The following is a 123,439-nucleotide window of genomic DNA, read 5'->3' on the forward strand; positions in this document are numbered from 1 at the left end:
TTAAGCTCCCGCCAGCGGCTTTTTCTTTTGGCGTGAGATCTAATATTATTGATTGCATATGGAAAAATTGCGGACATATAGCATCATTGTGAATAGTGGTGAAATTATTAAGAGTATAGCGTAGCTAGTGCTTGTTTAAGTTATTCGTAAGTGCCATGCTTTTAATGAAAATGGACTTGGAAATACTTTTTTACAGTTGTAAAAGATAAATCAGTGTGCCTCATGTAGTAAAAATATATTAGTATATGTAGTCAAAAATAATTACGGCAGCACCATATGTGGTGAAAATATTAATTGAGAAAAGCTATATGTAGTGAAAATATTTGTAGCAGTAAAAATATTTATATTTTTTAATTTCTTATGTAATTATCAGCGATGAAATTACAACAATGATTAAGAGTACATCACGTTGTTTCCGCAATTACCCGAATGACAGGGATAAAATATGTGACCCACAGAGGACAGCAAAATAAAGTACTTACCCCAAAGTATGACAACTGTATGTTACCAAATCAATTATATTTTATTCTTCATCTTTGATATTGAATTAAGTATTAATATAAATAAAGACGAATAAATTTGAACATCAAGCACGAGTGATGCGCATCACCATAACGTTATAAATAACGTTGCACTCAGAATAAAGTCAATCTTTCTTGATCCACTCGAAACAAAGTCTTGGTGTAAAAGGAACAATCAAAATTTGATGGAAGTCATTAAGCATACTTGATCAATCCTGGTATTTCTGCATTTTCTTCTTTAAATCAGGAAGTTTGAAATCTCACAAACACGTGCGCGCGAAGAGTTCTGGAAAGGAGGAAGAAGCTCAAAAAAATTATTTTCTGCAATGATGTACAGGAAACAGGAGTAATTATTTTCTTGAATCTTCATGTAAAATCTCACTAAAAGGATTTTCATCTATGGCAGACAGCATTGAAGGAACAGCAAAAAGCAGCAGGAAAAAAAAATGGCACATCATCATATTGGCCAGGGAGAGGACAGACCGAAGCCCGTCCTACACCCCCGAACGCCAGCAGCAGAAGAGGAAAAAAAACCGGTCCAACAACTGCCACCAAAGGCTTGGCCCGTATCCAAATTATTGCGCCAAACACACCCACCCATTATCAGTTTCCTGGGGGGTTGGGTGCTCCTTCCATTATTGATCTGGCCTTATTTAAAAATATCCCAGTAGATTATTCGATCGAAGTGATTCCGGAATTGTCCTCTGACCATTATCCGGTTCACCTCACCCTTAAAACATCCAAAATTAACCAAAATTTACCGGCGCAAGTCTCCACAAATTGGGACAACTTTCGGTATGTCTTGGAAAATGGTATTCTCCCCCCTATCAAAATTCACGATAATCAGGAGGTTGATTTTGCCATTGACAGGCTCAACCAAACCCTAGGAAGCGCATTTACGGCTGCTTCCAAACCCAAATTCAGGCAAAATTATTATAAATTACCTGATCACATTAAAGATAAAATCAAAATTAAAAACCGCCTTCGCAGAGACTGGCAAAATACACGTTCGGAAAATTTTCGAGTGCAATTGCGAAGGATCCAGAATGAGATCAAGTCTGACATTAAGAAATACACAGACGAAAAATACGCAAACTATCTTAAGTCCTTAAAGACTTCCGATAATAGCCTCTGGGTTGCTAGCGCACGGCTTCGCAAACCAAAACACGACATTCCCCCCCTAATGGGCACGGTCAATGACCGGATGGCATTAACAGACACCGAAAAGGCTGAACGCATAGCAGACAGCCTTCAAACACAATTTTCACCTAACACTGGACTCATGTTCGATTCCTGTGCAGAGCACACGCATGAAGTCCAACACCAAGTTGAAGAATTTCTCTCCTCAGATACAAACTCTGAGGATCCCATCACCACAACAATGACTGAGATTTCTGCTTTGATCAAAAATCTCACCCCTGCAAAAGCACCCGGCCTGGATAGGATTTCTAATCGCATGATTAAAAATCTACCAGTTAAATTCATATTTTACCTAGCAGTTTTGATAAATTCAATGCTAAGGCTAAAATATTATCCCCATAGCTGGAAGAATGCATTAGTCATTCCTATTCTAAAACCTGGAATGGACCCAAAGGTCCCTCAAAATTATAGGCCGATCAGCCTTCTGTCTTCACTTAGTAAAATTTACGAAGCTATACTGCTTAGATACCTGAATGATTTCTGCCGAAACCGAAACATTATTATTCCTCAGCAATTCGGCTTTCGTGCTAAACACTCAACTCAGGCCCAGCTACTGAGAGTAGTTGAAATCATTCATACAGGATCTCGCAGTGGAAAGCCTACAGCTATTGTTTATTTAGACGTAGCAAAGGCTTTCGACAGATGTTGGCATATCGGAATTTTATTCAAGCTCATGCGACTTGAAATTTCGGCTAATTTTGTGCACATAATGCACTCTTACCTCACTAATCGTACCTTTTCTGTCAAAGTAAAATATTCTGTCTCTTCTCCTCGCCCTATCCTGGCGGGGGTGCCTCAGGGAGGAATTCTTAGCGCCACGCTCTTCAACTTGTATGTAAATGACATACCACAAGCACCAAGTGTCGATCTAGCACTCTATGCAGACGACACAGCCATCATTTCACAGCACTCAACATTACATGCCACTCTCAATCACCTACAGCTGTATTTAACAGACTTGGAGTCCTGGCTCATTACCTGGAAAATCAAAATTAATGTCGCAAAAAGTGCCGCCACAGTTTTCTTTTCCAGAAAGAGGAATGTCCATAATCAACTCCCTCCACTCAGATTATTTGAAGAAAATATACCCTGGGTGGAATCCTATAAATATCTGGGAGTTTATCTAGATGCGAAGCTGCTCTGGAATACCCACATCAATTACGCCATCTCAAAAGCAAGGAATACAAGAACCCAGCTGATGTCTCTCCTCAAAAGAACCAGCAACCTCTCCCTCAACAATAAGATCCTTTTATACAAGAGTACCATCCTACCGATCCTGACGTACGCAGCTGTCGTCTGGTCTACTGCTGCCAATAGCCATCTAAAGAAAATACAAGTATTCCAGAGCGTCACGCTTCGTATCCTGACAAATGCTCATTATTTCGTCCGTAATGAAGTGCTTCATAACGATCTCAAAATTCTACCCCTAGATGCCTTTTTCCGGCAAAATTCGGCTAAATTCTTTAATAGATTAACGCAGATCGAAAACCCAGTCTTGCATTCGCTTCCTGCTTATGATCCAGCTGAGCCCAGCTCAGCTAAGCGACCTAGGAGCGTTCTTGAGAGAACTTATAACATCTTTCCTAGGAAGCCGAAGCGGAGGTGTCTGCTTGACTAGGAATTCTTTCTAAAAATTTTTTAAATTAACAAGCACTTCACGGGCCTAACCCGACGACCCTTAATTAATTCCATACTTCCACATGCCCGCCGGACCTAATCCGGCCTCGTTTCTCGGTTTTATATCCGTGCTGCTATAGGTAACATGCCCCTCCACTTGCCAGGACCTCATCTTTTCATAAAACACGGCCCAGACAATCTTAAATCAGACTTGCAATAGTTTTAACGTTTCTCTATTATTCTATCACCTAACTTAATTATTCAACTTAAACTGCCTAATTTTTCTTTTGAAGTTTAAATTAATATTCTAATCTTCTAAATCTAACTCCCTCACATGCTACTCAAAACACTTTATTAATGTATTTCTGTTCCAGCAATCTGCACAAGTACAAGCTTGCATATCTTCAAACATCAACAGCAATCAGGTATTTTTGGTCAATTCTGTCCCCATTTTTTATTTCTTTCCACTTTTTATTCCACCTCTCCTCTCCAACTTTTAACGTTTTTCTTTAATTCCCTTCCCTTTAACTATCCTAAAACTTCTCCGTCTTTTCCACAGTTAACTTTCTCTCACGGTTCTTTCCGCTCCAAAAGTTGCTCCTATTGTACTCTCGCCACGGGCGGTAGGAGAACTTTTTCTACTCTTGAATCCTTTCCACCCCTTCTTTTCGTTCCACCTTCCCCTGCTCTGCTTCAGTCGTAAGACTCTCTCCCCCCCAGCCCATCCCCAAGGCATTAGCGATTACTGCGGTTTTCCGTATTACCTAATATACCTTTCCCGAGCCCTGGAAAATTATGATTCCCGGCTAATTGTCTTTCAATCTTTGCGATTCCATTAATGCAATGCATTCAGGAATCTGCCCTTATCCGTCACCTCTCTCTCTTTCAACCTAGTAAAACAGGTTGAAAGCAGAAAGAATTTATCGTCCATAGAATGGACTCCTTATTCACTTCCTTCCCCGTCAGCCCATAATGGTCTCCTTCATTACCCTTCAGCCAGTGCTTTGTCTTAATCACCTCAGTTTTCTCCTTAACGAAGTTGTGGAGGTAATTGCATTAAGTTGCAAAGGTACTCCGGAAAATATCGCCTTGGGCCTTGGGCCAAAGGCTTGGACGATACGATGACAATTCTTGAAGCGATATCGTCTGATGGTAGATGCCGGCTTGCTAGCACATTCCCTCCGGCCAAAGAAAAAGCACAGATCACCGCATGAACACTGCACTTCACTGATGCTGAGCACTGTATGATAAATTTCACCGAAACACAGTTCATTGCATGATAAATTTACTGACGCACAACACTCATTACATGTATGATCTGGTATAATAGTTAAATCAAATGAAAAATAGTCAAAAATTATTTTATCATAATTTCACTGTCTGGGATAAGTGCTACACATATGAAGTACAATCAAAAATTAATAACTAATACATATGATACAAGTTACTCATATAATTACAGCATACACTTTCATTACTATTTGTAGTCAAGTTACAATTTTCTCTTTGTAAATGGAAATTGTAAGCTAATGCCTATTTTTACATTCATACATTTTCACTGTTAAACACAACTCTGCATTAATGATCATTTTCTTGACAAGTTTCTAATTATACAGATTCTATAAATTCTTCTGGATGACATCAATTTGCCCTTGAAATTCTTAAATTCATCTAGACCAATTACTCTGCAATTTCATTTTTTTTTGAACACATTAATTTTCTTCTTCCTCTTTTTATTATTGTTATATATGTATATATATTTTACTACTCAAGCTTGTTTTAGTAGCACAATTTTCATGTCTAGCTCGTTACTTGTAATGATCACTACGTGTACTGCACACTTTTTTTTTTTTTTTTTTTTTTTGTAAATTCCATGACATTAGTCAACCCGGACCAGCCTGCAGCCAACCAAACGTGTGAGTGAAGGTGGCCAACCGACACCCACACTGATCAAGAAATCTCAAAAAAAAAATTCTTTTGTTGGAAATAAATCCACTAATTTCCTAACACTTACAAATGTGTGTATGTTTTCTATTTATTTATTTTTTCTAACTTAGTGAACAAGAAAAACAAGCTCGATGAAATAAATGTTCTTAATTAATCAAATTGAACCTTGGATCAACTCTTTTAAATAATTTGCTACAATGAATTTTTGTAGTTTTGTTGTCTTCGATGTTTTGAATTAAGTAGTTTTTATTTCGAAAAATTTTTATTATTTTGAAAGGTCCATTGAATTTTGGCTGAAAAGCATGAGGTGGTTGTAAAGCCTTTAAAAATACCTCATCTCCAATATTAAATTTTGGTGGTTCTCTGCCTTTAACGACTTTATTTTGAGACTGAAAATATTTTTCTTCGTTTTGTTTCACTAATTCTCTAGTTGCTTTAATGTGTTCTCTCTGACGTAACAAGTATTGTGAAGGATTATCTACCGTTGCCGGTTCATTATTTGTATCTAGAGGTGTATTGAGTTCTCGCCCAAAAAATAACTGTGCGGGAGTAAAACCTGTCACTATGTGTTTAGAATTGTTGTAATATAGTTTGAAAAAAGCTAATCTATCTGACCATTCGATTACCTTATTGGATAAAGAAGCTATGCTTTCTTTCATAGTCCGATGAACTCTTTCTATGATTCCATTAGACTGTGGATAATAAATGGAGCTTTTTCGGTGTTCAATATTGAGATCTTTTAGAAATTTTTCAAATTCAGCTGAACAAAAATTTGAAGCATTATCAGATAAAATTACTTTTGGAATACCAAATTTTGAAAAATAAAGATTCATACACCTTATTATTGTAGCAGATGTAATATTTGCCAGAGGAATAGCTTCTAAATATCTCGAATAATGATCAATAATAGTTAGAATGAAAAATTTGCCATCATGTGATCTGGGCAATTTACCCACAATGTCAATTGCTAACATTTCTCCAGGTGCTAAATCAGATTTTTTTATATTACTTGTAATTGTTTTACATGACCTTGGTTTATTCTCCAAACACTGTTGACATTTTTCACAAAAGTTTTTTGTATCTAAAAACATGCCCTTCCAGAAATACTTTTTCTTAATGAATTCATAAGTTTTACTAGTACCAAAATGCGGAGCATGAGCAATCTCTAAACAAGGTTTTACTAAAGAATTTTGGAAGTAGAATTTTATTTTCTAAATGCCTTGTCTTTAAATGATGCGCTCTAGGTCTTAATTTTATCATTACTACACCATTTGTTTTTATCAATAAAATATTTTCCACAAATATCAGCTTTATTATTGTTAATTTGGCTTAAGATATCCTTAATATTTTTGTCATTTCTTTGGTGATTAACTATGTTTTGGATGCTTAGCTGAGTATTATCTGAATGAAATAAGTTAATATTGTTTACACTATGAGATGCTTCAGGAACTCTAGAAAGAAAATCTGCAGGATTGGAAAAACCAGGTATATGTTTTAGAGAGTAATCAAAATCTTGTAAATACAACAACCATCTGGCAACAATGTCAGGCTGCTTATCCAGCTGCATATGAAAAGTGAGTGGTCTAGCATCAGTTAAAATAGTAAATTTTTTGCCATATAAATGTTCATAAAAATGCTTGACTGAAGAAAAAATAGCATAAAGCTCACGCCTGATCGATGGGTATCTAGACTCAGCAGGAGTGAGAAGTTTCGAATAAAATTCTACAGGAAAGAATTTATCATCAATCTTTTGTAACAGAATACCACACATAGCTACTTTAGATGCATCAGTGATCAAAAATATCTCATGATTATCATCAATGTTCCTTATAGTTGGTTTGTCCAACATTATTGATTGTAATTTATCAAAAGCATCTTGGCAATTTTGATTCCAAACAAAGGGAACATTTCTTTTAGTTAAGTGTACTATTGGCTGAGTGATCTCAGCAAAATTATGGATTAAATGTCTAAAATAGTTCATCATGCCAAGAAAAGCCTGAACTTGTTTTACATCCTTTGGAATAGGAAATCTTGTAACCTTTGAAATATTTTCTTCAGAAGGAGAAAAACCTGCTTGTGAAATATTGAAACCCAAATAAGTTATTTCAGATTTACAGAGCTGCACTTTAGCTGGATCTAGAGTTAAATTAAATGATTTTAATCTGTCAAACACTTTTTGAAGAGTTACTTTTAACTCATACTATCAGCTGCAATAATAATGTCGTCTAGAAAAAATTGAACATTACTACCTTTAATGTCATTTAAACATTTTGAAATTAATGTATGGAAATAAGAAGTGCTATTGCGAGCTCCAAAGGGAAGTCTACAAGGATGAAAATTACCCAGCTCGGTGCAAAATGCCAACTTTTCTTTATCAGAGGCCTGCAAATTGATCTGGAAAAAGGCTGATTTCAAATCCAATACACAATACAATTTCCTACCAGCAATGTTATGCAAAATCTCAGATATTTTTGGTAAACAAATTTTGTATGATTCTGTGATACAATTTAATAGACGATAATCTACAACCATACGAAATTTTGGTGCATTTTTATCTTCACCAGGTAAATTCTTTTTCCTAACAAATATTACAGGAAAACTATAACTTGAAGAAGAGGGTTCTATTATGCCTGCTTCTAATAATTTTGCAATTTCTTGTTGAGCATACTGTTTTGCAATTTTAGGAATAGGGTAAGGTCTAGTTTGAATTGGGAAATTGTGAAGAAGTTTAAATTCTGGTACAACTTTATCAGTAGATCCTAAAGTATTATATGATTTTGAAAACACAGCATAGTTATTCATTAGCAATTCTATCATTTCATTTTTTGCTTGTTCATTTAAATGATCTAGTTTAAAGTCTGATACATTTAATTCCTCTTTTCTAAGTTTAATTACTTCTTGCAGATTTAGTGTGTTGATTTGTAAAGTCTCATGATTTTTGGGACTAACAATATCCTCAAAGTGAAATGGCACAGCAGTTCCAATAACAGAATTCTTCCTAAGAATTAATTTCTCATTGGTGTTGTTTTCAACAATAGTTTGAATGTGGTTGTGACAATCAACTATATGTAAAGATTCATTGATATGGAACTTATTTTTTGATGGCTTTGGAGAAAGCAAAATTTCTTTAAATTGTTTTAAAGCTTCAGGAACAGCTAAAGAAATGATTTGAGATTGACCTGGCTGGACAGTTATATTAGAAACCATTCTTAATGAGATTAAATTACAATTTTTTCTTGTTACATTAACTGAGTTGCTTAATTTTTTATTGGGATAATTTTCTTCAAAGTCCAAATGAGTATTATCTACTATGAGTTTCTTATTTATGGAGTCTAACAAAATTTTGTTACTTTGAATGAAGTCATAACCTAGGATTATCTGATAAGTAGAATTCCAATTGTTTTGGGTGACATAAAATAAATTAGTGAACCATTTACATTGAATTTTGAATTTTAAATTAACTGCAGACATGTAAGGGATGCATGAATCTTCAATAGTTTTTATTCTTACCATCCGAGAAACAAATTTAACTTTAGTGAATTGTTTAATTTCCTCAATAACATCTGGTTGGACTAAAGATAAATTAGCACCAGTATCAAGAAGAGCTTCATAAGTCTGAGAACCAATTTTAAGTTTGATTATTGGCAGATAATTAGAATTTTCTGAGTTACAAGACATCAACAATTTGTTTGAGTTTCTATTATTACATCTTTTATTTTTTGCAAACTTGTGTTGGACATTATTGCTGTTACTTTGGATCTTTTTTGGATTATGATGTCTATACAGGTGTTCTTTATAACCCCAGTCTCTGCGGATTCTTGCAAGGGGTCTAAAATTTTTGTTGTAATATATCTGGCAAGAATCCTTAGCTAGTTTAAATGCTTATTCTGACCTTTTTTGTATTGACTATTATTTCTGTAAGGATGATAGTTCCTCCGCCAAGTGTTTCGAAATTGTCTGTGTCCCCTGAATGTGTTGTTTCTAAAATTATGCTGGTCTTGCCTAGGAAAATACCAACAATCTGTTGTTAAGTGTCTTTTGCTACATATATGACAAGATACACTATTAAAGTTGCTAGAATTTTGAGATGTAGAAGCATTGTGATTTATTCTTGTATAAGATGTGTTTATAGGCTTATTTTGAGAAAGTTGATTTACTTTATCTGTTAGCTCCTGAATAATCTTATTCTGTTCAAGTCTTTCTTTGAGAAGATTATTAATCTCTAAATTTTGCTCAACATTTATACTGTTCAAATATGTTTTCTCATCATTCAATGCATTTTCTATATTACTTGCCAATTCTACAGCCTTATCAAAGGAAGATGGACCCAATTTCTTAACTTCAATCCTAATGTCTGTTCTGAGGGCCTCAAGAAATTTAGTGAGCTTCATTTTCTCTTTTAATTTATGTAAACTAGAATCCTCAACCGAATCTTCATTTATGTATTTTGTCGCTGTTGTAGTAATCTCGTCAGCTAATTCCCTAACAGATTGGTTACACTTTTGAGAAATGTTTGAGAATTGCTGTAGAATGTCCTGAAAGGATTCAACTCGTGCAAATTTATTCTTTAATAATTTTTCTAAATTTTCAAATTTATTTTCCTTAGCCACTCTTGGATCATTAATTAGGAAATCTAGAGCTTTATCCCAACAGTTTATTTTCAGAATGATTATTTTCTTTTCCTCTGACCATTTTTCTAATTTAGCAACACTATTTATTTGATCAAGAAAGAAATTTACATTTTCAGATAAGTTGCCACTAAATGTGGGCAGAGCAGAAGCTAGAGAAGTTGCCATACCAATGTTAGATCTACCTTTAAGTTTTGACATGGATGAAGAAATATAGTTACTTATGTTGCATTACCTTACAATCTGCTATTTCTATTTTAATGTTATTGAGATCTACATTATTTTACACAAACACTTAGCACTCTCTCTGATAATGTACATATACATTTACCAAACATGCATATAAGAGTAGATAGCAACTTCAACCATGCATATATCAAATTAGTGATGCAATATAAGTACATTGATCATTAACACTTCTGGATTCTAATACTGCTGAACATTATTTTATCATTACATACCACAATCCAATGAAATTACTGAAATCAGCTTTTGATTCAAATATCTTAAAACTTTCTTTAAATATGCACATATATATAACAATACATATGAAATTGAATTTTTGAATTATCCAAAATAGAATTACTCTTTCATGGCATATTACCCATCATTTATCATAAATTTTCAACAATATAAATCATATGTGTAGCAAATATACTATAGGTCACACATTTTATTTGAATTCTCAACCTGAACTAAATGATTTTAAGTTATTTCTTTTGTCACGGCACCATATGTTGTAAAAAATATTATTGAGAATAGATATGCAGTGAAGCTGTAGCAGTCTTCAAAGAATATAACATTTCCCGTCATTTCATATCTAATCGTAAAAATTCCAATTACGAAGCAATGTCCGAATATGAAAGAAAACAAAATGCAGAAAGTCTTTGTAAAAAATTATCAGGATGACAAAATTTTTTCAAGAAGGTAAACAGTATTCAAGAAGCATGCAAGTTACATTGCAGCATTCAATATTGCTAAAAATAATAAGGCTCTCAGTGATGGAGAGTTAGTTAAACAATGCATACTCAAAGTTTGTGATGTTTTATGTCCATACAAGAAAAATAATTTTGAGACTGTAAGCTTAGCTCGAAAAACGGTGACTTCTAGAATCGAAGACATCGATAAAAATTTGACATCACAATTAAAGTCAAAGATTGGCCAGTTTAAATTTTGCTCCATAGCTATGGATGAAAGCACTGATATAAATGATACTGCTCAATTAGTATTACTTATAAGAGGTGTTGATTAAAACTTTGAAATTACGGAGGAACCAGCATGCATGCGTTCTTTAAAGGGAACTACAACGGGATGTGATGTTTTTCGTGAATTTCAGGAAGGGCTTTTAACTTTGCCTGCAACAAATATATGTAATATTACGACCGGTGGAGCACCAAATACGACAGGAAAAAAATCTGGATTTCTTGGACTCTTTAATCAAAACTATCCCGGGACCCATGTTGTTTTTCGACATTGTGTTGCACATCAAGATGCTTTGTGTAAATCTGCATTGAATATGAAACCCGTGCTTGATGCAGTCGAGAAGCTTGTAAATACTATTCGATCTCGTGGGCTTACTCACAGTATTACACGAAAATAAGTGGCTTAATGCAGAATGTGTTTTCGAGCGAGTTTGGCAGCTGGAAACGACATTGTGTCGTTTTTTCATGAAAAACAGTGTTCTGCGGATGCGAAATGTTAGAAGATACAGAATGGCTTTCGGACTGCATTTTTCACAGATCTTCGTTGTCATATGATCAACCTGAATTTCAAGATGCAAAGGAAAAATCAGTTCATCGACGATATCTGGGCCCATCTCAGAACTTTTAAACTAAAACGGAATCTGTTTGCTGGGCAGCTAGCTAAGAACGACTTGTCGAATCTCCCGAAGTTGAATTCAATACTTTCAGTAAAGGAAGAGAAGCTTGAGAATTATGAAGATGTCTTGAAAAAACTACATTTTGATTTCGAACACAGATTTCAAGATTTCAGTGCCATTCAAACAGAATTGGATATTTTTACTATGCCTTTCAACGTAAATTGTGAAGCAGTGAGGTCAGATTTGCAGCTTAAATTAATTGAGTTGCAATCAAACATTTCGGACAGTTGTTTCTAAATATGCCAAAGTTTTACGAATCATTATCGAAAGTAAGTTGGTACTTACGTATTATCGCAACCAGGTTGGCGCGATTTGTAAGTTTGAGTAAAAAAGTATGAATAGAAAGAAAATGTATATTTATTAATTACAGATAATTTTTAATACAGTTTTTTTATATTATTTTGTTTTAAAATATAAAACAGCAATTAAACCCTTCCGGTTTCGAATTTGAATAAGTTGCAGAATTATTTTTTCGGCGGAAATCTTTTGGCTATTGCTTTTAGCACTGATTGAAAACCGTCTTCGCCATTAACAGCTTGAGCTTGGCGCCATATAAATTCGATAAGGTATGAGTCAAGATGATGACGGCCTGTTCCTCTCTGTTTTTTGTTGCGCCATTTGGCTGAGCCCCACATGCGCTCTACATGTTGTGTGGGAACGCCCGTGTTGGGATCCACAAAGTTATATTTGTGATTAACAGTTCCATGCAGAAATCCAGCATTTTCGAACTCACTTGTATTGTATATCCTTTCCAGCAATCCGAATAAATGATGCTTCCTTCCTTGATATTTTCGCAAATTTTTTCCATGAGGGTAACGGCGCTTCTGTTAGGTACAGTAACCAAAAAAAGTTTCTTTCTTTTCTCGGAAAATTCCGCCGAAAACCCATTGCTGTGGTAGTACACGCCCCATAAAACGTAGGGTTGCCGTAAGTAGGGTCGCCAAATTTGGCGATTTATGCGAATTTTGGTCTGGTTGCGTTAATACGTAAGTACCAGTAAGGTTCCCAAATTTAATATATCACGCCCAGAAAATCAGTGCTATGTTTGCTTCCCCTTATATATGTGAACAAGTGTTTTCAACTATGAACATTAGAAAAAATTATTTCAGAAGTAGACTGACAGATGAGCATTTAGCCTCATTCCTTAGAATCAGTACATATCACTTCGAACCTCAATATAAGGAACTTTTAAAAATGAAATCGCAGTTTCATTCATCTCATTAACATGCTTAAATTGTAATGCTTGTATATAGTTTTTAAAATTTTAGAAATATTTATACTGGCCGCCAAACTTTTTTTTTTTTTTTTTTCAATTTTTGGCCCGCGACCGAAAATGTTTGCCCATCCCTGGCTTAAGTGCTAGACGAGTAAGCTGTCATAGAAATATTCCTTTTTTCTAAATAACTAAACAATTTTAAGCACGAATATTAAAACATTTTTCCTTTTAGCAATGAAAGCATCAGTAAGCTGTTCTAGCAACGAGGAGGTTAGCTCGAATGCTAGAAGGATTTCAAGTTAGTCAAATTCAAACATGTGTTTTTTCTTGCAAGATTACTGTTTACAATCAAAAAAACTACCCCAATTGTTTGCCATTATTGTTAAAATTTAAATTTTACAATAAAAATATATTCATGCTATTTCTCGATAAAATTTCATTAATAATCAGAAAACAGTTTTATAACAAAGATTTGGTTTGGAAGAATGTATCTTAAAATCTCTTGCTTATCGCACTGCATTAATAATTCCATTTCAAAGTTTTGTCGAAGGCTGATATACATATATATCGTAAAAATATTAACTCACTACATTAAAAAAAGCTCAAAGGAATTCGTTTACAGTGGAGATCTACCAATTTGGTACTTAATAAGGTACAGGAACTAGAGATTTTCAACAAGAGTTAAAAGCATTTGGCAACTCGGTGTATGGTGTGAATTAATGAGCATTATAACATGTATATTTAAGTATTTTCTGGGTATGAACTTAATTATGAGCTATGATGCAACATAAAGCTTTTAAGGTATGAAACAAATTCTCCCAGAATTTTAAAATATTTCAATGTTTTCCAGAACACCTGGTTTCCAAGGCAACATTTCTACAAGTTTTCGTTTTGCATACTACAATTAATATAGTCTTCATAGTCATTCGACGCGCAGTCCAAAATGGGACAAATTCAGGCAATAATAAAAGAAAGTCAAATTCATTTTTATTATAATGATTATGGTTCAATTTGCTTAAAAAAAACCCTCATCGTGTTAAACTTTAAAAAAAAATTACCTTCCTTTTTTTTTTTTTTTTTTTTTTTTGGTAATGCCATTCCCTTTTATCACTACACTAGAAATGCTAACTGCAACGAAATCAGCTGAAGATTATATTTCCCCAAAAGAAAAGGGGAAAGTTTTCCAGTAAACTTCTATCATGAGAACGGAAGTGGAAGTTGAGATTAGTTTTCAAGGCTATTTACTGATGAGAAAAGATAGCGAAAAAAATCACGGAGATAATAATTACCCTATCAAGCAGACAGAAATGAGTTGAATATACTGAATGTAAAATAAGATTTATTTAAAGTTAGGTGTATTTTTAAACGGTTGAAGAGGCATTTCTTTTTTTAAACAGAATTATGTGTGGATAATTTTATTACATCGTATGATCTTGAATCTCATATTTAACAAACATACATGGTGATTTACATCAAACATCCTACAATTTCGTTTTAATAGCTTAAACTATATATATATGCATATGTTTCTCTTTTTAAGCTGAAGAAAAAAAAAATTCGAATAACATTTTTAAAATGCATCGCCAAAAATTTTAGCAGTTTCGATATTTCTTTAACTTATTATAATAATTTTACAGTTATCAAATATTTTTACGCAATGTATCTGAAAATAGGTAAAGATAGCACAATACAGACAAAGAAAAAACGAAAACCTTTCGATGCATTCTTTTTCTAATATAAACGTTCATTTTACTTGCTTTGCACGTGACTCTGTCATTTCGTCTGTTACTTATTTAAAATTTTCACATTGTTCTATGTCTCAAAATTAGAAATTAAAGTTAATGACCTAAAACTGCAATAGTATATTACAGTACAAGTGAAAAAATAAACAGTTTCACTCACGCGTGTGTCGGATTTCCGCATGCTTGTGGGGTGTTACAAAATATTCGTAATATTATGGGGGTTCTGGGGTCGCGAAAAAAATCTCAGTGATTAAAAAGTGGTCGCGACTGAAAAAAGTTTAAGAAGCCCTGTTTTAATGAATGTAATGGAGTAGAATGAATTTTTTGAATATCTGCATAATTATATTCTGTTAAAAGACATTTTGATAACATTTTTAAGTAAACATTTATTAAAAATTTAATACTGATAATCAAAATTTTAAAATAGAATAATTTAAGTAAGCAATTTTTAAAATTAAAATTTTCAGTTTATCGTATTTTAATTTTACCTATGCACTCTTGTCCCGAGAGTTCATTCTACAACACTTTTTTCATAGGTTTTTCTTTAAGTTTGGGGAAACCTCCTTATTAAGAGTTTCATAACCGTATAGGCATCATGTCACAATAAAACTTCTTTGTGCAGCTTGTGAATAATACGTGATAACTATCTCTCATAACTTTTCTCTCATTATATAGGACTAATACCATAAAACACTTCAAATCAATAATAATATAATTACAATATCTGCATTCCTAAAACGCCAATAAAAGTCTTAAATTAATTTGAACAAATTGCTTCAAGGTTATTAGTTAAATCATTATAATTGAATGATGCTGGTTTGATATATGAAAACCATGCTAACGAATAATTCTGAAGAACTAAAACCAGCTGCAACTAAAAGAAAGTTTCTTATGATATGAGATAAGCATCGACCTTTCAGGGTTAAGCAATCAAGATAGTAGTACTTGTTTTTCTTTATTGGATCGGTAATCAAGTTCAAGTAACCGAAGTTCAAGTTAAAAATTCCATTTTCAGTGTTACCCCAGATTCTTTTTTTTTTTTTTTTTTTTTAAAGAGGCAACTACTGTCACTTTTGTCAAGAGAATAAAAATTGTAGGATTAATAAATTTTGCTAAACATCACTTATTTCAGAAAAGAAATTCCATCCTCGTATTAATAAGTTTTTGTAATATTTATTTACGTATAAAGAATTTGCGAATATTAATTATACACAGGGGAGAGAGGGAGAATTTATTAGAAAAAGGAAAATATTGCCCTTCTTAGTATATCAGATTAATCTTCCCTTTAATTTGATATGCTGAAAAGCTGTATAGCATAGCATGCATTAAAATAATGAATACTGTAGACCATTATGGTTCAACTGTTTACAGAATGCCAATTAAACATTAATATTGGAAAATGAGGGCCAGAGACATTAAAGAAAGAAAATGAATTTCATATAACTCACTAGTGTAATATATCACTTTATTTTATAATCGAGAAATCAATGAGATGATTAGCACTGCTCTTATGATACAAATTTATCAATGCACTGTAACTTCAGTAAAGCAAAGTCTCAGGCTTGGTTCCAGTGAAGCACTTATAGTGCGAATTCTCGCGCTTTCACATACATATATACTGCTAAACTGCGATAACATTTGCAAAGAGAATTTAAGCAGTTTGGGGCAACGCACTTTAGAAACCAATTTCTAGAAATTTTCAAGGCCATCACATTTTTCAGGTAGAATGGGTCTGCTTGAAGATCACAAATTTCCATTCATTCTCCATGCGGTTGTTTAAAGGCGTAAAGTTTGGATTTAGGGAGGAAAATCATGGTATCTGTCCTGAAATTCTTTCTTGATATCAATTATCATTTCATGAAGCATACTAAAATTTGCGTCATTTTTTTCGTCTGCTGTCAACTGCTGACAATATGGGAAGTGTAGTGTATTATTTTCCTTCAGTGCAATTTTCATTACATCAAAAATTTTACTGAAGCCATAACACTGTAGTCATTATATGTCCATAAAGCTGGGGAAAATTTTGTTTTCTGCCTTGTAGTTTTAGGTTTAAAGCATTTAGATGGGATTTTAAATCTGTCAGGAAGGCAAGATTCTTTTAAAATTGGGTTTCTTACAGTTTTTCTTGATATTGATGCCCAATGTTTTCTTTTTAGAGTAAAATAAGAATTTCATTCCTTATTCAAAAAACACCCGTTGCCAGACAATTTCATCGCTTAGCCAGCGAACTTCAGTACAATAAAATGTCACCATATTCAGCTTCCAAATTATTCAGAAATGCAATAAATGCTCTATGTCTCTGCAGTTTATTGCCTTCCATTATTAAATTTTCAGAATTTGCAACAATTTTCGTTGTCTCACTTAGCCTTATAATTTTTCCGAAATGAGCCTTCTTGTGGATAATGCAATGAGAAAACAAACAATGCATGCTTTTTCCTTTACACAGTCCTACTAACCCAGTTCTATGACCAACCATTGCTGTAGTTACATCTGTTGTAACACAGGGCATTTTCTAAAATCTCCATATTTAGAAATCAAATTATCCAGTGCTTTGAATATGTCAATACATTTTGTGCTGGTTTCCAATTATTTTAATTCCAACAGTTCTTCATGAATTTCCAATTATTTATATATTGTTCTGACAAAATAAGGAGCTAGCTGATGTCAGCTGTATATGTGCTCTCATTTAGAGCTAAAGAGTAAAATCCACATTTTTCCAAAATGCCCTTGAGAGTACTTGAAACTTCACTACCCATTTCATTAATTCATTTGCTTACTGTCTGATGAGACAAGAACACTGTTTCAAATTTTTAGCCATCTTATCTCAAAATCAAATGCAACTCTTACTGAAAATCTTCTAACGAGCTTGCAGTACCGTGTATTCTTAGCTAGCATAAAATGTAGGCGACGTTGTAGGACTGTTTATTGAGCTATCACTAAGTCTTTTAAAATGCTACAAAATCAGGAGAAGAGTGTATAGAATTCTTTATTAACTCAAATAAAGTTTAACAGTCAGTACCTATTCGTGCTTACAGAAGTCAACACTTTTGGCTTATATCAAAAGGTAAGGAATAACATGATGCAGTTAAGTACAGCCTAACGGTTTCACAGTTTAACTATCGCGCAAGCTGACTCTAACCGAAGTCGGCGTAAACAAGCCGAATGGCAAGAATAACTCAACGCCGCAGAATTTTAATCGTTGCAAAAGCAAAGGAGCAACGTGGTCTTCGAGCAGGCAGAACACGCTCTGATTTCACCCTCAAAAACATTCCTTTAAATACTTCCTACCTAACTTGAATATCACGGGGGCTGGAAATTTGCCTTATGGCAGGGAAATGAAAAAAAGTTTTTGAAAGTTTTTAATAGGAAAAATGTATTTAAAATAACTGGTTAGGCAATTGAATGGTACTCTACAAGTTCTTCATCTCTAAAAGAGTTTTTACTTGTAAAGTCACTAGTTTTTTTCCCTTTTTTTAGGGGGGGGGGAGCAGGAGTCATGAAAAATGAGCAGTGCCCTCCACTGGACCTTTCGAATACGCGTCGAGTATGCTTCCAATTACAACACAAAGGTATGCGGAAAGAAGAGAGAAAATGTATTTTATATACTCCCGCTTTTAAAGGGTGACTGGGGATGGGGGAACCCAACTGCCAAATCCTGGTGGTGAGGAATTATTGTCTACCACTTTTTATAGTTCGAACTCCACTGTAGAATTTTTTAGAATTTTCCGATGCAAGGAAATTGAAGAAATTCGCAATGCGATTGCCAGGACTCGAAACTAGGCCTCTCAAATACGGGCCGAGTGTACTACCGTTACAACATTAAGGACTGCAGGAAGGAGGGAGAAAATACCTTATATACTTTTAGCTATCTCTAAATATACCTCATAAGATACCTTCAAGCCAGCAGTATTTGATGATTGTTGAAAGATAGTCTTTTGTACGCTTAATTTCAGCTTCAAATCATTAGACACATAGCTCCTGGCACTTCCCTGATATTGGTCGTATTTTCATTTATACAAGGTGGTATGGTGTCTAATCACATTACACGCCTTCGAAACACTTACTTCTTGAGGACAGACTGCAGTTTTTCATTTTGTTCAACAATAACGTAACTTTCCTGCCAGCAGAGTCGTAGCTAGGGTTTTCAGAGCCAAGGGACAACTGAAGATTTCGCGCCCCCTACTGCTTGCCAAGGATGGAAAACATTTAATTCTAAAATGTCGTAACATCAGTTTGGCGCCCCTTGGATTCTGCGCCCGGGAACAGATGCCTCCCTCTAGCTACGCCCCTGCCTGCCAATTAGACTAAAACTATCGTTTCTCATCTTCAGCAAGCCGTTTCTTTAATCCCTCCATTTTAGGTAATACTGAATGAAAGTGAAAAACGAAGCATGCACGCGACGGATTATAACGGTCGAGGAGTGAAGTTTATTCTCGAGGTAGCCGTTTTTTAGGAGAAATGAACGCTGTAAAGTGCTACCATCTGACAGGCAGCGTTGCAAATGGCAGCGGTTTCTCGTTAAATGCGCTTAGATGTATGCTCTGCAGTTCAGCAGGAAGAAAATAATGTTTAGTATTGGTCACTTTGTCCAGAATTGTTGTTAACAACTCTACTGAGGGCATTCCTTGAATTTTACTGAACAGCACCAGTTAGTTCTCATCCGTTTCTCAGGTTTTGTACTGTTTATTCTTATTTAAAGCAGTAAAAAAGGTATAGAATTATTTCCAAATACTTAATTAATACTTTTTTATATAGTAAGAAGGGCAAGGATCCTCAACATACCACCGTCCAGCTGCTTAGAGTTAAAAATCTCTCATTCAAAATAGTGCTGAGAAATTTTCCCAGATACTTAATACTTAATATTTAATACTTTTTTATATAGTAAGAAGGGAAAGGATCCTCAGCATACCACCGTCCAGCTGCTTAGAGTTAAAAATCTCTCATTCAAAATAGTGCTGAGAGAAACTCATTTCACGGGAAAGAGTCTTATATCGTCGCGTTTTGCGTCATGACTTCCCCAAAACTGGCCAAAACTCGTTCGTTACCTCCTCTGCCAAAAACTCTGTTCTTATATGCATTAAATAATTTGATGGAACCTATGAAATTAAAAATGACAGTAAAGATAAAAATTATAAGATAATGGGTTAATAAAACACAAAACCCTACATTTTATAACAACTGCAGCATTGTTTAAATTGAGAAATATTCTCGATTTTGAATTTTTTCGAATTATCCGTTATATTTAAAAGTGAATTCCGTTATATTTATGAGTGAAGAGGCATCCAAAATATAGTTTTCAGGGATCTGAAGGTGCAGTTTAAAAAAGGTGGTAAAACAAGAAAAAAAGAAAGAAAGAAATGTAATAGTTCCCCTCCCTTTCTTTCTTTCATTTTACTTTTTTTTAAACTGCATGAGTACAAATTTTGTAAAATAAAGACAGAACAAGTTGAGATTGATAGAATAAATTACACGTGTTGCTAAAAAATAAAATACTTTTATTTAATATCAGTAACGTAAATGCATTTAGTACGCCGAAATGTTTGGTAAATGTCTCTTATGCAACAGAAACTTGAGGACGCTGAGGACATCCGTTCATACCTCCACAAGGAGGTAATATTCTTGATTCCAGATATTCAAAGTGTAGAGGTTTCTTGCAAAATTCACATTCCTGCTGTAAGGAAAATTTACATTTTTAATACATTCTAAATTAACTCTTCTTTTTTAGCTTTAAAAAGAGAAGGGAAATTAAAGCATAAAGAAGTGGGTACAAATGAAAAAAAAAAGTTTAGTTTTTTAAAAAACTTTTTGGATTTCCAAATACAGTGGAACGCCGTTTATACGTCTTTAATATTTATACATCATTTCATCTTGGTCATGATACAGTCATATTTATTTTCATAGTAAAATATTTTCCTTATACGTCCCATAACTTCGGTAATACATCGTTTTTGCTTGACTTACTGCGCTGGTTTTACATATCACAGTCCTATCTTAAGGTATTTTTCCCAGAAATAGGGACAGGAGAAGGAAACAAAGGCATGAGACATTTCAGACAGGTACAAGAATTTAAAATCCGTTCATGAACATAGGGAATATTTGGAAGTTAAAAAATATATGTTTTTTTCTTTCTGATATATATGATGATTCTCAGATATAGATTTCGGTGTTAAATAAATTAGGTAGAGCAGAATTAACCGATATAAAATGTCACGAAAGTGAAATTCAGAATAAAAGATAAAATTAAAGTCTTATAAAGATAAAAAAGATCTTCGTTAATAGATAAAATTCAAATTTTAAAAGAATTTGATAAGAATACTGGTTTGATGAAAGCTGAGTAAGCAAAGAAACCGGTTATTCTCTGTGATAACACTAAAAACGGTTGTTTATGATAGAAAAAATGTTGAAGAACAAGCAGAAATTTGTGGACAGTCCACTTCAAAGAAATTACGTGTTCAAGATGAAAAGTATCTTGAGGTCGAAACCATTTTGCAAAAATTTTTTATTCAGTGTCTCCAGTGAACAGACCTATGTTAATCGAGAATTCAGGTAATTAATTTCAGGTAAAAGAAACAGCATTTCTATTGAATGTGAAGAAAGCTTGCTTTTAACCTGGATGGCTGCATAAACTGCGGCTTGGAATCTCATGTCATATAATAAAGATTTGGGGAAGTTGAATCCATTGAAAATATCGAAGATGCTTTGAGTGAAGAAGAAAAATACCGTGAAGAACATTTCACGCGTACTCACTATAGACAAAATGATGAAAGATATATAGTTTAGTTACCCATTAGGGAAGGTCTGAGAAAAGATTGCATCAAGTGTGGAATCGACTAGAAAGCGATTCGAATATGGAAACATTATATAAGAATTTTATCAAGGAATATAAAGATCCAAATCACATGGAAGAAGTTCAAAAAATTGAAACATCGACTTGCAATTATCTTAGTCATCATGGAGTTTATCGGCTAGAGAAAAACCTCTACCAAGCTTCGCGTTGTGTTTAATGCATCAGCGGTTACTAGCAATGGAAAATCGCTAAATTCAATATTAATGAAAGGACCTCAAGAAGATTTATTTTCTATTATTATTTGATTTCGAAAGTACAACTATGCATTAGAAGCTGGTGTTCAGAAGATGTACAGACAAATACTTATTGAACTATCTCAACAAACCTGCAGTTGATCTTGTGGAAAGAATCAGTTGGTAGTCCTGTGCAAACTTATCGTCTAAGGACTGTAACATACGGAACAGAAAGTGCACCATTCCTCGCAACAAGGGTGCTGAAGCAGTTAGCAATGGATGACGCGACTGAATTTCCTCATGCCTCAAGACCCATACTGAAGGACTGTTACGTGGCGGACATTATCACTGGAGCTAATACGCTGCAATAAGCCAAGGAGTTGCAGACACAGTTAGCCTGTCTTCTAGAACGTGATGGAATGCAGTTACACAAATGTTGTTCAAATAATACAGAATTATTGTAGAAAGTGCAACTCAGGATTACTCCTTTCAAATTACGGATAAGCCTCAGATTACAAAGGCCTTAGGAATGTCATGGAATACGTCTACAGACTGTTTTTCTTACGATTTAAAGATACTTGACATTGAAAAAACAGGAACGAAAAGAAATGTTTTATCAACAATAGGTCTCCTCTTTGATCCGTTAGGTTTAATTGGACCTGTTACGACAAAAGCTAAAATATTTCTACAAAACCTTTGGTTCTAAAAATAAATTGGGATACATCTCTTCCTAAAAATTACTTTGAAGAATGGAAGGCATTTTGCATAGTCTAAAAATAGTCAACGATTATCTCATCCCTAGATTTGTTCTAACCAATGGATTACAGCAAGTAGAAATTATAGGATTCTGTGATGCTAGTCAGAAAGCCTGTGGTGCTGCAATTTATGTGAAATGTATGTCATCTTCTAATGAATGTTCATCAAGACTTCTGTGTAGCAACTCTCGCGTGCCACCTCTGAAATCAATTATCATTCCTCGTTTGGAACTCTTGGTAAAACTAATGAAAAGAATATTAGAGGCCATTCAAATACCTATAGTCAAGGTGTATTATTTCAATGATTAGTCAATAGTGTTATCATGGATTAAGAAGGAAACTTATCAACTAAGAACATTTGTTGCTAATAGGGTGTCTGTTATTCGCAGCATGACTGATGTTCATGAGCGGTATCAAGTTAGCACTCATAATAATCCAGCAGATTTGATATCACGTGGAGCTGAACCTAAAGATCTTCTTCATAATGATTTATGGTGGTATGAACCAACTTTCTTGACTAAGGAGAGGTTTTTGACTAATCTTTGTAAAGTAATTTCATCTGATATGGCTGATGTGGAATACGTGAAAGAACTCAAACTTAAGGATAATGACTTTGTTAAAATAAATGTGAACTCTAATTCGCTTGTTTTAGATCAAATTCTTAACATTAGTAATAATTATATTCGTATTATTCGTGTGTTAAGTTTTGTTTACAGATTTATAGCCAATTGTAAAGAAAAAAAAATTAAAAGGTCTTCTAACTGTTAAAGAATTGGACGACGCTGAGAAAATCATGATCAGGCATGTACAGTTACAACATTTTAGCAAGTATATTCTATCCTTAAAAAATATGGATTGTGTTTCTTTCGAAAGTTAGTTAAAATTTTTATGCCCATTTCTAGATAGTGATTCTCTTCTGAGAGTAGGAGGCAGACTTGTCGCAAGCACTATTGCATCAGGTTCGTAGTAAATTTTGGGGTATTAATGGTCGAGATATATCTCGAAAGGTTGTACATGAATGTGTAACATGTTTTAAGGTTAAACTAATTGTATGTGAGCAACTTATGGGAAATTTACCTGGTGAAAGAGTTAACCCAGGGTTTGTATTTAATACTTGTGGACTCGATTTTTCTGGTCCATTCCTCATCAAGTATAAAAATCAGAGAAAGGTTAATTATGCAAAAGTGTACGTTGCTATATTCATATGTTTAGCTACTAAAGCGGTACATTTAAAGGTAGTAACTGATTTAACTACAGATTCATTACTTGCTACTATTAAAAGATTTATTGCTATACGTGGAAAATGTAATACCATAATGTCAGATAACGGTACTAATATGGTTGGTGCAAAATCAGAACTGAAAAAAATTGCATAGTTTAGTACTTAAATCTAATTCTGACATAGCAGATTTTTTAACATCTGAAGATATAAATTGGAAACTAATTCTACCTAGAGCACCAAATTTTGGGGGTTTATGAGAAGCAGGTATTAAGTCATTTAAATATCATCTTCAGCGTACAATCGGCAGTTATAAATTGACTTTAGAAGAATTTTGGACTGTTGACACACAGATTGAAGGTATCCTCAATTCTAGTCCAATTTTACCTTTATCAACAGATGCATATAACTTTGAAGCCTTAACGCCGGGTCATTTTTTAATTGGACGTTCCATTACTTCATATCCTGAACCGGATTTGTCTTATCTTACAGATAATAGACTTTCTAAATGGCAGATTATTAGCAAGTTGATTCAAGTTATTTGGAAACGTTGGCAAACTGATTAATTTAAATTATTTCCAACAACGCACCAAATGGTTTATTAATAAAGAAAATTTAAAGGCAGGTATGTTAGTTGTGTTAAAGGAAGATAATCTTCCCCCATTTAAATGGTCTTTATCTAGAATTCTAGAATTTTTACCTGGTAAAGATTGTAAGGCCAGAGTTGTTAAAGTAAAAACATTAAATGGTGTGTATATTCGATGTATTAGTAAAAGTTGTTTATTACCTACTCAAGATAATAATGCTTAGCTTACATTATTGTGTTCTTATTGGAAATTGTGCTTTATATTAAAATAGAACTGTTTAAGAATAAGTTCGATTGTAGCATAGTGAATGTTAATGTTCTTAAAATGTTTATATTATTTTATATTATATTCATGATAAATTACCTATTAACTTTCATATTTGTACTGTAGAATTATTTATTCTTTAAATGTTAAATTGTATGTTTGTCTGTAATTTACATGCTGAAATTTGGAATTTCAACGGGCGGCGGCATGGTAAGTTAAAATACAGTGCCAGCTATTGGATAGGGAGAGAAACTCTCACTTGGCCATCTGGATTCGGCTAAGCAACACGCCAGAGCATGTATTAGAACTGAATGTAGTTAATTACTGTCAATAAATTAGTTAGTTCTTTTGCTATGCAGTCCACTTATTAGTTTAGAATCATAGTACAATTAGTGTCAGAATTGTGAAGCTAATATATCGATAATTTACGATGTGAAGCATATAGATATATATATATGCTTCATATCGTAAATTAAAATTTCGTTCATACATCTTTTTCATTTATACATCGTTTGTGAATAATCCCTTAAAATACGTATAAACGGTGCTCCACCGTATCAGTTTCTTAAGTATTTGTGAATATACAATATTAATAAAAGAAGTGGTGAAAATTTTGGGATTAGTAAAACACATAATTTGAAATGTTGCTCTTTCAAAATTCAATTTTTATGAAATGTTTTATAAATTCTTATTATATGTACAGTATGAGCACTTTTAATTATTGGCATTTTCAAAGAACAAATTGAAAGAATAAAATTTTGAAGTTAAATCCCTAATTTTAAGTTTCAACTTTTATACATCAACTGATAAAAATTTCAGCAGTCGTAAAAATATTTAATTCATTTCAAAATGAAAACCATACATTAGAAAATATTATAAAATAAGTAATCCATTTTAAACGAAAATAAAAAAAGATTGACCATAATCTTACTTTGCTGCAGAAATCATGCTGTAACGTCAATCCTACGCTTTGCCAAACTTCAACAAGGCATTTCACAAACTCATCCATAAGCTTTTTTTTATGGAAAGGTGTTGGAGCTATCCTCAGTTTTTCTTCTCCAAAGGGAACTGTGGGGTAATTAATGGCCTGAACGTAATGTCCATACCTTTCGATTAGTTCGTTGCTCACTTTAGTTGAAAACCACGGATTACCTACCTGTAAAATATGCGAGAAACTATAAAATTTACCCGACAATAAACATTTATATTTTATATCAAAACTTTACGAACAGAAGACTACATTTCATAAGAAATTTTCACCCGCAGGTAAAATAATCAAATCAAAATATTGTAAGGATCTTAAGTTTCACTAACGTTTATTTTATTTTAGAACTTTACTATTTTTTATTTTCCACTTCCGACCAGAATAAATGCGTTAACTTGTTTATGCAAATTATACTTGGTAATGCTTAAGTATTTAAATTGTGGCTTTTTCCCAAGAGCAGAGTTAGATGGAGAGAAAGTGAGCTGCCTTGCCACTGCATTTCACGCTAGCTTGCCATCAGTTGCTGTCTGCCTTTAAGGCCAGAGGTTTTATTCCTCTCGAAAGCTAAAGACGTATCCGCAGTTTGCGTACTACATACGTAACAATTGAAAAGGTCAATCTTAGTGTTAATCATTTGTGTAAAGTATTCAAAGTTAGCTCTTATTTAAATTTTAGTTAGTCAGTAGGTCTCATATTTTTTACGTTCAGACCACAAGTTGTTGGTCTTTGTATCCCGAAGTGCGGGAGCGCCTGTAATATCGTGGAAAATAAAGGGTACTTTACCCCTTCTCGTCTTGTCATCCTCCATAGGACATAGTTTATAGTCAAACTCACTGTCTAGTCAGGACACGTTATGCTCGCCAAACAGATTAGAAGGAACAGTAGTCCTGATAATATAAATAATTATTCAATGAGCTACACAAAATTTGAATTAATGGGTTGAAATGCATAATAAACTTAAAATTAATTATGCATTACACAGATCAAAACAACTGAAGAATCAATGCAGGCTTTCATCTTTTTCATCTTATAGTTTATGAAAGTGTTATATGATATTGCAGAGACATTAGGTATATTTTTGGAAGCAGGAAAGATAAAAAATAGCAACCGCCTTCGCCGGGAATCGAACCACGGACCTCTGGAATACCAGCCCAGCGTGCAGAACCACTACACCACGAAGGCACGCTAGGAAAGTGGGAGAAATACCTTATAATATAACTTAATAAAGTACCTGTAATTTAGGAAACTGTTTTGTGCCTTAAAGTTATATCATTGTAAAATTACATGCTAGTTGATGACTTGACATATATATATATATTATGGAAATGCATTTGAGGTCTCTTAAAACCCATCTCCACAAAGAGTATCCCCGAACGAGTATCTCTACATGGCTGCGCCACTCAATTTATACAGGGAAATGTCTCCGTCGCGTCAAATATATGTCTCTGTCGCGTCAAATACATGTCTACGGCGCCTGCGCCGTGAATCGTGGTCATTGCGTATGATGGGCCACATTGTCGCTGAAGACATTTGGCTAATGAAATTACGTACGGAAATCATGAGTTGGAATAGCAATAGTGGATACTTAATCAGCGTTTAACTTACGGATAATATATGCCGCTAATTTCTTAAAGTTTTATTTGCATTTGCTTTTATTTTAACAAACTTAATTATGATGGCTTAGTTACGATTAACAAATTTAATTATTTATGATACGATATTTAATTTGAGATATTAATTTGCGCTTGCTTTCTTTATAAACAGAATATTTTTTCACCTTGATACAAGTGATTAGCTATTGTAAGCTATAGATCTATGTACTTTTTTTTTTACTTCATTTGGTAGGATTACCTAAATCTGGTACAATACTTTTTGCTGTTTAAGGGGATTATTATCTTCTAATGTTATGAGAAGTCTGACAAACAAGAAAAACTCAATTTATCATCTGTTTGCATTTGATGATATTTCCGAAGTTCTATTGTTAATGATTTTTGAACGTGTGGATGTGGTCTACCTAGCTCAATCACTTGGTGTATTTAACGAAGTGTATGAATTTTCCGTGAACCAGCAGACTGTGAGATCGAATCCATTTGTGTTATTTTCCGAGTTCTTTCCATTGAAAATATTTTACGTTTTATTATTTATGTAATTCTGTAAACAGAATTCAGTTATGAAAAATTATTAAAACTTTTACATGTAATAATTTTGTGTTATTTAATTATTATACATAAAGTTTTATAACAGTTAATCAATCACACAATAATTTTACATTGATAAAATTTAAATATAATTATTAGATTTTTTACATTGTAGAGACATTAGGTATTTTTTTAAAGCAGTCAAGATTAAAAATTAGCAAGCACCTTCGCCGGGATTCGAACCACGGACCTCTGAAATACTGGCTCTGTGTGCTGACCACTACACCACGAAGGCACGCTAGGAATGTCGGGATAAATACTTTATATACCCCCCTTTTTAAAGGGCGACTGGGGTTTTTAAATGGATCCAATCGCCAAATCTGGGTGCGGAGAATCCACATCCACAACGCTTCTAGTTCGGGCGCCACTGTAGAAACATTAGGTTAATTAATTTTGGAAGCAGTCAAGATGAAAATTTAGCAACCGCCTTCGCCGGGAATCAAACCACAGACCTCTGAAATACCGGCTCAGTGTGCTAACCACTGCACAACGAAGGCACGCGAGGAAAGTCGGGAGAAATACCTTATAAACTTATTTATAAAGTAATAAAATTTGTTTTTCCTCTTTCACGTATTTAAAATGATGCTTTATTATGAATCGTATTATCAGCAAGGTATGTTATATTTTACGCTATACATGAAGTAATCGATTATCTTCTTTTATGTAAATTAATATGAATATGTAATGAAAAGAAATTTTAGAGAATCAGTGATGTAGGAACACTGAGACGTAGAAACGCAGAAATACCGATTGCAAAGCAAGTGGATGGCATATTGAAGAGGGAGAATTTCTGATTGCGTAGAAATGTTGATCCATAATGAATGGGAAGACGAGGCAGATAAAATCTTTTATTTCATTTCAGTAAACGTGTTGCGGCCAGGCACATTATTTGTTCCTATTTCAAGAGGTTTACATTTTTGATAACTTTGCAGTAAGAAGGAAGCCACAAACAGCACTCTAGCTAGGCCGAAGAGTAGCGAGTTAGTGTGTTATGTTCAGGATGGAATTATACTTCAAACTCAGTTAGTTTTGGTTCTCAATGCATTTTGATTGGATAATTAACACTGCTCTAAAATTATTATAGGCTCTTTGAATTTTAGTTTTATTTACATGATCAGAATTATGTAAGAATCACAGGACATGGATTAGTACCGAAATGACGCAGTGCACATAGAGATTACTATTTTTAGAATAGAATACTGAGGGGAAATGAATATGCGTTGCTTGTTTAAATTTTATCTTTTACATATTCTTTATATTTCTTACACACACACACACATATATATAGATACTCGCCCTGTCTGCGAGTAAGACTTTACTGTGTCCTTGAGCAACTTTGTCTGTACGTATAGACGGGCTCATAGACAGTTGTTCACAGAAGACATCCGTCCCGAGCAAGCAAATTTTATATGCAATATAATAATAACTCTTCAAACATTTTCACGCTATATACATAGTGTTTACAAAGTTCAAGAACAGGACTTTTCAACTAATTCCAGCGAGTTTGCCAAACAACTACTACTGACAACTCGTAATACTATATCTCAACACGCTTTCTTAAAGGAACTTCTGAAGACACTAATGAGAATAGGTGCTAAAACGGTGAGCATTATTCAATGCTATGCATCAGACTGAACAAAGAAAAAAAATAAAATTTTGCGTTAAAAATAATAAAACTTTAGAAAAACTTTTACAAACAGTATACACAGTTTACAGAGGTCAAGCATCAATACGTTTTAACGTCCCTCCTTAATGCAGACAGTTTTACGATGGGAAGATATTAATGATTAATCCAACAGAGTTTTTCTTCGAAGTGACGCACCAGCAGACGAGTGGTAAAATCGCTGAACACTGGAAGTTCGGTCTCAGGTTCGAATCCTGCAAACAGGCTGGCTACACGGGCGTTTTCGTGGTTTTCCCGTGTGTAATGTGTATAGGATCCAGTTTTCCTTAGAAAGTCTTCCAAGAAGGCACCTTTTCATCTAGGCGGATAGCCCTCTAGTGCTTTACCATAGTCAAATAACCCTTTTCCTTGGAAGTATCAAACGGATCCTAATATTGCAAACATCTTACTAGTGAAAATCGTTACCAATCTCTTCGGTTTAGTTTATTTGATTATGGAAAAGCACGCGAAAGCTAATCTGCCCTATAGAGAGAGTTGCCTTTGTGGAAGATTTTCTAACGGAAAAACCACGAACACGCCCTGCAGTGAACCCGTTCGCCTGGAATCGAGCCCACGGCGAACTACCAATGCACAGTCACTTTAACGCTGAGCTGCCTGATGGGCCAACATATTTCTTTGGGTGACAGCAGATGAGCTGAACATCAGCTAAACTAGCGCGCGAAAATAGTTTATGGTAAAAATTTTGCATGCATGACAGCAAAACAAACGGAAGCTTGAATTGCAAGTGAAGATTTGTTTGAAATGGCAGACAATAATCTCAGTTTTGGTTTTAAAATCAAATCCTAACTGATGATGAAGTTTGCATTTTTCATGATTTAGAGATAAAACACGATTGTTATTATCCATGGATAGAAGAAAACTAGCCTTAACCATAACCAAGCTTTGTTTAAGAAATTTCAAGTTAAAAATATGGTAGTAATTCTTGTTTACAAGGAGTAATTTACATGAAACTTGTAACTCAAGCTAAAGCAGTCAGCTTAATGTTCTGTTAACTAGAAATAAATAAACTTCTGAAAAGAAATTTATCCTGTAACATTAAAACAATTTCTTAGTTCAATAGTTTTTGTGGTTTGATTATGGGCCTTCGACCTATGCAACTATCTTCAGCTCAGGAGTGCAGCTGTCGTCATTTGTATGAAAAAGTACAGGGTTTTCGAAATAAAAGTATAACTAGATCAAATTTTTGCTGCTTTATTATTACAGCCGGAATAGTAAAATAAAAGTGATGCCACTATATTTGAGTTTATTCTGCATTTGACGCAGCATGTTACGATTTTCTTCGTGGCAGAATGGAAATGAGAAGAGATTAAACAAATACTGTACTATAGGCAAAAGAATAAAACAGAAAGTCCAGAATTTCAGAAATAGAAAGTATTTAGAAATATTAACCGATGCTGCAAAATTAAAAAAATTTAATAATAATCTTAAATAGTAAGCTGTATTAAAAAAATTTAGAAAATGAATAACTGAACTTTTTGATATTAAGTCATGCTATGAAATTTTACGAAATGAACAACAAACTTCAGTATTATAAATATTAGGAAAAAGTTCCTTGGTGTTGCGTTTTTAAGTAAGTATTGCATTATTTTAACTTCTAAAAATTATAGTTTAGTTAGTATTTCATTCTCATTTTAAAATTGCTTTCCCAAAATCCTTTCTAAAACGCTAAAGAAACTGCAGCGCATTCTGTTGGGAGTGAATACATCAGTGTTGAATTATATATGAATCCCGTAGAATATACTGATATACAGAAAAACTTGATTAAGGCTTATTTTATAAGTTATTTTATACCACTTTATGAGCTCTTCCAAAATCCAATAACCAATTTATCACATTTGTTATTAATTTTATTAAAATGCAATCTCAGTTATTCAAGAAAATGAAGATCGATGCTATTTCGGGTAAAATGGGAAATTTATGATTCAGGGTGACTAAGAAACTATTACCAAAGTTAAACATTTAAATAATCTTTTATAATTTTAAGCTCATAACTCGTTGAGGTTAGTGTTATTTAAAACGGTTTTGCAGCATAATTTATTAATTATATGAACAATATATAGCAGCTGTCGCCAACCGGTGGTCCGTGAAAACGTTTTGATTGTCCGCTGAAAAATTGGGACATTATTTATATTTTTATCAAGATTCAGTTTAAGAAACGACGAGTAACAAAACCTATTACGGAATATGGATTATACTTTTTTAAATTTTAACTGCTACTTTTAGCGAAATTTCTTCTGAATTTAGCGACTTTTTAGCTACTTTGCAGGTGCATCTACCGACATTTGAAAGCGAGAGTTGGCATCCATGGATATGATGCTGTTATCAACAATAGCGCGAACTGGAATTTTCTTTCCTTTTAAATTATAAAAAATATGTTATTGTAGTCGTTACTAACACAGTTTTTCTCCGTGTGAATAAGCAACTTGATGGATTTTTATGAGAACCATCTGCATTCTTGTTTATAATTGCATCACTGGAAGTTTCCATTTTTGTTTTGTCTAACTGTTGATCGATTGCGCCATTGCTGAGTAAGCGATGATTATTACGTTTACAATAATTAAAATCTGGCGGCATAACAATATCAGTTTATTGATATTGCTTAGCGTTTGCCGGTTTGTTGATACTGCTTTCCGTGAAGCTCCTTTTCAGTAATAGGGAAATACGAACTTTCTGTACAAGCTAAGATTTTTATACTTTCATATAACTTTTCAATGTGCACGAAATATGTGTAGTTTGCTGATTATTATTGTATAAATAAATGTATTTATCTTTTTTTCTTCTTTTTTTAATTCATATTAGTTATCCGCCAAATATAAAATTATATATGTAGTGGTCCGTGAAGTTCTAAGGGTTGACGGCCGCTGGCATATAGTATGTGGAAATAATATTTGTAATCTGTATTAATGTTATAAACTTAGTCTTAAAACGAATGTTATAAATAGAATGCTATATTATTCTTAAAGTACCTCGGGAAGTGCATCCATCTGAAGTTTCTTGAAACTGATTTTTTAGAGCAAACTTAATGTGGAAATTTTATCAAAACCAGACATTTTATTTTTTAAAACGATGAAATTAAGCAAGTTATTTTATAGCTTCAAAATAATGACAAATTTCTACTAATGGTTACGATTTTTGAGAGATGATAACCAAGCTGCCTTGTAGCATGTCATGGAAACATTTAAAATGAGGTTAAAAGCTTTCATTAAATAAATAGAAATGAAACCAAAATTTTTATGTAGCGTTGTTTTCGTATATAATCACATCGCAACAAGATAAATTACGATAAAAATGTTGTTATGTTATTAAAAGCATTGAGTAGAAGGGGTGCCAAAAACACAGATGAAAATGAAATAGGTGACTATTTTCTCGATCGGGCTCAATTCAGAATAAAATTACTGAATGTCCCCTCAAAGACTCAGATGGGAACAAAGCTCTTAAACCTGTTTGAGCTCAATAGGTACTAAGCCTTCTAGTACAACTGATGATAATGTGCTAACAGTTGCAATGGGTTGCAGTTTCTGTTATTTAAAGCTATGCACTTTCAAAAAAGCTTTCCCCGTTTCTTTGCATACATTCGATGGGAAAATTAAGCCACCGCTGTTCTTTGGCATGATAAATGAATGAAGGGTACAGTGGTACGTCCAATCAGTACGAGAAGCAAAACGTATTGCTTACAGAAAAGTTTAGTTTCTAAATTTTTAACGATAAAATTAGGTATGTATATTGTTATGACTTCAGTGAGATCACTCAAATCACATAACAAAAATTATCTGATTTTATTTGCTATAAAAATACCAGTTACGTGTAACACAAAACTAATTTGAAGTAATATAAAATTACGAATATAAAATCACCGAAATTTTCATTTTCAAACAATCGTTTGAATAATCGTAATTCAACTATCCTATAAGATACTATTTTAGGTATACTATGTATTAAAAGTTAAGAAATAATATTTAAATAACATCACATTAGTTACATCTAACACTATCTTAACTCCAATGTAAACTACAGATAGCTACTTTCAATACAGAAACGACCACGCTTAAGGAAAGTTAACGCAAAAGAAAGCAAAATCAATGTGAATGGAAAGGAAAATATAAATTATTTTTAAGTACAATAACGACGTCCGCATGGAAGTCTTCATTTTTTATTCCTCAGTTCTTTCTAAAGATGTAACAGCAGAACAACAACCTATTGTATCCTTTTAGATTTTAAAAGTATCAAAATTATTGTTGAAAGTCTCATAAACGTCTGTAGCATCCCATTATAACGAAGAAATACACGAGGGCTGAATAAAAGAAAGATGATTCTGGGTAAAACCAACATTGAGTGGTTTCTGGCTTCTGATTTTGGGCACAATGTCAATTCCTTCTTAATTCCACGGCCTTGTACCGAAAATTGATAATGACAAATTTTCATTTGATACCAATACCATTGTACATTCTAGCACCTCAACAAGTTTGAAATTATAGTAACTGCGGGTTTTCTCTTGCGGTTACAATGCAGCAGTTATAGAGTGCTATCTCCATAATATGCTATTTACACTGGTGTGCAAAAATTAAGGACGAAGTCGAAAAATTAGCATATCAGCTGAACGAAGAGGCAGAGCGGACAGAAAGACCAATCAGGAGATAAAGTAAGGTGATGTACGGTAGCACATGCGCCGATATGCAGGTAGACGTAATGGGGGAGTGTCTGAGTAGTATAAAGCATGTTGTCGGTGTAAGATCATAAGATCAGTATTTCTGGCAAAGAGATTGCACGCCGTATAGCAGTTAAAATCACACCGAGTTGCTGCCTCAGCGAGAAATGGCGAATAATCAATCTGTTAGACGACATCTGGATGCTTTTACCCGAGGTCGAATCATTGGGAAGTTGGAGGAATGCCGCAGTGTGACAAGTGTGGCTGCAGAGTTCGGGATTGCTCACAGCATCGTTTCACGACTTTGGAGACAATTTCAAACTACAGGAACAGCTATCCGGGGGTTTAGTAGTGGTCGTCCACGAGGAACCACACCCGCAGATGACCGGTATATTGCCTTACAGGCCAAAAGAAACAGGCGGCAGACAGCGGGAGAAATCGCTAGACACTCGACACAGGCGACTGGACGACCGATATCGCGTTTTACCATGGCCAGAAGACTGCACGGTGGTGGTCTGTTTGCACGACGCCCTGTACGGTGTGTACCTTTAACGCCTGCCCATCGGAGAAGGCGTTCTCTGTGGTGCCGGGAACACCGGAATTGGAGAGACAATGAATGGGGACAAGTACTCTTTACAGATAAGAGCAGATTCAGTCTGAGTAGCGATTCTCATCGCATACTCATCTGGAGAGAGCGGGGAAGCCGCAATCATCCCTCGAACATCATTGAAAGGGACAGGTATGGAGGTGGCGGTGTTCTCGTTTGGGGAGGCATCATGCTTGGTAGTCGTACAGACCTTCACATCTTCGACGCAGGTTCAGTCAACGGGACCCGTTATTGTAACGAGATTCTTCTTCCATATGTGCGTCTTTTTAGAGGCGCTATGGGTCAGCAGTTCCTTTTCATGGACGACAATGCACCATGTCATCGCATAGTAGCTGCCGAACAGCTCTTAGAGAGTGAGGATATTGAACGTATGGATTGGCCGACACGATCTCCGGATCTCAATTCCATCGAGCATGTATGGGAGTTTCTCGGCAGACGCTTGGCAGCTCGTACCTTACCACCAGTAACGATTCCGGAGCTTCGATTGGCGGTGCAAGACGAATGGGCAGCAATGCCTCAACAACTCATTGACACCCTCATTCTCAGCATGGGCAGACGCTGTGAAACCTGCCTAGCAGTCAGGGGAGATCATATCACCTATTAAAGACCGGATGTTTCTTGCTGGATACCCATCACAGGGATGTTTCGGCCTTCAGTCGCATTGCGCTCCATGCTACTTTTTCAATAAAGCTTCTTTTTATCCCTCTGATTTCTCTTTTAGTAAGTGTTGCTTACATTACTCATGTCCTTAGGTATTGGGGATCTTACGGTATTAAATGTGTTGATTTGGAAAGCTTTTGTACAAAGTTATATTGAAAAAACCGTCTCGTCCTTAATTTTTGCACACCAGTGTAATTTGGCGCCGCTATCCGTCGAGGTGAATCTGCCATTACTTTTATTTTCCATCTCTACTACCTACACTGAAAAGCTCGAGACAGCATCAGATTACTTATTGTGAAATTAAATTAATGATATACGAAAGAAGAAGAAAAGAAACCCCAAAGAAAAGCTCAGTTTGTTTTCAAGAATAGCAATTTGCACCTTAAGGATCAAACTGTAAGGGGAAAATACTGCAATTAAGTTATTTGTAAGGTCAGGGTTACACCACAGGTTAAGACAAAATTTTTAATAATGTGGAACTAATAGTTTAATATTTCATCTATGAATGAAATCTATGGACGAGTTCTAATAACCTCAATTTGTACAAGAGAATAGAACACATGATGAAATTCTGATATTGAATTCGAAGAATATATCTTACGTGCACAGGAATTATGTGACTGGGGCAATGGACTACTGGAATTCCAGCTTCTTGAAGGGATTTACGAAGATATCTTACATTCTCTTGATGCTGTTCTCTTAGAAACCTTCCCTCTTCACTTCTTAAAATCTAAGTATTGGGAAAAGTATATATATTAAAAACAGAAAAAGCAGCTAAAATCCAGCTTACTATTATTTGATAATGTTTATAGTTGATATACACACAAAAAAATGAGGTAATGTGAATGGTCATTTAAGAAATTTAATTAGATATTTATGCTGAATTCAGACGCAGACAAAAAAGCATGATTCCACATATTTAATAGGTTGATTTCTATTCTTTTAATGTTAATCAATGTAACCTTTAGATTTATCTGTTTCTATCAATTTTAATCAAAACAAACGTTAAAACAATGTAAACTATTCATGCAAAAGAAGATTACGCATCCTGTATTTTGAAAACATTTAAAGAAACTGTTAATTTTTAAACAATGGTTAAAAGTGCTATGCGGATTACAAAGTCTACGCAGAAATATGCAAACTCCTTACTTTAATTGATGCAAGAGCCCCTTTTAAGACAGTAATGGGCAAAGATGTTGTGAATATGAATCCTGCGGCATAACTACGGACCATATCAACGATGGTGGCAGAACTGGCGATGTAACCACCAATATTTCCAAAAGCTTTACCTGTAATCATATTTTGAAAGATTAACATAATCTTATGAACATTTTCTAAAATATCATATAAATAACTAACATTAACCAAATGAAGACAAGACACATGCATTGAAATATGGTTATGGTGTCTCATTTTCTGCAACATTTTAAACTGCTTCAGAATGACTTACCTAATGTTCCTGAAATGATATCCATTTTATGCAGCAAACCATCTCTTTCTCCAATCCCAGCTCCATGGTACCCATACAAGCCGACAGCATGAACTTCATCAACAAATGTAATTGCACCATATTTATGAGCAATAGTACATAATTCATCTAATGGGCAAACAGCACCTGGAGGAAAACAAAGTTATTCTTCCTTTCCTCTGTGACATACAATAGGTAATACTTTGTAATCAACGCAGTTTTTTACTGAGCATTTTGCCAGTATCAATTTAAGTTTCGATCTAAATAAAAGATATGGCAATTACATTTATACTTAGTATTTGAGTATTAACTAATAAAAACACTATATTTTGGGTAAAATACCCCTTAATATTACTTTCTTAATTTCATAATTATCATATCCTCTTAAAATCATCAGAAAAATTGGCAAATTTGTAGGGCTTTATGGTTATCTACCAGTTACCTTAATATTTTTACTTTTATTGCCACTTCTACTTTCACTGGCTCCCATAAGCTTCCGAATTAGTTAGTGTATATAAGTATATAGTTCTTGAGCTTAAGAGGAAGATTTTGGCAGTGACCGCTGACCATCTCCCTACTATTTTTTCCAGCTTCTGAATTACTTGAATCAGCTTTAGCCTTCTAGCCGAAATGGTTTTCTTTAGTAAAGGGCCAGAGCCAAGATTTATAGGCGCGCTTTGTTCTGTAAATAAAGTACTTTAAATACATTTAAAATTCAAATTCTGCTCTCTTGTTCCGATGAGCTGCGGAGGCTATTTCTGTTGTCATGTAGGCTGTGTACCGTTATTTCTAACGAGATAGCAAAAAGATTTATAATAAATGTTCTTCTGTGTTGGTGTTACTTTACTAAAAGATTAGGATGTGGCGTTAAGTCGTCTGACTGTTTTCAAGGGGCCAGTAAAAAATATTTAAATTAGTAAGGTCTCTGTACAAATTTGATAAATTCTTTTCATTTGAAGTTATTTATAATAACGCTTATCCTGAATACTCAGAACTTTAATAAAAATACAGAAATAAGGTTTTATGGCATGTAGTTAATGGACAGCTCAGTTTTTAATATTGCTACGAAATGTACAAGCGCGGTAAGATAGCTTCCCCGCAAAGTAGTTTTAGGGTTGTCATAAAATAGCAAGGAAGGCAGGGTTGCCACATATGGCCAGAAATCGCCCATTTGGTGACAAAATTGGTGCTATATCATGGACGGATGGAGAACCTTCTGGAACGAATTCTTACCGGATTAGCCCAGAATGTTCTCGAACACAAGCCGAAAGCTATATAAACCCTGCTGGCCCGCAGTCGGGGAGAGTGCCTCGTCTAGCGCCGAGTTGGTCATCGAGTGCATCGAAGAGTCTCGTAGTGTATCGCGGTTAGTGCATCGTCGAGAGAGCGTGTTGAGCTCCAGGAACGACTGAACCGAAGAGTCGGGAGCTGTGTTCTGCGTGTCGTCGAGTGCATCGCGAGTTGTAGCGTGGGAAGTCTCAAGAGTACGTGGAGTTCCGAGAACGACCAAGCAGAGTCGAGAGGTGTACTCTAGTTCTTTTCCGTGAAGCTGTCTCCACCGTGATAGCCTGATAACCTGGAGGCTGTGTCGCTGATCATGTCAGCGTGTTTATAGTAGATCTTCGACTACTGTAAAAGTGTTTTAGAGCTGTCCTGATTAATATTGGTAAATAAAGTGTGTTTCGATACTTCATCAAGTGTCGTCGTTATTCACTCCAAATCTACAAACCCCGTACGAACGTGAAGGAAGAGAAAAACGCAACAACTGGTGTCAGAAAGAAACGTAACAATATATTTATAAAACATGTTCACGAGTTCCACATGCTTAGTAAAAGTTAAAAGGTACCTAATTATTTTGGTATTTGGATAGTCTAAAATATTACCTACAACATAATAGAAAACAAAATTTTTGATGGGAATATTATGCCGCGAATTATTTTAAATCACTTAATGAAAAGCATAAGGACGAACGTTTCACGCTGTGTAATAAAAATGAGTACTGGAAATTCTTTAACTATTCTTCCTAGCATTAACCATTTCTATTTCCCTTCAGGAATGCAATGCAACATATTCACACAAAAATTAATTGAAATTACGTAAAATAATAGACTTTGGTTTTAGAATACCGCAGAGGGACATCAGATATAGATCTGTGTAGGTCTTCGTTCACGGGAGGATCTTAAAATACTTTAAAGAAAATTGGAGCAATTAAAGACTTTGTTGACGTCTGCTGATGTGTATTCAAGTGCTCCAGCCAGTAGCGTCATGATAGTAATTGTGACTGGAGTGATTATTATACTAATGTAAACTTCAATGATAAGATTTATGAGGTCTTTCTTAGCAGCCTGGCTCAGGAGTCTCAGCTACTTAATTTTAGAATCAAGTAGTTAAATTTACTATGAAAGAACTTCTAGTATCCTGTATTCTACATTCATAAAATGCAGAATACTATAGTATTGATGCATTGTTACGGTTTTTGTATTGATTTATTTAGTTTGCTATTTTTAACAGAATTGTTATTAAATTGTTTCATTTCCCAGTGCAATGCTGCGCGCGACTTATTTGAAGAGAAAGCTACGCCGGAAAAATTAAAAATACAGGAGCACGCGCATTTAATAAATAGATATCTCGTAATTGTATTCTTTTAATATCCAAAAAACTCGAGAAGTTTTTTGTACTTTTTAAAAAGTTTATAAAAGCGAAATCAAAACCTCTCAGGTGAGAGTTTTTAGAAAACTGCTGTTGTTTACTGTAGCGAATTCGCCGGTGAAATCGGATTAGCTTTCTTTGTTTTGAATTATGGTCTGTTGAATGTTTGAGTAGTTTAAAAGATAACTACTGTGAGATATTGCAATATTGTACGAATATCTGAGGAAATTCAATAATTTTGTTTTATTTGTTCTGATAATAATAAATATTATTCACTTTTCATCTGATTTGTGCATTCAATTTACTACGAACCCGTACACATGCAACAGTATCTAAATAAAAGATGTGGCAATTACATTTATATTTAGTGTTTGATTATTAACTAATAAATATGCTATATTTGGGGCAAAATACCCCTTAACATAACTTTCCTTATTATAGTATTAATGCACTAGTAGTATATTGCTTGCAGTAACAGGATGGGGAAAGACAAGGCCGCTTTAATAGAATCATTAGCCATGACCTTTTATAGTATTCCGAAACCTTTATATTTACTCTTAATAAAAATGAGATTGATACATGGGCCCCTAATACTCGCGAGGACCTCAGGCAGTGACCAAAGTGTCCATTAACAATGCTGATATAGTGATATTCTCAAACTCAAACCAGAGGCATGGAAAGAAGACTGTTATCAACTAAATGAATCTGAAATAAATATTTAATTTAATCCAATATAAATGTGCTCAGCTATATATTCTAAAGATGAAAAAACTGTATTAGATTTTTGTAAAACGTTTGAGGATCTTATCAGAAAGCGTCTTACCAGCGATCTTATCAGAAAATACGTATTAAACGTGCATTGTGAGCAACAAGATTAGCCTTGTAAAATGAAAAGAAGCCTTTATTTTGTTACTTCAAAATTTCTGATTATACAGCAGTTAGCTTTATTCATGGAATATGGGAGCGAACTCTGTATATTCTGGAGAAAGGAATTAATCTCTGAAAAGGAAATTTTATCTTCTAGTAAAGGCATCAATAAACCTTCAATCATTTTAAGCTTTTACTCAAAGGATTTTTATTAATGAAATCAATGCAGTGCATATTTTGTGCTGTGAACCAAAATGAGGAGTAATATTTTACTACTGGAGGCACTAAATCATTGAAAAGCAATTTCTGTCATAAGAATATTTAGCATTTGTTCTGAAATTCTTTGCTGTTTAAAAATTTATAAATCCCTTTTATTGTTTTATATATAACCAGAATGCATTAAATTAAATGTAAAAATAAAATTCATTATTGATTCATAGTTTGAGAAATCGCAGCACTTCATTTAGTTTATGATGATTATATTCTGTAAACAGCTATGCAATTAAACTCACCCCGCTCTTAAATCTGCGTAAATCAATGGATATAAAGCCAATGATACTGTAAAAGATATTTTCTTTTATAAAAATATACATTTTTGTGTACCTGCAAGCATTAATGAATTATAAAAGGTTAAAGTGAAATAACGTTAACAGTTATAATAAAATTTTTCATTTCTTTGAGAAGAAGAACCTATATTAGATTCTCTGCAAGCGCAAAGAGCTTTTCTGTAGCATGAATGTCAATCTAAGATTTCTCTTCAATTTGATTTTAATAAGTATTGCCAGGTTTCAACAGAATTTTTTAAATGCCTTCTTTCGCTGAATCTGACATGAAAAATTTTGTATGTATCTTACGAGTTCTTTCAAATGCAGTTAGTTTTAAAGGATAAAACTTAAAAGCTTTTTATACTTTATTTGACATTTAGATACTTCGATATAATTTAGATTTATTCCATTTAAAAGGGCGGGTCACTTTTTTTTTACATACATTTTATCTGTAAAGTTGGGGTGCGGACATTACACAAGCGTATACGGTAGTAATCACTTTTGTTTTATACACTGCCTTTGAATGCTAATTTTACCAATAATATCCTGAAACTTTTCAATTAAATTTAATAGTATTTTATTTCTGTTCCTTCAAATATACTGATTATAAGAGTAAATATTATATCACATATTCCCAAGCCCGATGTTTGCTAATAATACATTGAAATGTGTGTGATAGTATATTTACGGATGCTTGCGCTTTCCAAATGTGAAATGTGAAAACATGTACCGAATAGTTTAAAGTTTTAAACTAATGAAAATAAACAAAGGTTGCAATAGTATTAACAAACGTGTACTAACTCACCAGTCATACTATGCACAGTTTCAAACGCTACAATTTTTGGCAGGCTTGGATCTACTGTACTTAATTTCTTCTCCAAATCCTTAGGATCATTATGCTTGAAAATATGCTTTGGTACGCCGCTGTCTCGTATACCTTGAATCATTGACGCGTGGTTACCGGAATCAGAAAATATATGGCAACCTATAATAAGAAATGTAAGAAATATATTAAATGAACATTCCTAGGAAGATTAATGAAAGTACCAGTAAAGAAATGGGTTTTTAAGACTAGCAACAGACTGGTAATGAAATTTTACTAGACAATAAGGAGATTCTGCCAGAGAGTAATGAAGATGACTTTTTTATTAGTTAGAAACACTCCATATGAAAAAAAAATATCACTACCAGAAGCGTGTAGGGTTTATTATTAAAACTATCCCAGACATGCGAAAGCTTTCAGTGAGATGGGTGCCAAAATATTTGTGTTATCAGAGGAAGGAACGAGCTGAGACATCTAAGGCGGGTTTGACCGATTTTGAAGCTACACATGACTTTTATGCTAGGTTAGTGATTGAGAATGAAATCTGCACATTTATCACTCCGAAGCCAAGAAGGAATCAAAAGAATGACGTCATAGAGGGTCAACATGGCGGAGGAACTTCCGTACGCAGAAATCGACGAAAAAGGGTCATAGCGTCCATTTTCTGGGACTATAAGGTATTTCTCCCGCTTTCCCAGCGTGCCTTCGTGGTGTGGTGATCTGCACGCTCGGCCGGTATTCCAGAGATTCGTGGTTCGATTCCCGGCGAAGGTGTTTGCTCATTTTTCATCTTGCCTGCTTCCAAAAATACCTAATGTCTCTACACTGGCGCTCGAACTAAAAGGGTGTTGGATGAGGATTATATACACCCAGGATTTGGCGATTGGGTTCCCTAAAATCTTCAGTCGCCCTTTAAAAAGGGCGACGGGGTTTTTAGGGAACCCAATCGCCAAATCCTGGGTGTGTATAATCCTCATCTTTTTAGGTATAAGGTATTTTTAGGTATAAGGTTTTTAGGGTATAAAGTATTTCTCCCGCTTTCCTAGCGTGCCTTCGGGGTGTGATGGTCTGCACGCTGGGTCGGTATTCCAGAGGTCCGTGGTTCGATTCCCGGCGAAGGCGTTTGCTCACTTTTCATCTTGTCTGCTTCCAAAATACCTAATGTCTCTACAGAACAACAATGACATTCTGTTAATGGACCACATACCTCAGGGATCTAGTATAACCGTACAATATTAAGTTAACCTTCTTGTCCAGTTGAAGGAGACAATTAAGAAGAAACGCAAAGAAAAGTTGACCAAAGGGATCCTTTTGCTGAATGAAAATGCACCTGCACACGCGTTCAGCGCTATGGCAGCCAAATTGAAGACCCCGGGCTTCCAGTTGGTCAACCAATCGTCCTACTCGCAAGACCTAGCCCCTTCGAATTATCATCTGTTTTCATCGAAAACCGAAGAAACACGTGAAGGGCCATCGTTTCAAGAACAATGATGATGGTAAAGAGACTACTGAGATCTGGTTTCGGGAGTAATGAAATGGCAAGAAAAGGTTATTTGAGCGGATTAGAAAAGCTGCAACAATAATGTAACAAATGCATAAATCTGAAGTGAGAATATATTGAACAATAGGTAATTTCATAACCCTGGGTCCCTTTCTTTCTAAGCAAAGCCAGAAACTTATCAGCCTCCTCATAGGTTCTTGATAAAATGTTAATCTAGAAAATAAAAACAAAACACTTAAAAACTTAATGACGTATCAGTGATTTTTAATGAGATGTTCCTTAATTATTAAGGACTCGCCAATTTCGAAGGAAATTAAAACTATAGAGTTTCTGTCTATTTCGTCTTTAGATGTATAGAGTCGATCATGTTTATAAAGAGTTAAAGCATATAGCAAAATTCCCTTATGATAATCGCTCCTTAGTGTAGCAGTACCAAATTAAATATATTAAGTTTGACTGACTCCTCTAAACTAAAACTTTATAACCCCAACTAAGGTTTACTAAAAAAAAAAAAAATCAATAGCTACGGTTTATAGCTAAAGAGCACAGAAGAATAGTTCTCACTGAGTATTTAGAATAACACCACAAAATTTAATTACGAATGGACGGAAACGCCTATCGAGTATTTTATCTCTGATTAAAGCAAACAGCGGTTCCTAGAGTGTAAACTTTTTCCGGGCGAACAAAGAAACTCAGATCGTTGCATTCAGGCAAACATTGGAATGCTTTTGCAGAAAAGCTTATCTACTTGTCATTCTAATCAGGTATATCATTCTTTTGGTTCTCCTTAAGTGCTAAAGCATTTAACCTTCCATTTAGGTGTTTCTGGAGTATATGAGTGAAATAAATGGTGGAAAGATAAGGCAAAAGACAAAAGGTAAACTAGTAAAAATCATACAAATCCATCATTTAATTCATAACTACTCAATAATTTGATAACAATTGAGATTATAATAGACCTGATATTAAAAACAATTTATTTACTCTTACTTTGAAAAAACTTGCAATTTGTATGTCTGAGTAATTCAAAATGATAAGAATTAAAAGTAATACGAGTAAGTTATGAATTTATAGTTATGGACCTTAAAAAACTCCCATTGCTTTCAAAGTTCAGCTTTATTGTTTTCAAACTTCCACTTCAATTGCTCAGTTTTTTTAAATGCTCCATTAACTGCCTCCTTTGCTCAAAAAGGCTAAATGTGCCAGTTGCAGCAGGGACTTGGGATTCTCTCGGCACGATTGTTTAATTTTTAGTTGTCATCACATCTCTGCTGCAGGCAATATCTTAATCATCATCGCATGCTTATAGAATTAACGACATGTGTACAGTTCATTTGTACAGCAAACTCGCTGTTAAATGAGTACACGTGTGTTAATACAAATAAATTGAAATCATTCAGATCTTTTGCCATTATAATAGTAATATTCTTTTGTTTCCTCCTCGTTATGCCAAAATTTGATTTCACACGTGTTATGTGAAACATAGTATGCACAGTTATTGTGAAAATATTTCAACAAGTATTTTATTCCATTACATGAATGTTCTACTTTATTTTGCATCATTTACTAACATGATTACTAAAACAAGGAAATAATTACTAACATGATTACTAAAACAAGGAAATAATTACTAACATGATTACTAAAACAAGGAAATAATTACTAAAATAATTTTTATGAAGGTGAAATATAACACAGATACATCCTACAGTATGAGACTTCATGAAAATCCTGTTAAAACATCAAGCAAATATTAAATTCAAAGCCATTTTATACAACCTGGTAAATGTCTTGCTAAAGTATATAATGTCGAATCATTTGCGACGTAACATGAAGTAAACAACAAAGCGGCTTCCTTTTGATGAAGGGAAGCTAGTTCCTTCTCGAGTTCTTCGTGGTAAGTACTGTTGCCGGAAATATTTCGCGTTCCTCCAGCTCCTGCACCATGTTCTGAAACAGCCTTACTGTAGGAGGAAATGGAATTAACACGTGAAATTAATAATTTTCTTCTTCCATTGAAATAAAATAATAAGAATAAAAACGAATAATACGCTAACTGTTTTTGTATTTATATCTAGTATTTTTATAAAGTTTTGCATTCTATGATTAAAAGAATTCAGCTGATACAAAATCCTTTTCGCTTAACAAACTTAACAATGAAACGATAAAAGCATGCAGTGAATGCTGTACACGTTGTTGGCATGTGCTTTTATAAATGCACAAAATAATTTGCATAAAATATGAAAGTGTACTCCAGTACCTTTAATTTGTACCAATACCTTACCTTTGCTGCAAAATCAAAAAATTAACAGTGGTATTATCTAAAACAAAATCTACCTCTACGTAGAAAACTTGAATATTTTTCATTTTATTTAAAAAAATGTAAAATCAAATGAATTAATTACTTTTTTAAAATCGTAAGAGACTTAATATTCAGTTATAAATTTGTCTATGTAAGCGAACTCAGTTCAAACCCTTACACGATATTTTCTAACTGTTTACTTGATTACAAATTAATTTTACCAAAGGCGTAGTGTCAAAATGCGGTTGTAAAATAAACTGACAAGAACATATGGCACGAAATTAGCTGGTCATAAGTCGATTTCAGTTTTAAACTTAGAGGTTAAATTTAACACTTGATTATCACAAACGCGTTTTCTAGCTATGTACTAATTACGTTTTACCTACAGTATGGTTTATCAAATTACTATATGAAATCACCATTATTAATTTAAAATTCTTCATTACCGTTTCTTTTTTTCAATATCATTGTTAGAATAGCAGACAGCTGCAAAAATTGAATTATAAATAGCAATAGCCAGAAACTATTATTATTGAAAACATTTGCACTATTAACACTTCTTAAAATAATAAATATACTATATTTCTCGACGTACAGTAGCTTATATTTTATATTTGCATTTAAAATAGCAGACATTGTAGAAAGAGCTTAAATTAGCAAGTGAACACTTACATAACTGCATCCCTTACAGATGGATGACCGCTCATTCCCAAATAATCGTTGCTACACCACACAATAATATCCTTATCACCATGAGTATATTCCTTTGCACAAGGAAAGTTATGAGCCAGCCGATTTACTTTCTTAAATACTCTATAGGAATGATCCCTTTTTTTCTTAGCTATCTGCTCTCGAAAGAAGTCTTCATATTGAAATTCTTCTGGGGAACAAGCAACAATAACAAATAATTATTATTATGCATTTTTTACGCTTATAAAATCAACTTTACCCATTTTAAACAAAATACCCTGAAATTAATTATAACTGGAACTATCAACTAATGGCTCAAAAATTAGTTACAATGTTTAGGCAAGCTGATAATGAGTAAAATAGTAGTCAATGTGATTTTTCATTTTTAGTATTTCTGTCTAAATCCTGATCTGTATAACTGATTCACACGAATGGAAAGATAATGGAAAGCATTATATCAGTCTAATTCATGAAGAAATGCAAACATAATTCCCTTCGTGTTCATTAAAATCTATCTATTATTGCAGATGATGTTCGTAGTTTGTACTTCAAACATTACTTTAAAAATACTCTTCTGATATTTTCTTGCTTATTTTCAATATTACTAGTTTTAATCTCTAACCTTTCTGAACAAACATTATCTAGTTTTAAACTTTAAATTAAGATCTAAATCCGAAAATCTACAAAAAGATGGTAACTGCTGTATTTTCAATAAAAGTATACAATATAAAGCTGAGCAAGCAGAAGAGGGAACAGTCATAGATAATTAATTATAGCTAATTTTAATGTCTTTCCAACAGCAAAATATACTACAAAAAAAAAAAAAAAAATTCTCGCCTTCCAAAAAAAAAAAAAAAAATACAGTTACGTTTTGCCCATTTTTTTACGTTTGCCCAAGATTGAAATATTAAATATCTGTTACGCAAAAAAGAGATATCATAAGCTAGTAATAACTGGAAAGAGATTAAGACATACTGTAACGTATAGGGATATTTTATGTAGTTTGAATGTTGTAATCTTTATAACGTTTATTTTATTCAATAATATACAAAAGTATATAAAAAAAATTAAATAGTATTATAAATGCTTTACCATTTTACAATTAAAAATTCTTATTTCATCATGCACGGTAACTTAAGAAATAATGAAACAGCATATGTCAGTCCCCCCCCCTTAGATTTCTATTGAAATAACTATGTAAAGAATTAAGAAAAAAAGAACTGCCTAAACTAATTGTTGATGAGTTGTTCATTAACTCAGTCAGCTGAAATATGATATCGAAAATCTAGAAATCATCAAGTCAAAACTCAAAATAATTTCTTTGAAATAAATTTATATCAATATCTATAGTTTATTGCATAGATAAATAGGTATATAATATGCGTAAATTTACATTTAAAGTATATACAGGGTTTATCAGTACAGCGGTTACAAACTTTCAGGAGAGATAAAGTACACCAAGAACGATGGGAAATCACATAGCATTGCGTGGTCTGAAACGCTTTCCTGGCGTGGTAGTGACGACACAAGTCAAGAGAGAAAGAACACGAACGGAGTTAGAAAACACATTTATTATTCGAAGTGCAACAAAAACAAAGAAAAAACATAAAGAGACAACTATCATCATCAAAGGTGTTCGAAATTACGACTCGGACCGTGATGCAGGAACCGTGCGTCATGCATCTTCCATGCGATCTTCCATTCGTGATGCAGATCTTCCATCCGCCAGAGAAATGAGGCTTGCGTCACAGTCCGGGGTCGTAATTTCGAACATCTTCTTTAATGACGATCGTTGTTTTTTTTTTTTTTTTTTTTTTTTTTTTTTTTCTTATTTGTAGATACTGTACTAAACATAATAAAACATGTTTTGTCTCACTGTTTGTGTCCTTCCTTTTTACGTTTTGTGTCGTCACTACCCGCGCCAGGAAAGCGTTTCCGACCATGCATTGCTATGTGATTTCCCATCGTCTAGGTTTACTCTATCTCTCCTGAAAGTTTGTCACCGCTATACTGACACACCCTGTATAATTCATTTACATCTACTCTTACTACATTCATAAGATAGTTTAAGATAATAAATTTAATTCGCATCTCTTTTAACACACTTTATTAAGTGATGATTTATGTTCATAATTAATTAGATACAAAAATTTAGTTTAATTTATTTTTACACTATTTTTTATAATAAACTTGCTAATCTTCACTTTGGAAAATTTTCTTGATTACTCAATATCTTAGAATCGTCTTGTTGTATTTTCGAAGCCCAACTAAGAATTTTACGCTTTAAGAGAAAATTAATGTCATGCTAATTTATTCCAAAGTATCCAATTAACTTCTATTCTAATAAGTGCAACATAAAATTTGCAATTTTTTAAAGTATTAAAAATGTAAAATGCTTCGAAATAAAGAAAGTGTAGAGGAATATGTTTTTTACTTTGTTGAATATTAAAGAAACAGTATAAAATCACCAGGTTTTTCAGTTGATGTCAAGTCAATAACATCACCTTCCGGTTTTGTGTTAGCAGCTTTCATAACAGGCTTTACATGTCCAAGCGCAGGGCAGTTCTTAACAGAGAGTAGTTCTAAAATAATAATATAATAAAAAATTTTCATAATGTTGAATTAATTATTCAAAATAAAAACAAATGATGTACAGGACTAATTTTTCTAACCATATAACTGCTCATTAATATTAAGTAATATCTTTTCTGCTGCACAAAATAAAATTTTACAAATGAAAGAAACAGCACTTGAATTTTAAGACTATATGTTTTGGATAATTTCAGAAAGCACTAACGTCAAACAACATAGCTTTAAAAACAATAATGCAACGATATTCAGCAAATATGCTGGAATGAAACACTTCAGCTATAGTAACAGGAATTTATGAACGCATTGCATAACATCAAGTACTAAACTCTGTCGAAATGGATATTTTTAGACTAATCATAAAGACTATAAGCTTTCTTATATATAATGGGCTGGGGCTTGCAGTGCCCGAAATCTGATTTCTTGACTGTGGGTCCCGGGGTGCGTAAGGATATGCCCTGAAGAAGTGGTCTGCTTGTTGCAGGACCCCCAGTGTTTAGTCCCCAAGCGAACTTGGTACTCATTTTATCGACCAAGTGATGGAAATCAAGGGGTGAAAGGCTGAGTCGACCTTGCCCAGCCCGGGTATCGAGCCCCGGACCTGTGGTGCTGCGGAGCGATTCTCTAGCCACTGCGCCAACGGGTCTAGAATGTAATAATAATACAATAAAAATTACCCGCCCGCTATGCTACATTTTTAATGCAACTTGATAACATTATATCATATTTATACTATATTTTAAACAATTTTTTACCAGTATAAATAATATCGCTTTCTGATCGGTTAGTTAAATCCATATACATTTATGAAATAAAGATGATGTTATAAGATACTTTCTCTCTCTTCCGGATGCCTTCATGTTGTAACTGGAAGCACACTCGACGCGTATTCGGGAGGTGCGGCGTTCGAATCCTGGCGATGGCACTGCACATTTTTCACATCTCCGGCACCAAAAACCTAAAGACTCTATCTACAATGTAACTACAGTTATTGTTCGGTATTTTCATTTTAAACTTCAGACATTTCGTATAAAGCTGAAATAATGTTCGGAATTATACGAAGTGTCATTTTGATACAATATTATCAAATGGTTAAATCGTGACATGAAAAAAAGAACTCACTGCTCACTTTAAATTTATAATAAATTTAAATTTTTCAAATTTAAAATGCCTAGTTAAGAAACTTTCGCAGATGATAATGATTACGCATATTTGGGATAAACTGAAGCCAAAACCTAATTTAAGGCTCTTTTTATAAATTAATAATGCAAAATTAAAGGAAGACTGGTGTATGATGTATTTAATTATGGCAAAGCACACTAGGGCTATCTGCCTAAGGGAAGGGTTGCCTTCGTGGAGGACTTTTTAAGGGAAACTGGCTCGTATACACGTTACACATGGGGAAAACCACGAAAACGCTCATGCAGCCAGCCCGTTCGCGGGATTTGAACCTCGGACCGAACTACCACTGTTCAGCGACTTTATCGCTCGGCCGCTGGTGGGCCTCAAAGACTGATGTACAAACGTGCATTATGTCCTCTATAGTACTCTATTACATGATCAAATTCGATCCTAGTAAACCCAAAAAAAGCTTTTCCATTTATTTTGAAATTCTCTGCAGACAAACGTACAGCTTGACAAGTATTTATATGCCTTGGTTTGCAACCTCTAAGTCTTTCAGCCAACAGTCGACTTTGCAACAGTGCGAACAACTCATCCACGCTGTTAAAAAAAAAAGGAGCTAATAATTTTTGATGTCTTGAAAACTTAATAGCTTCTTTGATCGAAAGCTTTACCATTACATAACTAATCGGTTAACACATAATTTATATGTTTTATGTACCATACACAACTACTGAAAAAAATCATTACTAAGAACATATGGAAAATGTAAAGATGTGCATAACCAGCTGATCCATTGAATAAAGAGTATGAGAGGCTTTTGTTCTGATCAAACGTAAAATGCGCGAAAGATTATCACAAAAAATTTGAATGCGAAGAAATGCGAGCCTCATGAGAGACAACACATACGCAATCCTTGGTCGTCCTGAACGCACAGTTAAGTTCGAAACAGAACTCTTTAAAGATATTCATTTTCATGGTTCTTGGAAGTTAACTGAAATAACATAGCTCTAAAGTAATAATGCTAATATAAAAACTACACTTCGAGCAGCAATGTGTCGTTATTATTTAAATACTTCTGAAGCCAGGCTGTAGAGGCGTTAGGTATTTTTGAAGCAGGAAAAATGAAAAATATGTAATGCCTTCGCCAGGAATCGAACCACGGATCTCTGGAATACGTGCTCAGCATGCAGACCACTACACCCCGAAGACACGCTAAGAAAGTGGGAGAAATACCTTATAAGGCAAGGTTATTGTATAATATTCAGTTATAAGTGTTTATAATTTGTTTATGTTTATTGACACCTACGTTTATGCCGTCATGTTAAATATTCTGCTTATCAGTGTCTACAACGCTACGTTCTTTTATGCACTATGAGGATTATAAGTGTTACTAAATTTAGATGTCAAACATAAACAGTTTTGGTTATAGATTTGCATACTTTTATAGCAGTAAACGATAAAATAAATTAGTATTTGTACATATTTCGCGTATGAATTATTTATACTGTCATAATTTCTAGGCTGTACTTTTTGTTTTAAATTTTACAATCAGTTCGAAATCTTAAAAAGAAAATTCACCGTATACTTATTGAAAAAATTATCTTCGAGTGCGCAGTTCGGAGGTGCGCAGTTCAACTTCGTATTGTTCAAGGGTCAACTGTAAGTAATGAAGTACAAAAATTCTTTGTTTAATAATGTTAGTTTGGAGAGTAGGGAGAAAAACTCAATAATTTGCTGTGTTAAGATAATTTGATTCTTGATTTTCAATTGCGAAATTAACTGCTGTCGATATAAAACGAATTTAAAGTGCATGCAACAAGTGATAAGAAGAAGAGTTAGTTACGTAACACTGGCTCGATGAAAAACACGATCGATCAATCTTAAGAGAAAGAGCTGTTTACAATGTAAAATCGCAAATAGCATCAAAACACTTTAATTACAGAAACCTGTGAGGCTTTCTTTCAATGTGTTTTACAAACATTTTGCATTTTACTGTAACTTCTAAAATAACTTAGTCCTGCTAACTAGAACAAATATTCAAAATCCTTTGCTTCCAAAGGACCAAAAGATGAATACAAAGGAATCCTTACCCGTGTTTTCAGAATGCTTGAATGCTGAGGCGAAACGTCTCATAAACGGACATTGGTCTCCATACATTTTAAACAGAGAAATTCCATAATTTTTTACAAATAGAGGACTTAATCCGGAAATGAATGGACACTTGAGAGCGGATAATTGGGCAAATTGTTTCACACCAGCTGAAACAAAAAATTCAGAAGCAAATAAAAAATATATACTAAAATATACTAGTATCCGTTTAAAGTTTAGTGTAAGATTCATTCTCTTACACTTTGGGAAAAAAAACGCATGCAGTTTTGTTGTAGTAGTGAAGCTTTGGTTTAGTATCAAACTATAAAATTTAGGAAAATGTTCAATATTTTTATGAAGAAATCAAATTACTCTCTAATTATTCGGAATACAATGTGTATTCAAATAAAGTAAAAAGGTGACGATCTATTAAAAATATGCTTTATATGGCTAGAAAGTATACAAAAGACACATATAAGTCTGCACTCTTATAACTCGGATTCTGTTTCTGCTCGAATTAGTATCAGAATTGTCTTCCTTTTTTATTTTCTTTATTCCACCATTTTTGATTGAAATATTGAAATAGCTTGTAATTTTTAAGAAGTAATCAGAGAAATATATGAACTTATAATCTTTTAGATCGTCGTCGAGTTAAATTTCAGGAAACACTTTAATTTCTTTCGAAAATATATAATCAAATAAACACCCATGTTGCCATTCTTTTGTCTTCTCTCTAACTACTATAATCTAAGATTTTACCTTACTTTTTGGCATCTAGTAGTTATACTGAATGCATTTACGGCATCTTGATAAATATTTCCCAAAGCTCACAAACAAATGCACCTTTTGAAAATCATTCAGCCAATAGTTCTCATAACTTCTCGATGCGGAGAAAAAGAAAAGAAAAGAAAAAGAGAGAAACCATAAGATATAAACTAAAGTATTAAGGATAATGGAGCAGTTAAACAAGATAAATGTGCCTACCTTCATGACAATACGTTCAAAATTGAGGAAAATAATAATTTTATCAGCGCAACAATGAGATATATGTATCAAACATAGTCCTTTTTCCTTTCAATGAAAAAATTAATGTTACTCTTTATGATTCTATCAGAACAGTATTCAATATTCATCCACAGTTAAATACATTCAAAATTTGGGATTTATGTTATTTTTCTATGAGGAAACTATTTAATGATCTACTAAATCTATGAGGATTTAACATGAATATATAATGCTATAGCTCATATAAATATTATCCATGGTCTGCTTATGAACTTTGATATTTTATCTACAATCAGAAATGCACAGAAGTGACCAAAAGACTAAATACGGAACTCTGGTAGTTTTTCGCTGTTTCAGTTTTTGGAGGTCTACTGGTCTATTTAATTATGGCAAAGCACACTAGGGATGTCTGCCTAAAGGGAGGGATGCCTTCGTGGAGGACTTTGAACTATAAAATTTAGGAATAAAATTCAGTTTGAGGGAAACTGGCTCGTATACACGTTACACCTGAGGAAAACCACTGAAACGCCCATGCAGACAGCCCGTTCGCGGGATTCGAACCTCGGACCGAACTACCAATGTTCAGCGACCAGCTCGGCCGCTGGTGGGCCAGTTTATGGAGGTTAAGCTCTTTGTGCATAAACTTTTCTATTATGTTACACAAAAAGAAATTTCTCTCTCTCTTACATACACACGCACACACAGACAGACACTTACTTAAAGTAAAACGAAAAGGAAAAGAAACTCTTTTTAGGTAGACAGACCTGGAATAACAGACGTGTAATCATTAATAAATTAACACCGACTGACATTTGATTATTTTCAATAACAAATGAAATGCTACTCTGAGATGTGAAATTTAGCGACCAAAAATAATTTAAAATTCATGAATTTAAGACTGTTATTCATTTCTTTTCAATTATTGTTCTTTCTTCGTTTTTTGTAAAACTCATACTTCTTTAATGCTGATAACATCTTAAATAGTAATACTTCTTTTTTCAGATTTCAAATTACATTTCTGAACTGAAATTACATACGTAAACATAACGCAAAATTCTGCGAAATTATTGCTTGTATTTTTTTATGTAAAGTTGAGTAGAAAATAGCAATTATATATAATAATTTATTATTATAATAGAATTGCTGTTTCCTATTCCATAATACAAAGTATGATTATGATAAGCAAACAAAAAATACTAGCGGCTGTCACTTTTCACATAAAAACCTTTGTTTACATAAAACACCCTTGTTCACATAAAAACCTTTTGTTCATAAGGGAAAAAAAAAAAAAAAGAAATATTCGTTTTTTTTCCCCTTCCGTCTAGCTAATTTTCGAAACTAATAAAACATGCAAAAATCACTACATTTACTGTAAACTCAGCTGTTTTGTGTGTGGTGAAATGTACCAACGCTTTCTACCTAGGGAAAGTGATGCCTACTTAGAAGACTTTCTAAGGGAAATTGTTTCATATAAACGTTAAATACAGGTGACAACCACGAAAACATCCATGTGGCCATTTCCGTTGGTACAGATTGTTGACTATACTGTTAGAAGAATTTTATTACTAAAGTCGTCATAACCCGTCACACCCTTCACAAAATATCTGTCTTTTTTTGCCATAATTTTAATATTTACTTTTCGGCAAGGTAGAAATATATTTTAAACATTCTAAGTAAAATATGAAATTCTTCTTTCCTTAAAGAGATCAGTAACTCCTTCCGAATATATTTGTCAACTACTCTGTTTTCTGTCGCTGAAGGTCAAAAAGAAATTTATGATAGAGGAAAAGGCATTGAGGAGGGAAGTAGGAAAATACCGACAGGCCCAGAAAACGAGATCTACCCTGGATCTGAACTTGGAATCTGTACATACCATAACATTTCTTGCTCTAAAAAGAACAAAAACACATTCACGACACACATGCGTTTTGGTATTTTAGATATTTTAGGAAAGAAGGTAATATATTGTAAACATATAACTGATACTCCAGCTTTTCAATTGCACGTATATTTCAGTTGAAATCTAGATAAATACTATTTCGGATTACTATATTTGACATTGAGCATTTATTTACATGTTAAAAATCGTTGAGTAAAAAAAAACCCATTTACATATCACGCTATCAAATGTATTACAACTATAATTAAAACACATAAGAATAAAATACCTGAATGGCAAATAATATTTAGAAAAAAAGAAAATTTAAAGCATAAAGTTCTTGAATTTATTCTAAGCACATAGAAACTTGTAGCATAATAATATATAAAAAATAATTTAACGAAAGAACATAACGACAATCATCAGTGTCAAAATTCACAGTAAATAAACAATACCATTTAAACTTGTAATACGTCTGTAAAAATAAATACAAACCCGAAAAACTGTTCGTAAGAACACTCGTATTAACCATAATTACTGAAGGGTAATTTTAAAGTAGTATAAACCTTCAAAAGAGTCAATTACGCCAGTTTATAGAGTTATTTAATGAAAAAAATCGGCCACTTCGAAGCGTCGTCTTCGGTCGAACTTCGAAAAGCGAATTATATTCACAACCCGGAAATCTGCCAACCAGCCCAGCGCTTAATCCTTACAAATCACGTGACCACTTGCGGCGCTCAGACAAGCGTGTATTGTCGTACGCGAACGTTTCAAATTTTACCTTCTGTTCTACACTATATTCCATGTGGTACGCTTGCGGAATAGCTTGTGTAAGTCTGAATATCTGCATGTATGAAAAAACTCACTATTTGCGCTGTCGTCATTGAAAAGGGATTATTTAATAGGTAGCATATATAAAAAATTATATCTGTTTTATGTTATTTGTTTTATACATAAACACGTGATCATGCCATTAAATCATTTTCGATCTTCACAGCAAAAAAAAAGTGGTCTGAAAATACCTTGCGTAAAAGAAAATTTTATAGAATAGCTACTATAGGTATGCTGAATCAGTCAACTTTCCATGGAACATGTCTACATTCAGGGATAATTTATTTTAATAATCTGAGATGCTTTTCCACACATTTGTGTTTTATCTATACGTACTGTTATTTTGCTTCAACTGAAAATTCTTTTGACTTAAAAAGACTGGGAAAAAGGGATAAAATGCGGATAAACCATTATAAAAATTGGATCTCTGGATATTCGTGCAACTATGAGATTCTTTGACTAAGTTATAGAATAATGAGAGCGGTATGTACTTACTTACAGTTCCTGATTACCGCTGATTACCCGCGAAGCTTGGGTCTATGACAACAGATTTTTGTGTGGGGAAGGTTCAACCAGTGCTGGCTCAAGGTGCCGGCAACAGCTGCTGCTTTCGGGGGCGCCATCAAGAATATCCCCCCTCCGGAAAAAGTGAAAATAATACATACAAATTTTTCTCAATCTCATGTTTTTAAAACTTTTCTGTCCAAATACAAGTGTCACTGGCTTTTTATTTTTCAAATACGAACATTTTACTTGAAAAAAATATATAGAGACGGCAGCACCAAACTGAAATCCAGTCAAGAACCAGCTTCTTGTTTGTTTCTTTTTTTTTTTTTCCTGATATTTATAATGATACACCACAAAGTTTTGATTTGTTTTCCACAGACAGTTTAGATTTATTGCATTTTTCCTACTCTTAAAACTGAGAAAGTATGAATAAGTATGAATTTTTTTAATCATAAGTGAAACAGTGGGAAGAGTGCAGGCTCAGCTTCTTCAGCTGTATATATAAGTCCAGATATCACATCTAATGACTGTGAGGTCAAAGCCACTAAAATTACTGTACTTTCTGAAGAATATAACAACTTTATGCATTAATTAAAAGATCAAAATCACAACTCCATGTCAACCACAATGATCCAGCGTACTGACCAGATGAATTTTCTATAGATCAGTGTGATCACATCATTATGAATGAGCCACATCTTGTTAATAAACAGTACAGTTTTCCATAAGATGCAAATAAACGTAATTTCTCTGTGAGAACTATGAATAGGAAATTAAACAATGGTCAGAATTTTCTTATAACTTGAATTATTTATTCAGAGTGCATCTATTAAATTTACTGCTTTCGTTGGCGAATTTTTGGCTTCTCCAATAAATCAATGTTAAGAAAGTCTGGAATTAATAACTGGAAGCATGTTCATGAATACTTACAGTTATATCAGAGTGCATGACTTGGAATATATAAAAAATGGTTTGAAACATCACTTCTGTTACAGACCAATAAATTCAATTATCAATAAGGAGTGTCAGTCACAAATGGAAAATAACAAAAACATTGATGGAATGGAAAAAGATGGAAAATTTTGGAATGTTTATTGAGAAACGTTCAGCATGTAGCTGAACGCAGTTTGGCTTACAGTTCATAAAGTTGCCTGAAGTTCGTATCTTTTTCTGGTACTGTACAGCGCATCATTTTTTTCCATGCCTCTTCTGGACGATGGCATGTACTGAAGAAACATGTTAACTGCCTCGCTGTAAAACCCTTTTGCAGGGTGTGCAGAACAAAACGTGTTAAAACCATTAAAATAAAATTATGGGAATTAGAGGAGTCTGATACTGTTGTACAACGTGAAGTAGTGACTCTTGTAACACAAATAAAAGATTACAGCTTTTTAATGATGAGAAATGTCTGGTATGAGGTCTTAGGCAGGGTAAATATTGTCAGCAAAACTATCCAGAACACCTGTGTCAAGCTATCTACTCCAGTTTCACTATGTAAGTGTCACTGATTATTTAACTGATTACCTTGCAAATAGATATGAAAAGTACTAGAGTCAGCAAAAGAATTGTATAGGCCAAGGCTTCTTAAACTTTTTTCAGTCGCGACTCCTTTTTATCACTGAGATTTTTTTGCGACCCTAGAACCCCATAATATTCACGAAAATTTTGTGAGACCCCATAAGCATTGCGCAAATCCGACACACGCGTGAGTGAAATTGTCAATTTTTTCACTTGTACTGTAATATACTATTGCAGTTTTAGGTCATTAATTTTAATTTATAATTTTAAGACATAGAACAATGTGAAAATGTTAAATAAGAAACAGACGAAATGACAGCGTCACGTGCAAAGCAAGTAAAATGAAAGTTTACATTATAAAACGAATGTGCCGAAACATTTTCGTGTTTTCTTTGTCTGTATTGTCTTATCTTCATCTATTTTCAGATACACTGTGTAAAAATATTTGGTAATTGTAAAATTATAATAAGTTAAAGAAATATCAAAACTGCTAAAAATTTTGGTGACTTCCTGCTGCAGGCCGCGACCACAGTTTAAGAAACTCTGGTATAGAAATTGGTTATGTTGAAGCAGGAAGACGTGAAAAATGAGTAATGCCCTCGCCGGGACTCGAACCTGGACTTCTCGAATGCTCGCCGAGTGTACTATCGTTACACCACGAAGGCATGCAGAAAGGAGGGAGGGGAATTAAGTAAAAGGGCTTCAGCAGTTCTTTTATGTAAGTGAAACAGTTTTCAGCGGACAAATTTTATTTGAAAAACAGATATACTTTAACAATCAATTTTAGCTTTCGAATGCATGCCTTTTTTTCTCCGTCACTTTGACAGAGGTTAAGATTTCTAAAGAAAGAAAACTCCTCAATGTTAAAGGCTTATTTTTGCTTCATTTTCACGTAGTGCAATAAATTTGTAAAAGGGGGTAAAATGTTTTGTTTTCAAAAATACTAAAAGTGATACCTTGATCATGCACATCCAACGCTAGACGTCCAGACTTTCGGTTTCTTCTCATGTTGTTATCGGATAGGATTCAGGGGAAATTTTTCCGCTCAATCGCATTCTACTTGACAGCTAGAATTCTATCGGCAGGGCATCGTGGTCAGAAAGCGTTAGACTCTTCCCTTTTTGTTTTCGAAGCTACACTTCTCCTTTAAAATTTCTTTTATTACTCTCATATTGTTTCTAGCATTCTCTCTAATCTCATTAGTGTTGCTTTATTCGTTTTACTTTTTTTTCCATTGGTGTGCTGAACAAATAGTGGTTTTTGTTTCTCTCACCCCTTGAATAATACTCTATATCGTACAGTCAGGGCTTAAAGTCAGCCTTAGGCCGGCTGAGTTATTCCTTAATTTTGAATGAACTTGCAAGTCCAGCCGGAGCCTGAAATTAGACGGGAGTCTGGTATTTTTCTTCTTTTATTTAACTGTGTATCAAGCATTTAATAATTTGTTAAATCTTTATTTATGTCTTTATATTTTATCGAATTTAAATTTATATAGTTAATCATTTAAGTTTATTATTTATGTATGCCAATACACTTGAGAATTATCTGCCTGAAGGAAGGCATATTTTCGTGGAAACTTTTCTAAAGGAAACTGGTTATTTACACACAGAGAAAACCAGAAGAGCTCTTATGCAGCAAGCCCTTTCTCTGCGTTTTGAACTCTTGGGTGGGAGTACTAATGATTAGCTGTCTTTTCTTTCGACCATTGGTAAGCATATTCGAATCCAACTCAACTTGCTTTTCCCAGGCTAAGGTCGTTTGCACTTTCCTCGCTCGGATCCTGGCTACACCCAGGCCGCATTCACAACTGCCGCAGTTAAACGAAAATATCGATACGATTTCAAAAATCGAACTCAAAATTTTCAATCATGGAGTCAAGAGACGTAGAAGCCAAAGTTAGTAGACAGACCAGGTTAGGTTTTTTTCCAGTGTTGAAGTCACTTACTTGCAGAAGTGGGAGAACGAAGTCACAACGAGAGTAGTTATCTTTAAGCAGACTTGCAATCAGTGACATCACGCAAGAGCAAACACTGGCAAAAGCACCTAACATGTACTTTCTATAAAATGCAGACAGAATGCAAAGAATTGGCTCGGTTATTCTGAGTATGTTGCTGTTCTTAAACTCGAAATAAACTACTTTTATTAACATTACCTACCTGTTTTGTTTGCTTTTGTTCACTTCATTTTTCTCATCGTTAATGAAATTAAAATGAAGGGTGAGGAAGAGGAAAGAATATCCTGTTAAACACAGATATTTTTCAGTTGAATTCTAATATAGAAAGAAAATAGAATTTATTAATACCGGTAGTATTAGAAGGAAACACTAATTCAAGGCTAACATGTGAAATAATTGCAAAGCCTTTGGCACAGTTTCCCTCAAACTGACTATACCTTCCCTTATAAGCCCCACCTCCTAATAACCCATTTCTTGCGGTCACGGTCGCAAGACAACTCAAAATGAGAAAAAGTGAGTTTTGAAATCTAACCCTTGAGAAGAAAGGACTCGAACGATTAAAAAAATTAAATTATGCCTTTCTGTTGAATGCATAAAATAAATGAAATGAAAATTTGTCTCTCTTATAAAATTAAGTAAAAATTAATTGAATATTTTCACTCTTTGCCCTTTCTTCCAAGCTACTGTTTCATGTTACACTTTCAATACAGAATAACCGAATAAAATATTCAGCAGCATATTTTCTTACTATTGATACTGTTAACCTATGATAGAGGATAGTAGCATTAATCTTGGTGATATATTTTACCATTAAATATTAGTAAATTACACGACTTCTAAATAACTGTAAATATATGTTTTTCTACATTGCTATATAAACCACGTGAATGTTTCTTAAACTACGATCTCACAAACGAATCACAGGAAGGATGGAAATGGGGTAAAGGAAACAGATGTTTAGTTTCCGGTTTCCTGATTCTTTGCAAAATTTTAAATGAGATAATTTCAGTGAACAGAGAATGTTACAGAAATTCTCTAAAGGCACAAACTCAACAGAAATAATTTTTTAAATTTAAAACTGAACCGAAATGTAATCATAATTTTTACCCTTGGTTTAATAGCAATGCTTTTAAATTTAGATAAAATGCATAGCAGAAGAAATGGAATTTTGTCTGAAAGAGATAACTTACCGCCATTTATAAAGCCATGAACCAGTTGCTGAGCCACAACTTGGTTGCCAAAAAATTTACTTGAATACATAGTCTGGAAAAAAAGTGCACACACAATGAGCAAAGTTTCTGAGATGAAAAAAAAACAGACATATATTTGATAACTATACATGGTACTGAGAAAATGTAAGAGACAGCATTTTATCATACTTTTATTTCTTTGAAGCCGAAACACATATTTGATCAAGAGCATAGTTAGCGAACGCAGCTGAGTTAATTATTATTACAGAACCTTCAGCTAGATATACAGTGAAGATTTCTAGACCAGTGGATTCTCAGCTCTTGTCTTATCCTATGCACGATTTTCACCACTGCTAGACGATAATCCACCCCTTTCCCAAACTCGAAAAATACATACACATTTGCTTAAATTTAGATTATTTTTAATGTGTTTTATAAATTAAGCATGAAAAAACTATAAAAAATATTGGTAAGTACCAAAACTTGAAAATAAGGTAATTTTTTTTATATTGATAAAATAAAATTAAATACTTAACAGTTAATAAAAGGTTAACCGCCTACCGCCTTGAAACCATTAAATTCCCCCCTCTTCCCCCCGGAAGTTGACAAAGTAATTACCTCAAAAGTAGCCTTTGTATGCCTTAATGTACTTGCAGTCATCTTGATTAGATAACTAAAGCTTGGCAACAATAATAAAAGTTTCCCGTGTTTTAGAATTTAAAATTTACTATTGCATTTATTTTGGACTCAGCGTTCAAAAGTGATTTTGATTTGATTGTCTCCGATTTAGTTTTATACTTATTCTACAAGCAGTTATATATGCTAATACTTATAGATAATTTCAAACTCTTTAATTGCATTGTTTAGGCAATAAATTAGTTTCATTCCAATCTGTCTTTCTGTCAGTATGAACAAATAAAGAAATGCATTAGAGAATTTGATTTAATCCAAGAGAAAGGCATAATATGAAGAACATCAATGAATGACTTAAGCAGATCAAAAAATGGTGAATTTTCTTCTTGATTAACAAAACGAAAATACAAAATATCTTTGTTTTCCATGTCTTTCTATTAGACAGCAAATCAAAGGCAGTCCACTGGATCTGGAAAGCGTAGCTTTCGAAAAAATGTTGCTTGAGAGAATAAAATGTGAATTAATTAGCCTGCGTTTAACAGAAACAAAATCATCATATCGTCAATACTTATTAAATTATGACTAAGAAATACTTGACAACTTTGAATAAGAAGGTTAGTACATTCATTATTTAGAGAAAGTTCCTAAAATGAGTGTTGACAAGTTGATAATAGAAATTAAAATTGACAGCAGGACTTGATAATGTTTCTCGGATATACAAGGAATTCATTAAATACGATTAAGTCTTATGCTTGGTCCTCGATTGATTTGATTGCCAAACACTGTCTTTGCAAACGTAAGTGAGATGACTACGCTCAATTAGTAAAGAGCAAGTTCTCCAAATTCAGTAAGCCTGGCAGCAATATATGTATCAAATCTCATTACCCGTACATCCAACTTACACAGATTTTCATAAAACTTTAGAAATTTAAATGAAGAATAAGGAGGAAAATTTCACCAGGACATAAAAATTATGAAGGAAAGGTATTGGTAAAGATGTGATATGCACCTCATTTGGGACTGATCTGATAAATCTTATTTTATGTTCTTAATAACTAATTACTTTCATGTGAAGTTTATCTTGGAATAGTATAAAATTTGTCAGACTTTAAATAAATTAAAAGACTGGTTTGACTTAAAAGTATAAAATTTACACTTAGTTTAATATTATTTATTTACTAAACTGTTATATTGTGTTAAAATAAATTATGATATATAAGTTTTGAATATTTATACGTGTAAAATATAAAATATGAAATAAAAATTTTAAACATAATTGCAGTCAATTGGCAGCAGGTCTTCAGATTTATGAATTTTAATTAAACGCATCCCCGCTTCAAAGATTGCTTTGCTGCGTTACTCTGCTACATGCTACGTTACGGTTTCCGTGCAAACTCACTGCACTGCGACATCTATAGCCCAATCACTGCTCAGAAATAACAGAATGACTTTCTCGTTATACTAAATAGGACCGAAGTGAATACGTATTGCTTTTCTCTCTTGCTGCTGCGTGAGTAATCAACGTTTCTTGCTTTGTCTTCTTCTTTGCCTAAAATGTAAACTGAGTATGTTAAAATTGTGGAGCTCGTTTAGCGCTCTTAATGTTGTATCAGTTTTAACCAGAAGTACATTCTGAAATAATTATTCCTCTAAAATTATAAAAATGAAGTTCTAATCAGTAAACCAGCTGCAATTTTTGCACCAGTTCTAAGAAAGTCTTCTCGGCTGCGACACAAGCGTGATGTGGGTTTCATCTTCTTTCCCCAAAGCCCACATCATTACAAATATCATCACATACATATTGATAAAATCAGTATTCGTATTATTCGTGCCTCTTCAAGTCATTCAGCATTTAAGAAAGTCATGCTGCATAACTAAAATTATAGCTGTTAGGATAAAATTGATGACAATTTTATGATCAGCTTCACGAATTGCAAAATAAATTTTCTCCAGTTACGTACTCTAACTCCACGGATTCACGCTCGAAACTTAAGCATTAAGTGTTCACTAATCATTTGCTGCTTCTAGCAGGAGTTTTGATATTTGTACATGATCTGGTGATCTAGCAGGCGAAGGCAACATGTCGAGACTATGTAGACACTGGGTGGCAGCAGTGGTGTGGTGGCGAGCGTTAGTTAACATGTCGTAAAATGCTCTCTGTAATATTGCTAAGAATGGCAGCACAATTGGGGCAGTCACCAGTCTGATGTACAAATTTGTTGTCAAGGTGTGTAACATAACGACGAGAGGGCTTCTGCTGTCATAGGAAATTGCTCCGCAGACTATTAACTCCTGGTGTAGGTCCAATATGTCTATTCCGCAGATAGCTTGGTTCCAAGCGCCCACCTGGCCTCCTTCTAACCAACATACGGCAATCACTGGCACCAAGACTGAAACTGCTCTTATCTGAGAACACAACAGATCTCCACTCCGCCTTCCAATGAGCTCCAGCTTGAAACCACCGAAGTTGCAGATGATGACGATTTGGAGTTACTTGTATGGCCGCTAGAAGACGTTTGGCTCGGAGCTGCCTCTCAAGTAACCGATTTGTTACTCTGGTGCCAACAAAAGCTCATATGTCTGCTTCAGATGCAGTGGGATGCGTCATAGATATGTGGGAACACGGTGGTCACCTTCTTGTGGCCATTGCTGACAACATTCATGCACAGCGGATATATCCCTGCCAAGACTTTCTGCATTATCGAGAAAAGAAAATTCAGTTCCTCGTAATTCTATCTCACGGCCTCATTTGAAGTTCAGCAAGCTTATGGTGTTCCCTTCTTTATCTCTTTAAAGGTATTCTTTTTTTCAGATCTCACCCACAAAGACCAGGCCGGAAGATAACTAAAGCACAGGAAGTTTACATAGCGTATTTAAAGCAAACGTGATTCGAGTATTCATAGTGGCAATACTAGCGCGACATTTATTCGACTAGCGCGAAACCTGAATAGACATCATCTTTCAGACGAGCAAACACGCTTCCCAAACTTTGTTTATCGAGCACAACTCATTCTTGGTTATGCTGGATAATTGGTGCTGGGGTTTCATTTTACATCAGTGTACTTACACCTCTCTGGATTAAACAAGAATTAACGAAAAATTTCTGAAGAAAGATTAACAGAATTTGTACTAAGGATCAAACTCGATTTCTCTCCCTCTGTTTCTCAATTCTTTACGCATCCGTTATAGACAGCCCTGCCATTTGGTGTTTGAATTAAACTGCTGGAAAACTGCTGCATTATACTCGTACAAACATTATGCAAAGCAATGAAATCTCGAAAATCGGAAACTAATTCCTGCGCTGCTCTCAGAATAATATGTCTGCCATAAAATTAACAAATCATTTTAAATACATGTTATTTATCGCGGAAACTACACGTTTCATACACTCTTACGTATTTTTCATCTGGTAAACCAGAGCCCTCTCGCTACAGATTACTTGTTTACAGTACCCTGTGTACTAGCTACTAGTAAAGCTTATTTATTAGTACTAGTAAAGCTTATTTTTTTCTGAATTTCAGTCATTAGATACTAAAATTTGTGAGACTTAAGTTATTAAGTCTCACAAATTTATTTGTGTAAATTAAGTTATACTCTTTTAATTAAATGCATTAAAAAGAGAAAAATAATATTTATGAAAATATTCTTGATCAAATGGAATTTAAAATAAAATCCTGGAGCTGCTAAAAACAAAAAGTTCTAAATGAAAGTTTTTAAACAGAAATTTCAGTGACTTAAATGTAATTATTCGTATATACATTTCTATGCTACAACTTCTTTGTTCTCTGAAATTCTATCATTATCCTCATGCATTTCTTACATTGTTGCTTCATCATTTTATTTTTAGTCTCATATGACTAAATAGATGTTTACATTCTAGGGAATTTAATGAAAACCGAGTAACTTAAAAGCTTTTCATGCATTTATCATTTTCTACATTTGAGTTCATAGAGTAGAGAAAATTAATACCAAAAAAAAGGAAATAAATGCTTCTGGATGTAGACAGATATTCCTTTTAATCTGGGTGGTAATGAAATATGAGAAGTTATTTCAATCTGTCTGATAGTGCAAAATTCTTTTAGTTCATTTAAATTTTCCTTACATTTAAAAATCTTATGTCCTGTTAACTTAAGATCAGATGCCTGCTAACAATGAAGAATTAAATCTTTGATTAAAAATCCTTTATTGTTAGTAGCCTTACAAGAGTTAAAAAAATCCATCAATTTTTTAGAAGCTTCGAATATTCAGAAAAACTGAAGATTCTAAAAAACTTTATTTAGAAAATTGTTTTTCAATCTATTCGATTTTGCAAATATCAGAATTTTGCAATGATTAATTTGAACGTTAAGGAAAGCTACAGGATAAAATCCTACACTTACTGAACAAAATCTATCTTAACGAATGCCTCTGAAATACTTTAGTCTCATTGCATCTGTGCGAAATTTCAAAAGCTCTGACTCAGTAAAAATGGTGAAAAATTAAATTCAAGATTTGACCCTAAACAAACAGCAGGGAAATATAGCTAAATAATTGTACTGATAACATGTTTTCATTCAGAATAATTAGCAATTATCTGTAACTTTCTTAAACTGTCGAACAGTAATAATTTTACCAGATTTAATACGGAAAATACATAGGAAAGGAATTTTGCCGAATAAATAATATATGATATATGATTATGACAGAAAATAAAGGATAATTTAATGTTAAATATATAACAGAAAGGAATAAGTCATAAAAGAATAGTCTTTGTAATATTGTTACTGTGTCAACATCATAACACATATGATTTTACCAAACGGATTATTGTCTCGTGTCACTGATTTCTTGAATAAAACAGAAAATAAACTGAAGCTGTTTTCAAAATTGCACTTATTAGATTTAATTCTCAATCGTGAATAAGTAAACAAAAAGGTGTTTTTAAAATTTTGTTATTAATATTCGACTGTAACAAATAAAAACTTCTTTTAATGGTACCACTTTTATCAGGCTTTGCTGCGCAGAAAACTAGAAAATGGTGTTTTCCAATTACAGACAATATGATTCTTTTGAGGTAAATTTTATCTACTCTATTTTTTATATTTCATTATTTGTTTTCTATTATTCATCTTATGGATAAAAAAATGTGCAGTTTTGTTCGAATTAAATGTTTGGCATACGAGTTTAGAGTATCTCGACTGAAAGAAACTCGGATTTTCAACAAAAAGTGATTTATCAGGTTTATACTGGTTGCTTCTTTCCGAACAGATGGCTCTACAAAGTAAAGTGATTTCTCACCTCTGTTTACATTGTTTATTTTCTTCTGATTATATGCTATGAGCGGAACGATGAGGTGAATTTGTGCACACACAAATGTGCTTCCGCTGCATAATTACAGCTGCCTTCTGCATTTTATTATTGAAATTATCAGAGCCATGTGAGCAACATCTTTCTGGAGATATTTTAAAGCAGAAAAAATGCAACGTTGTTGAAAAAAAGTATTCTCTGAGAAAATATTATTTTAGTTGTTTAGCTTAGTTAATAAAATAATTAAAATACCGAATCTTTGAAAATAGCAAGAGTGTATGATTTTTAAAACTGAGATGAGAAGAGAGTACTTCACAGACATTCCCGAAAAGAAATTAGCAATTCGTAGCTCTAAGTTTAATCTGAGAAGAACTGCGTGCAGAAAACTCTTGAATCAATTTACTCAGCTGATACCATGTTTCCAAAATGCGTCAATGCGCAGTAATGATAAAAATTTTGCTGAATAATTATTGCCTATCTATTTGCTGATAGTACCAATGCCGTCCTTTCACAACTGAATAAATATTTTTGACAAAATGAAGAAATATGAAAGGCTACAGCGTTGAAAAACTACTACGACAACCAAAAATACAATATAATGAATTAAAAAACTCACATATACCGATAAATATAAATTAAATACCTAGCAAATAAACTTTAAAGTTAAAAAAAAAGTTTATAGTTGTTCTTCATAGGGATATACTTTCAATCGTAAAACAATTTTGGTATTCTTAAATTTGAAAAAACTCAGTTTCATACAAAATTATGAAATCTAACTCTTTATACCGATTTGCGGTCACTATATAAGGTGAGTGAGTGAGTGCACCGCTATGATGGCTTCCGACCACGGACATGAACCAAACGGAATTATATACCATCACGGCGGGGAAGACTCCAGAGTAACAAGGTTGAATATTATATACTAATAACAGTTTTTACATATTGTTAACTGCAAGGCACTAAGCGTTATTCTAGTTATCTGCTTTAAGTTCTGAAATTTTGAAACATTATAATATTATCCACGGTTGTTTCTGCTTAGGCAGTGTCCTGAGATTTTTTCTATTTTATCAAGGGCTATTCTGTTTTTGAGTGTGTTAGTCGTCCACATTGCCCAGGCACAGTCCGCTGGTTTCTTCAAGTGCCAGGTTCTTGTATGTACACAATGGAAGTAATAATGGTCCGTGTCGCCTTCCTCTCCACATTCGCAGAAAGGAGTATCCCTAAGTCTGAATCTGTTCAGGTATACTGGGAATGGTTCATGACCTGTCAAGAACTGTGTTAGGCTAGCACAGTGGGTCTTTATTTCCATGTTAACTTTTGGCAGTAAGCGAAATGTCCTTCGTCCTACCTCTGCCTCTGTCCATCTACTTTGCCAATTTTGTAGCAGACTTGTCAAAGTTGTTCGCTTAATATGAGAATAAGGAAGTTTAGTTGGTCTTTCTAATATATTCGTGCAGTTGGCTGCCTGCTTGGCCAGTAGGTCAGCGGCTTCATTGCCTTGAATCCCTGTATGAGCGGGAACTCATTTTAAATTGGGTCTTTGCGAAATAGGCATTGTCAGAAGCTGTTTCTGAATTCTGTATACCAATGGACTCCGGCTGTTTTGACTTGCGATAGCCGCCAGACTTGATGCCGAATCACTGAGTATGGAGAATTTCTCCTGTTGACATGTGTTCTCATATCTAATTGCAGCACTGATAGCTAGAAACTCTGCTTGGTATACCAAGTTGTTCGAGCCTAATTTCCTTTTCCACTCGAATGTTACAACTCCATTTTCTAGTCTACAGAAGGCGCTGCCCGTGCCGTTCTCAGTTTTGGAGCCATCTGTGAAAAGGTTATTACTGTTCCTCTGAATTGGTTGGTCGTTTATACTGATACCATCAGAGAGATTAAAAGCTGCTGGATGAAAGTTATTGCAGTTGTTTTGCTCCTCGTAGTCCGAGTGGTGATAACTATGACCCCAGAGTGTTGAAGTTTGACCCAGCCTGGTAATCCTTACGATAGCTGCCTCCCTTTCTACTATCAAATCTAGGGGAGGAATTCCTGCTAGTTGTTGTAGGGCTAGTGTTGACGTGGTACGGTAGGCCCTGCATACTTGAAGTAGCTGCTGTCTCTGAATAGAGAGCAGGGATCTTTTCATATGAGAGGTAAGTTCGCCACCCCAGATTGCTGCTCCATAAGTTATTACTCTTTCTGTAATGGTTCTATGCCAAATTTTTAGTAGCTTAAATAAGATACCCCATTTATGTGAAGTCATGCGTCTCATGTTGTTGCTTAGGATGCTTGTTCGAGTCTTAAGATTCCTGACATGTGGCATCCAAGAAAGTCTGTTGTCGAGTAATAGCCCAAGATATTTCAATTGAGGGAAACATTTTACCGGTATCCCATGGAGTTTAATGCTTGGGTTGCGTCTTAGCTGCCTGCTGCGTCCTATGAGCAAAGCTTTAGTTTTCTCTCTCCCGCCTTCTTGGCATGCTTTCGTGGTGTGGTGGTCTACACGCTGGTCGCGTATTCCAGAGGTACTGGTTCGATTCCCGGCGAAAGCGTTGCTCACTTTTCATCTCTCCTGCCTCGAACTAACCTAATGTCTCTACAGAGGCTCCCGAACTAAAAGGGTGGAGAATAATGATTCTCCGCACCCGGGATTTGGCGATTGGGAGCGCTAAAAACCACAGTCGCCCTTAATGGTATAAACTTAAACGAGTAACTTGAACGTGTGAACGTGTGAACATATGGCGAGAAATAAATATTGAAGATCTAAAAACAAAAATCTGCAAACAATAAGCGAAAGTCGCTGGTGAGCAAAATAATCTATATTTTCAAAAATTTTTGACACGTGAAGCGATTCAAAATCGGTTTTATACATCGAAATTTTTCTAACGTTAAAGTCAACTTCAAAAAAATAAGTAAATAAATAAAAAAGAAAAAGAAAAGAAAAGGGGGAAAAGTGAATTCAGATGCATTACTGCAAAGATATTGAGCAAATCCTTGCAAAAATATAAAATAATTTTGACTACCCATGTATTTTTGAATCTTTTTAATCCTCTACGGGCACTTTATTCTGGTATTTGGAAACGCAGGATTTAAATCTATTTCAGTGCAATATTCTGGTAGAAACAGCACTTGAAGAATTAAAAAAATCCCATTCAGATTTATTTCACGTACTAAAAACAACCGATGACAAAGTCGGTAAATCCAAATGCTACACTACTGCAGAAATAGAAACAGCCATAACAGAAACATGAATAAGAAAAATATAAAAAAATGCCAGAGCTTACCAGTGATGAAAAACTAAAGGATTAAAATGATAGATATAGAACAGAAACATTTAATGTAATTCTTGACAAAATTATACAGTCAGTGGAAGATCGTTTCAGGAAAAATTTCGATGTACGTTAAGATTTGGACACATTAAATTAAAGAAACTTTAATGAAATAAAAGGCCAATTTCCTAAAAATTCCACATAATTACTCGGTGAAAATTTGAAAACATTCAGTTCAGATGTCACTCTAGAAACACTTCAAAACGAGTTAGACTTATATTTCTAATTGCGATTTATCAAAACTTAATGTAGAAGAGTACTACAAACAAATTGAAAGCACTGTAGAGACATTGAAATAGGTTTTTTTTAAATTATTATTATTTTCTTTTTCTTTTTTCTTTTTTATTAAAGCAGCAGACTAGAAAAACGAGCAAGGCTCTCTCGTCGGGACTCGAACCTGGACCTCTCGAATACGCCCTAAGTATGCTAACCATTACACCACGAAGGTATGCAGAAAAGAGGGAGAAAATACCTTATATACTCCCCCCTTTTTAAAGGGCGACTGGGAATTAACAGACCCAGGTGAAGAACCATCATCTACCACCTTTTAGTTCGGGCGCCAGTGTAGAGTTATTAGGTTTCTTTCTTTTTTTTAAAGCAGAAATGAAAAATGAGAAATGCCCTCGCCGGGACTTTTGAAATACGCGCCGAGTGTGCTAACCGTTATACCACAAAGGAAGGAGGGAGAAAATACCTTATAACACAGTTGAGGAAGAGAATCAAACAACTTTGTAAAAGCTGTAAAAATTGTCCACGACGTTACTGTGCAATCATATATAAATACAATACGAAAGTCATATCCAACACTTGCTTTGGCATATAAATATTTCTTTATGTTACCAATATCTCAAATAGCTTGTGAAAGGTCATTTTCAAAGTTAAAAAATATGCGAAAAATCACGCAGTACACTTGTAGAGTCAAATTTAAAAGCATTTATGTTGAAGAAATATGAAGATTTATTAAGCTAAATAGGAAGGTCACGGTAAAGTTAATTATTTAACCAGATTGATTGTAGAGACGTTAGGTGTTTTTGGAAGCAGACAAGATGAAAAATTAGCAACGCCTTCGCCGGGAATCGAACCGCGGACCTCTCAATTACGCGCTGAGTGAGCTGACCACTACACCAAGAAGGCTCGCTTAGAAGACGGAAGAAATACCTTATAAGATCAAGTGAACGTTTTTCTAAAAAACTATTCTATTAAAGAAGTTTCTTTTCTTACCGTACTTTTCCACAATCTTTCAGCAAATTTTTATATTTATATTTAAAAATTTTAAAATAGTCTTAATATGTTTGATTCGCTTTTGTTCTTTTATTATGTGTTATATTTAGTGTTTTATTACATAATATATTTTTTAAATGCAACAAGTGACTGAGATATACATTTGTATGAATAAACAACTCTTTTTAAATTTACATAAAAACTTAAATATTCTATTTTTTGTCTCCAGAAAATCACATGTATCGCTTTAATATCTTTAATAAAACATTGTGAACATTCGATATTGAATGTGGATTAAAAAAAGTAAGGTTTTTATTTTTATAAATGCTTCTAATGGAATAACTGGAATATTTTGTGATCACATTTATCGCTGTGATCGAAAGTTAATGTTGTTTATATTTGAATAAATTTTTATTATTTAAATTAGTTTATTATTTCATAATTACTTTTTAATTATGACAATTAATTAATTAATTGAGGATCAATAAATGCATTTCTTTAATCATAAACATTTTCAAGTTTTAAGTGACTATAAATCGGTTTTCCGCGTCGGTGAGATTAATCCCATCACCCCTGGCATACACAGAGACATTTAGGGTCATTTTTTATGAACTATAATAATCCGCCATCTAGTGGTGCATAAAAAAAGTGACCTGTTGGGCAAATGGGTTTTCGAGTAAACGTACCTATCGGGCAAGTGGAGTTGGGAAATTAAATTGTCAGGCAACTGAGTGACGGGCAAACCTAATGCAGGGAAAGTCATAAGAAGCTGATTGCGAGAACACTTTTATAAAATCAGTGCGTGTTCATTACGAGAGAACAAGTTGAGCAGAAAAGAAGGCTAAATTAGTGGAAAAAATGTGAACAAATACTTACCTACATTGACGTTGACAGTTTCAAAAAAAAAAAAAAAAAAAATTCTTGGTGATTTATTTTTTTCAAAAAGAAAAGATAATATAATGGAAGTAATACAGAGCATTAACTGTGTAAAACAATTCGTTCCTCGGTAAAAGCGATTTTTCTAAATCCTGCTTATAAAAATAAAAAAAAACTGCAAAAACACGGCAGTATTTTCTACCACAGTCAAACTTACCACAGTCAAAGACTTTTCTAGTCATGTTTCAAAGTTTCTAAAGTCATAGTTTCTAAAACCATAATCGGACTTAGAACTGCCTTCACAAAGGATAGAAAATTGACAGACAGGGTAGGAAAACCTACAGAAACTCTGATAACTGCCCGGACAAAGAACTGACAACTGCATGCATGTTTTGACTGTCCTGCCATCCTTGCTGAATTGTTAAAAATTGGAGTCCTGTCTAAGAGACCGAACCTCTGTTATGATAACATTTTGCAGATTGCCAGGGCTGTCATCTTCGCCTATGGCATTATCTTAATAGGCTTAACCATAGACACGACAAGAATAACAACATTTCCTTCGCCTGAAAATGCTTAAAATTAAAAATATAGTCGTTCAGGGACATCTTGACACCTGGGAGATCTCGACACTTTTAAGGAAGTCCCTTAGCAGAGTGGTCTGCACCCTGGTGTCGCATATGGAAAACCACTGTATTGGAATAACCTAAGAGTGTAGTGCGTCATTGTGAATCGAAAGTGTTGTAAAGTCAGAGATTGATCAAGAAAATAAATATTAATAATCTGTCATGTAAGTTCTTCATAGTTTGCAATACATAAAGTATAAGATTGGTTTTGATAGCGATGATAAATGTGGATGATGGCTTCGATTTATGGCGATTTGCAAATGACTGGCTAGTGAGATCAGGCATTCAGGAACATGGATGTCTACGCGAAAAGTTTTCATAGCCAGTCAGAGGGGGTGTTGCCATCTTTCATAGAAATGTGTAACTCGGGGAGATTTCGACAGTAGGTTACGGGGAGATCTTGACAGTCGAGTCAGGCAATTTTTCCAATGGCTTTCGAAAATGTGGAATATACCCATACAATCCCGATATTTTGGAAGACAATGTGTTTGAATAGGAACTCATGTCTACTACAAGTGGCACCATTCCAGTTATGGTAGAGGAAGACGATAACCTCCAGAGGTCATCATAACCATCTACTTCATCAGCTTCTACATCATTTTCGAATTATCCCCTGTACCAGTAGTACAGAACCACTCTGTACGGAATAGGAGAAAAAAACAAGAATCAGCCATTATAACATCCGCAGAATACAGGAGTCAACTACGCAGTAAACACACATGGACCTAGACGTCAGAGAGGAACTCAATCCAGTACCTCGAGGGATCTCGAAGACAGTGAAAATTACTGTGGCGAGTGCGGTGGGTACTATTTTGATGATACTGCCGAACAGAAGTGGGTGAAATGTGTTGGAAAGTGTCATACGTGGTTCCATGAGGCATGTGTACAAAATGGGAATCAACCCCAGTTTATAGGATACATATTGTTGCATTGTTAATATGTGTTTAGTCCGTCAATCTTTCTTTCCCATAGTGCGTTGTCCTTATTTCTTAAATAAAAGCCATTGTTCTGAATTGTACCTGCCCCCCCCCTTAGATACCTGTCGAGATCTCCCGCAGTTAAGGGAGAAGTGGACATCTGGCTTTTATATTTTTCATTGCATTTATATGACCTATGATGCATTTCAGGTAAGTCAAATTTTCATAATGTGTTACTAATACAGGAATAATTATTTTCGGTAAAAATAAATGATAAAATCCTTAAATGTCAATCAGTTATTCATAATTTTCCCTTAAGATGTCAAGATGTCCCTGAACGACCTTACTGAATTACTTACAAATAAGCCATTTCAAATGAAATTTGTTCAGTTTTTCTGACAGACATAACTATCTGTGTCAAACTCTTTAGTTTGTAGAGTTTGAAGCGGTAAATGTAAGAAATCAACTATGTTTTGGGCAATATCCGAAGTGCGGATCTTACGATTTCCAGTCGCACATGTTACCACTTACACAACGAATTCATGCAGTGGGAAAAGCAAAAATTCATTATATTTTCCTCTAATAAAAAGCGTATATTGAGTGGGGAATGAGATCCAGTCGACCTAAATTCTGTTGGTGACGAATTATTGCCTATTCTTTGGTATGGAACCACTTGTGGAATCTGTTAGAAGTATTGTAACTAGGAAACGTAAGAAATAAGATAGGGCGTCGTCGGGATTTGAATCACGGATTTTAGGATTGCCATTCAGACGTGCGACCTTGCACCGCGAAAGAAAATAGTGGCAGATGAAAATGCTTTATGTGCTTAAATACTCAGTTTCATTTAAAAGTTTTAGAAAAGCCTCCAGAAATTTAATACCTCAATACTGGTGTTCAAATTAACGAATCTTTCTCATAGTAATCAATCATAATATCGGGTTTTAGATGCATTTGTTAGGATAATTAGCTGAATAACTCAACATAAGTTACCTTTCGATACACGGTTCAGTTAATGAAATTCAACTTATTTTTAAAGCCTATGTTCAAATCTTCAAAGCCACCGCAGTTTTTCAGAATTTCTATCCTTCTTGTCGAAACTTGAATTTTTACATAAATAAAATCCGAAGAAATATATTTGTTCAGCTGATACGCAAAGCATTATTTGGCTTTCTCTTTCTAGTTTCGTGCAAGATTCTACTTAATTTTAAAATTGCGATACACGTGTTCTACCCCTACTTTGAATAGAATAAATTCCTTAAAAATGTCTTTTACATTTTCTTACAAGTGACTTAGTATCATAAAATAATCTTTCAGTTTCTAAAATAATTTCATAATTGTGTCCTGATGTCTGTACTTCAGCATTTTATGTTCTGGAACTTCTTCCCTTGCTGCACACAATAACAGCATAAATCCGTGTCAGAAAGATTTTGTTTCACTCTGAATCACTAAATGGTATATGCTAACATTTCAAATGTTTTGTTAACTTAGATAGGCCAAGGAAAGGAAAATACGTGCAAACGGTTTTTCTACCACTTATGTGCCTGACAATTATGCGTATCTCTTCCATACGTGCGAAAAGCCATGAATATTAACTAGTTTAATATTTAAGTGAAGATCCGTTTATTTCAACTGAAATCAAAAATGATTAATTTATTTCCTATCCATAACCCATTTTTAAATGGAATTCATTTATCTTTACATTCTTGAAACAAAAAGTTAAAATTTTTTCTAATTTTCGAATTATTTTTAGAGAAATTAAAATAATTCGTCTACTGCCCATATAATTTTCATATTAACAAAAGAATAAAAAGGTTTTGCCAAAACTACTACACGAAGAATTAGGCTAATCATTAAGCGAACTGTTAACAATAACATGTTTGCTATCTAAACAGTGTGAAGAATGATATTTTAGCTTTTCTGTCATTGGAAAACTGCATTGATATTATACCCTGCTTTTTCTAACCTCCTCTGCCACAAAGTTTATGATTTATTTGAAAAGAAAACTTTATACTATTCTTTTAAGATTTTATACTATTCTTTTGGCGCAACAAAATGTACGAAATGAGTTTTTATCCCTCTAATTAAATCACTATATGGGAAGAATAATGTATTGTGCTTATAGTATGATATCTTAACAAAAACAGATAACGCTCAGGCCAACCGAAATCATTTCCTGTCCGGAAAGGAGTGTGTGCCTTGTTTCCGCGTTTCATTTTCGTTCCAATTAAAATTTAATTTCATTCATTCTTATAATTAGAACGAATTGTTATTAATACTCTTACATACTACACATTCTCCGCGCCTCAGTACCTGGCAATGCTCTGCGTAATATTAAATGAGCTTAGAGTGTTGGAAATGAGTAATTTCGTAACTTTCAGAATTAAGCTTATCGTTGAAAAGCGCTGTTTCCAAAGAATGAAAAAATACAGCTTTTCAAACGTTGAAATAATTTTCAAAGTTAAATGGAAACTAATTAAATAGCGTTTAAGACAGTGCATTTAAATATTTCGAGTGTAATTTAATAAATACATATTTTCTCAAAATTATATATGTATTTAAAGGAAAAAATGTGCATTATTTCATTAATGAATGGATAAAAAATCGTTTGTACTTTGAAAAAGTATCTTATCGTTGTAAATTTTCATCAAAATTTTAAATAAAAGTTTAAAAATATGCCTTGTGTTCACAATTCTGAAACTCAACTTTATAGAAAGGGAATAGTCACAATTTGAAAGAGAAAAATTAATATTATGCAAACAACAATCGGAAAATTTTCTTTAACATATCTTACCTTTCTCTCTAACTTGTGAGGTGTAACTCGTAATACCAAATCTGAGCTACAGAAAGGTGTAAGATAACAACTTTTAAGTATTCCAGAACACGGACATCAATCAAGCAGATATAAAAAAAAAAACACAATCAGTTCAAGCGGCTGAAGAGTTATGGCAAAGTAGTGAATATCAAAAAAGACCACTCGGGTTCACGCCAGTGCTACTGACCTCATTAACTACAAACCGAAGGCGATGTGTGACGTGTACTGAAATGGTCTCTTTCAAAAGTGGAACAATTCAGTCATTAATCAAAAAGAAATTTGAAAACTTTTACATATATCCTGTAATTACAATAAAATCTAAATATCTCTCCATCATTGTACTTTGGCAATTAATTCAAATACACGTTCATTATGGCTAACAGAATTTCATTTGCTGCAGGATTTACGTAAACTGAAGACTGAAAAAAAAAAGTAATCCTCACAAAAATGTGAAATGGAATAGAAACTGAAAGTGTATTTCTATGAAATAATTAAGAAAGTTTCATCTGTTCATCTGCATGTTTTCTTATCTTATATTTTGAATACTAACGAATGATCGCAAATAAAGATACTATCGGTGATAAGCTTTGGAATTCTACGTTTTAATTAAGTAAGATTTTAAAGTATTAAAAATGTTTAAAATACATCTAATTAATGCTAACGAATCGTAACCATAAAATTAATGAAATAATATTGTGTAGCTGCCAGTGAACGAGCTTATATACACATTTTGTGACTACAAAACAATGAAACTAATGATTCAATTGGATTGGACTGGAATGGATAATTTGGATATAGCAAAGCACACTATGGAAAGGATTTTCTTTGTAGAGGATTTGAGGAAAACTGGCTGATATTCACGTTGGGAAAAACTGCACTGCAAACAAGCATTCAAATGCTTAGCGTGAACTTATTAATTAAGTGAGGAGTAAATTATGAATCACAGTAAACTGTTAAACGAGTAATGATTAATTTTCAATTCGAAATAAGACAAAAGGTAAACAAACCAAGCATGGGAATAATTTCATATTGCAATTTCTATTTCACTTGACCAAGATTCTATCGAGTTTCATGCTGACACATACAAAATCGCACATATGATAACGTAAAACCCATATATATGTATTGTTGTGTGTAAATATGTTTAATTAAATTAATAATTAATTAATGTACAGTCGATCCAGTCAATTGAGGCACGCCAGAATCATAATGTGTTGACGCAATTACACAGCTCTCCCAATAATCCAAATTTGAACTTTTAAAATTTTGTAAAATCTGTAAAGCCAATTTAACATTTTACAAAACAATTGATATTTATTCAGATGAACTATACTATTAAGAGGTTCTAAGTACTTAATGATGTTCAGTATCATTAAGTACTTAGTTCATCATTAGTGCAAATTCAGATGAACTATACTATTAAGAGGTTCTAAGTACTTAATGACAAAAACATTAATTGAATCTACCTTTATTCTATATTTCTTCGTTTTAGTAACAATACTCTGAGAGTTTTACTGGCAGGGGACCCTGAGTTACAGTTTACCATAGATTTAATATAGAATCGAGTTACATCCTTACGATGTTTATTCAAGGAAAGTCTGAATAAATGCCCCACAAAGCTAACATACTGTTTCTGGCAAGATAAGGACACGTATATTAATAAAAAGGGTAAATGAACTCTTTGAATACATAAATAAGGTAAAACTCGAGACTTTTTCTAAAAAATTGTTAAATAATTTTTTTCTTCCTAAAGCCACAAACAAATTTTAGTGCAGTTTCTGTCAGCTACTTACCAACAGAACAGGAAAGTTTCTATTTCTTGCAATAGAAAAATCACAGAAACCATGCTGCTCTGAAATTATATCAGTTAAGGATGTATCTATCTTTGAAAATTACTGCCTGTACGATTGCTTATAATACAGACTGTTACTGTCGTAATTTGTAAAATAAATAGAACAGGAATGAAATATGATGTGTTTCGAAAATGGATCAAACCTTTCGGTAAAAACAGTATTATAGAAAAAAAAAAAAAAAAAAATAAGGGTTTTGAAGGTTTTGTAAAATAAATGTTCATTTAAAACGGATAAAAAATTAATGACTTTATATGGTATATATCCCGCCTTCTTAGCGAGCCTTCGTGGTGTAGTGGTCAGCACACTCAGCACGTAATTGAGAGGTCCATGGTTCGATTCCCGGCGAAGGCGCTGCTAATTTTTCATCTCCCGGTCTCCAAAATAATCCTAATGTCTCTACAACTTAAAAAGAGAAAAACAAAATGATGCAGCAGATTTCATTCAAAATAATTTTAAGCACTAATCAATCATTAAATTACATCGTTTTATGCAGTTGTTTGGAAAGGAAAATTGAGACTTACGAATACTATATTCACACCCCTCTTTAATTAAAAAAAAGAGCTTTTATCAAATGCCCTAAATTTCCTATATAAAGTTTAATGTATTTACAAGCATTTCTTTCTAGCAAGTTGAGAAAAATAAATAAAATCAATATTAGAAAAATCTACACCGAAGGAAAAAAAATAAAGTGATCATACCTTCAAGAGAGATCAAGTGATGTTCAAAGAAGAACGAAAAATTCCTTTTCTGCTTAAGGTCATACTGCAGCATATTTAAAAGGAAATTCTAGAAAATCGCTCAGTTAAAATCATTTTACCATGATTATATTAAACTAGAGCGAAGAGTTTATTTTAAAATCTGTAAAAATTTTAAAACTGTATGACACGTACACTTTCGGATGCTGAAATTTTAAAATATTGGGCATCAAACGATAAAATAAGAGCAGTTTAGAAAATTCACCAAACGTTAGATGTCTTATCAAATATTTGATAGAAATATCATTTACTAGATTTTTTTTCACTGTATCCTATGGTGACGTAAAGTTCTAAAATTTATACTAATTTGGTATGTAGCGTAAAGTCCTAAGATTTATAGTTTGGTATGTAACGTAAAGTTCTGAGATATATAATTTGTTGTATAAGCGAAGGCATGTGCAAAAAGTCGATAAAAGTCGCTTCAACACTAAATAATAATAATAAAAAAACTCTAAATCGAATTTTGGAAACATTGCTTCACAACATTGTACTGTCATCCACAAAGAGAGTGTGTGTAATATCTGAGCCCGATGGCTATCAAGAAATTGTTTACAAATCGATGGTAAAATTTTGACCATAGCGACAAATACTATTAGCGAGTTAAATAAAAGCTAATAAAAAATTCTATGTCTGCTTGATAATATCCTCTCGGAAAAGCTGGTTGCATAACATGTTCGTGATTTTCCCCATGTGTAACATGGGTACGATCCAGTTTCTTTCAGGAAGTTTTCCACGAAAGCATCTTTCCTCTTAGACAGGTAGCCCTTGCGTGTTTTGCGAAAATCAAACTAATTCTAAAAATGACTGCTTGATAACTGCATTATATTCTTTCGAGGTAGTGAAGAAAATAAATTATGTAAAAATTTAATTTCTTCCCCCAAGTGTTAGACTTTTAAAACCAGTGGATCAAAAGGTAACCCAAAGAGATAGCAGATTTCGCAGATATAACAGGAGGATTACAAAGATATAGCAGAAAATGAACGATGACTAAAATTTTAATTAGATTAGGATGTTAAATGCCTGACAAGTAAGTATGCTAACTGTTGTCCACTTAAGTGAACGCCAGCTGGAATGAAATTTTCACTACAGCGATTCGCAAAGTATTTCGTCAGGCAGGATTTTTCAGTGAAAGATCTGATCAAGAACCAAAGTAGAAGGGAAACAGCTAATGTAAAATTAGACAAAAAAGCAGTAACAGTTTGACTTAAGGGTTGAATAACTTTCTACCTATTTGAAGGGTAATCAGTCATTAGGTCCCTCTTTTTCAGATTCTCTTCCTCCTTTCTGTATGCCATCGTGGTGTAATGGTTAGCACACTCGGCGCGTATTCGAGAGGTCCAGGTACGAGTCCCGTAGAGAGCATTGCTCATTTTTCACATCTCCTGCTTCAAAATATCCTAATGACTCTACAGTGGTGCTCCAACTAAAATGTGGTGGATAATATTTCTTCACCACCAGGATTTGGTGATTGGGTCTCCTAAAAACCCCAGTCTCCCTTTAAAAAGGGGAGTGTATAAATTATTTTCTCCCTCTTTTCTGCATGCATTCATGGTGTAATGGTTAGCATACTTAGGCCATATTCGAGAGGTCCAGGTTCGAGTCCTGGCGAGGACATTGCTCATTTTTCACATCTCCTGCTTCAAAATATCCTAATGACTCTACAGTGTGGTGGATAATGATTCTTCACGACCAGGATTTGGCGATTGGGTCCCCTAATCCCCAGTCACCCTTTAAAAAAGGGAGTAATTCTCTTCCTTTTTTCGCATTTCTTCGTAGTGTAACGGTTAGCACACTCGGCGCGTATTCGAGAGGTCCAGGTTCGAGTCCCGGCTAGGGCATTGCTTATTTTTCATGTCTCTCGCTTCCAAAAATCCCTATTTAGTCTACAAGGTTTCTTTACGAGGGTATAAGAAGCATATTGCTTTTTATGTGGGAGAAAATGGGCGGTCTAAAGCGAAACAAACGCAGTGCTATTTGTCGAGGGAGATAATAGTGAAATGAATAAAAGCTAAAATACTAGAATTTCGAAAACCTTGAAAGGAACTGAATTGGAATTCATGCCATTAACTAATAACTAAAGAAAATAAATTTTTGTTTGTTCGTTTGAATGATAAAGGCTTCAAGAAAATCCACTTCACCAACTGAAGAAGCTATGTGCATAATTTTCGAGGAACCAAAGTCAAAATTGTGATTATGGGCCCAGATACGATTAGCTATCGAAGATTTTTTTATTTCTTCTTTTCAAACATAATATTCGTATACGTCACACATTCCGTCAGCTTAACGATTCAAACGTTCTAGAACACACATGCGGTGTCGATTCAGAAAGTCTGAAGCCATTCTAAAATCAATTTGAAGACGTTACGAATTCCTGTCATATAAATAAAGCAGTACAAATGAAGCATTTCAGCTCTAAATCGAAGAACCTTCTTCTTTATTGTCGTTAAATTTGCGCTTGTTCATATAATAATTGACTAAATACATTAAGTATCAGATAGGAAAAAGTCTGAAATCTATATGTGAAGATTTCAGACTCACAAGTCTATCACAAGAATTATTCATTCCCTCGAACTTCAGATGCGCATTTCATTCTGTGGCCTGGAGTTAGTTTTCTTGAGACTGTAAAATAAGACGTACGAATTAGGTAACAAAAGTCAAACGCTTCTACAAATACGAGTCTGGTTCGCTTGTTAGCTCAGTCCCTAGAAATAGCTTCTACTGACAACCTGAGGGAAAGCAGTCGATTAAACTCAAGTCTTAAAAAAATATGGTATTTCGAAATAACTTTCTTATTCCAAATTCTCGTTTCCGAAGGAATCACGCACGTTAACATGTTTGATTTAAGTAATATCATCATGTTGGCAACATACGCGTGCAGGAAATGCGAGAGGAATTTCATAGACAAAAATAAAAACTGGACCGAACAGAAAAAGTACATATCAGTCTTCAATCAAATTTCCATTATAAGTAAAACTGGAGTAGAGCTGCTAATGTCCTCCTTAAATAAGACCCATCAATGGTAGAGCACATAAAACTGCTGAATACTAGTAGTTCAAACCGTGTCTGAATTCCGGTGAAAGGGCTGGTACCAGGGTATTTTAGTGGATTTTTCATATGTTGTAGAGTCATTAGGTTAATTGGAAGCAGAAAAGATGAAAAATATGCAACCGCCTTCGCCGGGAATCGAACCACGGACCTCTGAAAGACCGGCCCAGCGTGCTACCGTTACACCACGAAGGCACGCTAGGGAAGTGGGAGAAATACCTTATATACTCCCCTTTTTTAAAGGGCGACTAGGGTTTTAGGGGACCTAGTCGCCAAATTCTGGGTGCGGAGAATCATCATCCACAACCCTTTTAGTTCGGGCGCCACTTTTAGGGTCATTAGGTTAATTGGAAGCAGAAAAGATGAAAAATATGCAGCCGCCTTCGCCGGGAATCGAACCGCGGACCTCTGGAATGCCGGCCCAGCGTGCTACCGTTACACCACGAAGGCACGCTAGGGAAGTGGGAGAAATACCTTATAATGTAACATAAGCAAAAACAATTTCCGCAATGGCCTAGCCATTATAGACTTACGACTTCGTTTATTTAATTAAACAGCTTCCTTTAGTAGATCAAATATTTAACAACCAACGGAAACTTTATTAGATCATATAGCATGTTGAATCTATTTCTTGGTTTCACGAGGTCGAAAGAATTTCTTCCAAAAAGGGTACATCATTTTCACCTAATGTGTTTAAATAAAATCATAAAAAATCATAGCGCTTTCATAATTACCAGCAATCAAATCCCTTACCAACACCAGACGACACAGATGGCCTTTCACAATTCTTTGGGGTTTTGTCGTGTTATTTTGAGGCAACAAAAGTCTTAATAATGAAGTGAAATCTGAATAACAACGCATTTTACAGACTTCTTTTGTATTCTTTCAAAACGCTGCATCAAACAGATAAATCGCATTTTTCTGTAATATTAACATAATTATCTACATGCATGTATTGTTTACTCCAAGTATGATAGTTCTTAATAAACCAAAATTAGCTTAAAAAGAATTTTACTATTTTAAGTTGAATGACTGGGTTTTGTTTTTTAGATATATCTGAGCAGTGAAAGAGACGTTTGCATAATTATTGCCTTTCGTTTATTTCATGTTTAAACCATCTACAAAAATATTAAGGCGCAAAGTGTATCTTTTTCTGTACTAAACAGACAACGCTGCAAAGCTTTGTAATTGAAAAGTTTAGAGTAAAATATTCGTGCTTTGTTTTCGAGATAAGAATTCTAATTTTTTCAGTTCGGAACTGAAATAACTTCAGATGTTTTAAATGGAAAGCACATAGTTGCATTCCTATTAACAGATTGTTTCTGTAGTGCTCGACTCGAAATTGAAGAGACCTATAAAGACTTAAATGAGCAGAAGCAGTTATGAGAATTGTTTAGTATTATTAATTCTGCTATTGTTGATTCATCTGTGTTTCTTATTAAAAAAAGCATTCTCCTTAATACTTTTTTCTGGAATCTATGCACAGCTACGAAATAGAAAATTACAATGCATTTACTATTAAATAAGCCTCTCCCCAATATCAGACCCTCCTTACATTTTATTAAATTTTAAGAAATAAAAATGCAGATGAATATTTGTTGAGAGTATTATTTTGATTATAATACATTTGTTTCTGATTAGAATGAAATAATCATTGCCTACAGAAATATGTGTGGTTTATTTCAAATTTAAGCTTTGTAGCTAGTCTATATACACTGACTACCAATAAGTATTTGGACACCTGTGATAGAAAAGAAAAACTAACTTTATTCAAAACCAATAGTTGTTAGAGCCTCCACGAGAGGTAATTACAGCGTGGACCCTCCGGGGCATACTTTCCACAAGTCTTTGTATGACAGCTAGTAATATTTTCTTCCACTCGGCTTGGAGAAGACATAGAAGTTCCTTCACCGATTTTGCACGGGTTGTGCACCCCTGAATTCGGGATGCAACTCGTCCCAGAGGTTCTCGATGTCTGGACTCTGGGCAGGCCAGTCCATTTGATGAACTCTATTGGCACCATACCAAGCCTTGGTTAACGTCGAAACAACTGGCATTGTCGTCCTGAAAGTAACAGGGTTCCAACCCGTAAAACTGCCACAATGTAGGAAGCACATTGTCATCCAAAATAGTGCAGTAGGCATCGGAGCTTACCATGAATGGGGCCAAGGGTCCCAGCCCATACCAGGAGAAACACCCCCAGACCATAATTCCACCTCCGCCGAACTTGACTGTTGGCACAATACATTCTGGCAGGAGACGTTCTCCAGGTAGACGCCAGACCCAGACCCTGCCATCAGAACGGTAAAGGGTGAACCTTGATTCGCCACTCCAAAGAACCCGTTTCCACTGATCTACGGTCCAATTTCGATGCGATTTGCACCACATTAACCGAGCAGCGCGGTTGGACTTTGTGATCAAAGGCTTATGAGCAGCAGCACGACCATGAAAACCAAGTAGATGTGCTTCCTTACGGATGGTATTCATTGAAACAATACTCCCGGATGCCTGTTGAAACTCCTCGCGGATGAGGGCCAACGGTTGGGTGCGCTTCTTCCGAATTTCTCTGGACAGCACTCGTCGGTCTCTATCTTCCAGTTTCTTTGGTCTGCCGACTCGGGGCACATTTCGACAATCACCGCTCACCTTCCACTTCTTAATGACATAGTGCACTGTCGATTTCGGGTACTTCAGATCGCTAGATATGTCTCTTAAGGATCGGCCACATTTGTGATACCCGATAATTATACCTTTCTCGAAATCAGAGAGCTCCGAACTGCGAAGCATCTTGCATGCGACTAAAGCCGATGCTGTTTCCTACACGATATATACCAGCGGAGTCCGTGACGTACCTTAGGACCGCAGATATCGTCATTTGCATGGGTGTCCAAATACCTATTGGTAGTCAGTGTAGTATCAAAATTAATTCCTCCCTTCTATACGACAGTTTTACTTGTTAAAATACCCTGTTATAAGACATTACCAAATTTTACAGAAATATAGAATTTTGCTTTTTTGAATAGTATGTTAAAAATAGTAATTACAATTATCAAAATAGTTACATGAAGAGGTAATAGCAATAATTATTAATATTTAAAACTTTTCTTTCTTTAATTTGCTTCCTTTTATTTTTTGTAACTGATTTAATTACCTATCCTAAATGTTCACTTTAGTATAAACGCTTCACTGGTTTCATCTTTTCCTATTTCGGAGCTATATTATTCTTCTATGGCAAACGACAAGCATTTTAGTAAAATGTATTCGAATTATATAGTTCTAAAATTTAAATTTAAATCAAAAACTTAACTTTTAATATTGACTAACTCATTAATTCATTTCATCAGTAATGCTAATATCTTTTAGTTGTAAAAACTAGGAGTAAAATTTTTAATCAGCCGAAAAGGATCAGCTACTTAGAAATTTTAAAATGAGTAGTTCGAATAGTGACTTTTGAAACGTTTTGAGTGCAAGTATCAAAGTGTTAAGTATTCATATCTTTTCGTTTTCTTCAAGCATCCTTATCATATTTCCAAATAGCGTTGTCGACTATCTTTTCGGTTCATCGTACACTTTCCTAGCATTTCGACGTAATCTTTCTTCCTAAGGACCTTCATATTCATTTTTCAACACCATTGTCTAAGCAAAGATAAACTACTCAATGCAAATGTACAGACGATTTATCAAATATAAATACAGCGCGTAAAAGACACTATAACGAGTATACTGATTTTAACTTTGGAATCTGTTCTTAAAAGTGAAAAATACAATTAATAGGAAAATAGCGTAAAAAGTTATTCGTAATCTGCTATTCTTACTGCAAAGTGAAACTAACGGCAGAATTTACTTTGAAACATAGAAATGCAAGCTCCATCTGTAACTTTTCAAATATAATAACCATTTCGTAGTTAGAGGAAAATTCACTTACACTTATTCTCCACTTGTTGTTTGTGAATCAAGAATAGGCTGCATCGTAAATCATTACGAAAGACATGTAGAAGTATTAAACTCAAATATTCAAACGAGGATCATATGAAACAAAGTTATTGTACTTTATACATTATTTTTTATTAACATGTTCCAGATATCATATGCATTTTTTCCCTTTTTTCTGAATTTCTATTTTTTCCCAGGATTCCTTTCCTTTAAGTAGTTAACGAATGGTATAAAATCTCAAGTTTTGGTAATGAATGGATTTATTCACAGCGAAGCAGAAACTTTTGATGTTTTATGTTAATTAATCTTATTATTTTGCTTTATTTTCATTTCTTATTACGTCCACTAGAACGCTAATTAATTAAAGTGGAAGTAAGCTCAAAGTTTTTGAAGTGTTACAGAAAGAGCACTTCGCAACATAGTCAGATCATCACTCTGCTTAACTTTCTACGCTTAACTTCCTACTGCTGTAGAAAGTCCTCCACGAAGGCATCCCTCCCCTTAGGCAGATAGCCCTAGTGTGCTTTGCCGTAATTAAATAAACCAAACCAAACTCGCCTACTGCTGAATTTATCTTACAAACTTCTGCTAAGCTGCTATTGCTTCACGAACCTATAAGGCGAGCCAAGGTTTAGTCTGGCGCGTTAGTTGTATATTTCGCATTCAATTTAATTTTAATGTGCGCTTTGAATATTACTGTAACCTTTCTTAGCTCTGTTTCTGTCAAACTTTTGAGTTTGTATCGTCAAGTTGGACAAGTTAATAAAGTATTTTAAACTTTTACTTGAATTATAATATACTTTAAGTTAGAAGGAAGACAGGACGATAAGTCGTTTTACTTTCTCTATGGTTATTTGAGTTGATTTGGTAATTTAAAGTAATAGTATAATCGTATAAACTAAGTTCCAATTAAACAAATTCATTAACAAATTCTACATTAGTACTGTATTATTGTATCAAAACTTCTACATGCACATTTTTTTTTAAATTTGATACTCTGCTGAAATAAAATTTATTTCTGTTTTTTAATCTAAGTTAAAAAGCATGGACTGATATGCGTTACTTAGGGACAGACAGATAAAGTTAAATGGTTTTACAAAGTTAAAGGGAAAACCTTTTGCATCCTGTTCTTTCGCAACGTGAAAGAGCGGCCAAACTTTTCCTTATCTGCATGCGGGGTGCTTATCGTATCAAGTGGAGGAGTACGTTCTTTAGCATTAAATTTGATCCAAATTATAATTACATTTTAGGCATTATTATTATTAAGCATTTATTATTATTACGCAAAGGCGAGCTTTCTACTTCGAAGTTTACATTGTATTGTACATTTAAGTTTAAGTTGTTTAGATTCGTTGAAAATTGTGTATTTAAAGCTGGCTTATTTTAAAGATGTTTATTCTTATTTCTGGGCTTCTTTGAAAGCTCTTTATGATAATGAAGCACTTTTGGGGGGGGGTATTTAAAGTATGACTCAAAATGAAAAAGAGTGACTTTTAAAGGACTTAATTCAAACGAAATTTATATTTTGATTTGGAATTTTTGTCTTCTCCTTGCATGCCTTTATGGTATAAGTGGTAGCATATCCTGCTAGGAATCAGAAGATCCGAAATTCAAATTCCAGCGAAGGCATAGCTGATTTTCTCTTTCCTCCCCAATTAACCTTTAAGTAAGGGGAAAATAAAAAATTATCAGCTTTCCCACTGCATGCCATCTGTGGTGTGAGGGGTAACATATTCAGTTGACAATCAGAAGATCCATTGTTTGAACCGTGACGAAGATATAGTTAATTTTTCATGTGGCTTGCTTCGGAAAGCCTAACAGACTCTATAGACTTACAAAATCCAGCCATTTCTAACTTAAATATTTCAGAATCAAAGGTGATATCAACCTGTGGTTTCTTCAGTACTTTCAAATGCCATTTACTGCTTTGCAGAAAACAATCGTTATTTTCAACATATGCTTTTACAAATGAAATATTCATTTAACATGCTGTTAAGCTGTTGCAATAAAGTTTTATTCTAAAAGCCACTGTTGTCGGAAAATTGAAAACTCTGCACAGTCAATAAATAATATCCACTAAAGAACTTTTATGCATATCTTTATATGCCCACTTAACATTTATTGCTTATGTCTGACTAGTCAGATTCTCAAACATTTAGTATAAATTTCCTTGTGTATAAGGCGAAGTTTCCCTTAAAAATTCCCCCCCCGAAGGCCCTCCTCCTGCTAGACAGCTAGCATTTGTATGCTTTGCCATAATTCAAATAATCCAAATCCATTCAAAGCTGTAAAAAAATATATTTATATTAGAACAGCAAATGTGCATAATTTACGTTTCAGACGATATTTGCGCCATGGTCGTGAATAGCATAAATTAGCTAATAATCTATTTCAAGTCATAATGTCAAGTTTTGCAAGTATACTAAAAAAATTATGTAATATGTCCGTCGGTGTTGCCAATTTACATAGTTTCAATATGGATAAAATTCGTTTGTTCCGATTTCATTAAAAATATTGTAACATTTTCTCGAATATAAAATTTGTGTGTAAGTAATAAAATATTTGAAAGTGGTATTCAAGTTTTTTTTTATAGAAGTTAATGAAATATGACTGAAATTTAGTTTGTTACGAAGCAGTTGAATCTGTTATAGTACTGCAGATCATTTTCAGTTTCGAAGTACCCACATCCGACTGTTAAATCGCTCACTGAACAGAAAAATGAAAAAAAAAAAAGTAATATCTTTATAACTCAAGAATTTGAAAAAATTCTTCGATTACGCGTGTCCTATGAAATAATGAATAAATATAACTCGGTTATATTAGATGACGTATAGTTCAAAATCCTACAGTCACTTCACATTAAGAAAGAGCTTGTAGGATTGCTATTGTAACTGGAAATTAAAGTCCTACAGACCATACTTGACAGAAAGCGAGTTATAGCTGCGTTTTAATTTAAAAGAAACTCACAGAAATAGAAGAAGGTTTAAATAACCTTTTTATTTTAGTTTTAAATTGATCATAAAGGCATAAACTGTGTTACGGACGAAATCTTCGCCATTTGTGGGTATTCAGCTTAACAGATAATTAAACGTCGATAACGTAGTCTAAAACAACATATTAGACAGAATAAGTTGACTCAGATATTTTACCGCTGCGTATTTAAAACATCCGCTGGCAAGAATGCTAAAGCCAGAATATCACTTGTATGTAGAGTTAGCGAAAAATACTGTCAGCAAGGAGCAATTTTCAGAAGCTCTTTGAACTAAAGAATCAGAACCCTCAGCTTAAATATACACCAAGCTAATTTCCATTCTGGTGAGGAATACGGAAAGTAGAAGTTATAACCTTTAAATCATGGTAATTGGTAATTAACATAAGGTACTCCACAAGCTTTTGCTTAGAAGTAACTCAGTGAAAAATTAAAACAAAACTAAGATAACATTTCTAGTTTTGTAGACGAACCAAAATAATAATAAACAAAAACTAGAATAAAATCTCCTGTCTTAAAAAATATACTATACAAATTTAAGAAGTTGTAAACGACAATCGGGGGGAAGAAGAAACAAAGACTGATTGTTGTGGTATTCATCTTTGTTATACCTTACCCCCCCTATTTATATGATGAAGTTACGAACGTGTGATAACAATCATCATTAGAAGGGCACTTACATATTGCTCTCATGAAATTTACAGTATTTTTTTAATTACTTCCTCCGCTTTTTGGCATGAAATGATAACTTTTATTATTAGTCCAAAAATTCACTGGTATTCATTTGCGCTCTCCGCTTTAGCAAAATAGTCGGCAGTACGAAAACGTAGCGGTCCCTTTAAAGTCGACCGCTAGAAAGAAATACACAATAGCTCAAAATAATATCATACTAATAGTACTATATTAATTAATCTTATCAAAACACGAGAAAATGAATGCTTCAAAAACTGAAGTACAATCGCCAGATAAGGTCAAAATAAGTTATAAATTTGCCAAAAGCCCTGTTTTGTCAGCATTATAATTGCTTCGTGCATTGCCCCAAAATATATACTTATTTAAAACTCAAGTTCGAAAAGGTGTAAAATTTCGAAAGACCGTGAGACAGTTTTATGCTGCTTCAATAAGTGTGATTAATAAAAGAAAACTGTAGTAATCGGAAAAAGAAAAAAAAAAATCGATGCTTTAAAAAGAAATAAAAATTTTACCAGTAGACTACAGATACAATTCAAGGTGTGGATGGCGTCACTAATTTTTAATGAATGGTTTTTGAAATGGGATAGCGAACTGAACAATGGTATCTTTCTCGTTATTGAAAACTGTACAGCGCAAAACGTAAAGATATAGAAATTGTGAACTTACCAGTAAATGCCACTATCCTAATTCAAATATGAGATGACTTTTAGAGTCCCAAATGATATGGATACAAGTGCAAATGAATTAGCGAAGGAAACTTATTTTCTTGATGAGCAGCTTTTACCGATTTATGTCTTGGAACCACGTCCCAGGAAATATATTAAAAGAATTCTTTTATGTATCCCATCCTCTTAACAATTGAAGAAATAGTGGAAGCTGAAGAAGGAAAAGCAGCGTCTCTAACCAACAGGAACCGCGAGGAATTTAATGCATTGTGAATCGCAATACTCATGACAGAGGGAGATAACTGCACTGTTGTTTTCTGAAACAAAACCAAATACATGATGTGATAAACTGTCTGAAGTTGATTATCATGAAGTTGATGAATTCCCTACAAATGCTAGGATTAGATCTTTCCTCCTATCATCATGATTATCATGAAGATGATGAATTCCCTACAAATGCTGGGAGGAAAGATCTCCTCCTAGCATTTGTAGGCTGCTTTTGACTGACGAACTTTTGTGTAAAAGACATTATTCACAATTCAGGAATCAGCTTTTGCATTTTCCTAATTAACATGCTATAAAAGTACATATTTATAAGTTTCTTGTTTTATTTATATTAAATTAGTTAAATTCTATTGTTATTTTGAGGATATTATTCTCAACGTTTAATTTTATCATTCTGCTAATGTTATCAAATTAGCCGTGAACAAACGCAATCACATTAAGCGGAGCCTACCGTACTTCAGTTGCGAACTTCATGCTAATCTTCAAGGTTATCACCTTGCTATTCTCTCGGTAAACGAGTTTTTCCCAAGTTTGTTCCGCTTCAACAGAAAAATTTGAAGGCCATGCGTAGTGTAGAATTTTAACGCAGCTTTCTCAAACCCACTATTAATTATGAAAAAGTAAACGACTATTAGAACCCTTTTTTATTTTTATTAAGACCAAAGCTGGAAAACAATACACGATTAAGAGAATATGGCACCCAAATCATATGAAAAATCATGAAATCTATGAAAAAATATATATGATATGTTGTATGATCTTAAATTCACTAAGTGTAATAGACTTAAAGCATCTGAAGTTAAAAGTAAATGAATTAGCACAATATCTAACACAATATCTAAAACAAATCAAAATTAAAATAAGAATTCATAGCAGTACAAACTCTAAAAATAAAAATGAAAAGGGAAAAGGGAAAACATAGGAAATATAAATTAATCTCCTTTTACTGAAATTCCAATTCAGAACTCATCAGGGTAAAATGAATTAAAGTTTCATAAAAGTCGATTAATATGTTTCAAAAACGTGTTTCGTTCTCCTGGTTCATTTGAGATCAAAAACCGGAAAAAGAATCATTAAATTTTCGTTTAAGGCATTAAAAGTCATATAAAACCGAAAAATTGAATCTCAAATATACCAGGATTTTCCCTACGCACCTTCGAAACACTTGGAAAAACGAATAAAACATAACATTGTGCTAAATTGACTACTCAAAAAAAAAAAAAAAAAAAAAAAAAAAAAAAAAAAAGCCACAAACTTTTACATTATGTAAAAAAAACTATTCAAAAAAATCTAATTGGCCTAAAATCATTATATGCAAATCCGAAATTCAAAAGCAAATAAATACAAAAAGCAAAACAAATATACTTTAAACCAAAGCGAATCATTTAAGCAATACTCAAAAATTGAATGGTCCCTGATTATGCTAAACTAAACTTACCGAGAAAACGAAATCTTTTCATAAAGATTCTTTAAATAATAAAATCAAATCTGTTATGACTAGGAGCAAAAACAATTTTACTTTACACCTGACTGCCACTGGCTCCGACATAGCAATATGAATACTCTACATCTAAAATTTTAAACACCATTCCAGAATTTTAAATGTTTATTTAATAGAATTCTATTCATATATTTGCAAGTTATACACTATAAACACAATAACAAAATTTGAACTTATCTGCACTAGCGTGAATAAGCCTGGCATAATATTCTGAACTCGACGTAACTTTAGGAGGAAAAATACCGCAAATTCAAACACAAGGTTTCATCCTTTCCAACGCAGCTAATTTTCTAAATATATTTTACTAATATCCGCAGCAGGACAGCGGATTCATTTCATTCACCCAAAACTCAAATGTTTTAACGCAATATTATTGCAAAGGAAAACGTCGACTCAAAATCAAATTATTAAAATCTATAGAATATCATCCGCTGTTGCCATTCCAGCACTGCCAAGTTTTTCTTCCTGCAGCTGTTGCCAGACTTATCCTCGCTGTATGATGAGAGGTACAACATCCTCCCACCCTGATTTTCTCAAAATCAGACATCGCACAAAGTTTTCTAACATTACAAATAAAACAAAACAGTACTATGTATTAGTTTAGAAAACACATAAGAGAAACTCGGTTAACATACAATATATATGACAGATCATACTAAAATGAAATCAATAAAGAATAAATTTCTAATTAAAGTCATTGCTAAAGAAAAGAGGATATAAGTCCAAAACGTCTATATTGTACATTATTTCTATGAGCATGTCCTTGGTTTTAAGAGTCTACCGTATCTAGATCTGTTTTCAGTTGCCAGAGTTAGCACAGGATCACTGGTAGTTGAAACTTCTAGTGGATACAGTTTTTTGATTGGTCTTACCAAATATCCACTGCTTGTTTTTACCTGTACCACTCTGGTAGCCCCATCTCTGCTACTGAATATTTTTACAATTTTGCCCATTGGCCACATTACACGTTTTTTATTGTCTAGTTCTATGAGGACTACATCCCCCACCTTTAGGTTTTGACATGAAGCGCTTGCCTTCTGCACTAGTTGAGCCAGATATTCCTTGCGGAAGCGACTTCTCAGTTCTTGTCTCAACGTATTACAGTAATTTACACGCACATTCAGTTTCTGGGAATCGATGTAATCCAGATCTGGTACCCCCACTTGTTTTATGTGTTGCAAAAACAGGGAAGGTGTCAGAGGTACGTGCTCTTCCGAATCATCATAGATGTATGTTAAAGGACGGTTGTTTAATGTGGATTCAACATCACACAGGACGGTCAGTAACTCCTCGAAATTCACCGACGATCTCCCTAGAATTCGCACGAGAAGAGTCTTGGTGGAACGAACTAAGCGCTCCCACCATCCCCCCCAACCACGCAGCCGTAGGGGGCTGAATTTCCATTTTATTGGAAAACACTCGTTTTCTGTGATTTTTCTCCAATCCAGGCAATCTCAGAGCATTGTCTGCTCCGGTAAAATTGGTTCCGTTATCTGAATACATTGTCGCAGGACGGCCTCGTCTGGCAATGAACCGTCTCAGAGCCTGTAGAAACGTTTCGGTACTCAGAGAGGTGACAGGCTCCAGGTGAATTGCCCGGTATACGGCGCAGGTGAACAAGACGATCCAAGTTTTACTCTTTGGTCTCAGAAGTAGAGGTCCACAAAGATCGACTCCAGTTGTTTCAAAGACTGCCGAATCTCTTATTCTGTCAAGGGGTAACTGGATCGGAGAGGTAGATAAAGCCTTAGCGGTAAATCTCCTACATACTACACATCGACTTACGCAAGATCTTATAGACGAAATGATCCAGTATCGCTCTCTTAACTTAGCAGCTAATATCCTGCACTCCCGCATGACAGTTCTTTTCATGATACTCTCTTATGAGGCATTCAGTTAAGTAATGCTTGTACGGAAGCAACAGGGGATAAAGGAAGCAAAATTCATCATCACGTTAAATGATTTTAGTTTTAACTCTGAGGACTCCGTCGTTGTCTCTCACTACCAATAATCCATGGACGGAATCTCCTTTCTCTTGAAAGTGCTTCCTTTGCTCTAAACTCCACAAAAATGTTTCGGCGTTAGTTTTTTTCTTCTACTGTTAAGGTATCCGAAGAATACGAGGGCTTCTTTAGCAGTTTATTAGTAAAGCGTAGAACCCAGCAGAATACTCGAACTATTTTAGAAAAACTCGAAAAACGTTTGTACCACTCAGAATCTTCTAATTTTATACTCAAATTGACAATCACTCCCTTCTTAATTTCTGCTGCAACAGAATTTTCGTCTGGAGTAAACTCAAAGTCTGGCCATTCTTTCGGAGAGCTTTTCAGAAATTCGGGGCCCTCCCACCAATTGCATTGCCGCAAATGTTCAGGCGTACAGCCACGAGATGCCACATCTACCGGATTCAATTTCCCAGGGATATGTCTCCAACATTCCTACTTCGAGAGTTTCCGAATCTTCTTTACTGTATTATTCACAAATACTCCCCAGTTTTCCTCTCGTTGTATGCAGCTAAGAGCCACAGTATCGTCTGTCCAGTAATATATCGGGACATCGACTAAGCACAGGGTTTCAACAGTATACTTTGCCAAGCGTGCACCTAGAACACAGGCTAGCAACTAAAAACGCGGAATAGTTATTTTCTTTAAGGGCGACACCCGTGATTTTGCTATGAAGAATTTCACGAAAACTTTGTCTTCTTCCTTACTTCGTAAGTAAATGACAGTTGCATAAGCAGCTTGACTGGCATCGCAAAAGACGTGTAGAGTCCATGAATCCTTAATTCCATGACCCATGCGACGAGGTAATTTAAGACTGGAAAGACTAGGCAACCTTTCGTACCATCTCTCAAATCTTGTTTGAAGTTCATCCGGTAATGGCTTATCCCAGGTCGATTTTGTTACCCAAGCCTCTTGAAGAATTAATTTCGCAGGTAATATGACGGGCACAAAGAAACCTAGAGGGTCAAAAACAGCATGGATTAGAGACAATAGTCTCCTTTTTGATAAGTCTCTTTTAACGATTTCTCTTTGGACGGATATTGTAAGGCTGTCATCTCGTCGGTCCCACTGCAAGCCTAGAACTGCGGAGACTGGATCACTATCTTCAGCTGCTAGCTCTTGATCACCATATTGATTAAAAGTCCACATTCGAAGATCCATTTTGGCTTCTGCCATAATAGTAATCGATTGGCTCATAAAAACCTTTAGCTCTTCGTTATCATCGACTGACTGTGAGTATGGCAGAGAAGCGTTTTGTTCAGTAAAAAAGGATCACGTCTCACAAATCTCCTGGAATTTTTGCGTAAAGAGGTCGAAGGAGAGCAGAGAGTTAAACTAGCTAGGTCTGGATTTGAAATTTCTTCTACTTCGCGCAATGAACATTCTAAAGATGTAAAAGTTAAGACCAAAAAAAACCAATCGCTAGCGCAGCAAGTCTAGTTGCTGCCAAAGAACAAAAATGTGTTTTTTGCGGAAAATCTCACGAAAGCAAAGAATGTTTCACAGCTCGATCGATGAGCTTAAAGGAAAGATTAGACAAATTAAGAGAATTAAAATGCTGCCTCCGCTGTCTTAAACCAGGGCATTTTGCGAAGAAGTGTCAACATAAAATGATTTGGCAAGTTTATTCGCAAAAGCTTTGAATTCAGGTGAAACGCGGGACAAATGAAATGAAATCACAGCTGCCAATAAATAGGGGCTACTAGTTAACCCCAAAACAACCCCCTTGTAACGAAACACTTCAATTCTATTATTTACCCACCACAAAAACTTTAAGTAATTTTGATCCTCACGCTCTACCTCAATCTGTAAAATGGCCCGCCTAATATCGGATGTTACACCAATTGCCTTTTCCCTAAACAGCGTTAGAATGGCTGAGATTTCTTCTACAAGGTTTGGACCTTTTATCAAGTAATCATTTAGCGAAAGCGAACCAATGACTTTGCTCGACGCATCGAATACAGGCCTAATCTTGGTAGTGAGGCTACCTAATTTTATTACTGGATGGTGTGGTAAATAATGCCCTCCGTCATTCTTTACTGATTTTGGGACAATTTCTATGACATCTTCCGCTAGCCATTCGTTAAATACTGTACTATACTCATCAAATTTATTTAATTTTCTCAATTTTCTCGTAGTAGCAAAGAGCCTCTTTTCTGCAATATACCAGTTAGAGGGAATATCAAGAGGGAATTTTAGAGCCCAAGGTAAACTCACGCAATATCTACCATCTCTGTTTCTGCGAAGGCCCTAAGAAACTGCTCTTTCGCTGCTTGATCTTCTGCGACCCTGGAAATGCTTTGCGCATCATCTGCAATGCCGATAGTTTCTAACTTCCACATAAAGGAAGGTTCCATGTCTTGAATAATAAGATTAGTTACTAACATAGATGGGGTACCCTCAAAACTTTGGATAATCGTTCTTTTCGATTCCCCGCACAGCGTACATCCCAGTTTAGTATTTAGGGCTGTCAAACCACCCTCAAGCTGAATTACTTCACCAGTAAGTATTTGCCCATAAATATCACTCCCTATGAGGATTTCTATTTCCGGGTGACCCTCACCGACATTTGAAATCCAAATTCTGTGTCTTTTTAATTCCTTCAATAACGGTCCTTTAGGTATGCGTGGTATGCCTCCAAGTTTCAAAATCTGAGCCTTTATCAGGTAAAAACTGGAAACCAGTTAGAAACAAAAATTGAAAAAAACACAAAATTGCTGAAATCTTAGGACGACCTTCTAAACGAAAATATACTTATTTCTTCAGACGACCAAACTGTGTTCCTACGAGGAGGGTGATCGTCGACTCCAAAATGGTGGCGTAGAAAACTTCCAAAAGATGCTGTCTTCTGTAAAATCTTAAAACGCGAAAGCTGTACCGGCTCAAAGTTGGAGAAAAGAAAAAATATATCTTATAAAGGATAACATTTTTTACGTAATCGGGGTACAATACGTCTTAGAAACTAGAAACCCCATTTTTTTAGTAACAGATGGAAGATTTGCCAGTAATTAAATTTACAAAATAGTAGAAAGATAGTATAAATAATAATAAAAAAAGGAAAAGAAACAAGATCTTTGTACATATTTTACATTAAATTTCTTATCGTAGTGTGATGTTGCGTGGCCCCAACTTGCCCGCAACAATAGTAGTGACTGCTATTAACTGGAATTACACAAACTCTTAAGAAGGGTTTAACTCCCTTTTTATTCCACTTTAGAAGTTACAGATGCGTTCACTTGACGCTCACAAACTACGCCGACCCGGCGGTTAAATAAAAATAAGAAAGTACAACTAAAAATGAATAAATAACAAGTCACTACCTACGAGGCTCTATAAACGTGACTAACTTAACCGCGTTCTAAGATACAGCTGAGATTTCAGCAAACTTTCTGAATGAGAAGTTGAAAGATTCAACTAACTGCCGAAGTAGGCTCACAGGCCGAAACGCGCGATTCTTAAATTTCTACCTAGCAACCTTCACGCTCGTGAATCAAGAAAGCACACCTAGAAACTCGTTTCCCTTCTATTTAACTCAAAATACTTCTGCTAAAAATTTGAATACTTTGCGCGTTCTACTAAAATTTACATACTCTGGCATTGGCAATTCCAGGGAAAAGTAAGGCTTGACAGAAAAGATAGCTTAAACTTAAAATAAATGTTAGTTAAAATAAGTATAAACCCTACAGTAGTCATCCAACTATTACCTCCAGTTAAGGTTTATGTAATAATCATCATATCACTTTAGGTGAAAAAATTTTTAAAAAAGTAGTTAATACCAGCTTTCTTTAGAGTTTTATAAATTTTGAATAGAGGTGTTTAATTCTCTAACAGAATTTTGACTAAGTTAGTGATTTCTTCTTGTAAGTATTCCACATTGTTGCAAATAATTTTATTCTGAGGAGTTGAATATGTATGGTATTAAGTATTACTCTTTTGGAGATACTGGAGTGCCAATGGATGAGTTTTATATAGTAGGGAAATCAAAATCTCTTTTTCTGCTGCAAATTTTGGTACCTTTAAAAATTAATAATTTGCAAATCAAGATAATTAATAGCTCCTCGTTGAAAGTTAGTTTTATTGAATTTCAAACATGAAAGATAAATGTGATCGCATTCTATTTTATTGAAGTTGTTTATTGCAATACTATCATCCATGTATCTGTAAATGTTAGAGTACTTGAGAATGTTGTACTTGAGATAACTGCTGTTGGAAATGAAATTCCTTGGTGAAAAGGTACAAATTACAAATCGCTGAATTTGTGCTCGTTCCCATCGAGATACCGTTGATTTGTTTGAAAAAAAAAAGCATTATTAAATGCAATGTAGTTATTAAAAAGAATAGTTTTTAAATGTAGCTGCTATTCTTTGCAAATAACGTAGTAGATTGTGGAAATAAATCTGGTACAGTTAGAAGAATGTCAAAGACTCCTCGTAACGAAAAGCCGTGTATAAATTCTCAAAGTCGTAGCAGAAAATATTTTTAATCTTTAAAGTGCGAAACGCTTCTAATGTAGGTATGTTATTACTTATTGTCCAGTTGAAATTGTGGTCTTGCATCTGTGCATCCTTAATAAATATGAGAACTTTTTTAAGTATTTTAGTAAATCGGTAGTCTATTTCTTTCATGTAATTTCTGGTCCCGTTAGCTAATAATCGATATTTGACTGGCGTTTCATGAAATTTAGGCGATGCATAAAGGTTGGAAAATCTGTTGTAAAATAAATTCGCAGTTATTTTAAGTCTTCGTTGAATTGCAGTGAAACGTCTTTGCCAGGATATTCACCGTAGTTTTAATTTTATGATTTGTAACTGTGCTATGGAGTTCTTTTTTAATCAGATTATAGTAGAAACTTTTTCAAATGATACTAAAGTTGTTACTGGCTTTGTCTATTTTCGTAATAGTGAAAATATCCTTTAGCATTTTAACTTTCTTGTCTAAATCTTCCTTATTATGTATGCCATTTAGTACGTGTTCTTTGATACGTCGTTTGAAGTCGCTGAACATTTCTTCTTTCCATTGTAGGTAATCGTAGTGGGGTAAGTTATTTTGTAGACGTAGTATACTATGAAAGTTTCTACATCTTTTTTTTTTTTTTTTTTTTTTTTTTTTTTTTCCGAATTGTTTGATGCAGAATTTTTTGCTAACTTTGAAAGTGGGTCGAAATTTGGTGAAAGATTCATTAATGGCCTTAAATATAATTAATAGTATTAATGGCCTTTTCATGCGGTGTCCGCAGGGCTGTGGAGTCGTTAGGGAAATTGACAGAAAAAAATTGATGGAATTGCAAATTATTTATATTAATTAGTATTTATTATTAAATGGAAAAATTAATAATAAATACTAATTAATTAGTTAATTAAATTAGTTATTTTTAAGAAACAATATAGCTTTGACAGGATCGTCTTTATTGGGGGGCCATAGATCCGATTTGATAAACTTCAGAGCTGAGAAGAGTCTTTCCACACTAACTTGAGTAGGAAGAAGACTGTTACCGTTAGGGCTACTTCTTTTAACTTTTCAGGATAGATTTTTATATAAGTTCTAAAAGAGATGTCTTGCAAGCGCAATCATATTTCTCTATTTCTTCAAAAGCCGTGTAGAAATCTTGTTTTTGTTTTTTCATTTTTATATCTAAAGGCTCTTGGTTCTTTATTTTCATTCGCTTTGCCTTAGCCTTTTCAATATTATCCAAAAATATTTCTCAAAATCTAATTCATCGCTGGAAGAGGATAATAGAGACTCAGTTGCAATGTCTGCAGTTTGACTGTCCTGTTTCGAATTCTCCAATTGTTCTGATAATAATTTCATTCTTAGTAAAAGTTTATAGGTAGCTTTCTTTGCTTTTTTAATTTGTTCGTCATCCAAGAAAATTCGGTGTTTCGGATCTACATATATTGAACCCAGCAAGATCTATTGTCTAGCAAACTAGTTTCTCTTCATTGAAGAAATGATTCCTTCTGCAATAAGCCCTCCATTTCAGAAAGAACAAACATCACATTCTTCCAATCTCGCCTCCTGTCAATTCTTCAGATTGCAGTTTTTTTGTGGCTATATACGGTGTAGAAAGAAGAGTTTCCAATTCTGCAAGATCATTCCACAGTCTTTCTGTTAATGAAACATTAGGATTACCTACATCTTCTAAAAAAGTGCTTAATTCTAACAATCTCTTTATCATCAAATATGTACCTCCTTATCGCGTTGCTTGATCAATAATTGTTTTTTTCCTGCTCGCTTCCTAAGAATGGCATCAATTTTGGGAGTTCTTGCTGCTATTGCTGCTTACCTAAATTTACCAGTGAGATTTGTAACTAAATGAATCAGTTTAATCACTAATGGAAAATATCACATACATCCTCCTTCCTTATATTTATTTATTAATAGGTCAATAAAATAGAAAATAACTATTTATTAATGTATACAGTCCATAAATAAAAATAATAACTCAGCTTGTCAGTAATTTTTTTTTCAATTCATTTTAATTTCATTTCAAATTCAAGCTGTCCAACAAAAACTGGAGTCGGAGTCGACCTGTTTTTTAGCGACTCCAACTCCAACTCTGCTCGACTCCGATTCCGACTCCACAGCCCTGGGTGTCCGCATCAGCTTTTTAAGATGTTTCAAAATTAATAAATAAATATATGGCTCGTATCTCAAACGATCTGAAATATACGAGCTTTATTTGTTTGTAGGTATTCTACAAGGAAGATAAGAAATAATCTAAATAGCATACCTTGTGAGGAAACACATTAAATACACTTTCTTTAATGGAAAAATTAAAGAATAAGTGATTAAATTTTCCTTAAATATTTTTACGAAATATTATATAAAAACAGATATGGTTTTCAGAACGACAATTTAAGGAGGAAAATATTCTTTTATTATTGTGCGATATATATTCCTTATATAAGTATATATTCATTATACATTATTATATATATTCATATATCGCACAATATTCCCCCCCCTTAAATTGTGTCTCTGAAAATTATTTATGTAATATTCATTCTAAAGCAATAGTTCTGCATATAAATTTGATATCCTTAAATGTATCTCATCTACCTGAGTCAGTTCAAACACAATTTAACAATTGTACAAAATCTGTGTAAAGATCCATTTCTATCATCTATTTCCATCTATGATTTTATCCTCCATTTCTATTTATTCTATGAACAGCCAAAATAGCTTTTAATTATCCAGCTTAATATTCGAACGGGTAAAATATGTCAATGAGAATATGTGAAAGAGTAAAATTATCTCATTATTGTTACAGATGTTGAATGTGAAACTTCTTTTAAAACGATAACAAAACACATCAATGTTTTAGGTTTAGTTTAGTTTAGTTGATTACGGCAAAGCAAGTAAGTGTCATCTGCCTACTTAAGGGATGTCTTCGTGAAGACCTTCCCAAGGGAAACTAGCTGGTATTGACTTTACACATAAGGAAAACTACGAAAGCAATCCATGCAGTGAGCCCGTTCGCCAGAACTAGAATTCGGGTCGAACTACCAGTGTTCTGCGTTATTACCATTCAACCGTTGGCTAGCCCATGTTTATTTATGAAAATGTTACATTGTGTGCTATGTTAGAATTTTAAATCTATGTGGCATTTAAATTATTTAGCCGATGCAATGAAATAGCAAATTATTAAGTTCTCAATGACTCGATTTTTAGTAATTTTCTGTGAAACTGGACCTTCTGGTGGCCGAATGAATAAGCCAACAGAATTTTATCCTTCGACCTAGATTCGAATCATCTCGTGCAGCCTGGCTGCATGGGAATTTTTGTTGGTTCCTTCGTGTGGAATACAAATGTGAGCCAGGTTTCCTTACAGAATCCTTCACGAAAGCATTCCACTTCTTAGTCAGATAATCCTAGTATGTTTCATCGTTTTCATTTAAAACAAACAAGCTTCCTAGAAGGTGCGAAGTAAAAGTACGATAGAGGAAGTACGTATGTGTGTGTGTGTGTGTATTTAATTATGGCAAAGCACACGAGGGCTATCTGCCTAAGGGGAGGGATGCCTTTCGTGGAGGACTTTCTAAGGGAAACTGGCTCGTATACACGTTACACATGGGGAAAACCACGAAAACGCCCATGCAGCCAGCCCGTTCGCGGGATTCGAACCTCGGACCGAACTACCAGTGTTCAGCGACTTTACCGCTCGGCCGCTGGTGGGCTAGAGGAAGTACGAATTAATATACAGTCCTGCTATGTAGTACACAAATAAATGTCAAATATGTATATTAAATATATTAATCATTTATTTATTATAAACTATTCTTTCTTACTAAAAATATTTTAACCCTTTGCACTCGAGGCGCTTTTCTGTGCACACTGTCCATTCTGAAGGTTCGGTCTCTTCTGTACAATCACTTTGGCTTCCAGATTCACTATCGATTATTCGGATTTTTTGTCTTCTTGCTCCTCTAATGTCGTTACTATCTTTATCACTTCCGTCTTCGTTCTCATTGGCAAGCTGTCTATGTAGTGATGTAATTTCGTTCGTTATTGCCGAAAAATTCAACTCATCTTCGCTAGAAGTAACTTCTTCGTCGTGTTCCATACTTATTGGGCTCAGTAACTTTGAAAGAAATACTGCGATCGGCAAGAAGGTTGAGTTCGAACTGATGTCGAAGACAGAGTCCTACCCGCGGTTGCAAGTATTTTTGAGATAAGACATTTAATCGCATAAGCATTGCAAAAACAACTTTTATTTGAGATAAGACATCCTTATAGTTATTCAGCCACCTCGTAATATGATCTACAAAAGACCAAGTAGATCTCTCAAGCGATATTCCTTAGGTCAAACACAAATAAACACATCGATTCGAATGGTGCCTCCCTCGGGCACCGCTCGAGTTATCGCATCACATGCAGTGGTGCCTGAGAGGCACCGCTCGAGTGCAAAGGGTTAACAGCGATTTTGTTGTTTATATGTCCTACTTAATTAAGAGTATTTTTTTAGTTTCTTGTTATCTGTGTTTCTGTGTATTATAAAAATTCAAGAATTCAGAATTTTACATAAAAATAAATTTTTTCCGTAGTAACAAGTATAACATTTGCATTAAAATTATTCAAAATAAATACAATCTTTCTTTTCAGTAACAGAATGTTTTGGCTTATTTGACTACGGCAAAGCATACTAGGGCTATCTGCCTAAGAAGAGGTATGCCTTCGTGGAGGACCTTTTAAGAGAAATTATTCGCATAAACGTTACACATGGCGAAACCACGAAAACGCTCATGCAGCCAGCCAGTTCGCCTGGAATCGAACTCATGTCGGAACTACCAGCGTTCAGCGATTTTACCGCTCAGTCAAAAGTAACAGAATGTCTGTTACCTATATATTAATCTACTACAGAGATAGATGTTTCCAAAAATGAGATGCGAAACTGTTTTGTATCCAACTCAGTAAGAGAAACGAGATCATTTGCAATGTGCCGATTGGTTAGTTAGATGGTCAGTAGATCTCTAATTAGATGGTCAACGTACGAGTTAAGTAGGTGGCCAAATCAAGTAAATATTTTTTTCAGTTATTGCTCAAGTTATTATTAGTTCTTTGTCAAATATTTTGACTTAAGCATGAGGATGGCATGGAATTCAGAATTTACATTCCATTATTTCAGTGCCGAGACGCCTTCTGAAATCTTTATCATAAATATTAAAATTTGAAAGCCCGAAATCATAGAAAATACAGTATCTGAAACATATTATATTTATACGACTGTTTTGCAGTCGGAGAACACTTTCTACTTTGAAATTTCATCTGTAGGACTTACATAAAGTTTAAATTTCGGATCTTAGTATATGTACATAAAATGATATTCGATTTTTTTTTTTTTTTTTTTTTTTTTAAAGATTTAAAAAGGCGACGATCAGTTTACAGCTACAGTTTAAAAGTTTAAAAATGATCGAAAATAATATCGGTTTAGAATCGGTTCCATAAAATTGTCGAGATTAAGATGTCCAACAATTCATATAATGCTGTCGTGCTTGGAGGTTTATAAAGATTTATCCATTTTTGCCTTGCGTTTTGTAGTGGTGCAAACAGTAGCAGGTCCAACTAGTAATTTGAAGATCTGTGGTTCCAATCTCGGTCTTAAGACAAAAGAATATAAGGAATAATCGCCTTTCTCTGTGGCGTCATAGGGTAAGTATACATCACGTCCAGCTGAATAAGTTTCAAGATTCATGATTGTGACCCAGGGCTCATCAATGGCTGAGTGGCTAATACCTCTGAATACTGGCTGTTCAACCTGGTTTGAGTTCGATCCCAGAACGGACTGGCTGCATGGCTGTTTTTCATGGTTTTCCCTTTGCGTAACGTGAATACACTAGTTTCCCTCAGAACGTCCTCCTCGAAGGCATCCATCCTCTTAGGCAGATAACCCTCGCAGCTCTGCCGTATTTAAATAACCAAATCAAACCATGATTGTGATCCTGCCGAGAGCGTTGTTAAGTTTAACTTTTTCATGGCTTTAAGCACCTAATAGATTCTATATATTATTATTATCAGTGAAATCCATAGCTGTCTTGTAGAGGGATAATATACATTCAGTATTTCTTGCGCAATTGAACTTTTTAAATATAAAAGGTCGTTTCCTATATGAAAGTTAAATTAGTAATTATAATGCATTATAAAATTTATTAACTTTCTATAATAATTTATGATATAACTTTAAATAATTTCTCAAGAAGTTATCCAAAAATATATTAATATGACAGATTTTTCGAGGATTTGTTTTCCGAATACCGTAAAACACTTTGTTACGTAATTTGCTATAAATTGAAAGCTCCCAATCATCAGTTTCGACTGACAGATGGGAACTGATACATATGATTCTTTTCTAAAGCTTAAATTTGAGTTTGATTTAGTATGAGAAATAAAAGATACTAGGATGTAAAACAATGAAATTTTGATTAATTACATAGGAATAAACTGGCGATTCTAGATTCATTAATCGTGCATATTTTGCTGTTTGTAATTATTCAACTAGCAGTGGATCACTTGGTTTAAAAAAAAGGGGGTTGATTGTATTTACAAGTATCAGGCAAGGATATTTTTATGCACTCCAAGCATAAAGGTAACTAATAATATTTTAAGAACTGAGTTTGTAATTAAGCTCCACTATCCAGCAAACTTGTAATTAAGTTCAAGGTAGAATATAGCTTGCGATTAAGTTATATTTTCTTTTAAAAAAAAAGAAATATTTTTTTTTTGTTCGCTTATTAAAAATATCCATTAACTGCATGTGTGTTTTCGAAAATATCCCTACATGCAACATAAATACAAGGCAGATTTCTTTAGAGAATCCTTTATGAAGCTACTTTCCTACTTAGGCAGGTTATTTTTTTCTCTATTCAATTAAATTAACCGGCAACTCTAAATTTGCAAAGGCGATTTAATGAGAAAACGAAAAGATGACTTCCCATAGGATTAATGATTAAATAACAAGTTGTTCCTCAGTGGGAAATGCTGGCAATCTTAGATATAATGAAAACCAGATATAGTATTCAAAATGAACCTAACGATATAAACGGAAATTCTTCAATAAAGCACCTACACATATTAGAAGTTCAAGAAGATGAGAGAGAATGCTGTTTATTTTGTGAGTTCATTTGTGAAACTCTCTGAGAAATAATCGCATTTTATTTCGTAAAGTAGGATAACGTTTTGAGCTTTCACTATTTATAGAAAAATAAATACATTGAACAAGCATTCATTTTAAGCTGTTTCAAATATTATTTGTGTTCGTGCGTAGCAAGTACAAATGTTTGAATGCTGTGTTCATTCATACGTATATGTATTTCGCCATGATTTTCCTTTTGTACCTCCCAGTTTTTATCACATAACATAAAATTAGCATTTCATGAAAAACCTCAATTTCTTTTATTTATAGTTAATTGAAACAACAAAAGTATTGTAATTTTTATCGATTTTGCAAAATGCACCTAGTAAAAAACCTGATTTCGAATTTAGAAATTTTTTTAGGTTAGTAAATAATTAATATAATGCAGTATACTACTTAGTTATCTAAATGTTTTTATTTGAAACCCTTTAAGGACGTATTATAACGCTGAAAATTATTTTTATTCTTTTTTAAGTTCCTCTATGTATTATAATATTAACAAGTCAAGCAATATTTGCGTTTAACAATAGAATAAATACTGGAACACAGCAGCAACCCTTTAAGTGTCTTCTTGCCAACAGCCTGAATTACAACTGCTAACTAAAAAGAAAAAATGAGTCTCCCAAAATGCAGACTTTTCTATTAAAGCAGTAAAGTAAGTTTAAATATTTTGGAAGAATTGGTCAGAAACTACGTGAAAGAAAGTGAATCCAGTTTTCATATTTACAAATTTTCGTATAATATATCAATTTATTTTAAGCCATTTTAACCAATAGTTACAACTTAATATTGTTTCAAATTCAAATTAATGAAGGTAATATCATTCGCATTTCGAAATATGGGCTTATTTAGCTATACTGTTATAACTACAAAAAATAACTGTGGATGGAACATTTCCGTAGAAACCCAATTTTGATCTGCTGTGCAAGTTTATTTATCTGTTTAATTTTTTTAACAAATATTGAATCATTGTACGTAAAAAAAAGCATTCAGTTTAAATTTTTTAAATGATAATCTTTGAATTCAAGTTCGAATACAGCATATTTAAAACAGTGCAAGACTTAACTAGGAATCTGCAAGGGATACAAGAAAGAAACGTGTGTTACGAGGAAACAACTGATTGAAAGCATGTGTTCAAATTATCACATCTGCTATTTGATGTATCGAGGAAAGGTATGTCTTTTGTATGCGTATGTTTCAAAGCTTGTTTTTCCGTTCCTTAAATGAAACAGTCTCCAAGGGTGTAATTACTCTTTTGCCACAAATCTGAACTACTGCAATTTTTCTAAAACGTGAGTTGAATGTACCTACGCTGGCGTTACCGAATAATCTCAACTTCGTCGGGTATTGTGAACTATTTTAACGTTTTCTTTAGAAATATAGGTTTTATTTACACATCTGCAGGTTTTTTACACGTCTACAGCTATTCTTTTCTAATTTTTGTCATGTAACATAAATGCAAAACTAATCAACATATATTTATTCTTTCGCATAACATGTCAAAACAAATTTAAGTCATCTGTGCATAGTTGAAATTACTATATGTATTTCTTTAATTTATTCTAAGAGAGTTAAAAACATAGCGATCAATAAAAAATACAAAAATTATGCATATGGGAAAATAAACTTATAGCAAAATTCCTGAAAGCCATTTCTAATGAAAGAAATTAAATTTAAAAAATCGTGCTTTGGCTAAAATTTAAATCTCTTTCAAAATCTTTTCCATCATATGTAACAATTTTCTATAGAAGGTCAAGCTGTTTTTAATGCCTAGACCTACGAATCTTGGGTTTAGGGCTCAGATTTTATTAATCAGGACTTGTCGACCAAAGAAGTAATACTTTGATAAAGAAATTTAAAAAAAAAAAAAAATTATTCTTTCGTTAATTCAGAATATTTATCCCTAATCCAAATTTTCCTAAAAATCATGTAATGATTCGAAATGGTGCTTTAGGCAGGTGACGAATTTATTTAAACTAAAATGAAACTGTGTTTTATACTCTAATCAAGTTAAAATATCATTGCAACAGTTTCTTAAAATTCAGTCTAAAATTGATACTATTTTAGAGGAAAATTCTACGCATTTCAAATGAAAAATAACACAGGTCATTCTTCTTCATTATGTGTCATTTGCAAACGACAACTGCAGCATTCAACAATAATATATATTCAAAAACAATAAAATAAAACAAATAAACATAAAAAAACTGTCGTGCTTCATTTCTTATTAGTATTGCATTTTATATCTTTATTTACTGCACTTGTTTTTTAATTGAAATTTGTGACTCTTAGAAAAGTTGCGGTTTATAATTCGGAAACTTAGATATTACGCTTAGATTATTTTAATAATTTGTATAACAAAATACAGATATTTTAACTCTGCCTTGATGCTTGCGTTAAACAATGCGTTGAACAAAGTAATATATATTAAGTAAAACATAAGTACTCAAGAAAATTAAACTCATTAAAAAATGCCATTATTATATTTACTATCAAGTTAGTTTGCATTTTGTAAGCCCATAATAAGAGTACGCTTATTAAAATACACTATTGATGCCTATTTTTTATGGCTTGTAAGGATCTTAAGTTTTACTAACGTTTATTTTATTTTAAATCTTTACTATCACTTCTTATTTTCTACTTCCGGCCAGAATTATAAGCGTTAACGTATTTATGCAAAGTTTGTCTGGCGAACGCCAAGTATTTAAGTTGTGGCTTTTTGCCAAGCGAGAGAGAGGAAGGAGTTAGTCGAAGCAGGCCGCTTACCTTAGAAGTTTTACTCAGTTGCTGGTTGCCTTCCAGACCAGAGGGTTAATCCTCTTGATAACTCTAAACGTATTGTAGTGTTAGCAGTTCTCTGTACTACATACGGCTTCCTGTTAATATAAGGCCAATCTTCCACGTTTGTTATTTCAAACTTAGCGTTTAGTTATATTTTTATATTCTTACGTTTAGACCACGAGTAGTGGGTCTTTGTATTCCGAAGTACGGAAGTTATTGTAAATAGAGAAAAATAAAGGGTTTTGTATACCCTTCTTGTGTATCCTGTCTACTTCCCACAGTTATTGAACATAGCTTTAGTAAGCTCTCTGTTCCGAGTCAGGTCCTTGCATGTTCCCGAAGAAAGTAAGACGGAACATTGAACCTGATAGGCTTATTGCTTAAGTAAAGTTATTCTTTACATGTAATTGTATGTAACTCAGGTTAATTGAATGCAGTACTATTCGTTTCGAGCGAATAATTAAAAGTTTCAACTTGCCGGTTTTCATTACGTATCTATATAATCATAAGTAAATTAATTTAAATAATTTCAAATGCTATTTTTTAATTTCATTCACGAGCATTTTGCATATTTCTGAACAAAAGGATATTTTACGAAAATATTATCTGTTTAAAGACAGTATTGGAAAAAATTTACATGCTACTTATATGTTTAGCGAAGAATGTTCACATCTGTTTTTTGTTTATAAGCCACTGTATATACACTTATAAACACTGTACCATTTTTTTTGCCACATTAATCGACTAAAATTGAATACAAGTGAAATATTGGACAGAACTTGAGTTTTTACGACTATTTGATTAGAAAGATGAAAAATCATTGAAACTGCGAGCCATTGTTGCTGATATAATGATATATATATATATATATATATTTATAAATTTTGTAAAACTTACAAATTTTTAATTAATTTAATCTTCAACGCGCGAGGCCGTTGCCACTCGGAAAAATGAGTGCGAAAATTAATGTTTTTGGAGTTTTTAATTAATATTTCGGCTGATTAAAGTCGTACGCAATCGAAATGGCTTCCCACGAATTTTTGGAATGATGTATTTAATGTATGGCAATGCTATTTTTATTTCATTGTAAAACTTAGAAATTTTTTATTAAAAAACTCTATTATTTGAAAGCGAGCAGTGGCAACAACTTTCGAAATGATGTATGTTGAACTGCGGTGCTTAACCACCAGGGTGCCTGGGCGCCATAGCCCTACCCCTCCGAAATGATGAAAGCTTGCAGCTTTTCATCTCCAGCTTTCGAGACTGTTGCCATTCGAAAAATATGAGGGCGGAAATTATCGTTTTTCCGAGTTTTTAATATCTCTGATATTAGCTACTTTTTTTGTGAAAAAAGTGGACATCGACCTTTTCCAGAACCGAGAAAAGAATTGTAGAAAGTTTAGTGATGATAACTATAGTGGTGACTGAGTTATTAGCAAACCAAACACACACACACAGACTTTATATATATATATAGATGAAGGCAAGCTTTAGCATCATAAAAAAATAATTAAACTTATTAGTAAAATAATAAAGTGAAATACGTCTCATATGAAATGCTACTACGAATGGGAAATTTTATTCCTTATTTCAGAATTTCTTTTCACACAGAATTTTAAATACCGTTCATCGCACTTTTTTTTTTCTTTCTAATTTTGCGAAAAATTAATTAATTATTTCATTTATTACTTTTCTGAATCGGACAAGAGATGGCAGCACTGTCTGCTTTGATATATAAGTAACTTTCCAAAAATTTTCATGATATATTCCTCATAAAGAATCCGTTCTTTTTAAAGCAATACAGTTATCTTTCTCGAATATTCACATACTTTTTAAAATGGCTACTGTTGTTGCATTCGTTTTATGAAAGTAACAGAAAAAATCAACATCGTTTTTGCTGATATTTAATAGCTGTTCGTAGTGCCACCTCAGACTAATAATTCAATCGCTATGTCTAAACACAGTCAATCAGTAGCATACTGGAGTTTGAAGAAAGATCTGAAAATATGCTCTAAACGTCGTGGATAATACATGCTGTAAAATTTTCATCCGTATACTGTCAATAAAATTTTAAATTATAAAATGTTTCACATAAGGCTTTTCAAAGGCATTTTTAAAAGCTTTAAATTTATAGAATTTAGTTCACAATTCTTAATAGCGAATGAGAAACTAAGAAATTGCTTAGGTCCGACATAAATTATTAGGCCCTATGTTATTATGTTCTATGATTTAGATATTAACTGTTATGTCAAAAGAAAAGGTTTGTTTTAGCCGCATACACCATCATCATCTGCGGCGGCACCACCGCATTCTTATTCAAGGCGGCTTTCCAGTACGAATCCCTTTTTGAATAGGGAGTTTCAATTTTGAGCATTTATATGTTTCAGGTTATTTTTCGACATTATTTAAGTGTCTTAACTTCGGTCTTCTACGCATTGTTTCTTGTTGGCAGTATAGCTAATATTTTTAACTATTGATCTCATTTTATTGACTTCAATGTGCTGTAAAATATCATTCTCCTTAAAATCCTCTAGAATCCCTAACTAAATCTTTTTCTCTGCGTATCATCACGTTTTATTACGCCAAGTATTTTTCTTAAAAATTTATTGCCAAACAAGTTTGATATATATATATATATGTGTGTGTGTAATATTTTAATGCGCGCTGCTTGAAAGCGATGCGATGATAGAAGAAACCGGTACCTTTAACATCTGGCAGTTGTAAAGGTTGAGTGTAGATGCATGATGACCACGCTGACAAAACTGAATTCGAAGATTCACAATATTTATTTTTCTGCACATCGAATTTTTTTTTTTTTTTTTTTTTTTTTTTCTGTAGTAGTACACAAAATATTTCTAGATTATAGTTAAAATAATTTTTATGTGCACGGGTTAAAAATAATACTACATCATCTTAGGTAAAGAACAAAGGATGACAATTAAGCATAGCAGCGCGGAGATGGTTTGCAGGAGAAGTTAAGAAAAGTGATTTAATTCAACCCGATCCGAACTATTTATTGCTGGAATGTCTCCAGCTCATGAAGAGTCGCTCAAAGGGCACATGACGTTGAATGTTCAATGTTCAGGACGTAGTAGACTTCCAGAGGAAAGAATCTTGAGGTGAAGAGAAGAGTCTAGACATCACAGGCATAAGAAGTCATTCCGTCATAACAGTTAAAGTAAATGCGTAGCCAGCGAAACAGGTCTATAAGGTGGCGCTATCCATCGGAGCCTTCCAGAACTAAAAGAGAAATTCATTAGAAATCATACATTTTATTCATCTCTTCAAGGATCCGCAGTGCAAGAAGAATCTTTTCCTGAGGAGACTGCAGTTGTTTACATTTTTCAACAAACTCCATAAATTTGCAAATAAAATTTTTTAGATTTTCGTCCAAATGAAAATCGTTTAAGTCTTGAGACACAACATTAGAGTAAGATTTCGCATTTGGAGTCCAATTTTTCGCTTCTCATTTGCCGAAGGCTTGCTATTAATAGCATCAGAGACTTGCCGATTGGTTGATTGGGATTGCTTCCTCGGATGTTCAACTTTGCGAACTTTTGGTCGAAATTCCCATATTTTTACCGTTGCTACATGTTCTAATTTACAACCGGCACAGGTAGGTTTCTCTCCTTTTTGAAGTTTACACTTGTAGGTAAGATGATCTTTACCATATTTCATGCATCTAGGAAGGTTATTGCAAAATAATTGCCCACGTCGATATCGTTGGCACCGGTAACACATCATTGTGTTCCAATTGCTTTTAAATTTTCGAAAAGTTACTTTGAGATCTAGCAGCTTTTTCTTTCTTTAAATGCTTCTACCAGCATCCTTTCTCTAAAGAGAAACATATAAAACTGGGAGTTTTACATCTGAGCCGTCTATTTTCCGAGTAAATTGGGATACTTAAATCACGGGGAACCCTTCACTGCAAAGTTCATTCTTAATATCCTCAGTAGAAGAATCATCTGTGAGTCCTCTGATAACAACCTTTAAGGGAGTAACCTTCTTCGCTCTAAACGTGTTGAACTGAATTTCATTTTTCATCAGGATCGCAAGCGCTTGATCACGATATTCATCAGAATCAAACAGGATATATCTGTATAGTCAGCATACCCATAAAATTCAGTACTCCGTGTTTGGAGAACAGACTTCTAATTTCGATCCAAGACACCTCCGGTCGAGGGCAAATGATCGGCGGGTCTCTTTCCTTCTTTAAAATTTGCGCGGAAAAAAAAAGTGACGCAATTGCTCGAGGAGCAGTATTTATACTAGGCAGGTGCATTTATGCAGCTAAGCTGCGATTGGTAAATTTTAGGTTTTAGTTCTCTTTGCAAGCAACATTATGTAAGCGTCATATGATTCGGAAAGATCTCGAAATCGGGAGAAAAGATGAAGTTAGGGGGAGAAAATAAAATTTAGAATAGTCAACCTTGAGGTTGCCAATTATTTTTTAGCGCAGCCATCGTATTTTATTATATCTTACATAGATATATTGAAATATTGAGAAGAACATGAATCACTAATTGACGCCTTTATGGTCTTTCAAAAACAGGCGTCATAAATAAAAATTAAAAAAAAAAAATACTACTACATAAAAATATAACACCCCCATCTAACCACATGTCCCACCATTAATACTACATATAGGAAACTGGGAGATATTTATCTGAGAACAACAATAAAATGTCATTACAAACGTTTTGTAGTTTGATGACAATTTTTTCTTCAGTTGAGAAATTTCATCTGAGGTAACAAGCAGATTATTGATATTCAAAGAGTACGGTATAAAGAGAAATCGATCAAATCGAAACCATGCGAATCAAATGAACGGAGGAGCACGGCATGGGAGGATTTTCGTAATTTTAAAATCAAAACTTAAATAATTATATATATATATATATATATATATATATATAAAGGAGGCTATAAGCCCAAATTCAGTTACAAAAATTACAAAAATTTAATAGCACCATTGAATATTTCTAACATTCCAATATACTGCATATCGCAGTTCGAATTTAAAACAAAGAGGATTGAATTACATTAATATTACATTCTTACTCATCCGGGTAGGGAGGAGGTAAAGAATCAAACATATGAACTTTTTTGAAACATCAAGGAGGATTATATCCCCGTCGTCCTGTTGTATGCATTTCATTGTCCAGACTGCAACGTGTCGCCCGTTGCAAAGATATCACGAGCATCATAATTGGACTCGATAGGTACTATTCTTAAATGAGAGAAGGCTCAGTCTGTTACCGGATTAGAGACGCCACGTGATCTAGAGTGAGAGAAAATATCCAGGAAAGAACCGGGATCCGAGATGCAGTATCATGACATGGGCCGGCAGTATGATCAACGGCCGCGCATGCCCCTACATGTGGTTGCACCTGGAACTATTACTGGTTAACGATACATGAAGTATTACTGGTTAACGATATGTTCTTCTGTCTCATGTTCACCTGTACCGTGGTGCTGTCGGTGATAAATTTGTTTTTATGGACGACAACACATATCATCGAACAGTTGCTGTCCAAAAGTGTCTAGAGAAATATTCAACACCTCATATAGCCAGCACGTTCTCCAGATTTGAATCCTATTGAAAATGTTTGGGATGCTTTGGGGAGTTTTACTAGTCGACAATGCTTTCCAATACACTCCCATCTATGCATTGACAGAGGAATGGGATAAATTACCCCAACAGCTGTTGATAATGTTGTGCACAGTATGACACTATGTGTGGAATCTTACATCGCCCTCCATGGTGACCGTTTCCCGAATTACTTACCCTAGAATGCCTACGGACGGTAATTGCATTTTTTTCACTTTTACGTATACAGTACAATATGACCATTTTGTATCTTGAACACTTTTCAAAGCCTTTCATAGCATAATAAATTATCTTTATTGTTATGTCCTAGTATTCTGGCATTATTTTAGTTCACTTCGCATCCAAACACACTTATTTTCTAACGCGCTATATATTTCTAACGCGCAATATAGCCATTTGTGATCCATTCTTAGCAATTGTCAACCAGTGTTGTTCGATAAGAGTTCAAATCCTAGCAAACGAGCTGAATGCAGGATGTTCCCATGGTTTTCCCTCAGGGAAGAGGAAAAACCACGAGAATACAGATTAGTATTCAAGGTAGAAGAAGAGAACACAGGTCATTCAGGCCACGCAATCCACACAGTTTATGCAGGCCATTCAAGCTAAAATACAGGTCACGAACCCTGCGAGTAACATGAATGCAGGCTAGTTTCCAATTCAAAGTTCCCCGATGGCACACCTTCCGTTAGGCAGATAATTTTCACAGCTTTGCCATAGTTTGTTAAATCTGTTTGAAACTGGAGTAAAAATGTCAATGTATTTTGTTGATTTTCGCAAATTTCGTGGTCCTTTTAGCTTTACAACTTCTGCAAACAAAACCTGGAGAACAAGCAAAACAAACTTCTGCAACAAAAAACTCAGAAAGACAATCCATCTCAAGTTGACTCTCAGAGGAAAAGTTTGGGAAATATTCGCAAAATCCCTTTAGTGTACATGTACATACATTACAGGATGTTATAATCTACTACCAGCTCTAAAAATGAAATTAAGCACAACCAATTTATCTCAATTCTCAAATCCTGGCTAAGACTCAATGGTAAGATTTGCAGTGCGGAGCTTTTTCTCTCTAGTACAGTACCATTGGGAACTGGGAGTAACAATTAGCTGAATGATGCACGAGCCATTTTATGTGCTATGAAAAGAGCTCTGGACGGATCTGCTAAAAATATAAAATAATATAAAACGCAAGATGAGAGCTATAGCCCAACAATCATATGATGTATTTGTGGCACAAGTAGTGGTAACATCCTTACAGAACGCCTCGATGGAAAGTCTCTACTAAACTCAGCAAAGATTTATCTTTAATCCTAAAGAGATTTATCTTATGCCGCCTTCAGTCTTTCTGTCGAAAAGTGTACGAGATAAAAAAAGAGAAACATATACAGGTATCATGAATATGCAGTACTTTTTCTTCCCTATGAAAGACGAGGTTTTATCTGAAAAGGTAAAACACAAAGTGCCAAATCCTACAAACCTGACTCAACTCCATACACAGGAGTAAAACAAGTAATGAAATTAAACGGAGGAGGTGTACTAATCGAATGCCTTAAAATGAGTGATGCAGAGGCTCTAGAGGCAGAGGTGAAATATAACTCGCAACTAACTTTGGACTCTCTTTAAGAAATCCACTCAGAAAAGATTTAAAATAATAATGATAATAATAATAATAATTTATGAGGTAGACTAAGACTTTTGACGGAAAGGGATTGAAAGTACTGTCCAAGACAAGAAACCAGCCTTTCAAGAAAGTAACACTGTCATAACTTTTCCATCTAAAGCAAAAACCTATAAGGTCAACCGGGTTACCACTGTAAACCCAGAACTGTTCAAGTCGGTTTTTCAGTACAGACAAACGGAATATGCAATGGCTAGATAAAAGAATTAAAGAATACTTATAATTAATATAAGTTATTTGCTGCTAGGAATATTTTCATTCAAAATGTTCACATTATCAATTATCTGCTAAGTGTGGAGAATTCATCATAAGCACTGGGGTCATGAAAGTTCACCAAGATGTATTAACTACCGTGAAGACGATGAAAAGTACAAACTTAATTTATAAACACAGAACTCAAGGTTTGGATATAAAATGGCCCTGTCATGAATGCCAATTGGATCTACTCATAAAATATTTTTAAAAACGTATTAACCGTAACTAATTGTGGTAAATACATCTTTTAAGAAACAGAGGGGAAAATATTCAAGTAACCTAATAATTAAAAAGAAGTTCGACTATTCCATTCATTCGCTTAAAGGAGGCCCTGCTTCGAAAAACATCCGGTTATTCATTAGCATTTGGTCTAGCAGTTAGCAGCCAAATGGTTACTCAATTTGACTTTCAGTGTGTATCCCAGGAATTCATTCACATGCGTTTGAACTGAAAAATAAAATTTTGTTTCCTTTGTAAAAGCAAGTATTGTAAAGTAGGTAATTAATATGATACTGTATTATGTATTACATGCTGTTTTTTATATATTTCTTTCCTTATTAAAAATGTAATAAAGTACAGGTCTCTTGCGAGTAAAGTGGATCGCCTAGTTAGTTATTCAAGAAATTATATGTAACCGAAATTGCTTAGAAAGTTGGAATTTAAATTGTTCAACAGATGGTGGCTACTCAACTGGATTTACATGAGATGCGAAGACCGAAAGGTGTTTGTTGCCCAACTTTAATTTGAAATAGTATAATTAAAGATTGTTCATGCCAAAAAGCAACATGGTTAATTAAGCTACAAGGAACTTGCGAGCTTACAAATCAATCGTACAACTTTAATGAATTGAACTCGATCAAACTATCTGTGTTCAGCAACTTTACCTCTCGGCCGCTGGTGAGAATGTTTTATATATTGATATTTTCTGGTGTGTATTTTTTACATTGCAGTTTTCCGGTCTGTATTTTATGATATATTTAGTTTGCATTGTAGTTCTGAATTACTTGTTTATTTCATCTTACATTCTGAACATAGAATTTTCTCTTTATTTTCACCATTTGTGGCGTGATCTCATCTTATGTGGTCTTCCAGAGCCAATGATTATCGTTTTTATTTTATCAATTTCTACTTGACCTACGATGTCAAGAGTCAAATGTCAGCCCTTACCTCCTTCTGTTAACTTCCCCAAGAGCTTTAATCCCAAGAGGGATGCGTAAGCTTCTGACCAGTGGCGGATAGGGCCGCGGGCGGTGCGATTTCGGACTGATCAAGAAACTCGAACAATCGAATCGACACAGATAACTCGGCGAGACAGCCCTGCGAGTGAGGGTACGTGAGTAGAATTAATATTTTCACTCAAAAGTATACCTTCCAATGGTATACAAAATGCACAGATACGACAAATAGCTAAATCTATCCTGGATAAAATATCAACATTTAAGAATAATTTTGCCTGCTCACATATATTTGAAAATATTTCAATATACAGTCAAAAGTCGTTAATCCGGACGTGTCGGGACTTCAGCGATTCCGGATTATAGATCATCAGTTTAAATCTCGTATGATGGCATGCAGAAATTCTAAAATTAAAAATATGAAACCATAATTTATGAAATAAAGAACAATTATGATCTAAAGGGTATCAAAATTTACAAAAAAAAAAGCTTAATATTTATTTGTTTACTTTATTAAACATTTCTTTCCATGTAAGTTGTTTAAGTTGCTTCGTTTTATGTGATAATACTTTCTCTTTAATTCTATAAACAGACATAATTTCTTGTTCAGTTACAAAGTTCCGCTGTTCAAGTACCGTTAATTGCTGTGCCGAGAATACCGACTAACTTGTCAATCAAAATTTTTTCGTTTTCACTAACCTCTCTGTCACCTTCTTCATGTCTTTATCCATTTTTTGCAGCAATTCCACTTTTTGTTTGTTGGACATCGAAACATACTTTCGTTTTGTAGATCCTTTGGAAGTTCCAGCATCGGAAATTCTATTTGACATAATCGAAAGTTCAAGTTTACTTTTATAAAATTGCTCTTACAGTCTTCAAAAAATAATAAGCGGGATCCAATTCGAAGATTAAGGAACAACGCAATCATTAACTGAAACAGATAATTAGATAATTTTAGCTTACACCGTCCGTTATACATTAAACGCGCAGGCGAAAACGTATTCTGCACTTGCGCATACGCATATGCGCACGCGTAAAACGCCTGTGCGCATGTGCCAACGCGGCGCATGCGCAGAAAGTTTTTAGCTTTGAGGTCCGGATTATAGATCATTCCGGATTATGGGTGTTCGAATTAACGACTTTTGACTGTACTGAGCCAGTAACGAAATATTTGCAGACTAAAGGATTAGATTACAGCCTAGCATATAATATGGTTAGGGAGGCTACAAGCTCTTTAAAAGCAATTTCTTGGAACTTCTATTTAATATTTAACGCATCAAAACTGTTTGCAACGGATTGCAATAATAAACTAGAGAGGCTGGGTTATAGAAGAAGAGCTACCTGCTAGAAGATGCCGAAAAGTGAAACAAATAGACGACGAAGAATGGGCCGACTATAATTTCAATTGCCCTATCAAACAATTTGAAGTTACTGTCTTTAATTTTATAATGGGTAACACCATTTAATCCATGGAAAGTAGGTTTAAAGGGCATAGGAAGTTGTATGAAGACATATCACTTCTCGATCCCCAAAACTTTTCGAAGCCATTGTTGCAGAACACTTTCGACTATTTATCTATATTATTAGGGCAATATGAATGTGTAACAATTGATAAAAATCTTAACGACGAATATCAGGACCTAGTAATTAAACGGAAAATACTAAAAAATTCAAATGAAAATCAGTATGTTAAATCTAATACCGTGTCAGAAGGAGAGAGTGCGCTATCTATTAATGAGCATTCAATCCAAAGCTAAATGCAAATTTTTTGCATCTTGTGTGCATTGGCTTTGTGTAGCGATGACTTTTTTCGCCAAAAATCAACCGCTACACAAATCCAAAATAACAAGTCAAAGAATTGTGTAAACTCAGTATCCATGTACACATCGACCTATTTTCACTTACAAAAAACATCAGAGAATTGCACAAACTTAGGCACTGCGCACTCCCTTGACTTTGTTCATGTACAATCGATCTATATTCACTAAAAAGGTCAAAGGAACAGCCAACAAAAAATATATCATCTCAATAAACTACATTTTAAATCAAACAATTAAATAACATAAATTCATCTTAGCACTACACAAAGAAGTATCCACTTTCTTATTTACGAATTTACGTGTCTTCAGTCAAGCAAAATTCCTTAACAGCATCCAAACACTTCCTAAAATTATCTGAACTAAAATCTGTATACTGGCGTCGCCACATAAATTCAAAAAATAAGAGTCAAAAATATCCTCCGTAGTGGCGGTATCGTCCGACCAAATACGCAATTCCTTCCTACAAACAGGACATTTACAGTGGCAACTAAGTCAACCTTCATTCACACACTAGTCAATTAATGCTTAATGCCTTTTTCCCTTCGTTCTAAAACACACAGAAACTTCAAATTAATCTTACCACAATCAGCCATTTCACCGTGTAAACCACAAAATAGCAACATACTTCTTATCCAAAATCCAACACATACTTTCCAAATTCTTTCCCATTATTCAAATTGACCGCAATCACGCAACTAATTACGTCATAATAGGGTTTCCATAACAATCTTCTACTTATGTTACCATAAATGAAACAACTTGAGGATAAACGGAAAAACTTAGCGATAATCCAAGGGACACCCTTAAATCTACTCTAAACGGTTTTTTGCTCTTTGCCAATCATATACGCTAAAAAATGCGATAATTTTGCTGGTCTTGTCATATTATTTGCAGTAAGTATCATTTGGCGATCTGTTAATTAAAGTTATTTTAACTTTTTGATAGGCTATTTTGTTTGTTTGCATTCACTGCCTGACACAGAAAATGTATCATCGTGTAATAAGGAGTAGAATATGATGGAATTTGGCAGACAAATGAAATGCATACATAAGTGATTTTGATTTCAGAAAGATAATGCAATACAGTGATGAAGTACACAGGATGATCAGTAGGCAGTAGGATCCCCTTTTGCAGGGATACAAAAGGAAACAATTCAAGGTAGACAAGAAATCAGCATGAGGATAATGTCCTGAAAGAGGGATCAGCATACGCTTTCAAGTATCCTTCAGAGTTCATTATCCTGTTGAAGCTGCCCTACTGATCACATCCCATAAATACCTGATCAGTGTAAGATCTGGAGACCTCGGTGGCCAAGGAAGCAGACGAGTTCCTTGCAGGGTGTGTCTACTGAAGATTACAGTGAGCGGCCGATGCTATCTTGCTGGAAAACAGCATTTTACAGCATTGAAGATAGAATCGTGCAATTGCAGCATTTCACCCACGTACCGTCGTGCTATTATTGTGACAATTTTTTGTACTAACTATAGGTGACCGACAACCTATGGCGATGGCACTTCAAACCATGATGCCGTGCTGTCAAAGAGCCGCAACAGGATTGGACTTGCCTTACTTAGCGAATGTGATTGGTTAAACAGAAGCAAGAGCCTAAGCTGTGCACTACAATTCAGTAGTACAACCTCTGTCCTGACACCACTGGAATTGCTGGTGTCGGTGGCTTCGGCACTCCTTCTAAAGGACTGAACGACTGGAAGCCACTTTCATTCAACCGTCTAGAAAATGTTCTTGCTGATACTGGAGCATCACTGCATAATGTCGATAGTTGTGCTTTGTGCGGCCGCCACATTATATTTTCTGATGCATCGCTCCAAGCGTGTTGATGTTCGTTTCAGATGCACCAGTACACCTGGCATGATCAAATCCCTTCTTTAACCTAACTTCTCCAAATTCTTTGGACAGTAAATGGATGTATGTACACATGTTTTAGATGAAACAGGAGTAAAGAAGCAACAAGACCTAAAACGATGCAGGTCACTTGATCCACTGAATTCCTTCGCCTTCAAACTAATCGGTCACTAGTGCAGTATAGCTTGGATAAGTATTACCATCCATTAAATGAAGTTATTACCATTCGCAGCTCTAAATTATTTGAAACTCAAGAACCTCATTTCTCTGTACTATTTCAACACTCACTACTGCACTGGTAAAAACATATAGGTGGCTATTCAATATGCCAGTACATACCATGATGGTATTACCTTTGTACCGATGCCTTTCAAGAAATGTTTTAGGCTTATTACACGTGTTTTGCTTCCATCAGATTGTAACATGCCTGGAATCATTCACCAAACGAAAACGGGATGCATCAATAAAAAGAATTCTGTTTCAGTCCGTTCCACACCAATTACAATGAATGACCTCTGCACCACCGCAACATGAAAGCCTGAATCAGTGTGATACAAATCGTGGGTTTCCTTGTGCATACAACCCTGTTTTATGCAGCCTGTCATTCATGGTATATATGGATAGTTGAGTTCCTGTAGTTGTAGCGAACCTCCTTGTAATTTCAGTTGGCATCAGTTGTATATTTCTTTTAGCAGTCGTCAAATAATGATCCTGAAAGTCTGTTGTGGCACCTTTAAGACATTTACATGGTTGTCAACATACTCTCTAGCAACTGAATGGTTTCCAGATTCTTGACAAGATGATTTTTACAGACCTGTGTTAAAGTCTGTCTTGTTTCCATTCTCACAATCTGTCAAATACTTTCTGAATGACATGTTCCACCTTCTCCCACATGCTAAACTTTTATTTAATTGTAAAGTCAATGAAATTAGAACCTGAAGCATCTTCTTGCACAATTTTTCCTGCACACCAAAAATATGGGCACAAAAATTTGCATATTTCTTGGGTAGCAATTTAAATTCCATTGGGTTATGTGATAATGTTGACCCTCAACTACCAACAAACCACCTTTCATCTGACGTCATTTGATATAAAGCTCGTTTTTACATGTGTTCCTTTAATTTTCTCCAGTAATACGTATCTGAAATGAAAAAGGGCTTCCTGGAATGAGAGAGCTCAACTATCGACTCTCCTAAACGTTTTCTTCCTTTTCACTTCGCTAACATACCACATCACAAGCTTACATTACAAATCATTTATTTAAATCGTCTGTCTGTGTATTCCTTGCAATGTGCATAATTAATACAATCAAATCATGTTGTTGCATTTTTTCTATATGGAAGGCTCCAAACAAAAGTGATAAAGTTAAAAATTTTTTAATCTAGTTAAAAATGGAAAAATACAGCACAAATTCTATATTTTTCATTGAAAGGGGAACCACATCAAATAGCTTCAGAATAAGCCATTACATAACAGATTACAAAAATGATTTTGTTGTTATGTACTGGGCAAAGTAGATCAAGTGCAAGAGGCTTCTCTCATCTGAGTGCTGCTATTTGTTAAAGGAATTTTAGTCTTGCTTTTAGATTGTATTTTATTCTAATTAATTACTTAGTTTGTGGAATTTCAATGCAAATATAAAATGCTCTCCAGTGAAGAATGACCACCAAATTGTTGTTGAAGAGAGTGTACGGAGTTTGATGCTACTTTAGCTAATTTAGATTGTTAAGATTAAAAAATGTTTAATTTGACATTCCTTTAATAGATTACTTCTCAAAATTTACAAATTATAAACTACTAACTTTAGATTGTTCTAACCTACAAAATTACATACACACGTTACAAAACTTGTTGCAAAAATAAATAAATTTAGGTCATTAATTTTATGGTAACAGACAACTACTTGGCTTATAGAACTGAATTATGATTTAAGATACCCTAACCACATTTTACATTTCTGTTAGTTTAAGAGTTAAAAAAATGAAGGTCTGTGTAAATTAAGCCTAATTGCTTACAAAAAATGTAAATCTGTACGTCATTTTCTGTTACCAATGCAGTTTTAATTTTATGAGATTTTGAAATTTCGCTAATAAGCTTTCCTTTCTCACTTGTTTTAATAGGTCTCGTCAGAGTGTTAATCACTTGTAACTCTGCATTTCTCACAGTTTTAAACATGCTAATAAAAACATCACACAGAAATTAAACTAAAATGTTTTGTCTTTTAAAAAATTTCCAGTTGGTAAATAACCAGAAATTAAATTTAAAGAAAATAATAGATTCACTTCTGGATAACGTAACAACTTCTGTAATTA

At 34.0% G+C, this 123,439-nt stretch overlaps 1 protein-coding gene and 1 non-coding gene across 15 annotated transcripts; both read right to left on the minus strand.

Annotated features, from left to right (window-relative positions):
• Nucleotides 1-20,228: 20,228 nt before the first annotated feature.
• On the minus strand, nt 20,229-90,701 carry LOC118204857 (5-aminolevulinate synthase, erythroid-specific, mitochondrial-like). Of its 14 annotated transcripts, none has more exons than XM_085808083.1 (12): nt 90,531-90,701; nt 60,906-60,978; nt 52,024-52,191; nt 48,688-48,801; nt 46,202-46,409; nt 45,007-45,191; nt 41,709-41,888; nt 36,825-36,989; nt 36,524-36,663; nt 35,976-36,104; nt 25,527-25,751; nt 20,229-20,421 (listed from the first exon to the last, which is right to left on the minus strand). In XM_085808083.1, the coding sequence occupies exons 2-12, from the start codon at nt 60,973-60,975 to the stop codon at nt 20,305-20,307; spliced, it is 1,701 nt and encodes a 566-aa protein (XP_085664209.1). In that variant the 5' UTR covers nt 60,976-60,978; nt 90,531-90,701; the 3' UTR covers nt 20,229-20,304. The 14 variants fall into 14 exon arrangements, with proteins under 14 accessions (XP_085664209.1, XP_085664211.1, XP_085664213.1 ...); XM_085808085.1 differs by lacking the exon at nt 90,531-90,701 and adding an exon at nt 76,576-76,722 and having other exon boundaries at nt 20,229-20,418; XM_085808087.1 differs by lacking the exon at nt 90,531-90,701 and adding an exon at nt 76,576-76,719 and having other exon boundaries at nt 46,202-46,406; nt 48,724-48,801.
• On the minus strand, nt 82,628-82,699 carry TRNAA-GGC (transfer RNA alanine (anticodon GGC)). Its single transcript has one exon. It is a non-coding gene; the product is annotated as a tRNA-Ala (tRNA).
• Nucleotides 90,702-123,439: the final 32,738 nt, after the last annotated feature.

Source organism: Stegodyphus dumicola, chromosome X1, assembly GCF_044657685.1.
Source record: "Stegodyphus dumicola isolate Sdum_Otavi_A_Nest chromosome X1, ASM4465768v1".
NCBI lineage: Eukaryota > Metazoa > Arthropoda > Arachnida > Araneae > Eresidae > Stegodyphus > Stegodyphus dumicola.

Bases quoted from the DNA above. Each gene is read 5' to 3' on its own strand.
- LOC118204857 (XM_085808083.1), bottom strand. From the start codon at position 60,975: ATGTATTCAAGTAAATTTTTTGGCAACCAAGTTGTGGCTCAGCAACTG. The intron at 45,192-46,201 runs GTAAGTGTTCAC...TTCCTCCTACAG, and splicing joins TCTGTAAGGGATGCAGTTAT to TAAGGCTGTTTCAGAACATG. The intron at 25,752-35,975 runs GTAAGATATATT...CATATTTTACAG, and splicing joins GTCACATAATTCCTGTGCAC to GTAGGTAATCCGTGGTTTTC.